This window comes from Prunus mume, linkage group LG1 (genome assembly GCF_029339155.1).
Source record: "Prunus mume cultivar Tortuosa linkage group LG1, ASM2933915v1, whole genome shotgun sequence".
In the NCBI taxonomy this organism is placed as follows: Eukaryota; Viridiplantae; Streptophyta; class Magnoliopsida; order Rosales; family Rosaceae; genus Prunus; species Prunus mume.
The window spans coordinates 31748341-31890354 of NC_142698.1; the positions used below are offsets into that span (position 1 = coordinate 31748341).

Sequence of the window (142014 nt, forward strand, 5' to 3'; positions counted from 1 at the left end):
TATTTTTTTTGTTTTACAATAACTCCTTTTGCAAAAAAAATATGAAGATGATAGTTATGTCTTCAATTTTTTTTTTTTTAGCAGAAACCCAAATTTCAGAGAGGATGAGGATCTAGAATCGATACATAGAGATTGCGGAGGGGATGGGTGTGGTGAGAAATTGTAGGGAGGGTGGGTGGGTATGAGGGCAGGGACGATGTTAAAATTGTGGAATTTCATTTGTTGACTTTGCCAAAGCAAAGGAGTCAGCTTGCTTAAACAATGGAGTCCAAGTGCTTCATCGTCCCAAAACAAACTCTAATCTATTCAGAATGCAATTATGTTGTGAAATGAGAGAACCCGTTTCATCTGGTTTTGGTGTTGCGGTGGCAATGGCTTCTAGAATCGAGCACTACTACATTTTACACTTTGCGCGACGAAGAGAATTTCGTCGCACAAAATACATTGTAGTCGCACAAATTTTAGCGCGATAGAAACTTCGTCGCGCAGAATTCGTCGCACAAAGATCGTGAAGAAAGACTTTGCGCGACGAAATTTTTCATTGGTCGTGCAAAGGAACTTTGCGCGAAAAAATATTTGTCGCTCAAAGTGACTTTGAGCGATGAAACATGCTACAAAAAATATTGGTCGCGCAAAGTTTTGCACGAAAAACATTGGTCGTGCAAAGTTTTGCGCAACTAAAAATAAAAAAATTCCTCGTCCTATTTTTGGTACCCGCCCAAATTTTTAGAGTTTTGCGCAACGAATACTAATGTCGCGCAAATATTTGCGCTACGAAATATTTTGGTTTTTGACTTTTTGTTTTATTATTTCTTTAATATTAATTTAATTATATTAATTATTTCAAATTTTTACTTTTTAAATTTAATTTAATTGTATGATTTTTTTCGTTACTTTAATTTAAATTGATATTAATTTAATTATATTAATTATTTCAAATTTTTACTTTTTAAATTTAATTTAATTGTATGATATTTTTTAATTACTTTAATTTAAATTGACATATTAAAAATAAAATTACATATGAAAAATAGTGATCAAATTATCCAATAAATATATATATATAATATTCAAAATGTACACATAAATTAACAAAGTACAATAATAAAATCCTAATACAAGCGTATTGTGGTGGCAGTGGCGGAGGATATGTTTTGATAGCTTCCTAATCCTCAACTTTAGGGAATCATCTCTCCTAAAATTGTTATACCACAAATCCAACCCAAACTCCAATCCCTCCCACACAAACTCAAAACTAACTTCAAAAACACATATTAATGAAAAAAATTAAAAATTTGGAAAGAATATACATTTTGGCAAGATTGAGAGTGAGCGAGAATGAGAGAGAGAAGTGAGTGTGAGAGAATTAGAAAAGATAGTGACAGAGAGATGAGAGAGTGAGTGAGAGTGAGAGATAGTGAAAAAGAGAGATGAGAGAGTGAGTGAGAGTGAGAGATAGTGAAGAGAGAGATTATGAGAGATTAAGTGAGAGGAGTGAGTGTGAGAGAAATGGTGGGATTTGGAGAGAGGGAAAGAGAGAGGAGAGGTAAGAGAAAGACATTGAGAAAATAGTGGAGGAGTTATTTTCATTTTAAAAACCGTATCACTTTGCGCGACGAACAATATTGTTGGTCGCACAAAGCTTTGCGACGAAAAATATTGGATTATTGGTCGCTCAATGTTTTGTGCGAAACATATTTGTCGCAAGTTTTACGACGATTTAATAGTGGAATATTGGTTGCAAAGTTTTGCGCAACAAATAATAGTATATTGGTCGCGCAAAGTCAAAAAAATAATAATAATAAAATAAAATCCCCGCGTCCCATTTTTGGTACCCGCAAAATTTTGAAATTTTTGCGCGACGAAAAATACATATTGGTCACGCAAAGTCTAAAACAATTCCCGCGTCCCATTTTTTGGTATCCGCCAAATTTTTAGAGTTTTGCGCGAACTGTTGGTCGCGCAAACTTTTGAGAGACGAAAAATTGGTTCGTAGCACGATATTTATAAAAATAATTGCTATGAATAATAAAAAATAAAATTATTTTATTTTACGATTTAAAATATAAATAAGGTTAAAGCTACTTAATAAATGTATATACTATTCAATTTCTTAATTGTTATACGTACAAAATAAATAAATTTAAAGCTACTTAATAAGTAAATAAATATACATATACACACACCATTCAACGATCCAACCGTCAAACTTGTTTGTATATACTTCAAGATCGTATACCCCAAAAATCGCAAAAAACAAACATTCAGAGACCTAGTAACGGGACAAAAAATTTCAACTGTTATAAATGAAAAATCACGATTTAACGGTTATTTTAACTCCGATTTTGATGATTTTTTACAGCTACACTCCTTGACCCTATATGAATACAATGAACTAATTCGATCATCAATTTAAAATATTCACACTAGTGGATACCACAAAATCTTATGTTATATTTAACAAAAGTATAAATAAACTATTAATTGTTAGTGAATATATTGTTTTCATGGCATATGCATTCTACGAAACTAGTTTCAGCGATCCAACCGTCAAACTTGTTTGTTTACACTTTGGGATCATATACGCCAAAAATCGGAAAAAATAAACATTCAGAGATCAAGTAACGAGACAAAACTTTACGACGGTTATAAATGAAAAATCACGATTTAACAGTTATTTTAACTCCGATTTTAATGATTTTTTACAGCTACACTCCTTGACCCTATATGAATACAATGAAATAATTCGATCGTCAATTTAAAATATTCACACTAGTGGATACCACAAAATCTTATGTTATATTTAACAAAAGTATAAATAAACTCTTAATTGTTAGTGAATATATTATTTTGATGGCATACACATTCTATGAAACAAGTTTCAACAATCCAACTGTCAAACTTGTTTGTTTATACTTCGAGATCATATACGCCAAAGATCGAAAAAAATAAACATTCAGAGATCAAGTAATGAGACAAAACTTTTCGACGGTTATAAATGAAAAATCACGATTCAACGGTTATTTTAACTCCGATTTTGATAATTTTTTACAGCTACACTCTTTGACCCTATATGAATACAATGAACTAATTCGATCGTCAATTTTAAAAATATATTTTCTAACAAAAAGATTTTAAAAAAAGAATTTTTTTATTTTATTTATTGGACTTTTGCGACGAAGTTTATTGTTTGTCGCGCAAAGTCACTTTATGGACAAATTGTAACGAATTATTTTTGTCACGCAAAGTGCTTTGCGCGACAATTGTTTTTCATCGAGCAAAGTGACTTTGCGCAACGAATAGTTTTTCGTCGCGCAAAATTTGGTCACTCAAGACTTTGCGCAACGATGTATTGTCGTCGTGCAAAGTTTGTTGCGCAAAGTGATTTGGCGTGACGAAAAACAATTCGTCGCCCAAAATTTTGTCGCACAAGGTTTGTAGCGACGAAGTTTTGTGTTTCGTCATGCAAAGTAACTTTGAGCGACAAATAATTTTTCGTCGCGCAAGGGTGATTTTTTACTAGTGGAGGATGAAAGACCTCTAAGGAAAAAGCCAACATGTCGTGAAGGGAGAGAGGAGAGAGAGAGTTTTTGTTTTAAAAAAATTTATTTTATTATAATTTTATTTATTTAAAATGTTTTTTAAAAAAAGTTTTTTCATAAGTCCTTAGAAGTCATTTTACAAAGGGTAATTTGTCTTTAAAATTTTGAATATAAGGTGGGTGGAAAAATAAGACAAGGGGGTGGAAATAACAACACTCTAATTAAACATATCGAGATAATTATTGTTGTGACTGTAACACCGCATGCTTCCATGGTATGAAAGAGAAGAAGACTTAGGGTAAATCATGTCATTTTCTAAAATAAACGAGGACAATACGGGCATATTGAAATATTCATTAAAGAACCCTGCATGCTTCCATTCACATCAACTTTTAAAAGCAGCATCAGCTGCTTCTAAAAACTGCTGCTAGTGACTTACAAAATTGTAACGAATGGTTCTTGAGGATTTTTTGTGACATTAATAGTTTTTAATGTTATGGCTTTTTATCATAAATAGTCCATGTCGTTAGAAATTTTGTTAAGTGTGGCGTGGAAGATAAGTAGAGTCCACATATCCAATCATCTTGTGACATGTGGATAAAAAAAATTAAAAAATAATTTTTTTTCATGAAAATTCCATTTTTTTATGCAACTTTTCATCCCCTTCCACTACTCTATCTCTCTCGCTCTCCACCCTCTGCCCCCTCTCTCTCCTTTTGCTCTCCCCTTCTCCTCTCTGTCCTCTCCTTGTTGTAGAGAAAATGTATAGTTATAAAACTATATCTTCGTCGTAGAGAAAGGAGTGTATAGTTGTATATCATAAAAGATAATATAACCCATTTTCAATAAAAATAATAATATAACCCATATATCTTTCAACATCTTTGTATAGTTGTGTATCATAACCCACAACCTAGGAATCTCCCTCTGTTGTTTTCTTGCGCACTGCCACCCATAATAAAAAATGGTCTCTGGGATTCTTTTAATGGTCTCTGTTTTTTTTTAACACTGCCACCATCAACTTGCAACCCACGCCCAACTCCCCTAGCCTTTCCCTCTGTATTTTCTCTCCTCCTTTAACCTCCCCTTTGTTTTTATAAAAAATTCGAAATAAGTCCAAAATCGAAAATAGAATTTGGATGCCATCCTCATAGTTGTTGTTGTTGATACAAGTCCCTTGACTTTTGTGCCACATATGATTACATTCCTTTTTGATTTTTTGATATTTACATATTATTTTTTTCATTTTAAAATTACTTAATTATTCCCATCATGCCCCTAAAAATTAAATAAGGTAATTAACTTTTATGATAATAATTATGATATTGTCTACCCTAAATCAATTCGGACTCTCTCACAACCACAATCTTTGCAACTTTCACCAACAAGTCAGTGGAGCCAAATTCTTTTCCCATTAAGCCCTCCAACTTCTCTAAGAAGTCAACTATCACATACCCTATGACTCTTCTATAATCGGCATCGTAAGTTTCATTCAAAACCAAAATCCTTGTTTGATTGATTTTCTAACTGGGAATTTATCAGTTGCTTATAATTTGCAAGGTGAGGTATGCAAAGTGATAAGGTTGGATATTGGGTCTTTGTGGTTGTAATTCTTTTGGGTTGAATGGCTTATAGGTCGGGGCTTCTATTCGATTGGCAAAAAGCGATAAGGTTGAGTGGGATGTCTGAAAAGGCTTACACCAGATACGACAATTCCATGTATGTTGGTTGTTTGTAATCTGTCTTTATTTACCTAGTATTTAGGTATATTATCTTATATTTACCTAGTAAGTAGGTACATTATCTAATATCTATCTAATAATTAGGTATATTATCTTATATTTACCTAGTAATGAGGTACATTATCTTATATTTACCTAGTAATTAGGTACATTATCTTATATTTACCTAATAATTAGGTATATTATCTCATATTTACCTAATAATGAGGTAAATATTTGTTGGTAAGACATCATCAATAATACTCCTACTTTCATTGTTTTATATGAACTTTTTTTTATTTGTTCATATGCTTGAATCCTCACAAATCAACCTTATGGATAGGTACAGTTTTATGTTGGTGCTTGCCTATGGGTCTTAATTTTCATTGTAAGATAAAATATATGGGTCATTAATTTCATGACTTAAACTGTATTTTATCTATATATTAGGTAAATATTGCAATAGTTAATTGTTAAAGTATTTTACTTGACGAAAAGTTTTTTTTTTGGGACAGATGTGTTATGGCGGCAATAGAAGGATTCAAAATTTAAAATATGAAATCCATTTAGAAAGAAAGAATCGATACTTTAATTTGGATTTTTAATTAATGTTCTTTTTTTATTTACCTCAAAGGATAAATTGATACAAGAAAAAATTAATAAAAGTCAATGGACCCAAATCTACAGCTAAAAAGGTGTGGACTAAATCCAATAACGGATAGAGATTTTGGACTTAGATTGAAGAATCCCTTGTTTTTAATTATTTTAAGTTGTTTGAATAAATGTTTGTGTAAAAGGAAATGTGAAACTTCCTTGTGCAAGAAATTATTTTGCAAAATATACAGAGGGAGAAGGGTAGGTTGCGGGTGGGCATGGGGTGGTTTGGTTGTAGGGACAAGAAAAAAAACATAGGGAGAGCATAGGGAGGAGAGAGGGTAGAGGGAAAGAGAGATAGAGAGGCTAAATGGATTTTTAATGGATTTTCATAAATAAAAAATATTTATTTATTTATTTAATTCTCACGTTATGATGTGATTGGACATGTGAGCCCTACTTATCTTCCGCATCAGACACTTTTTCATTTAGAATTTTAAAACCACAGGAACTCCAAACTAAGCCTTATAAATACAGCTACAAATCTACAACAAAGTTACACTCGGAAGTCCAAAGGAGAGCTTAGAACGAGTTTGGTGAAGGTCTCAAGAAGCAAACATTCTTGTTATAGAGGTTTAAAGGAGTGATGACTATCGGAAATTTCTCTTTACTTGCTGCTGCTGCAAGAAGGTATATTATAATTTATATATGCATCTATTTACCTCGTAGATGTCATGAATATGGCTCTGGTAACTATCATGGCTGTGTCCTAAATTTCTTTTTGAATTCTAATTATGTTTTAAAAAAATAATAATAAAAAGAGGATGGATATAAGATGGAAAAAGAAATATAATTAATTGATTTCAATCCTCTTTGTGGTTGGATTTTTGAAGCATTTTCAGTTTCTAAAGAAGTCCTTACTTTGTTTCATTATAACTTTTATATTAAATGAATGTTTTATATATTTTTATTTCATGAAAAATAAATGAAAATAAAATCTATAAAATAGACCCAAGGGTGTACTAAATGACTATGGTGGGCTGTAGCCCAAGTTGATTTTGAAGGGAAAAAAAGGTCTATTTTATAAGGCCCGCCAGCAAGAAGTTTGCTGCCTTTGGGCGAAAGGTTTTTTAAGGTTAAAAAAAAGGCTATATGGCCCACCATCAAATACAACACATAAGATTCGGGAAATGTATTTATAGTAAATTTAGGTTTTAGCCACAAAAAATTTTCACTTTTGGAAAAAGCCAAAACTTTTTCAAAAAGACAAAAAAATCTCTCAATTTTCAAACCAAAGACATGCAAATGTAAAGGATTCCTTAGGAAATCCAAAAATAAATAAGCAATTTTGTCTACTTTGGCTTCTTTTAAAAAATTTCTCTCTCCTTTGGTCTTTTTCAAAGTCTCCCCTTTTTTTTTTTTGGTCAAATCAATTTGTGTTCTCTGCTGCCCATGACAGTGTTAATGAAATATTCTTTTTTGAATAAAAAAGGGAAAAGCTATTTAATATTGGACGGTCTCCTCGTAAATCTTTTAATCCACAATTGTCGACGCAGTAAGTAATTGAAATTCACAAGTAGGAAGAGACTTTCAAAAATGAAACAGTATGTTAACTATTTTTTTGGTATTTACAACTAATATGTATATGTATATATGTGAAATTGAATTATTTATATTTTGCACTTTGTATATCTGAAGCTTATTTTGGTTGATACCAAGAAATTTAATATGTATTTATTTTATGATAAATCTTATTGAAAATTGGTCAATAGAGCTATGAATTAGAGCAGTTTATATGATTTAATATATATTTTTATTTATAGAAAAACTACAAAATCTGTAAGTTAAAAAAAATTATTAGATTTTAAGCTATAATTTTTAGGTAGCTCACCCATTGATAAATTCCTAGTTTTGCCCTAGTCACATAAGGATATTGTACAGGAAAGACAAATAAATATTGAAGTTAATTACATTAAAACTCTTTGAGATTTATAAATATATATATATATATTTATACAAGTATTTATACAAGTGATAGTCTAAATTACTCTAATTAATCTAATCTTCATGAAAGGGAATTTGAACTTGGGGTCCAAAGGCAGGGCTCTTTGCCGTGTCAATTAAATTATGAACTTATGATTTAATCCTTACACCTTTGAGGAATACCATAGCACATTTAAATTATGAACCTATATTTGCTAATTATCTTACAAGAAGACCAGTGGAGACTAGGGATCGGAGACTAAAACTCTATTTTATTTCAAAATTTTCCTATGAAGTTCATTTTCCCCTTTGTCGTTCTAAATCCAACTCCTTAATTACATTGAGTGGAACACAAGACTTTCACCATTTGAGGAGTGATTTGAAACTCACACTGCTCTGTAAATACTGAAGGCTTGAAGGTAAAGTGGCCCTAATCACTGGTGGGGCGAGCGGCATAGGAGAGTCCACTGCAAGACTCTTCTCAAAACATGGAGCTAAAGTTGTGATTGCAGATCTGCAAGACGACTTGGCTGAATCTGTTTGCAGAGACCTAAGCCCTTCGTCCACTTCGTTTGTCCATTGCGATGTAACGAAAGAAGAAGATGTCGAAAACGCTGTCCAAACAGCCACAAACAAATATGGAGAGCTAGATCAAACATAACGAAAGAAGTGATTAGGGTAAATCTGGTTGGTGCGTTATGATCCCAGCTGGAAAAGGTAGCATAATCAACACTGCTAGTGTTTGTTCTACCATCGGGGGTTGCGCATCACATGCATACACAAGTTCAAAGCATGGTTTAGTAGGGCTGGTAAGAAACACGGCCGTGGAGCTTGGACAACACGGTATTCGTGTGAATTGTATGTCACCGTATGTAGTTCCCACGCCGTTAGCGAAGGAGTTCTTTAAGCTTGATGATGATGGAGTTCATGGTGCTTATTCCAACCTTAAAGGTGGGGTTCTTAGGGCAGAAGATATTGCTGAAGCTGCTCTTTACTTGGGAAGTGATGAGTCAAAGTATGTTAGTGGGCATAATCTTTTGGTAGATGCAGGCTACACAATTGTGAATGCAGGGTTTTGCATGTTTGAACAAGCTTGAGAAAAATGTTCAATGTAATAAGTTGGCAAAATAAATAATTTGCGCATAGTCTCTTACGAACCGTTACTTGTGATATTCATGTTTGCCACATTACATAGCAGCTTCCTCCAGTGGCAGTAATACTAAGCCAGGAGAAAGGGATGAAATAGTCCATTGTCTGAGATCATGGTAATATCTGAAGGATTCTGATAGCCTTGTTTATTGTTTCATGCAGAATTTGCAGATCAAATTGTATGGCTAAACATCACATTTGTGTACCTTAAAATGACCACCACCAATTTTTTGTCCCTTAAAATGAAGACAACCAATCCATTTTTTCTGTGCCATCACACGCATACCCTATCCTAATTGTACCTAAGTATATCTCTTAACACAAACACATGCCACACCTCGACATTAAACAAAATTGAACCTCCATTTCCGTGTATGAAAGAGAAGCACTAATTCACACCAGTTCTTTTTGTTTTTTGTTTTGTGTTTTTGCTTGGGAAAAACAAATTACAAAGAAGATCCTCTACGGATCTTTAAACAAAATTGTACCACCACTTCCATATAGCTGGCATGGCACGAAAGAGATGTTGTAAATATGTGGATGGCCCACAACTATTAGAATGAAGACTTTTGTGTGTTATAGGTGAAAGTGAAAAGACTAAAGTTAAGGCAGTGTAGAAAATGTTTACAACACCCGGTGAATTGCTTATCAAATTCACTTGCGATAGATGTAAATTTTCCCTGTAAGAGGAATCCTGAGCTGATGAAGCTAGACACATCAATCAGAAGAGAAAAAGTGTGAGAGAAATCAGAGAGTTAGAAAGTTTTATTTGAGAGAGGAAATTCTATTAGTGTAATACCATAACAGCAAATACAATCTCGCCCTAATATTCACTGGTACTTTCATACTTTGTCTATTTTATAACCAGAGAAGCAATAATTCACACAAGTATTTTTTTTCCTTTTTTGATGAAAACAAAAATTACAAAGAAGATACTCTACGAATCTTTAAATAAAATAAATAAAATTTGAAAATGTATAAAACCCGAGATGGGAAATTGATAAACCATATACAAATACCTTTTTTGGTTTTTTGGCTAAAATCAAGGGTCCCACGACTGCAACGTCGGTAATTATTTTATTTTCCTGCCCTATAGCTGATATGGTATGAAAGGGAAGAAAACTAAGGTAATTGTAATCTAACAGATGCTCAGTCTACTGCAATAATAATACTAATAAACATATCGAGATAATTATTGTTGTGAATGTGACACTGCTCGTAATGTTGTTAAACTAATCCACAAATGTTTTCACCCATATATTTGACGTTAAATTATGTTATTCATTTATATTATAATAACATGTAAGTTTATAATAACGTCATGTTGTCGTGCGTTAGTGTCTCATAAAAAATTTATCCTATAATTGTATTGAACATAATTGAGCTCAATCACATATGGTGTGAGTAGTAGTCGGTAGCACAAATAATTGTTCTAAATGTAAGCATATGATGTGAAAAGTATTCATAACGTGCTGCATAAAATTCACATGTGTTGTTTGAAAGTTCTAAATATAAGCATTTGGTGTGGTGTGAAGAGTATTTATAACGTGATGCATAAAATTCACCTGTGTTGTTTGAAAGTTCTAAATATAAGCATGTGGTGTGAAAAGTATTCATAACGTGTTACATAAAATTTACATGTGTTGTTTGAAATCAATTTAGGGTTAGTTTGGTATTTTTGTGCTTTTCAAAAAAAATAATAATAAAATTGCTTCTGTTGTGCTGTCAGAATAAATAGCTGTGAAATGAAGCAGTGAAGCATTTGGTAATCTATATTTGTAAAAATGTTGTGAGTATAAAAAGCAGTGTTATAACGTTTGGTAACTTTTTTCAAGAAGTGCTGTGATTGTGTATAATGACCAAAAAGGGTATGATATTGAAATTGATATTTATGTTTTTTTTAATTAATTTTTTTTAATATTTATGTTCTTTTACAATACATTTACAATTTTTTTTTTTATAATCTTAATAGTAAATTAGTAATATACACTAAAAAAAATAAAAGTAAAATTTGAGAAGGCCCCTTTTCTCCTTTTTCTTTTTCGCTCCTTAATTTTTTTTTTTTTTTTTCTCTCGACCCTTCTCCATCCTCTCCCTCCTCAGCCTCTTCATTCAACAAACCAACAGCCCAAAGGCACATCAACAACCCAGTCGCCACCATCCCACCATTTCTACCCACAAACCCTATCCCACCCAGTGCATACACCCACCCATCACGATCAAGAGATGCCTGCCTGGTAGTGCCTTTGCATACTGAATTTTATCATGCCCTATCCTCCCTCATATCCTTTTCTTTTTTTTTCATCATCCCCTCTCCAGTCTATCCCTTTCTACCCCATCCTAAAATTTGAAAAAAACACCCTTCATCCTCTGTCCCGTCAGCCTCCAGCCACCGCCTCCGCGCCTCACCTCAAGATCTCCTCTGCCCAACGCCATAAAACAGATCTGGGTAGGTGTAGGTGCTGGTTTGGGTTGGGTTTGTGAGTAGGGATGATGGGTTGGGTTTGTTGAAATGTCGAAAAAATAATTTGGAGATATAAGAGATCTGTGAGAAAAATGAGAGATTAATGGAGAGTGGGAAGAGAGAGCTACAGAGGACTGAGGTAGGAATGGGTGATCGTGAAAAATGAAGAGGGTAAATCCGTCATTTTAAAAATAAACGAGGACAATACGGGCATATTGAAATATTCATTAAAGAACCCCGCATGTTTCCATTCGCATCAACTTTTAAAAGCAGCATCTCAGGTAGGGTGGCATTTTAAACCGAAAAACCAAAACCGCAAAACCAACCCAATTTATCAGAATGAAACCGCAATGCGGTATTAAGAACCGAACCGCATTTGCGGTTGTATTTGATTTTCAAAACTTCAAACCGCAAAGTATAACCACACGGATGATGAAGTTGAATTTTACAAGGAAACGGAACATATGACAACTTGTAAGTAATTAGTTTATTTATACTAATGTTATTTATGCTTCTTCTTATAATAAAATGTATTACACTATGTTGTTTTATTTGTAAATAACATTGGTACTCAAACAACACAACGGGTTCTTCAAATCCACTCACCACCAACACTTGAGTTTGTAACTTTAGTTTGTAACATTGGTGCATTGCATTTTCCTTTTAGTTTGTAACTTTAATTAACTTTGAATTGAATTTTTCTTTTTTGTTGTAACTTTAATTCATTTTGCTTTGCATTTTCCTTTTGGTTTATAACTTTAACGGATTTGGAATTGGAATGCTTGAGAAGTTTAACTTTAATTGGAATGCTTGGAATTGTAACTTTAATTTTCTTAGGTTGTGAATGCTTGAGAAGTTGATGAGATTGTGAATTTATATATGTTTGAGAAATTGAGGTTGTGTATTTATTTATTTAGGTTGTGAATTTATATTTTTGTGAATGCTTGAGAACTCGCGGTTTTAAACCGCTAATTGGTAATCGATCGCATTTTGCTTTATCGCGTAAACCGCAAAACGCGGTCGGTTTGTGGTTTCAAAATCACCAAACCGCAAATAGTCGGTCGGTTTGCGGTTTGAGTAAAAATTCGAACCGCAACCACCCTAATCTCAGTGCTTCTAAAAACAGTGACCTGCAATTTTGAAAAGAATTTTTATCACGAATGGTCTTTGAGTTTATAAAATTGTCACGAATGGTTTTTGAGGATTTTTTGTGACATTAATAGTCTTTAGCATTATGACTTTTTATCATAAATAATCCCTGCCATTAGAAATTCTGTTAAAGATAAGTAGAGCCCACATATCCAATCACATTGTGACATGTGGATGAAAAAATAAATAAATAATTTTTTTTAATGAATTTTTTTTTTTTCTGCAACTTTTCATCCCCCTTCCACTACTCCGTCTCTCTCCCCTTCTGCCCCCGCTTTCCACCCTCTGTCCCCTCTCTCCCCCCCTCTCTCCTCCCTGTCCTCTCCTTGTGGTAGAGAAAATGTATAGTCATAAAACTATATCTTTGTGGTAGAGAAAAGAGTGTATTGTTGATAATCATACAAAATAATATAACCCATTTTCAATAAATATAATAATATAACCCATATATCTTTCTACATCTTTGTATAGTTGTATATCATAACCCACAACCTGGGAATCTCCCTCTGTTCTTTCTTGCCCACTACACCTGCAAGAAAAAATGGTCTCTGGGATTCTTTTAATGGTCTCTGTTTTTTTTTAACACTGCCACCCTCAACCCAGCCCAACTCCCCTACCCTCTCCCTCTGTATTTTCTCTCCTCCTCTACCCCCTTCTGTTTTTAATTATTTTAAGTTGTTTGAATAAATGTTTGTGTAAAAGGAAATGTGAAACTACCTTGTGCAAGTGATTATTTTGCAAAATATACAAAAGGGAGAAGGGTGGGTTGCGGGTGGGCATGGGGTGGTCGGTTGTAGAGGCAAGAAAATAAACAAAGGGAGAGGGAGCGCATAGGAAGGAGAGAGAGAGAGGCTAAATGGATTTTAATGGATTTTCATCAAAAAAATATTTATTTATTTATTTATATAATACACATGTCATAATGTGATTAGACATGTAGACTCCACTTATCTTCTACATCAGACACTTAACAGAATTTCTAACAGCATGGATCATTTGTAATTAAAAAAAAAAAAAAACCTTAACGTTAATGACTATTAATGTCACAAAATAACCTCAAAGATCATTCGTGATAATTTTATAAACGTCAACAACCATCTGTAATAAAAAAATTAAAAAATAACTTTTGGAAAAAGCAGTTTTGTCTTCATTTACCAAACACTTTTTCATTTAGAATTTTAAAAGCACAACAACTCCAAACTAAGCCATATAAATACAGCTACTAGTCTACAACGAAGTTACACTCGGAAGTCCAAAGGAGAGCTTAGAACGAGTTTGGTGAAGGTCTCAAGAAGCAAACATTCTTGTTATAGAGGTTTAAAGGAGTGATGGCTATCGGAAATTTCTCTTTACTTGCTGCTGCTGCAAGAAGGTATATTATAATTTATATATGCATCTATTTACCTTTTTTTTCCCTCTTCACACCTCCTAAAATCTTATGATTTTCATTTTATCCTAACTCTTGTCCCAATTAAAACAAGATGATTGCATTCTTTTTTGTTTTTTCTTTTGTTGTCTAGGATGGTCGTAGTTGTCATGACTATGGCTCTGGTAACTATCACGGCTGTGTCCTAAATTTCTTTTTGAATTCTAATTATGTTTAAAAATAATAATAAAAAAAAGAGGATGAATTTAAGATGGAAAAGGAAATAGAATTAATTAATTTCAATCGGTCTTTGACTCCTGGCAAAAAAAAAACAAAAAAAAATGGGGCTGTGACTAATTAGTTATTTTCCACAGAAAACAACACTCAGTCAGTAGTTAGGCCGACTACAAATGGGGCTGTGACTTTGTATTCCTGAAGCTTATTTGATTGATGTCAAGAAATTTAATATGTATTTATTTTATGATAAATTTTATTGGAAATTAGTTAATGGAGCTATAAATTAGAGCGGTTTATATGATTTAATGTATATTTTTATATAGAAAAACTACAAAAATTGTAAGTTAAAAAAAATCATTAGATTTTAAGCTAAAATTTTTAGGAGGCTTTTTTTTTAATAAATACTAAATTTATTAGAAATAAAAAAATAATAGATAGTTGTATTCCATAAAAATAGGATTCATTATCTGATTATTCTTTTAATTTTAATTTTTTAATATGAAAATTTGTGAATTTACCATATTATCTTCATATAATTAATAATTTTAATTCTTAATGTTTGGATTAACCAAAGACATTTTATGGTATTTTGAATGTTTCACCATTCTTTGCTTTTTGTTATATATATATATATATATATTTATTTATTTATTTATACAAGCGATAGTATAAATTACTCTAAATTAATCTAATCTTCAAGAAGGGGAATTTTTGAAATTGGGGTGCAAGGGCAGGGCCTCTTTGCCATGTTAATTAAATTATGAACCTATGATTTAACCCTTACACCTTTGACGAATATCATAGCACAATTAAATTAGGAACCTATATTTGCTAATTATCTTACAAGGAGACCATTGGAGACTAGGGATCGAAGACTAAAACTCTATTTTATTTCATTGGTAATTTTTATATGAAGTTCAGTTTCCCCTTTGTCGTTCTAAATCCAACTTCCTTAATTACATTGAGTGGAACACAAGACTTTCACCATTTGAGGAGTGATTTGCCATTGTTATCATGTTTTATTTTGAAACTCACACTGCTCTGTAAATACTGAAGGCTTGAAGGTAAAGTGGCCGTAATCACTGGTAGGGCGAGCGGCATAGGAGAGTCCGCTGCAAGACTCTTCTCAAAACATGGAGCTAAAGTTGTGATTGCAGATGTGCAAGACGACTTGGCTGAATCTGTTTGCAGAGACCTAAGCCCTTCGTCCACTTCGTTTGTCCATTGCGATGTAACGAAAGAAGAAGACGTCGAAAATGCTGTCAAAACAGCAACAAACAAATATGGAAAGCTAGACATCATGTTCAACAATGCAGGTGTAGTTGGCATGACAAAACCCAACATCCTTGACAATGACAAGGCAGAATTTGAGCAAGTGATTAGGGTAAATCTGGTTGGTGCGTTTTTGGGGATCAAACATGCAGCTCGCGTTATGATCCCAGCTGGAAAAGGTAGCATAATCAATACTGCTAGTGTTTGTTCTACCATCGGGGGTTGCGCACCACATGCATACACAAGTTCAAAGCATGGTTTAGTAGGGCTGGTGAGAAACACGGCCGTGGAGCTTGGACAACACGGTATTCGTGTGAATTGTGTGTCACCGTATATAGTTTCCACGCCGTTAGCGAAGGAGTTCTTTAAGCTTGATGATGATAAACTTCATGGTGCTTATTCCAACCTTAAAGGTGGGGTTCTTAAGGCAGAAGATATTGCTGAAGCTGCTCTTTACTTGGGAAGTGATGAGTCAAAGTATGTTAGTGGGCATAATCTTTTGGTAGATGGAGGCTTCACTATTGTGAACGCAGGGTTTTGCATGTTTGAACAAGCTTGAGAAAAATGTTCAATGTAATAAGTTGGCAAATCCTCATTTCCGTATATTAAATTAATAAATTAAATTGTTTCAACATTTCTAGACAACACATGCTATCTTGTTTCATGCATAATTTGCAGATCAAAATTGTATGGCTAATATCACATTCTGTGTACCTTAAGGACCACTAAGCCTTTTTCATGTGCCGTCACAAACAAATGTCAGAGTCACCAAACAAAATTGAACCACCACTTCCATGTAGCAATAATTCGCATGGTATGAAAGAGAAACAATAATTCGCATGGTATGAAAGAGAAACAATAATTCGCAGAAGTCTTGTATTTTTCTTTACTGAAAAAAAAAATTACAAAGAAGACCTGCAGATCTTTAAATTAAATAATAAGTCAAATTTTAAACTTTACAAAACCTGAGATCGGAAATTGATCAACAATATACTGTATACAAATACATTTCTTGGCCGTTTGGCTAAGATCAAAGGTCGCACGACTGCACATGTGGGTAATTCTTTTATTTTGCTGCTCTATAGCCGACATGGTATAAAAGAGAAGCAACCTAATAGATGCACATTCTACCACAAAATAATAATATAACATATCAAGAAAATTATTGTTGTGATTGTAACACGGCTTGTCCGCAAATGTTTTAACACATTTATATATATATTAATGTTTTTTTGAAGATTTTTTATTATTATTGAGAGAGACGATAACATACTAAATTCACACAGAACAATGATGGTAGGACTCGGACTTAGAACTTTTCATGGAGTACAATTACAACAAATCCCTACACTAGTGGGTCTAGGGACGGAGTCTTATTAAGGCCTGAAGGGGCCTGGGCCCTCCCAAAATTTTGACACAATTTAATATTTTTGGTCTTCGCTTTCTATTGATTTAGGAAGCATGCATAATAATTATTGCTTGTGGCCCCCTCAAAATAAAGAAAAGATGTGTTTCTCTTTACAAGTAAAAGACTGAGTGATTTCTTCACAAAATAGTAAGATTAAGTGATTTTAGAGCCCACAATATATTAATAAAAATAAAAGCATCCAATCAAATGAAGTTTCAAAAAATCTCCTTTATCAAATAGGAAGTAGAGTTTTTCCCAAATAAAAAAGGATTGGGGTTTTAATTTTCATTCTTATAGTTATATGTTTTGTATCTTATATGTTCTATGCATAGAATATGATTTTTTTTTTTTTTTTTTGGTGTGGTATAATTTATGAATCAAGTCCTTAATAAATTTTGTAATTGATTTGTAGATGAAGAAACAACCTAGAAGAAGAATTTCTCACGGAACTCTTTGATTATGTACATCGAAAGGGAAATTGCAGAAAAGTTTAGCATTGACTCAATCGTAGATGGTTTTGGAGATATGAAAGAACGACAAGTGTTATTTTGAAACCTAATTGAATAAACAATTTTTTTCTGCCTTTTATTTTTCCAAACATTGTTAAGGTTGAAAATTTGAAATTTTTTAATGTCTTGTTTGGTTTATATGTTGTCCCCCACAACACATAAATTCCTGGCTCCACCATTGAGTGGGTCCTTTCACATATATATTTTAATGTTAAATTAAGGTCATACGTCCATATTAAACATGTAAATTCATAATATCATGAGTGCTGTGTTAATGTCCCACCAAAAGTTTGTTGTAATTGTATTGAATATAATTGAGTTCAGTCAGGGTTGATCCTAAGATTTTGAGAGCCCTGTTCGAAACTTAAACTGGAGACCTCACACAATCTAATATGAAAATACTATAAAATAAAAATTTGCCATAACTTTAATGTCATAAAATAATTTTTTTTTTAACTAAAATTCATCATCAATTAGCATGTAATACCAATTACAAATCAAATTCATAAATTTTTTAGTGTTTTCATTTGATAAAGTTAAATATTAGTATGTTCGGGAAAAAAAAAAAAAGAGTTCAAGAGAAAGAAGAAGATATGAATTTATTTTATTTTTTATTTTTTTGTTTTGAGTGGAAGAAAATACTTTGTTTTTGTTTTTAGGAGAAAGTATATGGGTGTGATATATAGTGCTTTTAGTTTAGTTGGATCTTTCCCTTTGTTTTTTAACATGCTTCTGTTTTTTTAATAATTATTTTAAATTTTGTTGTTATAATTAAAAAGGAATAAAAACATGAATGGAGACATCACTGAAACACGAACTTAGTCCTTGTACCAAGATGTATGCACTATAAATGAGCTCCACCAATACACTTTTGTGTCAATGTACTGCACGCTGAAGTATACATACAATTTTTATAGTATTAATATATATATATATATATAATATAAAATAAAATAAAAAATTTGAAGACCCTGTGTGGTAGGGCCACATGCACCATGCCAGGGCCGGCCCTAAGTTCAATCAATTATGGTGTGAGTAATAGTTGGTAAGCACAAATTATTGTTCTAAATATAAAACATGATATACATGCATGTCGTGTGAAATGTATTCAACACGGTGCACAAAATCCACGTGTTTTTTGAAGTGCACTTATAAATACAGCTACAAGTCTACAACAAAGTTTCACTGCGAAGTTCAAAGGAGAGGTTAGAACGACTTTGGTGGTCTCCAGCAGCAAGTGAATATTATTATTAGAGAGGTTTAAAAGATTGGTGACCATGGGAAATTTCTCATTACTTGCTGCTGCTGCAAGAAGGTTTGTGTTCTTTTGCTTTCTAGGATGACTAAATGCAAATTCTAAATTTCTATCTGAATTCTTATTATGTTTAAAATAATAATAATAATAATAATAGGATTTAATTGATTTCAATCATTAGTAAGGCAATTTAGATTTTTAATGAATGCCAGATGGAAAATTTCAAAGCAATGGGATGGGACGATATATAAATATTTGTTAGGTGCAAATAGAATTAATTGATCGGTTTATTTTCCCTCAGAATGTCAATACACTAAAATGACATTGTTATTTATTTGTGTTTTTGGTGAAACTAAACGCTCTGCGTTAATATTGAAGGCTTGAAGGTAAAGTGGCACTAATTACTGGTGGCGCGAGCGGCATAGGAGAGTCCACTGCAAGGCTCTTCTCAAAACATGGAGCTAGAGTTGTGATTGCAGATGTGCAAGACGACTTGGCTGAATCTGTTTGCAGAGATCTAAGCTCTTCGTCCACCTCATTTGTCCATTGCGATGTAACAAAAGAAGAAGACGTGGAAAACGCTGTCAAAACAGCTACAAGAAAATATGGAAAGCTAGACATCATGTTCAACAACGCAGGCACGGGTGGCATAGCAAAACCTAACATCCTTGACAATGACAAGGCAGAATTTGAGCAAGTGATTAGGGTAAATCTAGTTGGTGCGTTTTTGGGGATCAAACATGCAGCTCGCGTTATGATCCCAGCTGGCCAAGGGAGCATAATTAACACTGCTAGTGTGTGTTCCACCATCGGGGGTGGCTCATCACATGCGTACACAAGTTCAAAGCATGGTATAGTAGGGCTGGTGAGAAATACGGCCGTGGAGCTCGGACAACACGGTATTCGTGTGAATTGTGTGTCGCCGTATATAGTTGCCACGCCATTGGCGAAGAACTTCTTTAAGCTTGATGATGATGGAGTTCTTGGTGCTTATTCCAACCTTAAAGGTGCGGTTCTTAAGGCAGAAGACATTGCTCAAGCTGCTCTTTACTTGGGTAGTGATGAGTCTAAGTATGTTAGTGGGCATAATCTTGTGGTAGATGGAGGCTTCACTATTGTGAACCCAAGGTTTTGCATGTTTGAACAATCTTGAGAAAATGTTCAATCTAATAAGGTGGCAAAAGAAATAAAGGAATGCTTAAACGTGTATGGCTTTAAATAATGCAGTGGTGAACGACTTAGTGGGTCTCCAGGACAGCCATGTGTACTAGCCCAATGTATTGTTTGTCTCTTTTACTTAGTTTTCTGCTTGGACTTTGAGTCTCTGTTGTCTAAAACAACATTAGCCAAACTGAAAGAGGCCCAATTATTCATTGAACTCACATATAATCCAATCCAAATAACCAAACACTCAATTAAACATAGATATCTACAGAGGAGGTGCCCATCATATTTCTCTTCAAACATCGATTTTTGGGTTCAAGTGATGTACCATAGTTGCAAGATTGAACATATGAGGAAAGAATATATATTTTTGTTTATTTTTAAATTGGGGAAAGATTATAGACCGTGAGGTGGGAAGATAGGTGTTTACGAAGGTTTTTGGGGAAAGAAAAGCTTGCTGAGACATTGAAAAGGAAAAAGAGAGACTAATGAATATCTAGAAGATAACTCAATTGGGTTTTTTTCTCTTTTTTAATTGTCCCTGATGTCATTGGACTAGATTCAGGGAAATTATTGCGGGAGAGACGGGTTATAGAAAATTTATTTTCTAGAGTGATTTTCCTCATATCTTTTCAGGCTTAGCTTTTTAGTTGGCTCAGCCCAATGGTTAAGTTTTTTTTTCATGTATGCCATATTGTTATTGGGATGTCTCCCTTTACATATTGTACGTGTTCTTTATATCGTTTTTCCTATTAATATAAAAAACAATTTTTTATCAAATTGTGAGGAAATTGAGCTTTGTGATGTGTCAACTTTAAGTTTCTTGAATTAAATATGCAAAAATTAAGGTGGAGAAGATCCAAGCAGAGGATTCGGATCTCATGAGAAAAATCCTCAAACTTCAATCGGTTTCTTGCAATATTTTACTATGTTGGTGCTTTGTTAGTTGAAATTTGTTTTCGTTGTTTTTTCCAATGGGCTACTAGAAAATCTGGAAAGGAACCAAGTTATCATGCCTCAAATAAGGATGACTTGTACTATATATCTATCAACGGAGAGAAACTCTCATGCAACGGGGATACTACTTTTTGCTATTTCCGACCAATAACACAACGATAGCGTGTGAGATAATTTTTCCATATATCATTGTATTATTGGCCAGGAATAGAAAAAAGTGTTATCCCCATTACAAGATAGTTTTTTCTTATCAAGGATGTTATCCCCATTACAAGAAAGTTTTTTCTTATCAAGAATATGATCGCTACCTTGGAAAGAGAACCTCATATGTCGAAGTTTATGTTGATAAAAAAGAGATGTATTATTGGCCTTAGAATGTTCTTGCGAAAATGATAAAAAGGAGAAAATGATAGAGACAAGGTTAATGAAACTTCCCTTGTACCACAAGCCAACCGGTCAATGCCAGATTCTCCTCCTAGTTATTAGCTTTCTTGTAGTACAAGGATTCAATCTGAGTACTAGTGGTGGACGCACGTTGGGACAAGAGGGGTCACATGACCCCTTGGGATGCTGGAAATCTGGCGGTGGACTCCACCGACGACCTCTTGTGTGCAACGTGCTTGATGAAAGTCCCATGTGGGCTTGCTCTGTCCTGCTCTCTAAACTTCTACCAGACGCATCTGCTCTGCTTTGGCATCACCACAACTTGAACTTTTTTTGGGTTGCAGAGGCAGCGAAGAAGATGATGTTGGTGATTTGCCCTAGCTTATGCCTTATTTTAGTTGAAACTTGAAACTCACCGTTTCACTAAAAAGTCTGGGCCATGTATAAGTCTGGCCCAAATTTTTGTTAATAAAACCCTTTTAACCTTTTAGTCTATACCCAGTGATATATTTAACTAATATATTAGTACAATAATAATTTATAAAAATTAATAAATATATTATTTTAATTTTCGTATACGTGCCGTACTCATATCCTAATTTTGGAGAATTGAATAAATGTACTATCTTTATGCTTTTTAGTGTTATTTTTTTTATTAAAAAAATGTCGACACTTTTACACTGTTACCCCTTGAACCGAGAATCCTAGATCCGCCACTGCTGAGTACATAATCTTTTCCTACCATAAGTTAGACTTTATGCACTCATATAAATATGTACTTTGTACAATTGAATAATACAAGGAAATGCAATTTCTATACAGATGATCATATTAGTTGTACTTTGCGCAGCGTCTCTTATGTACCATTTCTTGTGATATTCATGTTTGTCACAAAACATAGCAGCTTCCTTCAGTGGCACTAATACTAAAGCCAGGAGAAATGGATGAAATAGTCATTATCTGATATCATGGTAATATCTAAAGTAAATAATCAATTGATTTCGTGTCATGCATTAGCATTTTTACTCTCCATTACATGAATCATGATATTATGTCACAGGCCCAGTGGCCCACATATTTTTCAAAGAAAATATGATTTGTTCATTGGCTGTATATACTTAGATTCAATTTTATAAATTCAAAAACAGATTTTAAGTCTAAAGTTCAAAAAACACGTTTGGTAAACCCATTTTAAAAAATAAAAAACAACCCCATTATTTTATATAAAAAAAGAAAAAAAAGAAGAAGAAATTTTATAGTTCTCTCTCTCTCTCTCTCTCTCCTTCCTCCCTCTCTCGTCTCTATCTTTCCTCCCTCTCCCATCTCTCTCTCTCTCTTGTTAATTTCAATTTGGGAATTTAGGGTTTCTGATTTTTTTATTTTAATTTCAATTTTTTTAGATCTTAAAAAAGTTTTTATTCATCAATTTAATGGTTTCCTAAAAATATATTGCATTTAATTAACTCCTTCAATCTTGACGATTGAATAAAAATAGGTTATTATGATTTCATAGTTTGGAGTTCAATACCAAATAAGTTTTTACAGCTTAAAATCACTATTTGAAAACTCATCTTTTTAAAAAGAATTATAGTTTTTTAATTTACTATAAATATTAAACGTAAAAGGCTTCAACTTTTATTTTTACAAAGACTTTAAAATCAATGGACTGGCCTGAGTGGGGTATTACAATTCTGTTACTTTTTATTTTGTTGTCGGTGGATTTGTAGACGGTGAGCTGTAGCTTCGTCAATTGGGATATCATAGCATCAATTGCTTTATATCAATCTCTTTTCTATAGAGAAAACAGTGAATTCATTAAACATGCTAGAAGGTGGCAGACATGTATCCACTTGTTTCTTGTTTCATGCTGCAGGCTTTGCAGATCAAAATTGTATGGGTATATATTTACATCAATCACATTATATGAAGACCACCAATACTTTTTCCTGTTCCAAAGCATGCGTGTTCTAATCGTACCATCACTTCCATGTAGCTGCTGGCATGGACCATGGCATGAAAGAGAGAAGACAATACAATCTAATAGATGCTCATTCTACCCCAAAATAATAGTAATAACAATAATTTGTAACACGGCTCTTAATGTTGTTGTTAAAATACATATGTATTAATGTTAAATTATGTCATGTGTTCATATTAACATGGAAATGCATAATACCACGTCGCGATGTTAATATTACACCAAAAATTTCTCTTACTCATATAGAATATAATTGAGTTCAGTCACTTTGAGCATCCACAGTGGGGGGTGTATATGGGGGTGTATGTTAAATATACACTCCAAGTCACCGGAATTGTCTCTAATGGGGGGATGTAAATGGATGTAAATATACATCACCACTATGGGGATGTAAAATAAAATGTATATTTACATCTACTTTTACATTCCTTGCTGGCGGGACCCACTCGAGAAAAGAGAAGAAAACTAAAGAAAAGTCAACATAAAAGGTTGGGACCCACGGCTACATCCCCGAATTTACACCTCCCCACTGAAGCAAAAAACATATTTATACCCCGGAGATGTAAAGGGGATGTAAAAGTGGCTTTACACCCCTGAATTTACACTCCCCCACTGTGGATGCTCTTATAGACTACACAATACGAGTAGTAGTCTTTTTTGCACTCATTAAGTGCGAGTACTATAGTGGGTAGCAGAAATAATTGTAGTAAATATAAGCATGATACGCATGTCACAAATGGACTTATAAATATAGCTACAAGTCTACTATTAGTTACACTCGGAAGTCCAAAGAAGAGCTTAGAAAAACTTTGGTGACGGTCTCCAGCAAGTGAATTTTCTTGTTATACTGGTTTGAAAATTTGATGACTATGGGAAATTTCTCATTACTCGCTGCTGCTGCAAGAAGGTATTATAATTTATATGCATCTATTTACTTTTTTTTTTTCCCTCTTCACACCTATCCTAAATCTTGTTATTTTCATTTTAAGCTCTGGTGACTATCGTGGCTGTGTGCCAGCCCTAAGTTGCCTTTTGAGTTCTAATTATGTTTTAAAAATAATAATCAAACGAGGATGCAATGTAAGATGGAAATAGAATTACTTTATTTCAATTGGTCCTTGACTCCTGCCAAAAAAAAAAAAAAAGAGAGGGAGGGGGCTTTTGAGTAATTAGTTATTTTCCCACATAAAACAACACTCAGAATGCTAGTTAGGGCGGCCATGATTGTTGGTGTACTCTTTATATAAATTTGTATTTCATGAGAATAAGTCACATGATGGATATAAAATTGTATGCGGCTGGGGGTTCTGGTGTTTGTGAATGGGGTACCTTGCCTCCAGTTTGGCTGGTCCCCTCAATGGCCAATGATGTAAACATCCGTTTTGTTGATTAATGAATGCATACCAATTATCGTTTTTGGCAACAAAAAAAGAGTATATAATGTATTTGTGACACATATACGGGGAGGGTTTGAATTTGAATGCAAGAAGGTCGGCTCACTGCCTCTTTAGGGTTGAATTATGAATCTATGATTTAAACCTCATACTTTTGACGATTATCATAGCACCCTCTAGGTTTGTATTGGTCAAGGTCATTCATATGTTGCTAATTATCTTACAAGAACGACCAATGGAGAAGATGCACTTATAAAATCTATAGATCTTATATGCTAGGGATCAGATCTAAATTACTCTTCTATTTTATTTCAAAATTTCCCCCTTCGTAATTTCTATATCAAATCCATGTAATACTAAATCCAACTTCCTTATGCTGATGAGTGGAACATAAGACTTTCACCATATGAAAGTGATGCCATTGTTATTTATGTTTTTACTGAAACTAACACTCTGCGTCAATATTGAAGGCTTGAAGGTAAAGTGGCACTAATCACTGGTGGGGCGAGCGGCATAGGAGAGTCCACTGTAAGACTCTTCTCAAAACATGGAGCTAAAGTTGTGATTGCAGATGTGCAAGACGACTTGGCTGAATCTATTTGCAGAGACCTAAGCTCTTCGTCCACTTCTTTCGTCCATTGCGACGTAACGAAAGAAGAAGACGTCGAAAATGCTGTTAAAACAGCCACAAGCAAATATGGAAAGCTAGACATCATGTTCAACAATGCAGGCATAGCTGGTACAGCAAAAACCAACATCCTTGACAATGACAAGGCAGAATTTGAGCAAGTGATTGGGGTAAATTTGGTTGGTGTGTTTTTGGGTATCAAACATGCAGCTCGTGTTATGATCTCAGCTGGCCAAGGAAGCATAATTAACACTGCCAGTGCTTGTTCCACCATTGGGGGGTGCGCATCACATGCGTACACGAGTTCAAAGCATGGAGTACTAGGGCTGGTGAGAAATACGGCCATAGAGCTTGGACAACACGGTATTCGGGTGAATTGTGTGTCGCCATATATAGTTGCCACGCCGTTGGCGAAGGACTTCTTTAAGCTTGATGATGATGGAGTTCATGGTGTTTATTCCAACCTTAAAGGAGAGGTTCTTAAGACAGAAGATATTGCTGAAGCTGCTCTTTACTTGGGAAGTGATGAGTCAAAGTATGTTAGTGGACATAATCTTTTGGTAGATGGAGGCTTCACTAATGTGAACGCAAGGTTTTGCATCTTTGAACAAGCTTGAGAAAAATGTTCAATGTAATAAGTTGGCAAAATAAAAACGGAATGCCTAAACGCATATGTTGTTTAGTTCCAACTGTAGAATTTCAGACTTTTGCTCTGATCTTGGTTCACTTTCTTTGAGAATCCTCTTCTTGATGTGGTAGATGATTTCTTGGATTTCTCCAGTACAAGAGCCATCTGTAACTAGCCCAATGGGTTGTTTGTCTCTTGGCTTAGTTTTCTGCTTGGGCTTTAAGCCTTTGTTGTGAAAGAGTTAAATAAAATAACATTGAATTCATTTTCAAGTTCCAATAAATAGCTATAGCGAAATGCCCATCCTTTTTCTTCTCAAAAATCAATTTTTTTTTTCCATTGTAGGAAATAAATTTCACTGGGGGTTCGATCGTGGGTGCCATAGGGGGAAGGGCAATCCACCACCGCTGTGGTGGGAACCCATTGGCTAAAAAATCCGTTTCTGAGTTCAAGCCTTGTAAGTGATATGTCATAATTGCGATATTGGACATATGTGACATATGAGAAAATAAGAGATTTTTACCTTCTTCTTTTTTAATTTAAATAATTAGGGAAACATTATAAACCATGAGGTGGGAAGTAGGGGTGGATACGGTCTGATTTGGTTTGATTTTCACCTCAAATCGGAATTAGAACCAATACTATTTAACCTATTCGGTTTGGTCTGGTTTTAGTGAAAAAAATTATAAAACCAGCTAGTTCAGTTTGAACTGGTTCTGGTATAGTTTCCAATTCAGTCCGATTTTAGATTGGATTACTATTATTATTTTTATATAAATTCCAACTAAAATTTTATTTTTTGGGCTTAAAAAACAAATAAGGGCCTTGTAGTTGGGCTTGATGGCTTGGAAGAGTGTATGGGCTTGAAGAAAGATTAGGCTTGCAGAAAAAATTGGGTTAGGCCTAATATTATATAAATAAATAATATGCATTTAAGCCAGTTCGGTTTGGCTCGGTTTATTTTTTTACTACAAGAACTGGAATTAGAATTGGACCAAACTGGTCCGGTTCAATTTTTTGCCAACTTGGTCCATTTTTGGTCAACTCGGTTTTTCCCCCTTGTTTTTTCGACTCAATGTGACTCGGTTTCTTGGTTTGAATGCCCATCCCTAATGAGAAGATAGGTGTTTACGAAGATTTTGGGGAAAAAAAAAAATATTGCTGAAACATTGAAATGGAAGAAGAAAAGACTAATGACCAAAAGACGTTAAGTCAATTTGGGCTTTTTTTTTCTTTTTTAATTGAGAGAAAATTAAGCTATTGTCTTAAGGTAATGTGTCAACTTGAAGTTTCTTGGATTAAATAGGAAAAAATTAAACATATAATTAGCGTAGAAGATCCAAAAAGAGGATTTATATACCACATAAAAAAAATCCTCAAATTGCAATAAATTGCTTTAAATGATTAGCAATTTGACACAAGAGGCCATGATTAGCAATTTCCTTCCCTACCCACCTTCCCTCCCTCGCCCTTTCCCCTCATGATCATTCTTTGTTCCTTCGTTTTGTTATGTGGAATCAGCCACCGTGAAACGTGGTCATTGCCATGAAATTGTCCTTGTCTTTTGACCCATGTACACAGGCGGATCTATGTGAGCGAGTGGGCTCTAGCCAGGGCTGAATTTTTAGTATATACAACTTAGACTAAGTTGTCCAAGCCCAAACTAGGTAAATCAAATATTAGCCTACACCTCTATGTAGAAATAAGCCCACCTCTGTGTAATCCCAGTTTTAGATTGATTGGAATCCATGTGATGCAACTTTGGAGCCCTTGTTATGCATTTTTATAATAAAGATAGATACTTTTTTTATATAATAAATGTTGTTGATATGTGCTCCTGTTGGCCTCACAACCTTCAAAAGAAAGGCCCTACGTGCTCCATAAAGGTAATATAATAGATTGTTTATTATAAAGGTAAATGATAATTTCCTCTTTATCATGCTCCATTTTGTGTGTTGCAACACAATGTTTTCATATAAATTGTTTTTTTTCTTCATGAAAACCGTTAAATTGTTTACTGGAGATTAAAGATACAAATATAAGCATGATGTTCTGGTTTTTTCTCTGTAATTCTTTTCTACTATACTCTTTCCTTTGCTCAATCCATATTGTTATGATGGTATCAGTGCTCATCTCGATACTTCTATAATTTCTCATATCTTTTTTTCAATTTCTACTTTATGAAGCTCCGTTCTGATTTTAGGCACAAGGCCTTTACTAAATTTATGAACTTTTCAATTTCTCTGAGATTCTTTTGTGTTTTTTTTTTGAATTTTTGGTTCTTTTAAGTTACTTTTGCTTCCTAAATCTTGGCTTATATGATGATGGTTAACCATAATCAATGTTATATGGGGAAAAAACATAACCACCATTATAATAGATATTTAGCAAACTCCCATAAAAATTTCCGGATCTACCATTGCCCACATATACAAGGAAGATATCGTGTTGCGTTGGGTTTGGGTTTAGCCGATACAACACTATAGATTTAGCTGATATGGCCTAAGTTGCACGGACACAGGTACGGGGACACGGGAACGCGACACGGGGACACGGGGACAAGGAAAATTTCAAAAAATTAGGACACGGCAATTAAAATAATAATTTATTCTCAATACTTCAATGTCACATAATTCCATAAAACAAAACAAATAGCTAATGTTCATCATCCATACATAATAATTAATAGACCACAAAATAAAACATAAATGATCTAACTCTCAATCTTCTTCAAGCATCTATGTCTTCATTATTGTTGTTATTATTTGTTGTGTTTCTCTTAAAAAAAAATAGAAGAAAGAATTGTCACCTCACCACCAAGTCCAGCTCTTCTACTGTTGTGGAGGGAGATAAGAAAAGAAAATAGAGAACATAAATAAATGCATTTGAATTTAGCACACTCCCATAAAAATTTCCGGATCTACCATTGCCCACATATACAAGGAAGATATCGTGTTGCGTTGGGTTTGGGTTTAGACGATGCAACACTATAGATTTAGCTGATATGGCCTATGTTGCACGGACACGGGAACGAGACATGGGGACACGGCGACAAGGAAAATCTCAAAAAATTAGGACACGGGTACGGCTAGGACACGGCAATTAAAATAATAATTTATTCTCAATACTTCAATGTCACATAATTCCATAAAACAAAACAAATAGCTTATGTTCATCATCCATAGATAATAATTAATAGACCACAAAATAAAACATAAATGATCTAACTCTCAATCTTCTTCAAGCATCTATGTCTTCATTATTGTTGTTATTATTTGTTGTGTTTCTCTTGAAAAAAAATTGAAGAAAGAATTGTCAACTCACCACCAAGTCCAACTCTTCTATTGTTGTGGAGGGAGATAAAAAAAAGAAAATAGAGAACATAAATAAATGCATTTGAAAACAGAGAAAACAAAATTGCAAAGAGACTTACCTTGTGCAAAACTAGGAGAAGGGGGGAGGAGCTATGACGGAGGAAATGAACTTTGGCAGCAGAAAAAGTGATATTTAGGTTTAAAATAGTCTTTTTTCACTTTTATCCCATATTTGTAAAAATATTTCAAATCAGTCCACCAAAGTTTCAAAAATTACATTTAGACCCCGGATTTATTTTAAAATTTTCAAACTGGTCCCTGTTGTGTCTTGACCATGTCGGAGCCGTGTCTTAACCGTTGACCATGTCCAATGTGTGTCGGGGGCGTGTCGAAGTTGTGTCGGCTGTGTTCGACACTCTAGCAGTTTGGAGTGTTCGTGCAACATAGGATATGGCGCTATCAAGGGCGGAACCAAAAAAATCTCAACAGGTGGACGACTAGGTAAAGTTATATTTAAAACAAGTCAAATATATATGTTTGATTTTTTTATCTCCAAAAACACACATTATCAAATAAAAATAAATAAGGCAAATATATATGTTTGACTTTTTCTATTCCCAAAAATATCCCTATTAATCTAGTTATGCCCATAGTCGTTATGAATCTCTTTGGGTTGCAGGATGTGGAGCGGTGGTCTTGCTTCTTATTTATTTATTTATTTTCCTATTTAGCTTTGATTCTCAATATGAATTTGCCGTTTTTAACATTTATATTTATGGGAGTAGAGATCACCCTTTTAACTTTGTGATCAGCAGGTGGGGGAGGTGATCTTGATAAAGATATTTGTTATGCAGACTTGGAGTAACTTATGACCCTTGGATCACTTGAACAGTCAAGATACTTTAAAGCAGAAAAATGCAGGACTTCTAAAGTAGAGGATCCCAACCCTCGCAGACCACAAAGCCCTTCTCGCCATTTCTGATGTCCGCCGGATGTCAATTCTTTTTCAAGAAAATTCACATCCTATTCAACACAAATTAAATTCGTATTTAAAAAAAACACACAAATTAAATTAATCAGTCTGAACCCAAAAATAAAAAATAAAATAAAATAAAAATCATTGCAGCGGTCAGCAGATGGCGTTTATCAATTCTAGTAGCCATATTCAAGTATCGAGGCACCGATCATGAACTTAGGGTTCTATTGACCACGCCAATCTGTAAGTCTTCCCTTTCATTTCCATTGCCGTCAGCTAATTTCCTATTGTTGGTTGAGTCTCAATTTCTGGATTCTGTTTGTTTCCCGGGAAAATTCAAATTCTTGGAAGGGAAACCGTTTCGCGTTTCAATCATAAATCAATTATTTGTATTTGTATGGGATTGGTTGAGACAGAGCCTAATTGAACTGCTTTGTAATTAGTTGAATCTAATTTGATCGTTTGGATTTAATTGAAGTGAAACTAACAAGTTTGACATGTGCCCTTTTTTTTTTTGACATAAGAGGGTTGGATTGATTTCATTTCAGCGTTGTTTCTTATTACTTATGATTTTTCATTTGCATCCTATGACTTTGATTGTTTCAAATTTTCTTCGGTTAGTGTATCTTCTCATGTGCTGCTTCAGTGAACATTGGGTTTGTTTGGTTGCTGGGAATTTTTGGGACCTGAAAAGGGTCATTATTTTCTCAATGGTAGACTCTGAGTCATTTGAACAAGTAATAATGATTGCCAGAATAAGGTGCTTCATTAATTTCAATGGGGAATTGTTTATGAGGAAAGTGTCGACGCTAGAAAGGTTGGATGTTTGTTTAAAGCAGAAAGATTTTATTTCGGCAGAAACTGGTTCTTGTAGAAAGTTCTCTTTGCTTTTTCTTCAGACCCATAAGCATTAGAGCCTTTGTGGAAAAAATTTCTGAGACGCAAAAGACTGCTTAGGAAATGTTTTCTAAAGTAAAAGACTAGAAATATTTTCCACCTGATGTAAAGTTGAAGCAGAGGCAGAATCAGGAAAACATTCTCTTGAAATAATGTGCCTAAGCTACCGAACAGTATTCACTAGAACTTTGTTCCTTAAACATCTATTTCATGTGAAGGAAATCGAGGGCAATTTTAATTTCCTTCTTAAACTCTTTTGCAATACTAGAAATCAAAGCAATGTAAGTCGTGGAATATAGAACTAGAATATAACTCCTGCTTCCTTTAAGTGTTTATGCTGATTGCTAACCAACTGAAGATTCTTGGTTTGTGATTTTTTTTTTCTTGACTTGAATTTGAACAGGTGTAGTAGAACTGTGAATGATGTCAAGACCTGTGTTGCTTGTTTTTCTGCTTATTGTTCTCATAATCACTTCCCAGTTTGAGTGGAGGCAACCACTTGTGGTTGACCTTGATGCAACTCCAAGCATCTCTCAAAAGCAGAATCAGATCTCAGATAGAGAAGAAGCCGTAAAAGAGAAGGTGACAAGTTCTTCCTAATTCCAGTATTCTTTTTTGTATTTGATTATAAAATGGAGATGTTTATTGTGCAAAATCTTTCTTGAACTTTATGATGAGCTGCGTTTTGTATATTTTCTTTCATTAGCTGGAATGCTCGTTGATATTACGTGAAACGAAAATTGAATGTTTTTTTCTCAGTTAGTGTTAGTTAACTGCAAGCATCTGATTTTATTTATTTGTGTTTCTTTTTTATCCTATTTCATTTCATAAGGTTTAAAACTCATATGGAAGTTGCAACCTGAATCCAATTACCTCCCTGATTCTACCCCTAGCCCCAACAAAAACCACATTGTGTTCTCCTTTCACTTCCCCTCTTAGCAAATGCGAGATCTAATACTTTAGTTTCGCTGTTTCGACCAAAAAAAAAAAAAAACTTTAGTTTCGCTGTTCACTAACCACCAGCAATGTTTATTTCCATCCCCCTATAATTAGTTTGTGAGTAGATGAAGCTAGTTAACTTGCTTCTGTAGCATTAACTAAAACAAGCATGAAGTTCTTCTCCTCGAGACAAAAACATTTATGTAGGTTTATTTTGACCGTATATAGATTGCTTGAATAAAGTTGGAAAGCAATTAGGTAGTATCAAGAAAGAAGCATCCATGTTCTTTTGAGCGTAAGTCATAGTTATACATTGTCTACACTTTTTCGTACTTCTGCTTTATTTGACCTATATACAGCTTTCTTGTTATCCTGCTTTGTGACAACTATTGTTTCCATATAACTTTCTCCTTGCTCTGTATGGTTGGGGTTGAATGGGAGCAGTTGATTTTTACCATTTAGGTTCCCTGACTTGTTTCCCGTTTGAATCAGAAACCAATGTAGGTTCCTTGATTGTCAACAAAAGAAATAATAGAGGGAGATAAAATTTAGAAGCTTACAAAGAATGGGGAGAAGTAGAACAAGAGGCGAGAAAAACCAAATTAGGCTAAACTCTCTCTTTTGGCTGATAAAATTAGGGTTAACTAAAAAAATTGTTTCCACATCAATATGCCCAAGTTAATACCCCATTACAATAAAGCTTCATTTATATAGACAACCCCAACTTAATTAAATACTTATAATATACACTGCAATAGTTAAACGAAACAATTAATTTCTGAATTCTAATCAAATATACATAATTTCTATTCTGGATTTTACGCTTAAAATGATCTCAATTCTCTGCATATATCGTCCTCACTTTATAGAAAAAAGCTCATAACAAGGCAATATTGTCTAGGACTTTCTTATTAATTTATCCAATCATTTTTGTGGTACTTGGTTTCTATGGTTTTTATCATTCTTTTAGTTTCCTTTATTTTTTTGGGTTATAGTGAGAACGCTTAGAATTCGTGCATACATGTCTCCTTAGAACTGTTTTCCTCGTACCATGCAAGGATAACGCATCAAAGAACCTTATACAAATTTTCTCTACGTTTCGTGCTTTGGGTGACTTGGTAGTTAACTTATGATTCCTATGCCCTATGGTTTCCCATATATGTGATGCCAGGAAATGACATTAGTCTCACCAATGTAGTCTTGGTTATCTTTAAACTGATACTATCGCTTAGATGAGAGAAATGCTTACTCAGTGTATTTGAAATTGATAATTATGTACTGTGGTTTAAGTAAATTATTAATCTACACTAATGATTTGTTTCTAATCCATCTTCTAAGTGAATCTACATTGTTTACAAGAAGTTCTTCTGTGGCTTGTGTTGCAAGTGTCCCTCAAATCTAACACGTCTCACTTGTCATAGATCATATTATTGCAAGAAAAGAACATTCAGAGACTAAATGAGCTTGTTCGTAGTCTCCGGGAACAGTTGGTACAGTGTAGGAGCAAGACTCAGACCACAAATCACACTGTAAGCTTCCTAACTGAACCTGTTACTGAACTTGAACAACATCAGACATTCAAGGACTAGGTTGAGCCCATGGAAATATTTGGCTAACACTTGTAATATGTTTGACCTGTAAAAACCTTTGTTTTTTGACCAAGTTACACAATTTACTTTGAGTTTAGAATGGAAACTACTCATGGTGTCAGTGGCCTACCACACTAGGCAGAAGTTATTCAAATGTAAAGTTCACATCTCAAAGAATCTTGTTGTCACATTATGACTACATTTTCTCTCGTTAAAAGAAATGTTATAGCCAGAGCAATTATTTATTCAAACAAAGTTTTATTTATGCCTATGAGGGTTTAGTTTTAATTAAGAGAGATTTTTTGAGTGTTTATCTCCTCCTTAGCTGCTGCAGAGTAATTTAGATGAGGATAAGATTGGTCTTATGAGGCATAGAACTGTTTCTGTTTAGTTTAGTTTTGGGCTCTGCCCCTATTTTACCCAAAAAAGAAGAAGAAAACACAGGGATGAGAGATATGTAGAAAGAGAATGCATAGAACAATTTCTATCTTAACTACAAAAATCTACCTAAACTCTTAGGTCAGACTAGCCCTGAACTTGTCAACATTTTAACACTCTACTCAACTTCCCGACAACCATCCTAGCAACACACCGCCACAAAACCTCGCGCTCCCCGCCGTTGCCCTCTCCCCAGTCCACATTCCCCATCGCCTTAGTCATTTTCTTCAAAATTACAAATCTGGATCTGGGTCTTTTTCGTTGTTTTTATTCTCTTGGATTTGATTTCGGTTTTGTTGCCATTTTGGGGCTCATTGGATGGTGCGGTAATGGAACAGGTTGCAGGAAATATGTAGCATCATCATCCGTTGGGACCTGCTCCTAAGCCACCTACTACTTTAGAAGGAGAAGTGTGTCATGTATTTCATCATCAAACATCACTTTTAACGGATTTCCCATCTATTTGTGGTGGGTTGTTTAGCTGCTTCATCTCATCCTACACAAATCACATATATAGTAGAAAATGAGACATCACACCAAAAGCCAAATGACTATTAATATGCAAAGCAAGAGGAGGTTACTATAGTACATTTACATCTTCAGCCCCATGTCCGCATAAGAATCAACAATAACACACCAAATGTAATTGTATAAGCTCTTACATAAGCATTCTTGCCATCTTTCACGGTGAAGATTCAATGCGGCTTGGTTCGTCTCCGATTTCATAATTTTTCTATTTGATTTAGCCACAGACCACCATCAACACGATATTAACAACTTTCAAAATTGATACAAAACTTAAATAAACAAAAGGATGAAGCGAGACTTACATTTTCATATCTAATACGACTAAAAGCCCTTGTTCCAAAATGTTATACTTAGACCATGTACATTATCTGAACTGTTCATTTTCTAAGTCTTCATTCAAAGATCATTTTTGCAAAGAGATCCACTCGAACTCTGAAACCATTTAGCCATTTGGCTAGCACTTCAGTGCGACTAGTGGTAGTAGTAGTTCAAAGTATGCATGTACTTTTACTACGCAGGGTGGAGTCTCTTTCAATGCTACAGATACAATGAACCACTTTTTCTTTCTCCTTTTTTCTTCCAGTTGATCAACGGTTATATGAATTTAATAAGGCAGTGGTTTACCGTTGTCGTTAAAACTTAAACGATGTAAAACAACAACCATTTTAATGTCTGATTGGTTGTTAAAAGATCATAATTTCAGTTAAATCCAGTCAGTACGGGAGTGGAGGTTAATGCATTGCAGTTGAGGCTGACCGGACATAGTAATGTCATACCACTAGTTTTGCATGCTGTGCCTAAAAATGACTAACACTATTTAAAGTACATGTCCCCCCGTCCAGCAATGATATGCCACCTATATAAACCTCCTCCCCTCCACGTAAGTAATTTCAAATGATATAAAATAAATAAATCATGGACATAAGCGACTGTGAAGGTCAAATTCCACTTAACGTGGCCTAAGCTACATATTTGAACGGCCTACTCAACAAGGCACTAAGTAATCACGCTCTTTATTTTTAGTTAAAATTTAGTTAAAAACACTAAAAAATTATTTTAAAAACTCTCTATAAAATTTCAACTCCAATCATACTCTTTAGTTTAAAGAGTCATAAATATTTTTAATAATTTTTAAATAAAGTGTAGACACAAAAGTAATAATGAAAAATAGTTGGCGTTAAATAAATGCTTAAAATAATATTAAATAATAGAAGTATTTAATTATAGGAAGTCACTATGAGTCCTTTCTGTCTCCTCAGATTTAGGAATTCTTAGAATCTCCTTATTTTAGAAGCTGGATAGAGAGCACGGTTGGAGGTGGGTTTTTTCAATTCCTCTCTAAATTTTAGCTAAGGAGATAGTTTAAAGAGCTCATTATAGATGCTCTGAGCTTGTTAATAGTCAAATTCTAAAATTTTGGATCTCCTAAATCAGCCGCAAACTTGACTATCATCTTAAAAACTTGGTTGAATTTGTGACACGATCTATACATCTTCCAAGACATTTCACGAAAAGTCAAGTCTCTAATAGTAGTGTTACACATGTTGATAAAAATATATTGTCTAGTTATAACCTTTTTAAAGAATTTTTGCAGGTTTGTTGAAATATATTCAAAATTTTGAATTTTCTATCCCTCAGAAAAAATAAATAAAAAAGGTGAAAAAGAAAAGAAGCTGAAGGCAACAGAGAGAATGTATGGGAATATAATTTATTTATTTATATTTTTGGCTGTGATTTTAAATACACACACCAAACCCACCAGCCTCTCTAAATGAGGATAAATACATACATGCCGTGATTTATTATAATTTCCTGCACACATTCTTCCACCAAATTCTCCTTATTCTTCGATTTCCATACATATTAATCAACCATCAAATTTGACCCAAAAACTCTACCTTCCTCTTAAATTCATGGCCTTAGAGGTCCAAAAGTAGAACACCAAACCCATCTGTTGATGGGTATTCTTTGCCCAATGGCCTTATCTTAGTACGTCTCCTGCTATATATAGCTGGGTACCTTTCCATATCTTCACCAAACCATTCGGATGACTCTCTATCTCTAGCTTTCAATCTTGTTTTTGCCTGCCATATATAAGTACTACTGGTGAAGCCTCAGTTTGTACTTGATTAATTAAGGTAAGACATTGGTCTATTACATCATGTTTAAAAAAATTACAACTGTTTAATTAATGTCCTTGTATACTAATTTGTTTTTGATAGGTGAGAGATAAAGATGAGCAGAAGAGGAAGTACTAGTCCAAAGCTTGAATTGAAGCTAAACCTGTCTCCTCCAAGAGCTCGCTCACCAATTGGCTCCCCGAATGCCTCCGAAACATCCTCGAACATGTCGCTTGACCGCGGCTCTTGCGTGTCATCGGAGCCTGAACATCAGACAATGGACTACCAGAGCAGCCCTGAAGCGAAGGCCATGGTGCTTGCCGGGTGTCCACGGTGCCTCATGTATGTCATGCTATCTGATGCCGATCCGAAGTGTCCAAAATGCAAAAGCACAGTCTTGCTCGATTTCCTTATTAACGAAGAAAGCACCAAGAGGACAAGAATATAAGGAGGAACATGGCTTGCTTTTTGTTGTTCTCATGGCGCAAGTCAGTACAATATTTTGTCAGCCTTTTGAAGTCAGAACATGGCTTGGTTCTTGTGGTTAATTACGTCTTTTTCTTTTTCCTTTGTTCCCATTTTTTTTAACTTTGTTTTGCCCCATCCAGTTGATTGCCTTTAGGTTCAAGTAGCTATCCAGAGTTAGATTGTGAAATTGCGAAATTTCCTTTTGTAGGCACTTTTCTTTTTTCTATATGCATGCATCAAATCAAACATTGTGCTTTCTTGTTTAGTGGTAATGGTTCTGAAGATGTTATAGAATCCGACTTTTTTTCTCAATCACCAAATCAAACAAGGTTAGTGAGTTCTACAGAGGTGTCTCGTAATATCGTAACTTCATACTATGAGAAATTTGAGGCCAATAGTTTGGAAAAAAAGTTTGTTTTAAAAGCTTTATCAGTTTCTACCCAATAGTAGTAAGGATGTAATTATCATGGATTTCTGCTCAAATGAGGAACTGGGTTTTTATCCCACTTCATACATTAGCAGGTTTCTTGACATAATGCAATAAAGTCAAACTAAACAAAGAAGACCCAAAATACAGTGCTTGCTGAAATAGGTAGATCACACAATTAAGTCTTATTCAATGTTCTAAGTTTAGAGTAAATACGGCAGGGCCATGTAACCGGCCACTTCTCTCATTATCGGTTCAACCAATTTTATCCATCAATGTCGATGCAGAAGGTTACAGTGGTAGTTGGCCTAACTTCTCTAATATTCATGTTGTTGAATATCATATTTCCGGAACCTAACTTGAGCTTCAATTTTCCGGGGCTGGTAACTGAAGTGGTTAAGTTTTTCTTGCACCCAGGGTCCTACGTTTGAGAAAGGAAGCTTATGTCAAAAAAACAAAACAAAAACAAAAACAAAAGGACTTGAGCTCTAAATCCTAAACCCTAAGGCCCCATTTGGTTCATGAGAAAGGAGGCTTAGGGATGAAAAATCAATTGCTTTCTCATTTTTGGGTTCAGGCATGGGAAATCGTTGCCTTGCACATGGGAAAGTAGGGGAGAAAGTGAAGCTCTCCTCCTACCTCGGGTTTTGTTTTCCTCCTCATACGAAAGTTTGAGAAAATGAGCCAACATTAAATACATATTTTTCATGACCATTTTGTTTTCATTGACAATTTAGAATTACAATATAACATTAAATGTATTCTTTTTTTATGTGATTCCATATGGGTATAATTGAAAAATTAAACAAACTTTATTTTACATTCCTACACAAACCAACCATGTGAAAGGAAATAAAGTAACATAGGAAATGAATTTTCATTTCCCATCCCTTGGGAAATGACATGAAAAGTGATTTCCCCTCAAATCCATTCCGTGAACCAAACGGGGCCTAAGTACATGTAGCTAAACGATGAATTGCTCCCCTTAATTAAATCGGATATTGTTTGAGTGCTTTCTTAGCTCCTTTACATAAAAATCTTAATATATCACCTCTCTTTTTTTCTTTTTTTTTATTTATAAATTTATGAAAGTATTTTTTTTATTTATCAGATGAAAACGTTTATCTACGACACTGTAAAAAATAAAAATAAAAAAAAAAAACACTTTCCAAAAACACCAACTTTGGATTCACCGTACGTCTTTTTTTCAGACAACCGCATGCCTTCCCCTTGAAGCAAAAATTTAGAGTCACCGTAAATGGCAGAAAAATATAATTTTCTGATAAAATAGCAGAAATGAGAACTAAAATGGAGGGCTCATCACCATGCATGTTTGTGCCAAGCCAATGAGTGTATGTTTATCTGGTTGTCCTTGTTTATCTACAACCCTATTAATTACAACGTGGCTGCTATAATTGCGTCGGAACAACTCAAAGAAATAAGGTTCGACTTGAATGGACAAACCTTCACTTTTCTTTCCCCTTTTACTGTGTTTATTAGGTAAATGAAGAGCTGGTCATCAATGGTCATTCATTTGAGGGACACACACACACACACACACATATATATATATATATATAATGGATCCAAACCATCCATTTTAGGTATTCATTCATAGATCATCCTTACAAAAATTAAAAGTTTACAAAATCAATAACACGATTTCAAGAAAATAAAATTTCAATAACTCAATTGAGTGGTCAAATGATATCGATTATGATTTTGTAGAGATATATATATATATATATATATATATGTCCTCAAATGCTTATTTGAGTCCTTAAAAGTGCCTGCATATTGATTTTCCATCCACATGCCAAAATTTTGAAATGACAAATTAAAGATGTGCAGACATTAGCTAAAAGGGTTAATACAGCAAACACCTCAATGCTTTCACTCCAGACACCCCCATGAATTGCAAATTAAATCCTCCCCATTTGCATTCTGTCCAAATTAGTTGGCATCGGCATGAGAAAACTCTAATATTTTATACATAAAAAAGGGGGAGACTTTTAGCTATGCCTTCGAAACTTAATTGGTATCCTTTAACAATTGGCCTTTCAATTTGGTTGTTAGCCACCTAATCTTTCAAAATGTGTCAATTTGCCTCCTATTGTCAATTATGTTATTTTATGATGAATTTGACAGTTGGGAGAAAATGGATACATCTTAAAATATTAGGGGGCTCATAACCAAATTGAAGGTCAAGGAAGAAAGTTTGAAGATAGTTGGCTCAATATCACAAAACGTCCATAAGGTTTACGAAACTATCAGATTGCATCCCTAATTATTATTATTTTTGTCACTCGTGGTCTTCAAGGTTAGTAAGTGCGATCACAAATGATCCCGACTGTTAGGTTCCTTCAAAAACTCCGTTAGTTTGTTAACGTGGAGCATATATATATATATTACAAAACATTTCTGAGGTTCACACACCTATTACAAATGGTCTCTACAAAAATTTTAAATTTTAAAATTTAAAATTCATAAAATTTTGGTTTTCTTTTTAATTATTTATAAGGTTTATGAAACTATCAGATTGCATCTTTAATGTTTTTTTGTGTCATTCGTAGTCCTCAAGGTTAGTATGTGTGATCACAAATGGTCATTGCCGTTAGGTTCGGTCAAAAACTCCGTTAGTTTGCTGATATGGTATATATGTATATCACAAAACATCTTTGAGGTTCATGCACCTTTCACAAATGGTCCATGTGAAATTTTTTAATTTTTTAATTAAAATATATATTATATTTTAAATACATGTGACACTATATTATTGTAGATGTGGGCTCCATATATATGCCACATCAACAACCGGATTGTTGAGGAAGTAAAATCCATCTCGTGCAAATTTGGGCTTTGAGCTTAGAATTGGGCCCATGACTGGCGACACGAGTGCAACTGATTATGTTGTTGTGACATATGGACATTTTAGGCCAAATTCCATTGTTTACTTTCACTTTTTAGCATTTAAAGTTTTAATAATATTTTTGGGAATTTTGTTATTTTCCGTTTTTGGTTCCAATTTGGGTTTTCTAGTGTGTCTAGAGTTGTATATGGATAAAAGGGATCCATCAGTGCATCTCTGGATAATAATATTCATATTTGTATTCAATAAATTTTGAGGTTTTACTCAATTCCTGGTGGGGAATCTAGTTTGCTGATGGACTTCAGCTTTGTTCTGAAGGGTTATTGTTCGATTTCCCTTGTTGTTTTTCGTTAATCACTGAACATGCACCTCATTTGCTTGAGAATCCTTGAGCTTTTCTTAAGTCTTCTAGTAATGTGTTCATGTAACATCATACTCACTAGAAATTAAGTTTATGCATATATTCTTCTTAAGTATAAAAGCTTATTTTATTTTTCTTCTGTACCAAGCATAATGACTTTATGTTGAGTTCTAGTATGAACACGTTATGTGACATTAATGATCTTGGGAAGTCTTAGATAGGATCTGCAATAGCAACAAAGTATCTCCAATAATATTGCGTACCATTTCAAAGGAAAGACTCAAATATAATATTTACACATCCAGTAATTAACAAATATTTCATTGTCTACCATGAAGAAAGGACTACCTAGCAAACAACTAGCATAGGCATTCTTTTTTTTGTTCTTCTTTTTCTTTATAACCGAAACAAGCTTTCTAATCAGCCCATGTAATGAGCTTTAGGTCAATGACTCCCAAATCATATGACTTTAGGGCACTAAATGTGAAGACATTCAGAAGGACTTACTCACTCGAGTTGAAAAGGCTTGTATGTAATTTCCGACCTTTAGCTTTTAGCTCACTTTAATTTCCACTCTAGCTTGTTGAATTGTACTTTGATTTTGCATAGGGCTGTGACTTCTTTGGTCACTTTCAATATGATATACCTTTTTCAAACTTTTTAGTTAAATGCTAACTAATCCTATATTTTATAAAACAAAAGGATGAGGCTGGTGTGCATGTGAAAGTCTCAAGGTGAAGCATATGACTAATCCACTCATCCAAAGTAAATAACTATGATTGCAAATTTCACCCTAGATTTCATAATGGAAGCATGTTCAAACCTTTAAACTCACCTATGAATATCAAATTCAAAATTTAAATTTCACTAGACTGAATTGTTCACAATTAACAAGAAGAACAAACAACTAAGATTAACAAACAAAAAATTTGGAATTTGTCAAAAAAAAAAATCTTAACCTTGAAATTTTATTTTATTTTTTACAAAAACTAAAAGAAAACAACCTAAACAAAGTTTCCCACCCCCAAACTAGAACTAAACATTGTCCTCAATGTTAAGAAAAGAAAACATGCCATGCACAGTTAAGGAAGGAATCATATAGAAAAGAAAAAAAAGGATAAAATAAATAAATAAAAGAAACAAAGAAAAGAAGAGGACTTCCCAGGTCTATTTGCACTAGCTTCATGAGAGAAAATTGGTGAGGCATGATGCTCTAGTGTGTTAGGCAAACCACACCAAACTAGGTGTGAAGCAGCAACATGTGAGGACAGCAACAGCAAGCAAAATCTTAAAAAATGACCTTTAACAACGGTTTTTCTGCAGAAAACCGTCACTAAAGAGTGCCAGGAACCTTTTCTCAAAAAATATGACGAACAACCCCGCAAAAGGGTTTTAGAGATGAAAAATCTGATGAACAGCCAGAAAATGCAACAATAGCAATTTTGGTATTTTGGCTCATTTTTGAACTTCCAATCCACCTAAAACACAATGCAGGCCATATGGGACCCCCAAACTTGGTCCAAATCATCACCATAACTATTTGCAACATGTTTGAAACCTTGAATTCACGTGAAACACTCCATAGTGAAAATTATGAGGCGAAGCCAAAAATTACCATAATTGTGCCAAAAGGGAAATTTTCACAATGATATTCTCCAAGACAAACCAGCACCCAGAACATCTTCATGAGACCATATGTCACTTACGGGGCCACTTCTTGGCGTGAAAGAACTAAGAAAATGATATTGTGCATAGGAAAACTTCACAACTTCTCCAACAAAAACATGCATGAACCAAAATAACCTTTCCTCTTGCATTATTTCAACTTTTGGCCATTGCAAACCCAACAAAAAGGCATACATGAGCTGTTTGGTATCCTTGTGCACAAAAGCCTTTTGGCTTGGCTCTCAAGCCTTAAAATCTACTCCCTAAAAGTAAGCCCTTGATGTCTTCTTCAGTGACAAAAAGCCATCCACCAAAGTAAAAAGGAAAACTGAGATAAGTGTTTGCATAAATTACAACAGGGTAAGCTAAAAATAGAATGTTCAAAACTAGCCAGTGATGACCTTCCATGGAATGTAATTGATACTGAACATTGAAGGATAAAACTTTACTTCTTATTGCTTTCATCTTCGCTCAGGTCCCTCAACCTTTCCTGCATTTCTCTGGAAACAAATAACAATAGCAAAGAACGAAAAAGCAGCATCAGCCAAGGATTAACCTTATTTGCTGATCCAATCTGCGCTCCTCATCAGATATAGGTTTTCAACTTGTGCCTGGGATAAAAAGGAAATTGTGAATGAGGTCATATCTGTACTTCAGAATTGGCAAACATTATTTTTGCTATGGCGTGCAATGAATAGTTGACAGATTTTATGTATGATCCATTGTCTCTAGTCTTAATCAACAATGACACTAATCTTGGGAAGCTCAACCAAACAAAGGCCTTGGAAACTCTTTCCAGCCAAGAACACAAATCCTGCTTTTTTCATGACAATCATTGAAATTCAAATGCATCACACAAACTTGGAACCGGACAAATGTGGACTGAAATCTAGCACGATCAACCAAAAACAAGTCTTGTCAAAGTAATCTAATCAAGAACAACAAATCCTGCTTTGTCATGCCAATCATTCATATCTTGAATGCATTACGCTGAAAAATGGTACTGGACAAAACATGCGGACTGAAATCTAGCAAGCTCAACTATTCGAGTCAAGAACATAAAATCCCCGCTTTGTCATGCCAGCTATTCATATTTGAATGCATTGGAATTGGACAAAACATGTAGACTTAGGTAACATGATCGGTAACGAAATCATGCTGAAGTTCAAATATGGAAAGCAATTTGCACAGAAAACCCAACCAGTCAGTAAAAGGGATGTTGACTTTAGATTTATATGGTTATTTACTTCCTTGTGAGTAAATGCAGCCTTTTTAATCAGCTAACACTTTCAGTCTAGTTTTGGAATCAACAATGATAGCGAGGTTGGGGATTGGCACGTCCAAAAAGAAGAGAGAACAGATAAACAACAAATAACAGGACACAATAGCACAAACACGAACAGCATTGGTACTTTTAAGCAAACAAACATACAGTCTCAAACACTGAGCCAAGACTAAGCTATCCAAGCATGAGCATGCCAAGCAACAAGTTCACTTTTTTCCGTACATGTAAACTAGGATAATTTTCGTCCACGTCTCCTGTCCTCGAGACATCAAGTCCCCTAATCAACCAATCACTCAATTTTGAGTAACTTCTAATGTACAGTGGATAATTGAATATTTACAACTTAATAAAGTGGAAAAATATATTTCATGAAACAAATACAACTAATCCCTTACTTCCACTGAATTCTATTTTTGAGCTTCTTTTCTATGAGACCAATTCCTTCAAGAACATTTGTTATATCATATATCCGCCTCTTTTACACCTGCATAAAAAAGAACAGATAGGAAAGTAGTCACCTCTAAAGTATCAGCAGCATTATTGAGAACCAGAATACCATCTTCCGCATGTTTGATCAGATTGTTAAACTTTTTTGTTAACAGACCTGAATGGCAATAATAGAACATTGCCGAAATAAATGCACAACAAATGAAAAAATTAACTTGCTTTTCTCGTGAAGAACCTAAATTACTAAATGATAAAATCAGTTAACAAAAAACATAGGAAATCGTTCTGTTACCTAGGGAGCTGTCAAAACGACAAGGTCCAGCCGGAGTAAGGTTAGCCCCAGAAGGAGAACCTGTCAATTATCCATATTTAGATGGGAGTAATCACATCCCATAAATTCTCATAGCACTTTGTCAGCCTTGATGTTTTGTTTGCCTTTCCCACCTTGCTTGACACAGGATTCTGGAGGGGGCTGGTAACTACTTCATGATCAGTATATCCAGGACCAGGAGCAGCTGACCGATCACTAGACTCAGCTTCGTAATCTGCAGCATCACTCTTCCCTTTTAGCTGCTAATCCACGATTCAGTTTATTCAAAAAATTAGCATCAAATGAGCAAACCATATCATATAAATAATTATGAAATGAAAATAATTGACCAATTGAAAATACATAATGACTATGAAGAGAATGATTATTATAATTAAGCATACAGGTACATTAGCTGGAAAGATGTTAGCACATCATACAAACCAATCCACGTTTCAAGCGGACTATGCTCTACAAAGAAAACTGGAAGCTTCCCAACTTATAAATGGAACGATGATTCTAACATCTGCAAAGCCACATCAGAGAAATAAACATCATTGCTATTACCTTTCTTATTTCCTAACCACCTTTCGCTTCTTCCACATGTAGGCAGCTTCCAATATCTTGAGGTTTTGGGTATGTGCTTCTTCTCCTGATCCTGGTCTTCTGAACACATTGCTTCCACTATAGCAGATGCCTCAAATTTCGCATAACTGATCCACACCTTTAGGTGTTTTGTTCGGTCTAGGAGTCTCTCGTAAAGTTCTCTAGCTCTCTCAAATTCACCCTCTGATAGTTCAAAGTCAATGTATGCCTTCCACAACAATTCAGGCATGTCAAGACTGTTATCTCACATAGGAAGTAGAAACATTGCGTTAATAGTTTACATAATTTTGGACCTTTTTATCGATTATCAATTGATTTTGAGTTGGATACTGAAATTCTAAAAATAGTCAAAGCGAAAGAGAGTTGAATGTGTTACTGTTCAGAGTAAGGAAGCGAGGCTGGGCATGTTGATTCAAGCCCACGTTTCTTTTTTCTTTTTTGTCTTTTTGGGTAAAACTCATGTTTCTTTGATTGGCGAAGCAAGAAGCCGACTGGAAGTTGATATAGAGATTCCAAAGTCTTTCCTTGACATGTTTTTAAACGTGCTTTTATTCCCATAGGATAGGGCTTGCCGTCGACCTCTAATTACATAATTTAAATACTAAATCCAACCAACTATTTTTAATACATTTCTGTGTGTGGGTGTTCCATTACACTAAAATAATGCACTATTTCCATGTGTGGTATTGGTCAACGTATAGTTGACCACTATTCCAAAATCAAATAACAAAGAGAAATTGTTAGCCTTGAAAGCAATCTTTTCAAGTTGGTTGATATTGTTGACCAAGAAGAAAGAGTTAGTTGGCCCCTTTTTATTTCATGCATTTATTTATTTTTTTTATTTATCTTTTTTCTGCCTACTGTAGACAGTCTTGTTGGAAACACACAAAGAATTTACCAGATGAATGCGAGTTTTATCTGTAAGACTCGTAAGTCTATTTGGTCAAACAAAGAAGTTTTCAAACGGAAGAAACCAGTCTTTTTCAGTCTTCCTTTTTTGTATCAATAAAATTTGATCATGATATACCATCTCCCAAATTTGATCATGAATTTCTCTTCTTGATACATAAAGTTTTGGATTTTCTCTTTGAGATGTAATGAGATTATGCTAGTGAAAAAGCTAATCACGCACGTTTCTCACTTAAATTTTAAATTTTAACTCTCAAATTTACCTATACACATTTTATTCCCCGCTCTTTCAATATCGCCCGATATAATATGTATACAAATAAATACCAATTATTTTTTCAATTAGTAGAAACACACAAAAAGAGAAATTCAGGGTTTTAAGCAGAGCAGGACAATTGATTGAAAATAGTACCAAGAAAAAGAATAGTTCATCCAATCGAATGATTCATTGAATTGGGAAGGAAGGAAAGGGACAGAATGATAGAGAAGAAGAAGAAGAAGCCAACCTGGACCAATTCTCATCCATCATTATTATTTATTATTATACATTACTGTTACTTACAAATAAGTCCACGGTCAACAGAGACAACAAAACGCATCCAACACACTTGACCTCATACACGCACTCTCTCCCTCTCTCTCTCTTCTCATCCAATTTCCCAGCACCATCCCTCCCTCCTCTCACTCCTCTGTCTCTCCATGTATATATAAACCCCAAAAAACACACAAATACTCACAACTTCTCTTCAGCTCAGAAGCAAAAACATAAATAATAAATAATAATAAAATATTTCTCTTCAATTATTTTCTTCCGGGATCCAGACATGTACGGCGGCGGCGAAGATCCGAATCCGAAACAAAAACCCATCGTGATCCGGGAAGTGTGGGCCCACAATCTCGAATCCGAATTCGAGCTGATCCAGAGCGTCATCGACGCCTACCCTTTCATCTCCATGGACACCGAGTTCCCGGGCCTCATCTTCCGCCCGACCGTGGACCCCACGAGGCCATACAGCAGCCAACTCCAGCCGTCTGATCACTACAGGGTCCTGAAATCAAACGTCGACGCCCTCAGCCTCATCCAGGTGGGCCTCACCCTCTCCGACTGCCGCGGCAATCTCCCTGACCTCGGCGGCTCCCCCACGCGCTTCATCTGGGAGTTCAACTTCAGCGACTTCGACGTTGCGCGTGACCCCCACGCTCCCGACTCCATCGCCCTCCTCCGCCGCCAGGGCATCGACTTCGACCGCAACCGGTCCGAAGGGGTCGACTCTGCCCGGTTCGCCGCGCTGATGATGTCATCGGGGCTCGTCTGCAACGACTCGGTGAGTTGGGTCACGTTCCACAGCGCGTACGACTTCGGCTACCTGGTCAAAATTCTCACGCGCCGGAACTTGCCCAGTGGCTTGGACGAGTTTTTGAGGATTTTGAGGGTCTTTTTCGGAAACAGAGTTTATGACGTGAAGCACATGATGCGCTTCTGTAAGAGCTTGTACGGTGGGTTGGACCGGGTTGCTAGAACCTTAAAGGTGGACCGGGCGGTCGGAAAGTGCCACCAGGCCGGTTCGGATAGCTTGCTGACATGGCATGCGTTTCAGAAGATGAGGGATGTGTATTTTGTGCATGGCGGGCCTGAGCGACACGCTGGAGTGTTGTATGGATTGGAAGTGTTTTGATTATTTAAAGATGCAAAAAATTTATGAATTAATTTGTATATTAAATTTAATTGCTTTCTTAATTGGGGCAATTTAATTAATAAGATAAAAAAATTCTTTTTTGGTATAACAATTTATGATGCGAATTTGATAATTTAGGACTACTCCTATAGAAAGTCCTGAAACTATAAGGATCCTGAGCCTCTGCATTTAGAGAATACGTATTTATACGCATTTTTATAAAATCTCAATCATTCAAATCATCTAACGACTTAAAGCAAGCCACATCAACTAGAGTATAGATTTGTAACTTTCTTTAAAAATTGACGGTAACAGTCCCTCCGTCTCTCAACCCCAATATCCATAATCCTCATCATGACTATAACTCCATTAAGGACTAAGCATTCATCTTCCAACACTTGCCAGATTTCCTCCTTTTGAGCCATCTAATTTGTATTCCTGTTCATCCTCCTCATGACTGCTTGTCATCAACTTCCATGACAACCGCCTAATATTTCCATCCTCCTCCATATCCCCAATTTTATTTCATTATAAGAATGAATTTATTTATTTATTTTTAATTTCACTCATATCTTATTTTTTTGGTATGATGGTAGATCCCCTCACCCTATCCCATAACAAATCTTCCAATTTGAGATAAGGAGGATATTATAAAATTGGCATTATGGAAGTGGCCTTCTGTTTGTGTAAATTACAGAGTCGGTTGAGAAGCAGGCTTAGTAATTTGAAATGGGTTGGTGTTTCTTAGGATCGGGTTAGGAATTTTTTATTATTCATCAGAAAAAGAAAGGGAAAAGATGGAGAGTGAAGATGAAGTTGGTTCTAAGGAGAAAACAATGAGTAACGAATGCCGTTATCGTTAATAAAGGCAAAAACATATTTAATTGATTTGGCTTGATTTAAGTTGTTAGATGATTTGAATATTTGAGATTTTATGAAATACAGGTAAATGCGTACTCTTTAAGTGCAGAGACTCGGGATCCCAAAATATTTCAATTCTCTCAAAGATCACAAGGCACAATTTGAATAGGTATACTTTCAATTATATTGCTGAATATATATTCATTTTGATAATATGTATTTTTAGGTTGCATTTAATAAGTATTTATTTTTTGGTATGATTAAATTATTATTTTTTTTCTAGAACAACTGTAAAAACTAGAAATTGTATGTTCATTTTTTGGTATGATTAAATTATTTGGTTCCGCTCTTGCCTTAACCGTCCCACCTTACCCCATCTTTAGACCAATTGAAAAATTAGAACTTTTTCAGACCCAAAAAAAAAAAATTAGAACTTTATTGTAACCGAAAAAATAATCAGAACTTGATGTCAAAACCCTTTACTTGAGGCTCTAGTAGGAGAACCCGTTTCTTCCAAGCATGCTCAAGATAGCCCAAATCATGTTGTCCAAAATTGGGTACAGTTTCAGTTGGATTTGGAATTTTTTATTTATTTAATTGGGTAGAAAAAGGAGAATAATAAACGCGTATGCCAATCATCAAAGTCTTTCTATTGGTCGAAATCGAAAGGCCAATAATCGAAGTATGAGTTTCCTTGTTCTTTCTCGTTTCACTATTGACATGATTTTAAGCGTGCATAATGTAACAGCCGAATGATTCACTATCACTACTTCTTTCTTTATGTATAAATAGGGATCATTAAAATATGCATTAATGTTGGCATGTTTTTTATATCGAGGGAGTCACTATTGTGTCTAATATAAGATCCTAAATTATTTATAAATAAGAAAAATTTATATGAAATGGACTTTAAAAACACACCAAAGTCTCATTTACAACATAACAAAGAGGCTTCGAAGTTCCTATAAATTACAAAATTGCCATCGATTTCTTAAAACAAGCACAACCACAAAACCTCCTTAAAAAAATCTCAAAACACTGAACAAGGCATCAAAGTAATTTAGTCATATACTCATTCTTAGCACGAATGATATCGATAAACCCTACACCATTTAATTTATATAGACAAACCCAAAAAAAAATTCCAAAAAATGACAGCTAGCTCTATTGAATTTAATTTTGATTACTCTGATGCCCTATTGAATGTTTTGGGTTTTTTTAATGAGGTTTTGGAGTTGAGTTTATTTTAAGAAATTGATGACAATTTTGTAATTTATAAGAAGTTGTAAATAGACTTTGGATGTGTTTTTAAAGTCTATTTTAGGGGTGGGCATCTTAAAGCGAAATACCGAAACCGTACCCTAACCGCACCATACCGATTTCATACCGTTTTATTTGGTATGAGGAGATATTCGTACCGTACCGTACCAATAGAATATGGTATGGTAGAGGTATCAAGATTTTGGTACCGGTCAATACCGTACCGTACCGAATAGTATAACTTTATATTTTTGTCATTTATGTTTGGATTGTGTTTGTATTTTTGTAAGTCATAAGGCATAATTTTAACTATTTTGGTTTGTAAGTCATAAGGCATGAGTTTTAACCATTTGGATTTGATGAATCTATTGATGGATAAATATTGATTTGGATATTGAATATGTTGATGGATATTGAATATGTTGATTAAGATTTGGATATTGAATATGTTGATGGATATTGAATATATTGATTAGGATTTGGATATTGAATATGTTGAATCTTTGAATTTGTAATTAAGGCATCACTTATTTTGGTGTTGAATATTGAATTGATTCATTTTTTAGTTGTATAATTTTGATACCGAAATGGTACCGATATCGTACCGATACCGATTTGGCAAGGTACGGTATGGTACGAATTTTGACAAACCATAATCCCATACCGTACTATACCGATTTAAATTTCCAAGATCGGTGGCAGTGCTCAATACCATACCGCATCGCGTGCCCACCCCTAGTCTATTTTATATAAGGGGTTTTTTATATTAAAAAAAAAAATTGGGCCCCTATATTGAGTACAATAGTGAATCTCCTAATTAAATTCAACAAGACCAGCTATCGTCGTTTTTGGGTTTATTTATAGAAATTAAATGGTGTATGATTTATCTATATCACTAGTGCTAAGAATGAGTATATAATTAAATATCTATTTCATATTCAGTATAAAACGCTAACATTTCATATCAAGTTAATTCATTAAAAACACTCCATAATGAAAATTAAAAAAATTCATTAAGCAGACTAATTCTTGATTCACCTTATAATACATAAACAAATTATTATGCGATAGTGTGGGCGGTCATACATGAGTGTAGAGTAACAGATGAAAATAGCTTATGTTTAGGAATTGTTATGCATCCAAATTTGAAACTTGCCCAAATTGGGATCCTCTATTGAATTGTGGCAGAAAAAAAGATGAAGAGTAGGCGTAGCTGATTTGATGTTCTCGAACACAAGCCTATATCTGATGCATTTCTTCCTGGATTAAGTTTCAGAGAAAGAAAATCTATACTATTTGCAACGAAGACTTTAAACTTGAAATTGAAGATGAAAAAGTATTGCCACTTTTTTGGTGCAACCCATCTTGACTTTGACCACATTCACATATTGAGTGTATTAATAAGGACAAAATATTAAATCCAAGTCTCACGGTAAAATAAATAAATAAATAAAAGGAGATCGACGTGGTGGGCAGTATTTTTTCTTTGCTCCCACCGAACGCCAACATCACCTAACCAATAATTACTCCTATCTATGAGAGAAATTTTCATGCAAGAGGATAGTACTTTTTATTATTCTTAGCAAATAATATAATAACACGTAGTATAATTTTTTGATACGTCATTATATTATTGATCACGAATAGTAAAATAATACTATCCCAATACAAGTAAGTTTTTTTCCTATCCATACACTTAATATAATTCCTAGGGGTGGGCACGGTACGGTATTGAGCGTATCGCTACCGATACCGGAAATTTGAATCGGTATGATGCGGTATTATGGTTTGCCAAAATTGGTACCTGCACCGTCAAATCGGTATCGGTATCGGTACCATTTCGGTACCAAAATAATACAACTAAAAAATGAACTAATTCAATATTCAACACCAAAATAAGTGATGCCTAAGTTACAAATTCAAAGATTCAACATATTCAATATCCATCAACATTTTCAATATTAAATATCCATTAACATATTCAATATCCAAATCCTAATCAACATATTCAATATCCAAATAAACCAAATCAATATTTATCCATCAACATATTCATCAAATCCAAATGATTAAAACTCATGCACTATGGCTTACAAACCAAAAGAGTTAAACTTATGCCTTATGGCTTACAAAAATACAAACACAATCCAAATATAAATGACAAAAGCGTTTGAGAAACTGAAAGGTAAGCGAGATACAGAGAGCGAGAGAATGAAAAAAATTATATTTCAATAGAGTACTATTCGATGCGATGCGGTATTGACCAGATCAAAATCTTGATACGCTACCATACCGTGATTCGAGAGATGCAGTGCATCAGAATATCTATCGATCAAATGAAACGATATGAAATCCAGTGACGGTGCGGTTATGGTACGGTTTCGGTATTTCGGTTTAAGATGCCCACTCCTAATAATTCCAATCCAATCAGCATCCCAGTTGGCCCCACCTGTTTAGAACTTATAACCCACTTTCAATAAACAAACCAAACCAGGAAAGAAATATAAGAATTGGAAATTGGAAAGAAAGCGACAGAGAGAGAGAGAGAGTGAGAGAGAGAGAAAAAAGAAACAAAAAAGAAATAAATAAAAAGGGAAAGCCAACAGCCAATATGAGCAATTCTCTCTCTTCTCCTACCCGCAGAAGTAATTTGACTTCCCTCTTTTTCCAGGCAACATCCCTTTTCACCCCCCTCCTATCTCCATATATAAACCACACACCCCCACGCCACTCTTCACTCATTCAATACCCGTAAAGCTTTTCTCCATCAATTCAGACTCAGTCTTCGTTTGTAATTCGAGTGATTACGAGAGTTGAGTTTCATCTTTAGTATTTGGTGAAGACATAATTAATTTCTCACTAAAACATGTGCGTCAACGAGGATCAAAGTTCGAGCTCATGTCCGAAGCCCATCAAGATCCGGCAGGTGTGGGCCCATAATTTAGAATCCGAATTCAAATTCATACGCTCCGTGATCGACAAGTACACTTACATCTCCATGGACACGGAGTTTCCGGGCCAGATATTCCGGCAGCCGTACAGACACGATTTACAGCCTTCCGATCACTACAAGACTCTCAAATCCAACGTCGACGCCCTCAACCTCATCCAGGTTGGCCTCACCTTGTCCGACGCCCACGGCAACCTCCCCGACCTCGACGACTCCTCCACGAGCTTCATCTGGGAGTTCAACTTCAGCGACTTCGACGTCACGCGTGACCCCCACGCTCCCGACTCCATCGCCCTCCTCCGCAGCCAGGGCATCGACTTCGACCGCAACCGGTCCGAGGGGATCGATTCGGCCAAGTTCGCTGAGCTGCTGATGTCATCGGGTCTCGTCCTGAACGAGTCTGTGAGCTGGGTCACGTTCCATAGTGCGTACGACTTCGGGTACCTGGTCAAGATTTTGACCGGCCAGCAATTGCCAAGTGGCTCGAAAGACTTGGAGGAGTTTTTGAAAATTGTGCGGGTCTTTTTCGGAAATAGAATTTACGACGTGAAACACATGATCCGCTTCTGTGATGGCTTGTACGGAGGGTTAGAGCAAGTTGCGAAACGTTTGGAGGTGAACCGGGCTGTCGGGAAGTGCCACCAGGCCGGTTCAGATAGCTTGCTGACGTTGCATACGTTTCAGCAGATTACGAAAAAGTGTTTCGCTAATTATAACGAGGTGGAGAAGCACGCGGGAAAGTTGTTTGGACTGGCAGTGGTTTGATTTTTCATATTTAGGGTGTAGATAATTTATTTTTTCATATTAGGCAATTTGGTAAATAATATTACAATTCTTTTCTAATGCAAGCCATGCCTTAGGTTGATCATTATGGTACGCGCTTATTTTTAAATATGGAATGCGGATTGGAACTTAGACTCTCCTTCCAATATTAACAAGAAAATTATCACTAAAATAAGCACTTGTCAGTTTCGCACCGTTATTTTACTCAAACAAAACAATAACTTTCTTTTTTTTTGAGAAATTCTAGAATTGCATTCATAAGTCACCTAAAAAATCCACAAGCCATAAAGAGAAATTACAATAACGGAGCGATCTAATATCAAGATTAAGATATCGAATAAATTCTGGCATAAACATCCCAACTAAGAGTGCAAACTCAGAATAACCAAAAATAGATAAAGCTTGAAAAAACCAAGCCATAACAATACAAATAAAACTCTAAAAAAGGAGATATGGAAAGCTCTCACAAAAGATGGGTTCAAAACTCTCACAAAAGGAAAGGTAAAAACTAGAAAACTCAAAAAGTCTATATGATCTTATTCCAAATATAAAGAAACTGCAAAAATAATAGTGGTAGAGATTCGACATTAAGACGCATGTGAAGATCCAATATCGAAATGCATCCGACTATGATAAGACAAAGGGGCCATTGCCCGCAACCCTGCCTTTACCCTCTCAATCTCTCACTTTCTCTTATGGTTGTGATATCTCAACCCTAAATTTGTATTTATAATTTGTTATTAGAGAACTTATAGGTTTTTCGGAGTAGTTTGGCCTCGAAGACTATATGTTTTACCAATTAGGGTTAGGCTTAACTTTCTTTGCTCGGGGAAAATAGTTAGTTTTTTGGGTTTGATATTGAGCTAACTAGATAGATCTTAAGGCCACACACACACTCATTTAATTTTTATTTTTGCAGATCCATAGAAGGTTTCCTTGAGATTGGACGGTTTGGGTTGTGTGCTTGGGAAGTAGAATTCTTGTAACGTATAGTTGATTTGGTATATTTGGTCCACTAGTTTGCATGTGAACTAGCTAGTTTTTATTGTAATTTATGTTTCTGCTGCTTTTTTATTTTATATGATTGTGTTTACTAGCGGGATTCCATGTTGAGTTCATTTGTGAAATATCAATAATTTCGACGAGGCATTCAAGATCTGGGCGTAACAAAAATGTTAAACTACAGTCTACATGGAAAACTTTGATCAGGGGATTCCATCTGAAATTTCGTGAACCAGAACCGTTTAAAAATAACTAGGAAAAACATGTCAAAATATAATAAGTCACATCATAGCAAATTGATAACAAAGAAAAAAGGTACGTAAATTATCCCTCGATTGGTTGAATCAAAGGTTTGAAACCTTCAAGCAGCCAATAAATATTTATGTAAACTTCTTTCTCACAATCACTTATATTAAATAATAATAAAAAATCAAATATGATTTACAAAATTCCCAACTAATTGAATTTGATTTAAACAAAATATTAGACTAGTCAATTACTTAAAATCATTAAATGAGTGAAAATTAGGGTACATTGAGGATGGTTACGGCATGCTTTCATCTGCGTTCCTAGTTTATGCATGGATCTTTGATATACAGTTGTTAGTTGGGTGGATCAAGAGTTGACATTACCCTTTGTTTGATGGCTTGACAATGATGACATATGTGCTTCAACCCCTCCCTCACTGCTCTGGTCAAGTGGCCTAACCAATATATGTGATATAGGGTTAGGGTTTGATTATAGTGTTTCTGTGATATGGTTTTCGTGAAAATTTTGGGGCGGGAGGGTGGGTGAGGATTAACCCTAAACACACAAAAACTAAATGACGAAGACAGTACGAGTTCTAAAAACTCTTAACAAATCATCATCAAAGGTAGCCTCAACCCAGCTTGTAATGATTATAGTGTTTATGTAATCTGGATTTTTTTTGTTATATGTATTTCTAGGTATGAGTATTTAATTTGAATTGGGCTTTTTATTTTGTATTTGGTTGAGTGTTTTTGTAGGCTGATTTTTTGTATTTGGGCTACCATGATGTATGGTTATTTCCTCTAGTAGGCCTGGTTGTGAAAGTTCATTTTCTCTAACAATTAGGGTTTTAGTCCCTTCCTTAAGTTGCCATCTAAATACAATCTCTAATTCAATGAAGGGACTTTTTTCTTGCCAAAGTAACCATCAAGAGATTCAAAGACTCAACGACCTTCATCAAGCTTGTGAAAAAATTTCGAGTCTCATTTTCTATCAAGTACAAACTGGGGGCCCTTTTGAAGTTTAACCCTTGCCATGTCAGCACCGAAGCCGACATATTATCATTTGAGTTGCCACATCACCACTCAAGCAGCCACGTGCATCACAAGCTAGGTTCAAAATAGTGAAATAAAATTAAACTAAGTTGTCACTAAGGAGATTGTACCGCACTCATATACATGGATAATTGGATTCATTAACAATTAACCACAAATACCCCGTGGCTTATGGGTTTGTTAATTGTCACATACATATAGTAACCATGGCCACTAGACCACTAATGTTAAGGTTCTTCATCGGACCGGGCTTTATCAGGCTTTTTCTTTTTTTGGGCCAGGGCGAAGTTTGAAAGGGATTGGCCCGAGTCGAGCCGGACCTAAGTGGGCTTTACGGGCCGCCTATTGCCTTTTTTTTTTTTTTTGGCCTTATATTGCCTTGCCTTATTTTCATCCCAACCATTTAAGTAAATGTCTTGTCTTTTTACTTTATTTATTATATTATTCAATTTACTAAAGTTTACAATGTAAATAAGAAAGTACCCCCTATTCGGAATGGAAATAAGGCAATATAAGGCAAAAGCAAAGCAAAACAATGGGTGGGCCAACTTGGGTCGGGCCAAAGGTTTAAAATCCTAAGCCCAAGTCCTACTCAACCTTAAAACGGACCGGGTAGAGCGATCCTATTCCTAACCATCGGGCAGGGCCAAGCTTTAGCCCATCGAACCTCGGGCTTCCCACTTCGGCCTGCGGGCCAAATGATACTCCCTATAGGTGAACCGTGGGTTTTGCCCCATTTGCTAGTAGTATGATAAATTTATAAGGTATTTAGTTTATATACCCATTCTTAGCACTAGTGATATAGATAAACTCAACACAATTTGATTTTTATAAACAAACCATTTAATTTCTATAAATAAACCCAAAAAAGGACAGCTGACCCTATTGAATTTAATTTGATTATTAAATTACTTTGATGCCATGTTGAGTGTTTTGGATTTTTCTTTTAATGTGGTTTTGGGGTTGGGCTTGTTTAAAAAATTGATGGTAGTTTTGTAATTTATGGGAAGTTCGAAGCCTCTTTGTTATGTTGTAGATAGACTTTAGGTGTGTTTTTAAAGTCCATTTCATGTATATAAAAAAATAATAACTTGAGCCCATATATTGGGCATAATATACTGAAACTCCCTAAATTTATTTTGTTGGATTGTTTTTTTGTTTGATCAAACTCAAGAAAATTTCCGCACATAGTTAGGAAGCCCCAGTTTAGACAACCGACAAAGAAATAGTGGCTGCATAATGGCCTTTGACAATAGGCACCAAAATCAGTGTCCTTTACTCCCAAACGCCACCATTAAAAATTGTGTGTGTTGATCAGTTTTTTTACTAGTGGCTTAACAGGTCATATACTTTATTCTTGATATGCAATTGATGTCCCACATTTCAAACCATGCTATGTTTGGCTCAAACCTAAGTTTTAAGGTCTCCTAAGGGGACACTTATTGGATATGGGTTACCAATTTCTCCAAAACTGCCGTTTCTGAAAGAAGAAAAAAGGATTGAAATTGCAAGAGTTAGATGGTGTGAATAGGTGTTATCTCATTTGTGGACATTGAATATGTCATTACTAATTAATTTTAGAAAAACCAATAAATAAGGCATGTTAAGTTTGATAGAATCGTCAACAAGTCTAGTCAGGTCAAAAAGTGCCTTGATTCTTGGTGACTAGTGATCTCAAGTTCGAATTTCATGACACAAATGTTTATATGAGAAATCCCCATCATATTCTAGTTTAGACTATCACTTGTATTCAAAAAGAAAAAAAAAGTTCGATGAGAAACCATCTTTATTCTATGGTAAGATGAAGGTATATATCTACATGAGAAGCACTGCAAAGCTAAGCCAGTAAATGCTTATGCAATCAGACAAAAATATTGAGATCTCTCCAATATGCCACTGCCAAGCACCAACCAAACATAGAAACAGCAACAATGATGGCTGAACTGCAGACTCATTAAAACCACACACAGTTAGTATTGAATACCAATGTTGGAAATTGTACTAACATAAAAACAGACACACACACACACACACAAAATTTCCTTTCATTTTCTTATATTAAAAAAAAAATTCTAAGCTATTTAAAATTTCCTATCTATCCACCATACGAGAAGAATTTGGGAAATTTCACTGTAGACATATTTCAAATATGTCGAGAAATTAAAATACATGATAATATCACCACAGTGACATCCCATTACATGTAAATTTTTCTCCCACCGTACACACCAACCCAAATGGGAAAACACAATATCTCTCCGCATGTGCTTTAATCTTGAGTACCAACCCCATGAATTTATGGCTAATGAATTTTCCCAACCTCTCCCACTTGCCCATCAATTCAATGCCTCACATGGCCATGACACATGTCACCGCTGGGATTCACATGATCGGTTTCTTACTTTCTCTGATCAGATCATTCCAGATTTGTGTAAAAACTTGGATAATAACATCATGGTGGGATGCAGAGTTGAGTTCAAGAAAGCAGCTGAGCAGCTCCTGCAGATCCTCCTTTGAATAAATCTGCTTCTCTACGATCATCTGCAGCATAGACTGCCTGAAGTCTTGGTAGGGATCGTTGGATTCCTTCACCACAGCAATGCTGTCGTCGATCTTTGTCCACTTGGGGCTTGGGAACTTGGTGTTCTTTGGATTTGTGCTTTCTGATGAATCAGACGGGTGTGAGGAGGAGTTGTTGTTGAAGGAGATGGTGGTGGAGGTGCACTGGTCCTCATTATCATCGTCGTCATCAACAGTGAAACTGCCATTTTTGTCACAAGAGCTTGAAGAGGAACGTCGTTTGAGAGTTGGGTTTTGGGGGATTTGGGTTTTGGGTTTTGGAGTTGGCTCATATACATCTGAGAGCTTTGGCTTGCCACAGCCACAACCTGCGATATTGGATATGAGTAGGGTTTTGATAAGCTTGTGCTTTTTGCTGGAAGACATTGGAGGGAGATATAGAGAGAGAGAGTTGTTTTACTATTGCCTTGAGAGAGAGAGAGAGGGAGAGAGAGAGATTTTGGTTTAAGGAAGCTGGGAAAGTATTGTTGGTAGGAGTCTTTTTCAACAATCAATATTTTTGCTCTGGCATGAGACCTGTGTGAATGAGAGAGGAGGTGTGTTTTGGTAGGAGTCTTTTTCTGTATTACTGTTGAAGCAGAGGTGGGTTTTTATTTTTTTTATTTAAGAAGCATTTGACTTAAGATTCTTAAAAGCATTGGAAATCAAACTTAAAAGAAGCATGTGTGACCTTGGCAGAGGCAACCTTCGTGATAAGATTCTTCCCTTTCAAGTTTATCATCTATATCATATATCAAAACAATATTTTATAAGAAATTTAATAATATAATATCTATGTGAAGCTTAGTTTTCTCAATGACACATATCTCACTGATTAGTTTGAGCTTGGAAGGAAAAAAAAAATTGATTATTTTTGTTCTTCTTTATAAAATAATAATCAACAACTTTTTATTTTCGGTTACGTACAACTTTTTTTAATAAGCATAATAATAACTCGAATTGAAAACTAATATATAAGATTCTTGGCATGAAACTAATTTGGAGTCAATAAAAATATTGAATTTGGAGGGAATAATGACATTAACCGGCACTGAAAAAATAATAAAAATTAAAGCAGGCCCAAAAGCCCATGACTAGGCCGACAGAGTTCTTTGGTCAAGCCTAAGGAGGCGCACGGACTAACAAGACCAGGCAGGGTCGTCTAATGCATGTGGTCAGTCCTAGAAGCCCAGGCGCAACTTATTTAAAAGGACCAATGGGCCCATGAATTCCACTGACGCCTGATTCTCCCAAAAGGAAGAGACACATGCTAGCGCATAGCTAACCAACATTTCCAGATACAAGCCCTTTTTTTTTTTGCAAGAAAAACTTTGGGTGATGGATTTGAGAGGTCATGACCAAAATTTCATCCGGATTTGAGAGGTTATCTTGAGCATGAGAGCGTTCGAACGCCCTCTCACATTGGGGTCTAGTTTTGAAGTTTTGGACACTCAACCTCTATAGTCCCACCACACAACAACAGTAAAGAAATTTACTAATAGATGTATACCAAGCAACCATATGTTATAATGTACTGGAAAATACATATTCTTTCAACAACCAAAAGCCTATATCCATGTCCCTGTGGAATCCATTTCCTCTATCCTCATGCTCCATATGATATGATATGATGCTATCATCTCATCACAATATTATTCTCTCTTTTTTCATCCTTTCTTTGACTGATATGAAAAGATTCTAGGGAAGCTTATTACTTGACGTGGAAGAAATTTAATTTTAATTTGCCCAAAAGGGCTGGATCCAGAAGTAGAGGGAAAGCAGAAATGTAAGCTAGATTGGCAAGATTCGACTTCAATACAAAAGGACAAAATTGCAAATTCTAATGGTCACCATCAACACAACCATCTCATGCTTATTGCGAAAAAATAAAAAATTAGGGCAATTTGATTCCGATTTTATAGATTTTGTTTATTTATTTTTGTTCGAGATAGAAAGAAATATATGGAAGAAATTAAAGATCAAGGAGGATATAGAGGCATATTGAAGAAATACATATGAAAAGAAAACTGAAAGCTGAAAACAATCTTCAAGTTGTTTTCTTTTCAAGTATTTGTTTCATACATTCTACTCCATTCTTTTCTCTCATATATTTTCTCTCGATCTCTAGTGAAAAAAGTGAAGAGAAAAAAAACTGAAACCAGGAATGGTAATCTACCACATTTAGAAAGAAAAACTATTCATTACCAACTAGCAATTAATCTAATGATATTTCTTTCTAACTTGTTAAAAGAAGAAGCAGTTTGAGCCACCTTCCCCGTATCAAAAGACAAAAAGAAGAAGAAAAAGAAAAAGAAAAAGAAACTACTCGTTGCCTAATTTCAATTTTCTAGTACTACCCAAATACATTGACGTTCTTTGTGGGTTTCTAACAACGAATATGAATTGCTCCTAATAGCCTACCAAACACCCGCCTGATTGCAGTGACAACACTTCTGCTGAAGATTTTCAGATTACCAAAAAGCTGCATCGTCGACGAGCGCGGTACGGCTTGGCTTGGCTCTGGCATGGGCTGCAAGTAAGCCCAGGCAGCCTTCTGCACCAACAAGTTGCTAATTGGGATTTGACAAGCTGATTGCAAAGCCGAAGCTTTTGGAGACGAACAAGTTTTAGGTCTTGTTGAGGAGGGCATCAGATCCTTGAGCGAAGTATATTCTAACAAAGGAGAATTGAGCTCTGAACTGGTTGCGGGGAAGCTTTGACTTCGAAACTTTGTCCAGGAAAACCTTCTTCGTTGATTTGATGGCTCCATGCTGTTTTAGCTCCAACGAAAGTATAGTTATGGGGTCTGGTTGGCTTTTGTTTTGAAAGACGAGGGTTTTAAAAGTTTGTATTTACATAGAGTGTGGCAGTTGATAGAGTGTCAAAGGGATTCAAGTTTCTGTTGCTTTGGAATTTTAGTTCAAATTGGTAACTGTTGGCAAAAGCAATTTTATTCTCTAGGGATTTGCTTCACGTCCTTCGGAGTTTGATCAAGGATGAAATATGCCAATTATAATTTGGGAAGTACCATTAATTTATGCCACGTCCATAAACGCACGATCATTTGGGATATACCAAATTCTGAGTCAATTCAACTAACACACCATTAGTAATTTTTATTACTTTACAACTGAAACACCCTGTTTGAGGTGAATTAAATATAGGACACCAATAACATAAGTAACTTGCTTTTGGTATTTGAGCTTCAAATTTTTGGGCCACCAAACCAAAGTATTTGTAATCAGGTTGGTACTACAATAGTGGTATGCCATACTTATGTTGCAAATATTAATTACTATTATGTTTAGCTGTAAAAGCATAATACCATCACATGTTAATATTTTTTTCTTGGTAAGACACACAGATGTATAATGTATGTATTTGAGTCTATATTAATACGAACCATAACAGTGGTTTTGAGAAGTATATACCGAAAACAAAAAAGTATTTACTCCTACCGAACTTTCAAATTTAGGGGAGTTTCACTATTATGCCAAATATAGGGGCCTAAGTTATAAAATAAAATAAAACCCTACATGAAATGGACTTTAGAAACACACTCAAAACTCATTTACAAAATAACAAAGAGGTTTCGAACTTCCTATAAATTACAAAATTGTCATCAATTTCTTTAAATAAACCCAACCTCAAAATCTCATTAAAAAAAAAAACCAATAACACTCAATAGGGCATCAAAGTAATTTAATAATCAAAATTAAATTCAACATGGCCAGTTGTCCTCTTTTGAGTTTGTTTATAGAAATTAAATGATGTAGAGTTTATCTATATCACTAGTGCTAAGAATTGGTATATAACTAAATACCTCTTATAGTAGTCCCAATCTCTTAGACCATAGAAGTCCAAGAGATTGTGGTCACTCACCGTTGGATATTAAGCTGATGGTTCAAAAAAGTTTCTTAAAAAGAATGCAAGAGTGAATGAACTGTTGAATTTACTTCCAACGGTGAGTGAACAAATCTCTTGGACTCTGTAGTCCAAGAGATCGTGACCGCCTCTATATATATATATATATATATATTCAAGTGTTGAAACATATGTTTAAACATTAAAAATAATACTAAATTTGCAAGTTCGGTTGAAGTAAATTCATATTTTTTTTAAAAAATGTATATACTTCTCAAAACCAAACAACAAATTTTTTTGGTAATTTTAGTTTCGGTTTATCCAACCAAAAAAATTTGGTGGGTTTGGTTTTTTCGAAACAAAAGAGCACACAATATGTGGTGGGAGGGAGAGAGGTCATTTGGGCTCTTGAAAAAGAGGCCCAATATCTTTATTTTTGGGTTTGTGTCTGTCAAGCAAACCGACAATCTCCAACCAAAATAAAAAGAAAACCGACAATCTCAAGCCCACTACACACACAAAGGGCAAAAATTTTACATTGATGAAATTGTAAAGAGATAAAAAAAATAGAGCGACTTGGACTGTCTTATAGCCTCATGTAGTAAAGCTGCTTGTGCATCTTCTTCTGCTTCTTGCGTGGTTCAATTCAATTTCAAAGGGATTAAATTCCAAGACATTTCTTCTCAGAACACAACCCATTAAATTAAAGCATGTTTGATTAGAATTAGATAGAAAGTTTTGGTTGGCAAACAATGGCAACAGCTGTGCTAGTCCCCTGTCTTAACTCTGCTTCCTTCTTCAACAACAATGGACAATCAAGAAATCGCTGCTGTGCATCAATTCAGCCATCCAAGGCCAGCTCTTACTCCAAACGTTTCAGAGTCAGAGCCCTGAAAGAGAAAACAGAGGAGGAAATCAAAAACCCATCATCTGCTGATTCAGCTGAGGAGATTACTAAGAAGTATGGCCTCGAGGCTGGTCTCTGGAAGGTACACATCTCTCTCTCTCTCTTTATTTTATTTGTTCTTGTGGTAAACTCCTGCCAATTTGGTTTCTTTCATACTTATTAGAAAGATAAATATCAAGTAAATTCAATTCAGAAAAATAAAAAAGGAAAAAAAAGAGTATGAATTCAAAAGTGAAAGAAAATATTATGAATTAATTAAGGGAAAAAAGGTCTAGTTCGTTTTGAGCTAATAGCTGAGAGCAGTGTAAGAGTTTGAGTAAATAAGTGGTAAATAGTAAGCTATATCTATATGTAGTCACAAAGTTTTGTTATGGAAAAATGCAGATATTCAGTTCAAAAGAGGAAGGAAAGGAAGGTGTGGAAAAGAAGTCCAAGGGAGATGATGCCAAGCAACTGCTAGCGAAGTATGGAGGGGCATACTTGGCCACCTCCATCGCTCTCTCCATAATCTCATTTTCGTTATGTTATGCACTCGTCAGTGCCGGGATTGATGTCCAAGCTTTGCTGCAAAAGGTACAAGCAAGCAATCTTCATATGAACCGAATGCAAACTTAACTGTTTTTATCATGTAAGATATTTGGAAGAATGACTTCTCATCCTACCTACTGTTTTTACTTTTCTTTTTCAGGTGGGAATCTCCGGCAGTGAGACCGGAGAGAAGGTTGGGACATTTGCTTTGGCATATGCTGCACACAAGGCTGCATCTCCAATTAGGTTTCCTCCAACAGTGGCTCTCACTCCCATTGTAGCCAGATGGATTGGAAAGAAAGTCGAAAAGGAGAAGTAACTTCTTCGGTTACTTAATCCATAAACAGGAGGTTTGCTCGTAAAGTTATGGTTTATACCCTTGTTTGTAAAATCGGCTGTATAATTTCTTAGTCATCTTTTTTCTCATTTGCCAATCAATGGTTATATATCATATACTCTCCCAAGTCTCTTGGAGTTTATACAATGGAAAATCGATTCGTGTTAACGATTCGTTGCACAATATTGCGAAGTCTAATATCTACAATGTAACTTCAGTTTAGGTGATTGAGATGGTAATCATGCAAAATGACTGCCTGGACTTGGGGCATCTTGAAATCACATGAACAAGAATTGAGTAAATTCAAATTATAAATTGATGATCAATTACAAAATGTGGTAATTCTAGTTCAGAAAATAGCTCATCAGTATAATTCAAAACAAAACGAGGCATCAGAACATAAATCCTTTCCTTTTTTGGGGTCCTGAAACTACCCAACATTCTCCCTATCCAACCTTATCCAGACTTATTACTAGCCAGTCTACTTCACTCTGGTTAATACAAGAAAAGCCAGCTAATTCTAACAATATACATGATGTACTAACAATTGTATCCTCTTAATTATTTGCCACCGTCTCATGGATATGTATATTACATTAACAGCTACCTCCATCTTTGGTTCCTCTGATGGATCTTCCGGGAACACTTACCGGAACCTTCAACCCAACCTCCGCCAGTGAAACAAATACATGAGATGGTTGGACATCATAGGTTCTCAGAAAAAAAGAGTCCACTTCTGCAATTAGATTCAGTAAGAATCATTTTTAGGTTTCAAGTCTTAGTACGGTTGGCAGTAGCCGGTACTTGAGTTGAACTAGATGGCGGAGTTTGTGGCCGTGGTTTGCTGACATTAACCATGGCATAATCTTCATCAATTGCACCCAACTCATTCCATACAACCTCTGCTATAGTTGATAGTTAAGAAATTCAGTAGACATATTTTGACCACGGAAATATTGACCCCAAAGAATAAATAATAAATGGAAAGAAAAACAACATCTTTCAGGACAAGGATACGTTCTGTTCTCCACGTCTGATACTAATATCAGCATCTGATAAAAGCCAGTAATCTGCATGACTCTGAAAAAAGGTAACAGAAAATGCTCACACTGTAAGTCAAAGTTATTCTTTCCTCAGTACAACAAAAGACAATTTAACATTTCACACCTTTTTTTTTTCTTTTTTTTTGCCATAATGTGTAAAGGGTTATATAACAAGGTACGAAAAGATACCTATTTGGCTAAATAACTAGAACTCTAGAAGATGTTTTGCAATTAAAATAGGATTAGCAGAAGTATCTAATGGAAAGGGAAACTTCCACAAGGCCGCATCTCCAATTAGGTTTCTTCCAACAGTGGCTCTAGTGTGTGAGGAAAACCACCCCCAAACTAGGTGTGAAGCAGCAACATGTGAGGACAGCACAAAAAATCAGGAAAAATAACCTTTAGTGACGGTTTTTCTGCAGAAAACCATCACTAAAGAGTGTCAGGAACCTTTTTTCTACAAAAAACCCTCACAAAAGGGTTTTAGCAACGAAAAATCTGATGAACAGCCAGAAAATGCAGCAGTAGCAATTTTGGTATTTTAGCTCATATTTGAACTTCCAATCCACCTAAAACACAATGCAGGCCATATGGGACCCCCAAACTTGGTCCAAATCATCACCATAACCATTTGCAACATGACTGAAAATTTAATTCACATGAAACACTCCATAGTGAAAATTATGAAGGGAAGCCAAAACTGACCATAATTGTGCCAAAAGGCAAATTTTCGCAATGATGTGCTCCAAACCAAACCAGCACCCAGAACATCTTTGTGAGACCGTATGTTACTTGTGGGGGCCACTCCTTGGCGCGAAAGAACTAAGAAAATGATATTGTGCATAGGAAAACTTCACAACTTCTCCAACAAAAACATCAACCAAAATAACCTTTCCTATTGCATTATTTCAACTTTTGGCCATTGCAAACCCAACAAAAAGGCATACATGTGAGCTGTTTGGTATCCTTGTGCACAAAAGCCTTATGGCCTGGTTCTCAAGCCTTAAAATCTACTCCCTGAATGTAATCCCTTGATATCTTCTTCAGTGACAAAAAGCCATCTACCAAAGTAAAAAGGAAAACTGGATAAGTGTTTGCATAAATTGCAACAGGGTAAGCTAAAAATAGAATGTCAAAAACTAGCCAGTGATGACCTTCCATGGAATGTAATGATACTGAACATTGAAGGATAAAACTTTACTTCTTATTGCTTTCATCTTTGCTCAGGTCCCTCAACCTTTCCCGCATCTCTCTGGACAATTTGATAGCTTTAGCACAAAACAACAAATAACAATAGCAAAGAACGAAAAAGTAGCAGCAGCCAAGGATTAACCTTATTTGCTGATCCAATCTGCGCTCCTCATCAGATAGGTTTTCAACTTGTGCCTGGGATAAAAAGGAAATTATGAATGAGGTCATATCTGTACTTCAGAATTGGCAAACATTATTTTTGCTATGACGTGCAATGAAAAGTTGACAGATTTTATGTATGATCCATTGTCTCTAGTCTTAATCAACCATGACACTAATCTTAGGAAGCTCAACCAAACAAAGGCCTTGGAAACTCTTTCCAGCCAAGAACAGAAATCCTGCTTTTTTCATGACAATCATTGAAATTCAAATGCATCACACAAACTTGGAACTGGACAAATGCGGACTGAAATCTAGCATGGTCAACCAAAAACAAGTCTTGTCAAAGTGATCTAATCAAGAACACAAATCCTGCTTTGTCATGCCAATCATTCATATCTGAATGCATTACGCTGAAAAATGGTTCTGGACGAAACATGGGGACTGAAATCTAGCAAGTTCAACTATACAAGTCAAGAACATAAAATCCCCACTTTGTCATGCCAGTTATTCATATTTGAATGCATTGGAACTGGACAATACATGTAGACTTAGGAAATATGACCAGTAATGATATCATGCTGAAGTTCCAAATGTGGAAAGCAATTTGCACAGAAAACCCAACCAGTCAGTAAAAGGGATGTTGACTTCAGATTTATATGGTTATTTACTTCCTTGCGAGTAAATGCAGCCTTTTTAATCAGCTAACACTTTCAGTCTAGGTTTGGAATCAACAATGATAGCGAGGTTGGGGATTGGCACGTCCAAAAAGAAGAGAGAACAGAAAAACAACAAATAACAGGACATAATAGCACAAACACCAACAGCATTGGTACTTTTAAGCAAACAAACATAGTCTCAAAAACTGAGCCAAGACTAAGCTATCCAAGCATGAGCATGCCAAGCAACAAGTTCACTTTTTTCCGTACCTGTAAGCTAGGATAATTTTCGTCCATGTCCCCTGTCCTCAAGACATCAAGTCCCCTAATCAACCAATCACTCAATTTTGAGTAACTTCTAATATACAGTGGATAATTGAATATTTACAACTTAATAAAGTGGAAAAATAGCTGTTAAAATTTCAGGAAACAAATACAACTAACCCCTTACTTCCACTGAATTCTATTTTTAAGCTTCTTTTCTATAAGACCAATTCCTTCAAGAACATTTGTTATATCATATATCTGCCTCTTTTGCACATACATAAAAAGAACATTTATAATTTACAGATCCTTGACATAGAATACATTACAACAGATAGGAAAGTAGTCACCTCTAAAGTATCAGCAGCATTATTGAGATCCAGAATACCATCTTCCGCATAGCAGAACAGATTTTGTAGTTTCAAATATTACAAACAGAGAAAAGAAACTAGCCTGACCTCCAGCAAAGGCCAAGTATAACTAAAAACACAAAAACAGCATTACATTGATTTCACAAATCGGTTCCATCTAATGATCATTCCTTAACCAGGGGAAGGGGAAGACAAGGATTAAAAGGAATTTGTGTCTGAATCTTATAATATAAAACAGTAAAGAGCAAAAAGTTCTAATCATCGTCAGAAGAAACCTTTCGCTTCTTCCACATGTAGGCAGCTTCCAATATCTTGATGTTTTGGGTATGTGCTTCTTCTGGGAAGCTGTAATCAATGTATTCCTCATATCCAGCAGGGCCATCTTCGGTTACTATTGGCCTCCGCTTCTTAAGTTTCTTTGGAAGCTTAGACTGGACTAAGCTAACATCACCGAGATCTCCAAAGCTAGCCTCCACATTCAACATTTCTTCAAGCAAGAGACATCGTTCTTCCTTCAACTCAGGTGCTGAAGTTCTAAAATAGTTAAAAGCTCTCTCAAATATTTTTCGAACACGCTGAACACATTGCTTCATTTGTTCACGAAGATAATCCTGATCCTGGTCTTCTGAACACATTGCTTCCACTATAGCAGATGCCTCAAATTTCGCATAACTGATCCACACCTTTAGGTGTTTTGTTCGGTCTAGGAGTCTCTCGTAAAGTTCTCTAGTTCTCTCAAATTCACCCTCTGATAGTTCAAAGTCAATGTATGCCTTCCACAACAATTCAGGCATGTCAAGTGCTGGTTGGGCGATGGCAAGTTCAAAAACCGCCCTAGTCCGTTCTGTCTCACATAAAGATTTCTCTAACTCTGCATACTTGGTCCACGCATAGCAATTTTCTGGGGACCAATGCAGATACTTTTCATACAATTTTCGACATCGATCGAAATTCCCAAGGTTCAGCTCAGTCTCAATATACTTATTAAATATCTTATCTTTAGGTGACTTGCCTATTGCAGTACCAAGGATCTTGCGTGCACCCTCGAGATTCAGCTGTCGTATCTCAAACCTGGCAGTGAGAAGCCATATTTTTCCAAATGAAAACTTCTTATGAGGAATCAGTTGAAGGCATTCCCTATATACATCTCGTGCATGTTCCATGTCTCCAGCATCAAGCTCCTCATATAGTGCATAATTGATCCACAAGTAAATGTAGCGCTGCCAATACCGCTTCTCCGGCACAGGAGGAACATTAGCAATAGCTCTCTCATAAACCTCTCTAATTCTGTCCTTATTTCCTGCACTCTCTTCAAGCCTTATATAATCAAACCAGGAATCGTAATTAAGAGGATTCTTCCTAACCTCGTCTTCATATTGAAATCTCCTCTTTCCCACAATCGCATCCTCAATGCCTTGTCTATCTCCATATTGCTTCTCCAAACCCACAAACTTTTTATACAAATCCTCAACCCTTTGTTTGGGTATATGATCAAGTGCAAATTTATAAATACGCCTTGCTCTATCAGTTTCTTTGCACCGCTCCTCAAATTCAGCGATAGCCACAAATAACTGCTCGGCCTCCTCATCATCGCCCATGATCTCCACTGCTCTCTCATATACATTTCTTGCCCTCGCAGCCTCACCATTCTTCATCTCAAACTTGGCATACCGAATCCAAGCACCAACTTTCGGATGACATTGCACGAAACGCTCGAAAATCGCTCTAGCACGCTCGACCTCATTATAGCGAAGCTCAAACTTGATGAAGGAGAGCCAGCCTTGCTGGTCCGGCATCCAATTCATCCACCTCTCGTATATCTGCCGAGCACCAGCCACATTCCCTATAATCTCTTCCATGTGAATATACTTGTACCAAATCTTATCAACTCTAGGCAAGAGCGTGACGGCACGGTCCCACACGTTCCTTGCATGGTTGATGAACTTGTTCTTCATCTCCGCCTCAGCATAGTTGCTCCACAGGGTAGCGTTCCGGTGATCGACCTCAAGGGCACGCTCCCAAACAGAGCGAGCACGTTCGAAGTCCTTGTGGGACTCCTCCCACTGAGCATACTTGTTCCAGTCACTGACATTCCCCCTCACGCGCCGGATTTGGTCTTCGAATTCCTTGCGCTTTCGGAGGCGGTAATCTGCGAGCTCGATGGGATCAGTGATCTTCTGCTTGGGAGGTCGGATTTCAGCCTCCTGGCGCTCACGTGCCTCACGGAGGATTTGCTCTGCTGTAATTTGAACAGGGGCTGGGGTTTTGTTCTTAACCCGAGTGGGTCGTGGCAGCATGACGTCAGCATCCTTTCGGGTTAAGAACCCTAGGGTTGGGTCTGCGTCCTTGAAGGAAGCCATGGCTGGGGTTTACTCGCCTGGAAAAACTAAAACCTGACAATGTTTTGCAAATTTCCGTATGCATTTATCAATAGCGTGCGAATATCTCTATTTATAGAGAACAGTACCCTCCTCCCAGTGCCTTAAGAAAATTGCGGTCACTCCTTATGGATTAGGGAGTGTATTCAATTAGGATTATAAAGTGTTGGAATTTTTTTTTTAAAAATTCGAGTGTATTTAATTTGAATTTATACAAATTTTAAAAGAGGTTTTACAAGTCTAGGTGTATTCAATTTCGACTTGTATGAATTTTTTAAAAGTTCCATTCAAATTTGGGTATATTCAATTACGATTATAAAAAAGTTGAATCAAATCTAGGTCTATTCGAAATGTCATATATTTGGAAGGATTTTATTAAGTGATAAATTTTTGTAGGTTTTAAGAGGAGAGCTATAAATAACAAGGACCATAATAAATCCAACCACACCCCAAGTATTTCATCACACATTTTTCTTTTACCCTAGCTTTTCTCTTTGCAACAAAAGATGACCAACTTTCTTCCTCTATCTGTGAAGGTATGCTCCCTATTTTTTCTTTGATTAATACCTCGTTGGGTTTCTTTTTCCATGATTTTTCTTCATCGTGTTTTTCTTGTTATTATGTTATAGTTTGGGGTTAGAGTTGATGCTTGTTACTAGGGTTTATACTTGTTTTTCTTTTGAAATATCTATATATGAATTTATAAGAATTGTTCATTGAATTACTAATAGAAAATTGAAATAATTGATAACCTTATAAGAGTTTGTATGTCTTCTTGGTAGTGGTGTTGACCTCATGACGTCAGTTTGCAAGTGTCGATGAAGTCTAGGATGAAGATGGCGTCGATGACGGCTGGTGGTGACTGATGCGAAGAAGATGATGGCGTCTATGGCGTAGCTATGTCAATGGCGTTGCAACATCGATGGCTGGTAGGTACGTATGAGGAGTAGAAAGGTGAGAGGGGGAGTGTTTCAGAGAGCTCAGGAGGGTTTCAAGGAAGGAGAGAGGAACTCAGGATGTTTCAAGGAGGGAGAGATAAGATTTTCACATAGACACGGAGAAATCTAAATTTTAGGTTGAGGTTAAGCCACCCCTTTTATTTAGCATGTTTTAAAAGACGACACTTGTTAATTGACAAGTGCCGTGTTTTAAAAATCAACCCAGCGCAACTCCACTTTAGTAGTGTATAAGATGATATACTATGACGATTTTACAAAACCGTTGTCTTTTAAAACACAACGATTGTTTTAAGGTGCATCGTCGTCTATTTTGAGTCGTGGATTAACTAAATTGTAGTAGTGTCTATCTATTTTTGAATTTGAAAGATGTTGTGCTTGGAGTTTTCTCATTACGACTACAAAGAACAAGGAACCATATCAGCTAAAGAAATTATAGAAGTCTGGAATAAAAGCCATACAAATCTTAAGAAAGTTTATTAAAAAATTATATATAAGTCCTCTAAAAGTCTATCAAGTTTTATACGAATTCTAAAGTTCCATCAAGTTCTATGAAAGCTGACACTTAAACAAAATCTTTTTAAACGCTCTAGAATACTAATTGAATACCCCTAAGGAATTTGGTCATTCCTTATGTTATAAGGAAATTGATCCATCAATGATAAGGAAACTTATTTAGAAAGGAATATTAAATCCAAGGTTCACATAATTTTTTTCTAAAGCGACTTCACTATCACTACTTCTTTCTTAATGTATAAATAGGGATCGTTAAAATATTCATTAATGTTAAGAATAATACTAGTCTTATCTACATTTTTTATACCACATGATGTGGCAGCTGATGTGTACATATCACATCATGTAAAATACTAGTTTCTGTTTTTCTAATTTTATTTATTAAAATACACTTCATTCGTTTAATTGATGTGGCATATGATATGGACATGCCACATCATGTGGTATAGAAATGTGGGATAAAAATGTGGTAAGTGTAGCATTACTCTAATGTTAATGATGGCATGCTTTTTATGTCGCGTAGGATTCACTATTATGCCCAATATAGAGTCCTCAAATTATTAATAAATTAAAATATATATATATATATATATATATAATGGACTTTAGGAACACACCCAAAGCTCATTTACAACATAACAAAGAGGCATTGAAGTTCCTATAAATTACAAAACTACCATCAATTTCTTAAAACAAGCCTAATCGCAAAACCTCATCAAAACACTCAACAAGACATCAAAGTAATTTAATAATCAAAATTAAATTGAGATATTTAGTCGTATACCCATTCTTAGCACTAGTGATATAGATAAATCATAAATCATTTAATTTCTATAGACAAACCCAAAAAACACCAAAAAAATGACAGCTGACTCTAAACCATACATCATTCAATAGGGCCAGCTGTCATTTTTTGAGTTTATCTATAAAAATTAAATAGTGTATGATTTATTTATATCACTAATGCTAAGAATGAGTATATAACTAAATATCTATTCCATATTTAGTATAAAATGCTAATAGTTGTTTTGGTTCTGATGCTCTTATTTTTGGATAATAGGGTGTAGGAAACATAATTCTTGCACAAACAAGCAACAAATCACAATTGTCAATAACTTTATGATGATCAAGTTAATTCATTGGAAACAGTCCATAATAAAAATTAAGAAATTAATTAAGCGGACTAATTCTTGATTCACCCATGTCATAAACAAATTAGGGGAATGCTAGCAACCTTCTATCTAACCTTCTCTTTTGGACTTTCTTCATTCTCTTCATGACATGTGTTACTTTATCTACACTTAAAACAATGTCATCAATACATTTGACAATGCATCTTTTGTATCCCAAATTTACCCTTATTAAATGCATTGGACAAACTAGCTTTTGTTTCCACTTTGTTAAAAAAATTAAGAGAAAATTTTAACATCTCCCACAAATTTAACGTTAGTTTTTTTTTTTAAATAAAAAAAATCTGTTTACTCTTTTTTTGGTGAGTGAAGAGGAGATGGGTTTTTAGGTATAGAATCGAAGGAGGAGAGAGAATGAGAAGCACGATGCGCAGTAGAGTTTTGGATTGGAGAGAAATGGTGATGATTGGGTAAGGATGGAGGCGTTGTTTTGGCTAGTAACCGTGAATTTTTACTGGTAAAACCGCAAGTTCTCAAGCATTCACAAAAATATAAATTCAAAACCTAAATAAATAAATACACAATCTCAATTTCTCAAACATATATAAATTCACAATCTCTTCAACTTCTCAAGCATTCACAACCTAAGAAAATTAAAGTTACAATTCTAAGCATTCCAATTAAAGTTAAACTTCTCAAGCATTCCAATTCCAAATCCTTTAAAGTTATAAACCAAAAGGAAAATGTAAAGTAAAATGAATTAAAGTTACAACAAAAAAGAAAAATCCAATTCAAAGTTAATTAAAGTTACAAACTAAAAGGAAAATGTAATGCACCAATATTATAAATTAAAATTACAAACTCAAGTGTTGGTGGTGAGTGGATTTGAAGAACCCCGTTGTGTTGTTTGCATTTTATTATAAGAAGAAGCATAAATAACATTAGCATAAATAAACTAATTACTTACAAGTTGATGGGGTTTTTGGGATGGTTTTGGCCAAGGGTGGGTTAGAGAGAGAGAGAGATGGTGTAATGGGTTTGGGTTTTTTTATTTTTTAAATAGTTTCTTTTTATCTTTTAACTTTTTCATTCAATTAGAATGTTCATTAGTTTTAAAAAATATTTATCTGTTTTTTTTTCCATAAATTTTAACAGTTTTATTGAAAAACTTATTTTTGGAAAGAAAAAAAAATTTGTTTTAGGGAAGTATAATTCGTTTTTATTTTCAAATATTTATTTGATTGAACTTTTAGTGTTTATTTTTAAAATTTGATTGTTTAAGTTAAGTTGTAAATTGAAGGAAATATAAAGTTATTACATTTAATAAGGGTAAATTTGGGAACAAAATATATATTGTCTAATGAATTAATGTCATTGTTTTAAGTGTAGAAAAATGACACATATCATTAGGAGAAGGGAGAAGGTCCAAAAGAGAAGGTTAGAGAGAAGGTTGCTAACATTCCCCAACAAATTATTACGTGACAGTGTGGGCAGTCATACATTAGTGTAGGAGTAATAGATGAAAATAGGTTATTTTAGGAATTGTTTTCCATCCAAATATGAAACTTGCCCAAATTGGGATCCTCTATTGAAGAGTAGGCTTAGCTGATTTGATGTTCTCTAACACAAGCCTATATCTGATGCATTTATTTCTGGATTAAGTTTTAGAGAAAGAAAAGTTATTCTGTCTTTTTTGAACAAAAATCTGAGTTTTTTTAAAAGTGATTTTTTTTTTGTGTGACTAAAACCTAAATTTACTTACCATTTGCACTGTACAACGAATTTGCATGATTCATTGGAGCAATCAAAACCACAATCCAAAGTTGATTTTCTATCAGCAATAAAGACTTTAAACTTGAAATTGGAGACTAAGAAGTACTGCCACTTTTTTGGTGCAACCCATCTTGACTTTGACCATGTTCCAAGTCCCTATCTCCAAAACAAACAATTTAAAACATAGTAAAATAAATAAATAAAAGGAGATCGACGTGGTAGGCAGAATTTTTCTTTGCTCCCACCGAACGCCAACATCACCTAACCAATAATACCCCCATCTATGAGAGAAATTTTCATGCAAGTAGGATAATACTTTTTATAATTCCTTATCGATAACATAATGATACGTAATATAACGTTTTAATATGCCATCATATTATGGGTAATATTATACTTATCACATAAATTTACTATATTTTAATATCATCTTACATGACTGCTGATATGGAGAATCAACTCATTTTAAAATTATATTAATCTTTTTTTAAGGAGATAATATTTTATATATTTTTCTTTAGTTAAATTTTTTTTTTAAAAAAAACCCTACTGAATTAGAGACCACTTTTCACACGTCTCTCTGCCTCCCCCAATTTTCTTTCTCCTTCCTTCCTCTCCTTCCCATCGCAGTGCTTCACGGACTTCTGCCACCACTCCTACCCATCGCATGTGCTTCGTCGGACTTCTGTCACCACTCCGCCAGATGGAGTCTCAAAGCAAGGGACACTTCATGTTTTCAACAAACAAGTTGTGGAAGGATATAAATGAGGAGCTCCTTATAAGACCAACTGATGTGCCAAGGCCTGTCCTCATGCGCACTCTCTAACAAGAGTAGTGGATCTACTTTACAAAAGGGGAGAGGCTTCAACACATGTTGGAAAACTAAAGAAGGATACGGTGACTTCCCTTTTTTATTGATCTTTGTAATTTATTCCTACCTCAGTAATCACAGAAAATGTCATTTTATTCTAGATCAAAACAAGTACAAAACACAAGAATATATTTGGGCCCGACCAAACTCCAATTTGAAGAATTGATTGAGTGTAGTATTGGCAGAAGTCCGGCCAAGCACTGCGATGGGGAGGAGAGGAAGGAGGGAGAGAGAGAATTGGGGGAGGTAGAGAGACGTGTGAAAATGTTGGCGAGTCCTTACTTAGTTAGGATTTTGGTTCCTTACTATGTTAGGATTTTAGTTACTTACCATTTATCTAGTCATATTATAATTGAGATTTATTTCCTATTATAATTTATATTTACTTCCTATTGTAATTTAGATATATTTCCTATTTTATTAGGGTTAACACATCTTTGTACTTATATAAATACCTCCATAGTGTAGAAGAATAAAAATATAAGTCAATATGTGTGAATATGAGTGTATATCTTAGCATAACTGAATATTTGCCCTACTTTATTTGACATGGTATAAGAGCCTAGGTTTTCTTGTGACCTGTGTTTGCGGTCTCCTTGAGAGTCATTGCTAATCCTTGAGATCCTCTGACAAATTGAGAGTCGTTGGTGTTCCTCATTCCTAACCCATCATGGGTGTTCCTTATTCCTAACTTATCATGGGTCTTCACCTTGTTGTAAATCCCCGTTTCTCCTTTCCTTAATAATCAACATATATTTCTTCTACCTTAGCCATAGTCGCACTTTTTTGCAATTTTACCCTTGTCTCTAGCCTTACTGTGTTTATGTTGAGTCATTACCTTTCTTTTTCGCTATCTATGCCTACTGCTGCCTTTTTCTCTTACTTTTCATCTCTCTATGAGCTTGCTTTCTGTTAAAATTAGATTGAGCCCATGTTAGTTTCAGTCTCTTGCGCTCATAGCCGAGCCTCTCATTTAAATGTATACCATATGGGCAACACGCCCCTTGGCCATTGATGGCCTAATCTCTTTCCTCCATGAGCCTCATCACCGCTCACCGAGCCATCTCAAACCTCCGCGAGCCTCGTCACTACTTGCCGAGCCTTCTCCTAGCTGGCCTTTGTCTCTCTCTGTCTGTTGAGCTACACTGCTGTTGTTCCCTTTGCACAACCGCTCTGGTCCTCTCTCTCTGTGCACACCTATATGGCCCTTTTTCCCATTTGATAATGTGTTGCACTTCCTACCCAGAAACATCTGTGTTTTCTTTCTCTCTATTTATTTAGGTGTTACTTTCTCCAAATCTCGACTCTCATACATAATCGGATTTGAGGGGGAGTGACACTACTGCTCATCTATTCCGATGCAATTCAGCTACCTATTTGCCATGGCTGATTCTCCTACGTCGAGGGTAAGTCCGCATTTCTTAAGCGCCACTTTTCTTATGGTTCGACGAACTCTTCTCTTGGGGAGAGAGGAGTGAAGAGAAGTTGTTTGTTGTTCTTTGCTGCCACAGTTGTTTTACCATGAGGAGTGAAGAAAAGTTGTCTCTGCGATAATGGAAGTATTTATCATTCTTATTGCTGTTGACTACTATGTCCTTTGTTGGTACCAGTATCGTTGCTCATACCTGTTAGGTCTCTTGTTGGGGACAATGTTATTGCTCCTGCCTATTATGACTTTTGTTGGGGACAATGTTGATTACTATTGATGATGCATGTTATGCCTTTGCCTTGATGCTTTTGCTGGTGCCAGTGCCTTGTATTGCTGTTATTGGTACCAGTATTGTTGCTCCTGCCTGTTATGGTGCAAGTATTGTTGCTCATGCCTTTGCTGGTGTGTTTATATTGTGGTCACGCTCGTTGACCTTGCTTTTGCTCTTGACTTTCTTTACCTTACCTTATCTTATTTTTTCAAGGTTTGGATTTACCTTGCCTTACCATATTTTTTAGGGTTTGGTTTCGCCATATCTCTGCCGTGCTCACGAGTTTTGTGTTACGCCTTATCGCTCTCGTGCTCACTGGTTTACGTGTTCGCCTTACCTCTTTGCCGTGCTCGGAGGGTTTGTGTTCTACCTTATCTGCCGTGCTCACATGGTTTACGTGTTCGCCTTATCTACCGTCGTGCTCATAGGGTTTACGTGTTCGCCTTACCTCTTTGCCGTGCTCACGGATTTACGTATTCGCCTTATATACTTCCGTGCTCACGGGGTATCGTGTTCGCCTTACCTATTGCCGTGCTCACAAGGTTTCGTGTTCGCTATGTGCCCTATTTTTAGGGTTTGCATTTGTGTTTTCGCTGCAAATTTTGCTTTAGTTTGTCACTTGTTTCACTCGTGGTTGACTAAAAGACCTTCTCTACAATTGGTGCTTCTCAAGTATGGTGTTCTGTGACTCGCTTGTCAAGTTGGGCCTACGAAATATCTTTGCCCAACTTCGGGAGGAGTGTTGGCGAGTCCTTACTTAGTTAGGATTTTGGTTCCTTACTATGTTAGGATTTTAGTTACTTACCATTTATCTAGTCATATTATAATTGAGATTTATTTTATATTATAATTTATATTTACTTCCTATTGTAATTTAGATATATTTTTTATTTTATTAGGGTTAACACATCTTTGTACTTATATAAATACCTCATAGCGGAGAAGAATAAAAATATGAGTCAATATGTGTGAATATGACATATGGGTTCAGGAAAGAAAATATAAGAATTGGAAATTGGAAAGAAAGCGAGAGAGAGAGAGAGAGAGAGAGAGAGAATAAAAAGGGAAAGCCAACAGCCAATATGAGCAATTCTATCTCTTCTCCTACCCGCAGAAGTAATTTGACTTCCGTCTTTTTCCAGGCAACATCCCTTTTCACCCTCCTCCTATCTCCATATATAAACCACACACCCCCACGCCACTCTTCACTCATCCAATACCCGTAAGGCTTTTTCTCCGTCGATTCAGACTCAGCCTACTAAAACATGTACGTCCACGAGGATCAATGTTCGAGCTCAAGTCCGAAGCCCATCAAGATCCGGCAGGTGTGGGCTCATAATTTAGAATCCGAATTCGAATTGATGCGCTCCGTGATCGACAACTACACTTACATCTCCATGGACACGGAGTTTCCGGGCCTGATATTCCGGCAGCCGTACAGACACGATTTACAGCCTTCCGATCACTACAAGACTCTCAAATCCAACGTCGACGCCCTCAACCTCATCCAGGTTGGCCTCACCTTGTCAGACGCCCACGGCAACCTCCCCTACCTCGGCTCCTCCTCCACGAGCTTCATATGGGAGTTCAACTTCAGCGACTTCGACGTCACGCGTGATCGCCACGCTCCCGACTCCATCGCCCTCCTCCGCAGCCAGGGCATCGACTTCGACCGCAACCGGTCCGAGGGGATCGATTCGGCCCGGTTCGCTGAGCAGCTGATGTCATCTGGGCTCGTCCTGAACGAGTCTGTGAGCTGGGTCACGTTCCATAGTGCGTACGACTTCGGGTACCTGGTCAAGATTTTGACCCGCCAGCAATTGCCAAGTGGCTTGAAAGACTTGGAGGAGTTTTTGAAAATTGTGAGGGTCTTTTTCGGAAATAAAGTTTACGACGTGAAGCACATGATCCGCTTCTGTGATGGCTTGTACGGAGGGTTGGAGCAAGTTGCGAAACGTTTGGAGGTGAACCGGGCGGTCGGGAAGTGCCACCAGGCCGGTTCAGATAGCTTGCTGACGTTGCATACGTTTCAGCAGATTACGAAAAAGTGTTTCGCTAATTATGACGAGGTAGAGAAGCACGCGGGAAAGTTGTTTGGACTGGCAGTGGTTTGATTTTTTATATTTAGGGTGTAGATAATTTATTCACAAACAAAATTATTTAGGAAAACATCTTAACTATATTTGTTCTATTTCATTAGGCAATTTGGTAAATAATATTACAATTCTTTTCTAATGCAAGCCTTGCCTTTGTTTGATTATTGTGGTACGCGCCATTATTATTATTTTTTAAAAATATGGAATGAGGATTGGAACTTGGGACTCTCCTTCCAATATTAACAAGAAAATTATCACTAAAACAAGCACTTGTCATTTTCGCACCGCTATTTTACTCAAACAAAATAAATCGCAACCTTTTTTTTGTTGTTGAGAAATTCTGGAATTGTATTCATATGTCACCTGAAAAAATTACAAGCCACAAAGAGCCATTACAATAAAGGAGATGTGAAAAGCTCTCACAAAATAGAGGAAAAAATAGAAGCAATTGCACATAATCAACGGCTCACAGGCTCCTATATCACCTACTCATTGTGTTGTATACGTTTGGACTGAGTTACATCACACATGAGAGGACATGTTGAGACTATTATCTCACATAGGAAGTATAAACATTGCATTAATAGTTTATATAATTTTGGACCTCTTTATCGATTATCAATTGATTTTGAGTTGAATACTGAAATTCTAACAACAGTAAAAGTAGTGGCGGATCCAGGATTCAAAAGTCAGTAGGCGAAACTTACCTTAAAAACTCGACGGTACGCAGTGAATTTTATTGATAAAAATAAAAAGATACACCTAGTTAGGGGGGACGTAATGAGCCTTACCCTCAAATATGCCTATCTATACATAAATAAATGCTTAACAAAAAAAACAAGAAGTAAATGCAATGCAACACAAAAACTAAACTATTTTAATCTAAAATTGTACCCTACGAGGCTTAGAAATCTTAAATTCTTCAATTATCTCTTCATTATCGATACTATTAGCAAACTCTCTTTCAATGTGGAGAATCATGCAATCAGCAAGGAATTCATCAAGCTATGGTGCTTCGAAGTCTATTCTTAATAATTCTCATACATGAAAAAGTTCATTCCGTTGTTGCTGTAGAAACAGGAAGAGTCAACACCAACTGAATCAATCTGTAAAGCAAATGGTAGTTTTATGCCAAAGTTGTTTTCACCAATTGTTGACATAACTGAGGAAGAGTGGTGAGGTCCTTAAAGCAGGGAAGACGATGCATATCATTTTGAAAATACCTCAACTCAATTTCCAAACATTTTAAGTCACTTGGACTGAAATCAGCAGGATAAAATTTCTCAGCAAGTTTACATAGATGCCCAATATTGAATGATTTGAAGGAATTACGAGGATCCAATGCTGAGCCAAGAATAAGAAGTTCAACTGTTTGATCTGGAAATCTGTCATTTAACTCCCTCAACATGCAATCTATCACATCATTAAATACATCAATGCGATAGTAATGTTCAATTGTAATAAAACATCTCAACAAAAAATCAAACAATTTCTCATAATAGCATCAATGAATTTAGTCAAACATTAACATACCAACAACAAATCAAACATCTCAATAATGCCAACATCAAATCAAATATCTCAACAAAATTCTTAAAATCAAAGACCTAATTAATTTCAACAAAATCCCAAAATTATATTTCATTCCTAATTAAACCCTAGAAAACTCAATTTCAAATTAAAATTAAAACTAAGATGCATACATTTATTTTAGGAATAACCTAATAGAAGAAGATAATTAAAGAGAAGAAATTAAGAAGAATACTCGTTTCCTTGTATATGAGAAGAGAAAAGAAGAGGTTGTCTAGTGTCCACGATTGCACAGCATAGCCAAGACTTGCGTTGACAAGAAGCTCTCCCGACTCTGTCTGGAATTGCACTGCACAACCACTATTTGGCTTCTTAAGTTATATTCTTTCTTTTATTAAAGTTTGACTGGGCCATTCATAATATGAGCTGGCTGGTTATAATTTTTTATTTTTTATTTTAAGTTTTTTAAAGTTTGAGTGGGCTTGTGCTGTGGGTTTTATATGGATTGGGTGGGCAAGAGTGTATACCAATACATGGAATGGATATCAATTACATAGCTTATATATAGGTTTTTTTTTAGTGAAATATTTTTGGGTAGGCGGCAGCCTACCCTGCCCTGGCTTAAGATCCGCCCCTGAGTAAAAGGGAAAGAGAGTTGAATGTGTTATTGTTCAGAATAAGGAAGCGAAGCTGGGCATGTTGGTTCAAGCCCACGTTTCTACCCTTTTTCTGTTTTTGTGTTTTTGGGTAAAACTCATGTTTCTTTGACTGGTGAAGCAAGAAACCGGCTGGAAGTTGATATAGAGATTCCAAAGGCTTTCCTTGACATGTTTTTAAACGTGCTTATAAATATCATTGCTTTTATTCCCATAGGATAGGGCTTGCCGTCGACCTCTAATTACATAATTTAAATACTAAATCCAACCAACTATTTTTAATACATTTCTGTGTGTGGGTGTTCCATTACACTAAAATAATGCACTATTTCCATAGTGCATCCTCACGCTTTTACATGAGTATAAATAACGTATTAACATCTTTCTGATATCAAATATCAATAAAAAATTACAAATGAATAGTTATTTTAAAGCTTGAAGCATCAGAGTCGCTCTCTCTCTCTCTCTCTCTCTCTCTCTCTCTCTCTCTCTATGAGTCTTAAAGGAAAATTCCATAGAGAGGGGAGGAGGAAGAAGTGTCACTGCCCCTCCTCCTCTTATCTTCTCGTCTTTTCATTTTAAGTTAGTGCAGTGGTGGAAGCCAGGATTTCACATTAGAAGGGGCCTTTCACAAAAATTTTAAAAATAATTCGAATAGGAGTCTTCAAGCGCTAAACGGGTTAATAAGTTAATAATATCATTTCATACTAATTAATAATTTATCCATTTATTACAATCATAATTGTCCTGAATTTCATATTTTAACATGGTTGAATATTAATTTCATCATCTATACTATTAAAGACTCAAAATTTAATAATTTATACTTCAACAGAAAGAAGAAATACAAAAAATGTTCATAAATCCCAATATTAAGATACCCTACTTAGACATGTAAAATAGGGGAAAGGGGAATTCACAAAGCTTAAATTAATCAAAAGAGGAAGAGAAAGAGAAAAAAAAAAGAGTCTTTACTCCAAGGAGCAAACGTATAAGTTATGAGTAAAAAATAAATAAAATGAGAGAGGGCCTGGGCCCACCCTAGTCCTTAGGTGGCTTCGACACTGGGTTAGTGAATAAATCCACTGGGGCAGTTTGAATAAAAAGCCTCTTGTAGTGGTTTACCTTGCCTTGTCTTGCTCTGCCCCTTTTCTGTTGCATTACTACTATGGTCATTGCCGATGATGTTGTTGTGTTAATACCTTTATTTCTTCACAAGGTGGTTTATGACAAGGCCTTCTCTACAGTTGTTCGATTGGTCAATGTTGAGTATGGTGTTCTATGACTCACTTGTCAAGTTGGGTGATTTTTGGTTCCTTATTTAGTTAGAATTTTAGTTACTTACCAATTATTATTTAGTCCTATTGTAATAGAGATTTATTTCATATTGTAATTTAGATATATTTTTTGTTTTATTTAGGGTTAACACTGTTAAATTCAGAGAGACGGGTCATCGGCCCACTACCAATACCAACAACACTGATATTGTTCCCAACTTAACCACTTACAAAGCCCAGTAGGTGTGGGGTTTTATCACAAAAGGTCTCGGTGATATTATTAGTAGAACCATTAATTATATATTGTATTTTAGTTAGTAAAGTTTCCGATGTGGGACTCATATTCTTCAACAATTTCTTCTAAGTCATGGTTAGATTGAAGTACCCCATCACTCCTTTTAGTCTATGTTCTCAATCAAATCCTACTCCAAAACGCCGCTCATGTTCTTTAAATTTGATTTTACATTATCTTTGACGGAGGTTGCTTCAAATCACCCAATTGTTCTTTGGTAAAATTATTGTTTTCGTTTATTTTGTTCGCTCTTATACGTAGGTAGATCGCTGAAAATCATATTTTCCCTAGATCTATTACAAATGCGGTGATGGGTTTGGCCGGGATGCGCTTCTTCAGGTGGTGGTGGTAGGGATTGTTTAGGCTCATGGGTTGATTTAGGATTTTGGTTACATTGGGTTTGTGCGCTTTATTTGGACTTATGACTAATTGTGGTGATGTGAGCTAATAGTTTTAGTGCGGCTTTTGTCTGCGTTAGTTTTGCTTTTAGCAAGTTAGTTTGTTGCCGTCTTGGGATTGATATTTTAGATGTCTTTGATTGTACCGTTAAAGTTTATCTAATGAAGTTTCTATTTGATAAATAAAATTTAATTAAATATAAAAAAAAATATTTCTGATCACAGTACCATACACTTTTCTCACTTAAATTTTAGATTTTAACTCTCCAATTTACCTGTGCACATCTTATTTCCACGCGCTTTCTGATCATATGCTGCACACAAGGCTGCATCTCTCCAATTAGGTTTCTTCCAACAGTGGCTCTCACTCCCATTGTAGCCAGATGGATTAGAAAGAAAGTCGAAAAGGAGAAGTAACTTCTTCGGTTACTTAATCCATAAACAGGAGTTTTGCTTGTAAAGTTATGGTTTATTCCCTCGTTTGTAAAATCAGCTGTATGATTTCTCAGTCATCTTTTTACTCATCTGCCAATCAATGGTTATATATTATATACTTTCCCAAGTCTCTTGGAGTTTATACAATGGAAATTCCTCTCGTGTTAACGGGTTGTATACAAAATTGCAAAGTCTAATATCTAAGTGTTTGAACTCGGAGTTTCTACAATGCAACTTCAGTTTAGGTGATTGAGATGGTAATCATGCAAAATGACCGCCTGGACTTGGGGCATTTGAAATCACATGAACAAGAATGGAGTAAATTCAAATTATAAATTGATGATCAATGGCAAGACCCAACCCTTTTGCAGAGTATTTGGGCATCACAAAATGTGGTAATTCTAGTTCAGAAAATAGCTCATCGGTATTATTCAAAACAAAACGAGGCATCAGAACATAAATCCTTTCCTTTTTTCGGGTCCTGAAACTACCCGACATTCTCCCTATCCAACCTTATCCAGACTTATTACTAGACAGTCTACTGTCTACTTCACTCTGGTTAATACAAGAAAAGCCTGCTAATTCTAATAATATACATGATGTACTAACAATTGTATCCTCTTAATTATTAGCCACCGTCTCATGGATATGTATATTACATTAATGTACAACAATGCAGCTACCTCCATCTTTGGTTCCACTGTTCTTTTGTTCCTCAGATGGATCCTCCGGGAACACTTACCGGAACCTTCAACCCAACCTCCGCCGGTGAAACAAATACATGAGATGGTTGGACATCATAGGTTCTCAGAAAAAAAGAGTGCACTTCTGCAATTAGATTCAGTAAGAATCATTTTTAGGTTTCAAGTCTTAGTACGGTTGGCAGTAGCCGGTACTTGAGTAGAACTGGATGGCGGAGTTTGCGGCTGTGGTGTGCTGACGTTAACCATGGGATAATTTTCATCAATTGCACCCAACTCATTCCATACAACCCCAGCTATAGTTGATAGTTAAGAAATTCAGTAGACATATTTTGACCACTGAAATATTGACCCCAAATAATAATAAATGGAAAGAAAGACAACATCTTTCAGGACAAGGATACGTTCTGTTCTCCACATGTCTGTGATACTAATATCAGCATCTGATAAAAGCCAGTAATCTGCATCACTCTGAAAAAAGGTAACAGAAAATGCTCACACTGTAAGTCAAAGTTATTTTTTCCTCAGTACAACAAAAAACAATTTAACATGTCACACCTTTTTTTTTTTTGTAAATGATTTTTTTTTTGCCATAATGTGTAAAGGGTCATTTAACAAGGTACGAAAAGATACCTATTTGGCTAAATAACTAGAACTCTAGAAGATGTTTTGCAATTAAAATAGGATTAGCAGAAGTATCTAATGAAAAGGGAAACTTCCATTAAAATTTTGTTAATTCATGAAATACTAGTTTTCAGGATAATTTTCTACAGACATCTCAAGAGCATAATATGATACTTGTGCAGAAGTATTCTTCCCAGCCCCACTAAAGGCAACCAATGAAGAATACATTTTTTTTAGCATATTGAATCTTTCAAATAGGCAATGGTAAAATCAACTTGGAAGCCAAACTTACATCAACATCTGAGGGAACAATCTTCATCATCCCACTCATGATGTCCTGGGAAGCAGTGGGATCAGCGCACATTCTATGATCATCTGGTCCCTGAATTTCAACATCCTTCCCTCTATTCTCTGTGACCATTGTTGTAGCTGGGTTTTCATTAACCCCTGAACTTGAGGGGATGTCTGTAGGTACTTCAACACCATTAATCTCCTCGAACTTCTCCTCAAATTGACTAGCATGAGAGAGAGAGAGAGAGAGAGAGAGAGAGAGAGAGATTACTAAAATTCATTGTAATTCTCGACTATGCAAGCAGGAGAAACCATTCACTGTTGCTCTTAAAGTAACGATAATGTCCTATGAAACAACAATACCTGACAAGGTAGACATCTATTGGACCCATCGTGCTTCTCAGGACCATCCTGTATCTCCTTTGGGGATAGTCAACAGCCTAGTACATAATACAAAAGTTTGATTGAATATTAAGAATGTACAAGGCTATAGAAATTTTTTAATAAGTAATGTTTTGTCCTGAACTACCTCATCAGGATCTGGGACTTCAAGAGTGGTGCCATGTGGAGCTTTAATTGCTATTAAGGTTTCATTCTGATAGAAGCAATAAATCGTACGTTCAGTTTAACAACATAGAGGAGAACATTTTGTTAGAAAATACAGAGTGGGGAAGAATGATAATTGCATTGATGAGAATAGCAAACACCAAAACTTTACCTGCAAGCAAGGTAAGCCCTTGATGTCTTCTTCAGTAACAAAAAGCCATCTACCAAAGTAAAAAGGAAAACTGAGATAAGTGTTTGCATAAATTGCAACAGGGTAAGCTAAAAATAGAATGTTAAAAACTAGCCAGTGATGACCTTCCATGGAATGTAATTGAATACTGAACATTAAAGGATAAAACTTTACTTCTTATTGCTTTCATCTTCGCTCAGGTCCCTCAACCTTTCCTGCATTTCTCTGGACAATTTAATAGCTTCAGCACAAAACAACAAATAACAATAGGAAAGAATGAAAAAGCAGCATCAGCCAAGGATTAACCTTATTTGCTGATCCAATCTGCGCTCCTCATCAGATAGGTTTTCAACTTGTGCCTGGGATAAAAAGGAAATTGTGAATGAGGTCACATCTGTACTTCAGAATTGGCAAACATTATTTTTGCTATGACGTGCAATGAATAGTTGACATATGTTATGTATGATCCATTGTCTCTAGTCTTAATCAACCATGACACTAATCTTAGGAAGCACAAGCAAACAAAGGCCTTGGAAACTCTTTCCAACCAATAACACAAATCTTGCTCTTTTCATGACAGTCATTGAAATTCAAATGCATCACACAAACTTGGAACTGGACAAATGTGGACTGAAATCTAGCATGATCAACCAAAAACAAGTCTTGTCAAAGTAATCTAATCAAGAAGGCAAATCTTGCTTTGTCATGCCAATCATTCATATCTGAATGCATTAGGCTGAAAAATGGTACTGGACAAAACATGCGGACTGAAATCTAACACGCTTAACTATTCGAGTCAAGAACATAAAATCCCGCTTTGTCATGCCAGTTATTCATATTTGAATGCATTGGAACTGGAAAAAACATGTAGACTTAGGTAACATGACCAGTAACGATATCATGCTAAAGTTCAAATATGGAAAGCAATTTCCACAGAAAACCCAACCAGTCAGTAAAAGGGATGTTGACTTCAGATTTATATGGTTATTTACTTCCTTGCAAGTAAATGCAGCCTTTTTAATCAGCTAACACTTTCAGTCTAGGTTTGGAATCAACAATGATAGTTAGGTTGGGGACTGGTGCGTCCAAAAAGAAGAGAGAACAGAAAAACAACAAATAACAGGACATAATAGCACAAACACCAACAGCATTGGTACTTTTAAGCAAACAAACATACAGTCTCAAAAACTGAGCCAAGACTAAGCTATCCAAGCACAAGCATGCCAAGCAACAAGTTCACTTTTTTCCGTACCTGTAAACTAGGATAATTTTCGTCCACGTCTCCTGTCCTCGAGACATCAAGTCCCCTAATCAACCAATCACTCAATTTTGAGTAACTTCTAATGTACAGTGGATAATTGAATATTTACAACTTAATAAAGTGGAAAAATAGCTGTTAAAATTTCAGGAAACAAATACAAATAATCCCTTACTTCCACTGAATTCTATTTTTGAGCTTCTTTTCTATGAGACCAATTCCTTCAAGAACATTTGTTATATCATAAATCCGCCTCTTTTGCACCTGCATATAAAGAACACTTAAAATTTACAGATCCTTGACATAGAATACATTACAACAGATAGGAAAGTAGTCACCTCTAAAGTATCAGCAGCATTATTGAGATCCAGAATACCATCTTCCGCATGTTTGATCAGATTGATAAACTTTTTTGTTAAGAGACCTGAATGGCAATAATAGGACATTGCCATAATATTTGCACAACAAATGAAAAAATTAACTTGCTTTTCTGATGAAGAACCTAAATAACTAAATGATAAAATCAGTTAACAAAAAACATAGGAAATCGTTCTGTTACCTAGGGAGCTGTCAAAACGACAAGGTCCGGCTGGAGTAAGATTAGCCCCAGAAGGAGAACCTGTCAATTATACAGATTAGATGGGAGTATCAAGCAAACAAATCCCATAAATTCTCATAGCATCAGCTAATTCATTCTTTTCGGAACACAACTAATCCATTCTTCAAATCTCAATTAAACCTTACCTCGCATATATAATAGAACTACAAGTATGGGAGCACACTTGACAGATTTAAGTAACACTCACCCACATTGGAAGCCGGAGTCTGGGGTCCAGATCTGCTACACTTTGTCAGCCTTGATGTTTTGTTTGCCTTTCCCACCTTGCTTGACACAGGAGTCTGGAGGGGGCTGGTAACTGCTTCAGTATATCCAGTAGCAGCTGTCCTATCACTAGACTCAGCTTCGTAATCTGCTGCATCACTCTTCCGTTTTAGCTGCTAATCCACCATTCAGTTTATTCAAAAAATTAGCATCAAATGAACAAACCATATCATATAAGTAATTATAAAATGAAAATAATTGATCAATTGAAAATACATAATGACTATGAAGAGAATGATTATTATAATTACGCATACAGGTACATTAGCTGGAAAGATGTTAGCACATCATCCAAACCAATCTACGTTTCCAGCGGACTATGCTCTACAAAGAAAACTGGAAGCTTCCCAACTTATAAATTGGAACGATTCATAAATCCATAATTCTACAAATACATGCTAATCTCTAGTGCATTCTAACATCTGCAAAGCCACATCAGAGAAATAAACATCATTGCTATTAAGGTAAAACCAAATGTTTTTCCTTTTCTTATTTCCTAAACCATCTTAGATAATTTACATTTTATAAGTTTCCTCTATAAATATCAGATTATTCAAAAGTGTGTACCAAAAACCTTGTATTTGATACATGAAGATTCATAATAAACAAGAGTCTAAACAGTACAACCCCCAGCATTTACATGCCAACTCCCAGACGGTAAGTCAGCCAAGAAGGCATCATGAACTCCTTTAGAATACATGATTATTAAATAGAATAAACACCGCATATCAAGCAACATTTCAAACTTTATTTTTTGAATAATTTAATATGTATTCACACTCAAATACAGTAAACATGGGGGGGTAATCATAAGAAGGAAAAGCGAAAGAATCTTGGGACAGCCAGCCAGTCTACAACAAGGGTGCAACTGTATCAGTGTCCTCAAGAAGCATGCCCTAAGAAGAAGTGAGGCAGGCCCTTCACGTGAAGAAGTAACTTAAAACTCTTAATATGGACCCGATGCCAAAAGACAAGAACTAGAATAGAAGAAAAGATTAAATAGGGACAGCACTGTTCCCATTCCAAATAGTCTATTATCTTCTGTTGTAAAAAGAACCACACTTTAAGGGATGTATATCTTTGTTGGCAATACATTAGATTTCTATGAATAATTATTGGGAAGAAAGGATACATCAAGAGGAAAAGAGAATATTAAAAGTTACTCTTCTTCTTGTTCTTTTGTTTTTCAAAATAGTCTCAAGTCTGACTTTGCCTCAGACAAGGAAAGCTTCATCATGTAAGTGTGTAGATACTTATGCTGCTATTTCCAATCTTTTTCAGCCTCACTTAGATATAATTAGGCATGTCACACACAAAAGATTACGAGAACATACTTGCAAAAGCTCTTTATGAAGCACAAAATCGTGTATACTGCTATGATCGATCTGTGGTCAGCTAACCTCTAGCATCCCTCATTAGCAGGTTAAGACTGGTATTTACTACCAACCCGTAAAATTGGCACCATTGAGCACTTCAAACCATACAGGAATCCAGAGGCTGATATGTACTAAATTATTCAGTCATCTACAGTGATTGTAACCTAGTTCAAGATAGTGAGGAGAGATTGGTCTAACAAATACCAAACCCAACAAATCCAGTGAGACACAGACAGCTTCTTTAATTTTTCTAACTTTTGTTGTGTATTGAAAAATGCATTGGGTGTGCTTGGAATTGCTTTTGGCAGTGTCTGCTTAGTGTTTGACTGAACTAAAGAACAAATGATTCATGGGGTTATAGGAGTAGTGATTCCTAGAGAAATGCTCAATAGCTGTTTACTCAAGAAGCGCTTCCAAGTGAATATGTAAGGAGAAGCACTTGGGTTTCTTCTAACAAAAGTGCTACTGAGCAAAAGCACCTCCCACAGAACCACTCCAAAATTAGATTACGAATAGATGCTAGACAATCATTTCAACTTTCTCAAAAGGTAGTACTGCCACTAAAAGATCACGCCAGCAAGTATATGTAACATAGAACAGTAATAGCAACTCTATAAATCATACATATTTCATCGTGGATTCAGAAACTTTAATGATACTGGCCCAATGAAACAGCCAACTTGGGAAACAAAAACCTACCTCAATTAGTTTCTATACATTCAACTCACCAAAATACTACTCGTAACGCAAGCAAAGTACAAAACATGCCAGAGTGTAAATCGATGCACTTGCCATGCAAACACAAGTCCACTAGTGAATGTAAGGGGTCCAGGCATAATAGGATTTTAATTTCTAGATTGTAATAAAATACTATAGGTGCAAATGTAAACAGCACCGTTGACGAATCATTATTTGCACCTAATTACCAAAAACCTAATGTGCCTTTTCATTCTTTTCCTCTTTTACCAATAAGATCTGCCCTTGTTGATTGGGAGTGAAGACTACCATAGTTCAGATCTTATTCTTCCCCAACTGTAATCACACCAATAGAATTTCCATACCACATACTTCCTCGATCATGTCAAAACTGATATTAGGAACAACTGTAATACACACTAATACAATCTTCAATTTCACCTAAAATCACAATTATTAACATAAAAACCAAACAATTTCCACGAATCCTAACCTTTAGTACTAATTCCAATAACTAATTTCAGTAAACTAAAACCCAAATGAGTAATTACACTCACTAATCAAGCAGATCTCCAACAAAATAGTCCAAAAAAAATAAACACATAAATACATAAACAAATAACAGTAAAAAGAAAAACCAAGATTAATGAGACAAAAACTCACAGAGGACTTAACGTATATGCCATAAGCTTCTGAATCAGTGAGTTGGCGAGGGTCGGGAACGAAGCCGTGGTAGTCTGCTGTAGCTGAAAACGGCGGTTTCATGGAGGAGAAGGCGAGCTGCCGCTTGAGGGCCTGCTGCATGATCGGCTGGGGCGGTTGAGCCGGCGGGTCATGAGCCCGAGAGCCCGACATCCAGCGACCCGAACCGGATTGTGGGTTGGGCGGGTTTTTTTTTGGTGGGTTTGGTGGAGGGAAGGAGAAAGAAAGAGATCGAGAGAAATTGGGAGGGAATTGAAAATAAAAAAAACAAAAAGAAAAAGTGGGGGAAGAAAATGGAGGGAAAGTTTGGAGGCGAAGGTGGGGGGAGTGGGTGAGAATGTGAGATCTGGTGTTTGGGAAAAATAAAAAAGCGGGAGAGAGAGAGAGAGAGAGCAGAAAACGAGGGAAAGGAAAGAAGGAGGAATTTGGTTCGGATATAGATATGGAGGAAGCACTTACCCTCGTTTTTCTTTTTCTTTTTATTATTTGCTTATCAAAGAATGGTTGATTTATTAGATATGGAGGGAAGCACTTACCCTCGTTTTTCTTCATTTTCAATTGAGTTTTGAAATTATTTGTTCATTGATTTTGTAAAACACAATTGGATGTCGAACGGTTTGATTTGTCTAATTTTTTTAAGGATGATTATGAATGAATCTAAAAATGGATGGTTTGATCATAAAATTGTAGAGTATTAATACCAAATAAAATTATTTGAGGATCAATATATATATATATATATATATATATATTTTGTGTTATACAAATATGTCTAACCAATGTTTTTAACCAAGCAATCTCTCAAATTTTTTATATAAAAAAATTATCTTAATTTTAAAAAGGAAAAAGAAAAACAAACAATTCAATGGTGTGAAGGACTTTTGGTGTTTGGGCCCAAGTTGAAGTACATGGGCTTGAATTTGGGTCTAATTTATTAGACTTCAGCCAAAAAAAAGAAAAGGGATACTGTCTTGAATAATATAAAGGGCATTTTTATCTGAGTAATTTTTGTAGGCTTCGAGTACCATCTAATGTACACATGGAAGATGTAAAAATATTTTCCAATACACATAGTCCATAAAAATAAAAAATTTCAACATGTCATATGTATATTGGATGGTTACAAAAATTTCTCCATCTCAAGACCTATACTAATTTTGCATGTAATTGTTAACATGTCACCCATATATAGATATGAAATTGGTTGACGTTGCCCTTGTGTGAGCGCACGGCTGTGGGTTTTTTTTTTCCCCAATCCATGTACATATCTTGATATTATCGATATTGATGCTTTGTCCAAATGTTGATGAAGAGAGTGAAATTCTCGGCGCCAAAATTTTTCCGATATTATCCTTGGAATTATCGATAATTAGATGGATAGATTCCAAAATACCTTCTTCCTAAAAAAGCGATAATATTAGTCATTTTCGTTGATATTATAGATATTTTAGACCTTGATAAGAACCAATTTCCCAGCCCGGGAAAGTTGTCAGACCAGCGAATGATATGTTTTTTAATACCTAAATACCTTCCAATTGCACTTTTGGTGAATGCCCAAAACAGAAGAAATAGCTTCTTTTGTAGGTCCAATAATTGACGGATGCGTAAAAGATATGTAAATGCGACTTGGTAATGATTTGTAAACCTGATGTGATGTTGCTAGTCGTGGTGAACATGAGAAACTTTCATATCATGAAAATTCAAATGTAAATAATTTTGAAGCATCTTCCAGATTGTATGGTTGGCGTCTTATTTTTATCCTAACTCTAATTTAATTTCTCCAAACTCTAATTTTCATCAATCAGTGGTTTGAGATGCTTCATTCAAATAAAAATTTGTGGTATCTTACAACTCATGCTATGTACTCAAATTCCAATCCAGTAATACTAAACAATGATTTAGGTCAAAGGAAATCTTTTTTTTCCCCCAAATATTTCTTTTAAGTACATCACCTTCACTATCTATTCTACTTGAATAAATGGGCTAGATCAGGATCAGCCAAGTCCACATCCAACCATCCATTCAGATGCATGTACTCAATATAATGATCTGGGGGCTTCACAGCACGAGGTTTAGCTGGTGTAAAGCCGTGAATCCTCTCAAGATCTCGAGCAAGCCACCTAACATATGTACGGTCCAACGGAGGAACAACTTTCAAGAAAATTTCTTCGCTTTCTTGCTTCACAGGCTTGTTTCCCATGTTTGGAGAACCTGGCCAGCTTCAGAAATGCAGTCAGTTAGTTGATGGCACATAAATTTAATCAGTGAAAAAACAACGGCACAACCTTTATTTCCCTTTCTGACTATCTAAACAAAAAAGTCATGTTAAAGTTTGTAAAAAAGGAAGACAATCATGTAAGAGTTTTGCAGGCTGCATCGAGCCACAGTTTTCTAATATAGCATATGTGAATGGAGCAAACACATGGGTGGATTAGTAATTCGCTTATAATTTTCTGTGTCTAGGCTTTTAAGATTACACAAAGACTAATGCGAATAACTGAAAAGTCCTGAGGATTTGGAAAAATCACAAGTACCAACACAAAAGTTAAAAATTAAGATTAAAAAAAAAAAAAAGAAGTCACACAGCATCTTTAAACCATATGATCTCAGCAGCCTTCTTAAACACTGTTTCTTAAAATTTTTGACCAATTACAAACATAATCTTAACAGTAAGTGTAATAACAGTATAAGTTATATGCTGCTTCAAAAGATTGCTAATGATAAGTCTGAAACAAGGCACCAATCTTTATGCACATGCGGCTAAATCTATGAAAGCAACTTATACATTTATAAATCCCTAAAGGTTGCTGGCCCATCATGCGAACAGACCATAATTATATGACTACCATGCTTATAGAACATTGCTGTTTAATTTCTACTTTCTCTGCATGAAAAATAGAAAGACTGTTCATCTTTTCATCTGAGAAAACATTACCATGTCACTGTCAGCAGAACAGCGTACAACAAGTTAGATACTCATTCAAATTTCTTAAGAGGCAATTGACCAAAACATACTTTCAATGTTAGTTCTAGGGGATGATTAGTCAGAAGCCAAGTAAAACTGAGTGGTTCTCTTTCTGTAGAAACGGCAGAAAAAGATAGGAAAAATACTAAAATTGCCTTGGAAATGAAAACTGTTAAGGTAATTGCAACTATCATGGAGGGCACTTGCTCCTCTCAGTAGAGTGTGTAATTCACTGATAAAGTACTCATATATGACGCTCCTCTAACTCTGACAGAAGACTTCTCATTAATTTAGTTTGTCTATCCATGTCTAACAGTGCACATTATCAAGGTCCTTTAAATACGTACTAGCATTTAGTTCCTTATCCTACATAGTGTAGCTATTACTCCAACAGTCATCAGAAGCTAAGTGGGCAAATATATGTGGACACTCACAAATTGCATGATCATTTCATTCTAGGTAGTCTACTGTGTCCCACACCTTTTTCAATTGGAAAATCATTTAAAAAGTGAAAAAGCAAAATCAACAATCCAAGCAATGCTAATGTCCTTTTGAGGCAAAATCAATAATCTAAGCAATACTTGTCCGGAACTTCCATTGCGAAGGAAAAGCGAAAAAATGTTCTCATTTCGAAAATCATCTTGTAGGATTCATATTTGGCTTACATGAAAATAAAATTTTAAATGAAACAATTGTATTACATAAAAAATATATCTTATCATCAGTACTAGTTTCAAAACCGGTACATGAGCACCCTCCCCCTTAGAAGTGACATGCAGGTATTTGCAATATGACAAGAACATGCTATAAATCTGAGTGAAAGATCACATACTAAAATCTGATAATGGAAATAATTCTAATAAATTAAACACTGAATCTATCAAAACTGATCCACTCACTAAGATGAGCAAGGCTATGCCCACCTGAAGTCCTCCCACAGCTAATTACGAAAAGGTGGAGAGATGCTATGGCTCCCTCTCCTAAATGAAACAACAATATAATAACCAATCACAGAAGAAATTAATGCAAAATAGACGTAACCCAGATATGGGCAATCAAAATGGAAAATTTATATGGCATTCTGTTCCAATTCAAACAAACCATTTGCAAAAATCACCAAACTCAAACTGAAATAAGCAATGAGGAAGTCAAGCACCCAAAAACGAAATGAACCAAACTCAAACTGAATTTGGACTTGAAAACAAAGAGAACAATAAGTACGGAACCGTAAGCCAAGAATAATTTCAGTCCACTTACCAGACAAGAGCTTTCTCAAAACAAGGAGAAGATGCAAATTCGGAAGAACAAGAGAGACCGTAATCCTCTTTATCTTCGATTTTATATATAAATATTTTTATTTCTTGAAAATGGAAGTTCTCGTAGCATCTGAGTCGGGTTCAAAAGACAACTAAAACTCTCTTCTTTCTTATTGTTTGGGCTTCTTTTCCTTTGTAATTTGAGGCCCGAAGCCCGAAGCCCAAACAGAAACTATCTTCTATCTTTTTCTTTTTCTTTTTTTGGACCAGAATGGTTCAAGAAATTAATTTGACAAAAAAATTTATTGAAGGATAAGGTTTTTGATACATACATAGACCTTTGGTCTGTAAATTAAAACCTTTTTCACTAGGTTAGACTCCTCGTTGGCGAAAGGTTATTGAACTTTTGTAGAAAGTTATTGAACTTTTGTAGAGGAAAATGGATGTGGAACCGAGGATCTAATCTTCCTAGTTTATTAATAGACGAGTCGATGCTAAATTCAATAGAGTTTAAGGGGGCGATAGAACACTAAGATTAAAAATCCAGCGTGTAATTGGAATTTATGCTCCAATCAAGTCATGTTATGGCAAGAGGAGTGGGTGTTCTAACATTTTATTGGCTCATACAATAATTTTGGATTCTCTCATTGTTTTGGCAATCCTTGGTTGCTCATTCAAGTCATTCATTAGAAATTCGATGTTTAGGCTTAATAGTACACTCAATAACCGGCTTGCAACTTTTAGTGGGTAAAATCATTTGCCCCTGAAATCCATGTTTTAGTTATAGAGCACTTATCCCGCACCTCAAGCAAGCTCAAGTCAATGTTTGGACGATCGCCTCTCGTTTCCCTGGCCTTAGCCTCTTTTGTATGAAAAACAATGGTATTTTTAAATTCGGGTGATTGTCAGCTTATATGAAGGGAAAAGGGAATTAATGCATTTAACAACCACTGCAGGTTAGGTTACTGCTCTTATCTTAACCACTAGATCTACAAGCCTCTTGCCACTACAAGTTACTTTTCAAAATGGCTGTAACAAACACATTTTGGCTTCTCTCACTGGCTTGCATTGAGCTATTGGCAGCCAATCGTGGACTGCGCAAAAATATTTATGAAGGCAAGCAGTCCTATTTTCACTTCTCATTGAGAACGAAGGTCCCATGGCATTGTAAATTAACTCGTTTTGGCGAGTTAAATGACCATGGCTGGTATTCCTTATGAAATCCCAACTCAGAAATTTGTACCTATAAAGAAAAAAAAAACCATGAGAAATTCACATTAATGGGTGGGAACTTTCAAATGTTGCTTGAAAAATCTGAATGTTCCATTCATAAGTCAAGCAATTCAGAGGGCTCAGTGCCCATGTGGATCAGATGAAGGTGGAACTGAATACTAGAGGCTCTGTTAATTATTCAAAATTGCATCAACTAGCACCAGAACATGGGTTTCTGCAATATGAAATAAAAAGGCATGATTACATTATACCTGGCATACCTCATATGCTGAGTTCTAGATGAAAATATTTACTGAATTTCAACACATACCGTGGGACAAAACAACGCATCAGAAGAAGCAAAGATTAAAACTATGTGATTGCAAGATAAGGACATGCAGTTGGGTGTGGGCGGCAGCAACATACCATCTAGTTTGCTGCTTGAAATTAAGCAGTTAATATTCAATACAGCAAGCAATTGAGTATGGTCAAAGATAGATCACTTGAAACACAAAGAAGAGTGACCTAAAGAAACGATTTTTTTGAAGGAGAAAAATAAAAACCAAAACTAGGAAAGCTAAGAAACAAGGGTTTGAAATTAAACAATGGTCTGGAAAAGGGAAAAAAAAAAAAAAGAGAAGAGAAGGGGAAAGAAAAAATTAAGCAATGTGAATCCTGCATCAAAACTAAATTGAAAAATAAAAAGAGTTTTTCTTTCTTTACTTTTTGTTTGAAACACTAAGGTTGCCTTTGGATATATGGATTTGCAATGGGAGATTTGGATTTGATTACCTAGTTTAATTGCTTGCATCAAATGTTAAAAAACAGGAAATTTAAAAATAAAAAAAGAAATTTATATATTTAAGTGATTCAGGGAGAAAAATTGAATATTTTTCTCTCAAGTTTTGAAATCCATCCTATCTCAAATGGTCAAATTTAAGTAGTCTCGTTATCTACCATTTTAAATCCACACATCTAAATACAACCCAAGTTCAATATATCTTTGGATTTTTGATTTCTGCTTTTAAAAAAATAACCCTACAGCCAACATCTTGCCATGTCAGTGCCAATATGCTATAGTTTTGTATGAATCATATAATGCTACAACTAATAATAGTAACATTCAACAACGTATGCAGATTTCTAAGGACATCTAATGATGTTTAACTAGTACACATCAAAACATCTTATGTCCAAATGCTTATTCCCACTCTTTTGGTTAATTAGTACACTTTTTTTTCTCCATAGAAATATTATGTCCAAAACACTAATGTATAACCATTTGTTTAACCATGTTAAAATACAAGACTAACAAAGACTGAAAATGTGCAAAGAGAACAAAATGTATTTCCAGTTGAAGTGATAAGAAAGCTTGCAAATTTTCAAATTTAAGTACCTTACATGGGCCATCAAATAAATGCTGAACATGTGGACCACTGTCACTGCTAATAAAGAAACTCGTCTGTAATATTAGATATCATGATTCATGAGTAATAGTTCAAGAGGAACATGGAAAAAAAAGAACAGAACTTTCTGGAGGATAAAAAGATTGTTTACCAAATGAGCCATCACTTTGTCAGCTTACAGCACTCTTATAAAATTATGAACCTATCCATTACGTCCGTCATGTCTTCAAGGTGAAGGCTAGAGAATCACATTCTGCAAAACAGAGGTGTAAATGAACCATCAATTGTTCTGGTCTCATTATTTTCTCAGGGTGCAGTTCCATAAAGAGAAACTCACTATTAGTGGATGAATACATAAATGAGTGTAAATAAATGTGTCACAGAGTAATAGATCTACTCGAAACAAGTGGCTTTCCTAAAACAACTAGTGATAACAGTAGCCACAAGGAACAGAGGATAAATGCATAGATAGTAAGAGAATATATTCCATACCAGAGATCACATGTAATCTCCATAGGAGCAAAATCCACCTTACAAATGATGAAACCGGTATCTATCCCGCACTAAAAGCTCCCTTGAGGTATCAAGGGAAATCAGCTTCATTACCAAGTGACAATCATGGGAAACTTGAAGGTTTCACATTATGCAGATAGGCACTCTAGGCAGCTCAACAGCAACATCAAGCTTTTCTCTGTGATAACACTGAGAAAGAAATGAGCTAATTGGATCGACATAGCAACCGGTATCTTCTATTTCTTAATTATCTCGTCAAGTATTCTATAAATGTCCTTCATTTGTGGATGATGGGTGTCATCTACAGTGAACACATGTACCCTATTATTAACCTCTATCCAGCTACAACCAGGTTTTTTCTCAATTCCTTTCTTTCTCATCTCTTTTCTCACATCCGCAAAAGCTTCTAATTGTCCACAATCAGAATATGTATTAGCCAGAAGGACGTAACTCCCAGAATCATCTATATCTAATTCAAGCAAATTTCTCACTGCAACTTCTGCTAACTTTAAATTGCGACGAACCCGACATGCGCCAAGCAGAGCCCCCCATATAGCAGCATTTGGCTTAAAGGGCATTGTATCAATCAAATTCTTGGCCTCCTCTAATAACCCTGCCCGGCCAAGTAGATCTACCATACAAGCAAAATGCTCACATGTTGGATTGATGCCAAAATCTTCAGTCATGGAACTGAAGTAGTGTTTCCCCTCTATTATGAGCCCTGAATGGCTACATCCTGATAGAACAGATACATAACTTATATGATCAGGTGTGCAGTCCATTTTCAACATATTCTCAAATATCTCAATCACTTTCCTACCTTCACCATTTTGGGCATATCCTGCCATAATCGCATTCCAAGAAATCAAATTTTTGTCACATATTGAGTCAAACACTCTTTTTGCTACTTCAATTCGCCCACATCGTGAATACAAAGTAACAACGCTATTTGTGACAGAAATATTAGAACCAAGCCCTATTTTTTCAGCTTGAGCTATAATTTGGATCCCAAGTTTTAATATTGCTAAATCAGCACATGCACTGATTGAAGTTACTAAGGTGACCCAATCAGGGTTAACCCCTACCCTTCGCATTAGAATATACAATTTTAGGCCTTCTTCCCAAAGACCATTTTGAAAATATGTTACTAACATTGAATTCCAAGTTATGACATTCCGCTGTGGCATTTTATCAAAATACTCTCGAGCTTTTTCAACATTACCAACTTGAGAAAATGCCGTGATCATTGCTGTCCATGATATTATATCTTTGAATGGCATAAACTCAAATGTCTGATTTGCTTTATGAGTATTTTGACACTTTGCATACATGGTAACAAGAGCATTCCCTACAGGAATAGAATAGATCATTCCAGCCTTGATTGTATATCCATGGAGCTGTTCCCCAACTAAAACATGCTTTTGGCCTGAACAAACCCCAAGAACTGTTGCGAAAGTAAACTCATCCAAGGAAACAGGAGCCTTTCTCATTTGGTTAAACAGTACTAAAGCTTCGTCCTCAAGTCCAGACTGCACAACTCCACTGATCAAAGAAGTCCAAGAAACTGCATTGTGTTCTGCCATGTTGTTAAACACCTGCCGTGCAAAATGCAAGTGTCCACATTTCACATACATATCAATCAGTCCACTACCTGCGAAGACATCAAGACTTGGTTCCATACGGATGATCCGAGCATGCAAATGGGTACCCCATTCCAGATCATATATGCTTGCACATGCACTAAGTACGGTGGCATATATCATAGAATTTGGTCTAAAACCTTGGTTCCACATCTCAACAAACATACTGAGACTCTGAACCCCAAACCCATGCTGAGAAAAGATTGAAATTATGGTATTCCAAGACACACAGTCACGTTCAGGCATTTGAAAAAACATATGAAGAGCCCTTTGAACCCCATAAAGTTTAGAGTAACCAAAGATCATACTGTTCCAACAAAACAAATTGGGACTTGGGATCCTCAAAAACATTTTCTCAGCAGAACTCAATGCACCACACTTAATGTACATATCGATAATCGAATTTTGAATAGTCATGTTGTTTCCAAATTCTAACTTCTCCACAAGACTATGCAACTGAAGAGCCAATTTGATGTTGCCAAGACTACCACAAGCCTTCATTACGCAAGAGAAGGAAAATGGGTCGGAAAAACTCTCACAATTCTGAACCATTGCAGCAAAAACTTTAATTGCATCCACTGAGTTGCCCATTATTAAAATGGCCAGACATCATTGTAGTCCAAGAGACAGAGTCTCTCTCAGGCATTTCATTGAACAAGATCTTTGCTTCCCTCATTTGACCCAAATCTACTAATCCATTGATCATAGTATTCCAACTAAACACATTAGGATGCTGAATACTGTAAAAAATCCGACGAGCGTCTTCTATCAAGCTACATTGAGAGTACATGTGCAAGAGATGGTTCTGGAGGAAAATAGCAGAGTCCAATCCTATGGAAATGAGTTGGGCATGGAGTTTTCTTGCAACGGGTATTGACTTGAGAGATGCACAAGCTTTCATGGCTTCGTAGAATGTCTGTGACAATTCCATGTAAGATTGTTGTAGGGAGGGATCGTGGCAGAGAATGAGCTTTGTTGAGAGATTTTCTTGAGTTGATGATATATAACGAGCATTTAGGCGAGAGACATGAAGGATATACTTCAGGGGTTGAATTGGAAGCATCCCCATCGCTGGAGATATTAGGCTTCTCCGCTTCAGAGACTTCTGTGAGTTTGCCTAACTCAATGTTAAACACATAAATAAAAAGAAGAATGCAGTACAGGAGTACAAACATAAAATAGCATCACTTTTGTACCGATAATTACCCTGACTATAGCCCTTTGCCCAACTCAAATCCTAACGCTTTGCCAATATAATAAATATTTTGACCTCTATCTACAACCATGGCACCCACATTTGATAAAGAACCAAAATGAGAAAACCGACCCAGATTATAGCAGCTAGAAACTAAAACTAAAGAAACCACAAAATATGCATCTATACATATTAAAAATGAGAGTCAAAACTCCTACATTGTAAATCCAAGGTCCATGGTGATTGCTAGTTGAGTTGGAGAAGAGTGACCATACTGCAGGAGACAAAAATGCAACTCATAAGCAGATATGATTAGAAAAAAAGCTAAAACAAACTGAGGGTAGTTTGGTTCATGATCTGAAATTTCCTATTAAAAAACAAGGATAAATCTGTTACCCAACAAAACAAAAAAAACAAAAAAAACCAGGATACAATCTAAAAATCTGGGCTGTATTCTTAGTTACTGCAAAATCTGAGAAATGTTTGGTACTGTACCTGAAATTGTTTTTGAAGTCTAAAAGACTATGAAAGCGTATTTGGGTTACTTTGGATCTCATTTAGACGTTTCATCAAACATCATATATGCAACACTTCGGCCTGAACATTTCCCTCAACCTCTGACCAACTACTCAACAAATGAAAGTGAAAGAAAGAGAGAAGGAAATAGTGTAAGAGATTGTGTAAATTCTAAAGAATGAAAAGGTACATGTTGGGTGGGTATTGGGTCTCACAGTATCACGTCGGCGCTGGTTACACTCGGATCAACACATGTATAAGACTTGCCGTTTCTCAAATGGAAAAACTGTACGAAAATCAGATACCAAACGAAGCCTGAAGCTTTCTGATTTCTTGAGCTCTGGCCTCTGCAAATAAGAACAGGCGAAAGCAAATGCTGTTGTTAAAATACCCCTTAGAGAACAGAGAAAATGAGAGAGAAAGCGACAGGAGACGTGCATTGGTTTATTCCTGTGTGCATTGCTGCGCTGGGGGGTTACTTACTTGGCGAGAGAGGAGAAGGATGGGGCCGTGCATGGAAAGAGAGGGAAGAAGACACAATGAAAGAAGAGAGGAAGGAAAGAGAAAACAAGGAAGACGGAGAGATCGGAAAGACACTCAAAGCATGTTTACTAATCCGTAATTAATTAAGAGGAATTGATTAAGAGGAATTGGATTGAGAGATTTAGATTCCGGATTCTTAATGAAATTGTTTATTAAATCATGTGGATTAAGAGGAGTTAGATTCCGAATTCCTATTGAAATTATTTACTAAATCATATGGAATTGGGGTATGAGTAATATTAATTACTAAAATGTCATCATTTTTGGGTTAAAGTAGATGACATATTTGAAATTTTGAAAATTGTGTGAGGATATAATAGGTAAAAAAGATGAATTCCTAATGGGTGAATTCCTCTGGAATTAGAATACCACATCCCATTCTAGAATTGAATTCTTCCAAAATCAGAATTCAATTCCTAATTTTGTGTGGCGCTTACTTTTCAATTATTTGATGTAAAGTAAACGAAGGAATTCTCCATAGACGGAATTCAATTCCTGATGAGAAATCAAATTCCTGATTATTAAACACACCATCATAGTTTTCTTCGGCAAAAATTGAAAGCGGGACAAAGTTTCGACTAGAGGTAGATATCAAGGGTTAGAAAAGGAGCAGGGCAAAGGTTGATCGGAAGTTACTTTGCCACCACGGTTAAAAGTTAGGTGCTAGTCGTGTATAAGATAAGAAGATTAGAACTGTATTGGTTTTAAATAAAAAAGGCTTATTTATTTATTTTTATTTTATACAAGTGAATTTTTTTTTTAAAAAAAGTATTTGGGAGGGGGGAATTTACATAAATATTTATTGGGTGCCTAGGGCTTTCGAATTTCTGCAGAAGGAAGGCAAATCAAGTAGCAGACCATTTGGCCTCGTTGACACTATTGAGGATAAGCCTTGGAAATGTAGATATCTAGACCTCCATCCTCACTTTTGCTTGTTTTGAGCAGGGATGGCCTTCCATACCCACCCATTGGTCATGAATGAGGAAACACTAAGAGCATTTTCAGTGGGAGGGGTCAGCCCGAACAAGAGGCCCGCTAGGCCCCCAATTCTGTTTCCAGCAGCTAAGGCTTACTAGGACAAGCGCTGGGCTCCACCAGCTTGGGTAAGGCCCAAAGCAAGACTTGCTTCGACTACTACCTGGGCAAGATGACTTAACGCTGACGTCATTGTGATGTAAGCAACTAATTTAAATAACAAAAAATTGAAAAAATAATAAAATTTTCAGAATTTTTTTTATTTATAAATACCTAATCATATTCTTCACTTCTCACACCAAAACTCTATATAAATTCATTTAATCATATCTTATGTGAATAGTGGTTGTCCTTGGGTTGCCATGGCAATGGGTGGAAAACCAACAAAAAATTTGCTAGGGCATGCACTATTCATGTGAATAGTAACACCATTACCCTTATCTTTTGCCATGACAAATGGGTGGAAATGCTCTAAGGGAGTTTCGACATTTGTCACTATCAAGATTGTCTTTGAGCTAGGCTGCCTTGGTTCCATTATCTGTCATGTATTCAATTTAGATTTTAAAAGATTTTAAAGAAGTTTAAAAGTTTAGGTGTATTCAATCACGATTTTATATAAGTCTATACAATTCTGGGTGTATTCAATTTAGAATTTTTAAATTCTATTCAAATTTAGATGTATTCAATCACGACTTTAAAAGACTTCATAAAAGTTTGGGTGCATTCAAAACCCCCCACATACCACCATCACTATCATCCCTACCTTCATCACCATCACCGCTAGCATCATCACCATCACTGCCACTGTGACCACCACCACATCCACCACCACCCTTACTCCAACCGCCACCCCACTATCACCCCCACCATCACCCCACCATCACCACCACCACAACCACTGTCAGCATCATCACCATCCGCCACCGCCACCGCCACCGCCTTGCTCCCACTGCCATCGCCAATTACTTGTCAATTACTTGCATCGCACTCTACATGCATTGCATGTCTGTGATGCTTCTACTACTTTACAATATGGAGAAACTGTTTTTTATTACAACATAACACTGCAATGCCATGGACTGACCTTCCATGCAATTAATTTTATGCATCACATATATCACTTTCAAATGCTAAAGAAACCAAATGCTAAAATACTGCAGTTTGCAATTTACAATCTTGCTACACGAGCAAGCCGACGGATTCACCTTGGCGCAATTATGGACATAGTGAGACCATTTGCAGAAGGATCAGTTATAGACTCATTAACTGGAAGAACTCTACGTACAGCAAATATTGCTGGCTGCTTTGGTTCAGGAAGATCAACTGATTCACTTCCAAGCAATACAACCACAGCTGACATGGTTGGTCTTTCTGCAGGGTCTTCCTGGACGCACAAAAGCGCAATGTGCATGCATCTCAAAACCTCTGTTTTTGTGCAAGATTCCATCAACAAAGGTTCCACAAATTCCAATTCTTTTCCTGCCTTCCATAGTCGCCATGCCTGTCGATTGTTTAAGCAGAATTATGTTTTATGAAATTAATGTCTGTTTTCCAGATAAACTAATTAATTAAGACTGACTAACGTACGTATGCAATGAGTGTCTTGGCATGTTCCGTAAGGTAGAATCCACTATTCCTTTTCCCACTAATGATCTCAAGCAAGATTACACCGAAGCTGAAAACATCAGATTTTACAGAAAATAGACCCTCCATTGCATACTCTGGAGCCATGTATCCACTGTTTCATGTATCAGCATTATTAGCAATGTTCACTTCTCACGTACAATCAAAACTTGTGGCCGGAAGTGATATATAGGATTCTAAATTAAATAAATGTAAACAAGCATACTCACTATGTTCCCACAACTCTTCTAGTTTTAGTGGGGTTCTGACGTTCACAAAATATCCTTGCCAAGCCAAAGTCTGATATTTTGGCAACCATTTCATGGTCCAACAATACATTGCTGGGCTTTAAATCCCTATGAATGACTCTAAGCCGGGAGTCTTCATGAAGATACAGAAGTCCTCTGGCAATACCTTCAATAATGTTGTAGTATGTTTTCCAATTGAGTTCAGCTCGTCTTTCCGAATCTGAAATTCAGCAGTAAATAAAGGTTAGCGTTTAGATTTAAGGGTAAAGAAGCATATTTAAATGTGATTGTGCGAAATGATTGATATAAGGGCAAGAAACATTGGGCAGAAGGGTGGACAAAACATACCGAAGATAAAAGTATCAAGGCTTTTATTTGGCATGAACTCATACAAAAGCAGCTTTTCCTCTCCTTCAAAGCCGCATGCCAGGAGCCGCACAAGGTTTCTGTGTTGAAGTTTTGCAATGAGTATGACCTCATTTTTAAACTCCTCCAAGCCTTGCCATGATTTTCTTGACAGTCTTTTAACAGCTACTTCCTTCCCATTTTGTAGCAAACCCTGTGAAATAATATTTTTTAAAATCAGATGAGATTCATGTTTCGGCACTTTGGTCCGAGGAATCTATTAGTACTGTGCCCCAAGATGGTGCATTACCTTGTAAACAGTGCCAAACCCACCTTGTCCAAGCTTGTTTGAATCTGAAAAGTCATCTGTAGCTACCCTAATAGCAGCTAGATCCATGAAGGCCAGCTCCTCAGAACTTGTCAATTGTCTATCTTCTGTGATCGTGACGCTGGTCGGGCTTGCCAAATCATGTAATAGTACATGCTGGCTGTTTTCTTCATCTGCACACAATAAATTTCAGTTGGTAATCTTACATAAATTAATTCACAATCATTAGCATCAGCCATGTTTCCATCTAATGTACCTTTTAATTCTTCTAATCCCTTTTTCCGCTGGCGATGGGCATTACAACAGACAATGAGAAATGCTAATAGAAAAGTTGATGCACATATAACCACCACCTTCAACGTCTTCCGTTTATCTCCTGCTTTTTAATGGAAAGAGTTGTTACCATGGCTCTTAGAAGTATATACACACAGATGATTATGAACAAAATAAATAAATAAATAAAGGAAACAAAATTTTGATGTGCCAACCTTCGAAATATGGGTAAATTATCAGAGAGCTTGACATGTCGTCAAAAAATCGGAACATCTCAAACCTCACATTGCAATTCCTACCCACAACGGCACCACCTTGGCTAGAAGAGCAGCAAGCCCAAAGATCCCCTAAAGCAGAAACCAAACATGTTTTGCAGTTACTTTCAGAGATGTCTCTCGTGCACTGTTGCAGACCATAAATATTTTTTTTCCCTGAAAATTTTACTTCCCCAGTTGCAAACATATGCTTAGAAGGATTAAAGGCAGCCTCATCGGACAAGTTTTTCATCAAATAAATCAAAACATGACTAAAGCTATAAGGATTTGACACTCTCTTCTCCTGACTATCCTGCTTTGGATAATTTCCAATGTAAACCATCAATGAAAAGAACATCTGGAAGGAATAGCGGACTTGACATACTTCATACCATATCATTGCATCATTCGTATTACAACTCTTGAAAAGCTCCTGGCTCGCCTCATAGACGCAATTTCGACAAACTGTAGAGTTCACATCCCCTCTACAAAGTGCTTGTCCATAGACTCTGTCAGTGTTATTTCCAATAGTGGTGTTGTAGAAACCGCCAGAGATTGAAGTGTTTGAAGACAATGACTCAAATAGCTGCTTCAGATTATTCTCAAATTGGCTATTAGGAGTGTAGTTTCTGGCAGTAGGTGAACAAAAAATGGTAGGATCTACACCAGAGAGGCTGGCAGGGATTGCTAGTTGTATAATCATGAAGAGCAAAACACAAAGTGCACTTTTGTCCATTTTCCAAAGATGGAGCACAGTTGGACACAAAGTTAGCCCAAAACAAAACCTAACATTGTATTAGGAGCTTAGAAGTTGATTAATCAAAGCCTTTGGCACCTTGGATGCATACAATTCTTTATACCCATATTACTGTTCATATGATTACTGTACATTACTGTTCTACGGTATGTACATTCTCAAAATACTTGATGAAAGAGTCATTATTTCAGAGTTGATTTCTAGCTACAGGGACTGGCTAAACAAGCCATTGGTTGGTTTATAAGAGACTGACTTCAAACTTCTGAACATTCTAATTGAAGAGACAAGACCTGAAATTACTAGCAAAGGGTATGAACTTAGCATAGAATGCGGCACGAAATTACACCATTTTTATTAAATAATCTCCGAGATATTTGGCTGATTACATCAGAAGCACAACAAGGTGCTTACATAAGAAACAATTATTTTTCTTTAAATACTAGTTATGTCTATTAAGTCGATCGGATTTGAATCTGGATGTTTGAATTAAAAAGCTTAATGATTAGATGCTCGGTGTATAAGTCAATGGCCTTTGATCAAAGTCAAACACATGTTTCATGGAAGACGTCAACTTCTGGTTTCCTTAATTTTAATTTATATCAAATCATGTGATAATTACTAATCTTATATAGATATAAGTGGATTCAGTCCAAAGCTGATACCACAGCTTTTGTTTTTATGTTAAGATAACTACTACTCCTAGATTTGGTTTGATTCCGTTACACCCAGTTGGGCAATGCTACAGGTTGGTACAGAGGTTGACTGAGAAATGCATTATGAAAATTTCAATACAAGAAGCATCATCATGGTCATCAAATATAATTCAGTCATATTCAGGTCAAATTGACGAGTACAAGAAGACAAAAATTGATTCTAATTATTAAACCATTTGGTCTTAGAAACGTGTATCAGCTACCATTATTTTGGCTTATTTTGACTGCAGCCTAAAGCACGTGTTTATGCACCGACAAATATCTAAACCCGAGAAGATAAATGGAAATCCATTAACAACTGGAATCCACTAGAAAATAGAGAAAAAATAATTTGCTATGTGAGAGAGTAGTGTGGAAATAGCCTCATATCCTTTCCATAGGAGTATGCTTATGGTTTTTTTTTTCATCAACATCAGCTAGAAGGAGTAGTTAATTGATAGGAAATAGCAGTTTTTATAATTAATAAAGAGAATGGTGAAGTTATATTGTCTTTATAATCAACTACTGGTCATTTAATAGAAGGCAACCTCTAGAAAAAGTCTGATGTGCTTCCAAGGTTTTAATTCACCTTATAAACTTGGCAGCTGATGTTTTGGCAAACCTTGCTAATCAGTCGCTCAATGTTTCTTTGCTTGACCTTGTTGCTTAGAGTTCTTTTGGAAGTTTAGTATGATAGTTTTCCTTCTACTGTCAACAAATTTACAATCCTCTGAACCTTCTAATAATAATAATAAAAAGGATTATTTCTTTTTCGCATCATAGATTTCTGTACTCTATTTTTGACATTCTCTTTTACTTTGTTGCTGTGAAATTAGGTAACTTTTTCCCTTGTAACCTAAATTGATAACTGGGTCAGGACAAGAGAGATTGTTTAATCTTCTTCTTTGTTTAGAGGAACGGATCATGGAAGTAGCCCAATCTGAGTGAACCTTTCTTATCAAACAATACAGGGGAAGATAGATTCGAATTCGGTGTTGGGGTGAATGTTCTTAACCCGTAGAGCTACAAGTTCCCCACAGGTGTTTTCTGTATTTTTATTACTTGTTTTGAATTTAGAGCTGGCAATCTTGAGCTAGGATTTTGATGCCCTAAAATTCCTAAAAGTGAGTTAAATGATCTATGTGCAGTTCCCACAATAACTTTGTTATGTCCGAAATTCGAAATTCAAAGTGGAAAAGAGAAGATATATTGTTCAATTGCAATTCAAAATTTATTTGATACATCATCATTTAACTTGTGGTCTCTCTATGAAATGCTTTAAGTCAACAGCAGATGCACAGAAATTAAACTTGGTGCTTGGCCAGCATCACGATTTCCATGCATAGCTCCACGGATCAGCTCCCTTACCGTGGCACAACATCAGAAACTGATTGTTCATTGATTGAGATAATATGATCAGCCCTCATCTCACAATGATCAGCAAACCTTCCTGTAGAGAAAGCAGGTTTTTCAGGTGGGCTAAGAGTTACTGTTTCACTTTTCAACATGACAACAACATAAGACATGGTTGGCCTGTCATCCGCATCTTCTTGAACACACAACAATCCAATATGGAGATATCTTAAAAATTCATCGGCGTCACATGAATCAACCAGTAACGGATCCATCAGCTCTAGCCCGTTTCCTTCATTCCATAATTGCCATGCCTGCATATCATCACTCAATGAGATAAACATCAATAAGCTTTGAGAATGAGAAAGTGTAATGCAGTCTAAGCCAGACAAACGTACATATGCTATGAGGCTAGGAACGCGTCTTATCAGATGAAAGCCAGCGTTCCTTCTCCCAGTTATGATCTCAATCAAGAGTACTCCAAAGGCAAAAACATCGGACTTCACGGAGTATAGTCCCTCCATTGCGTATTCTGGAGCCATATATCCACTTTTCCAATACAAAATTCCAAAACATATTATAAATCTGTAGAAATCAAATAATATGGTTTTATTGAAAACTTAGAAATCAAGCACTTACTAAGTGCCAACTATTGTAGCAGTATTAGCTTCTCCTTCACTTCCTACAAAGATCCTTGCCATGCCAAAGTCTGAGATCTTTGGATTCATGTCATTGTCTAATAATATATTGCTAGCTTTAAGGTCTCTATGGATGATTCTAAGTCGAGAGTCCTCATGCAAATAAAGAATCCCCCTTGCAATCCCACTGATAATGCTAATGCGCCGGCTCCAATCAAGTCGTGCACGTTTCTTTGAATCTGACCATCCATCATAAGAAAAGAAGTCATACATTAATTAAATTTTTTTTTCAAAACAGAAAATCTTGACCATGTAATTGTTGCTTAAGTTTGCCTTAGTAATTGAAATTCAAAGGATAAACAGAAATGAACAAACCAAAGAGGATGACATCTAGGCTGCTATTTGGCATGAATTCATATGCAAGGAGCTTCTCCTCTCCGTCTACGCAAAAACCACAAAGCCGGACAAGATTTTTGTGCTGAAGTTTCATTATCAGTAGAACTTCATTTGTGAATTCCTCTAAACCTTGCTCGGACAAGCTTGAAAGCCTTTTGATTGCCACTTCCCTTCCATCATTTAGTATACCCTGAGAAATTACCACCCGATTCTCTTCCAAGTCACAAAAATACTAAGCAAGCACATGTGCAAGATTTTCATAATTTATTGAACGAAACAAACTCAATACCTTGTAAACAGGACCAAAACCACCTTCTCCAAGCTTATTTGAATCAGAGAAGTTGGAAGTAGCTGCATGTATAGCTGCCAAACTGATATAGGGGTCCTGTGCTTTTCGATAATTTCTTCCTGAAAAAAAAAAACTGTTTTAAGAAAACAATTAGGACCTTGAAGTATTTTTTTTTTCATAATTAAGCATAACTACCTTCTTTATTTCTTTTTCTCACTGCAAGATAGACACAGGAACCCAAAAGTAGTATTGCCAGGCATGCTGACACAACTGTAAGGATTGTGATCAACAATATTTTCCTGCTGCTACCTGCATGTACATGGAACTTGGAAGCCATTCATTAATTTCGGTTCATCATGGATTTCCCATGCCGTGAAGGCTATGATAATATGTACAATTTAATTACGTCAAATATTAGGAGATTTGTACCATTCTTATTTGGAGAGCGAGGCGCAGAAGCTTCGGATGCTCCGGCAGTATAGAAGGCATATAACTCAAACCTCAGATAGCAACCACGACTCATAAGTCTTGCACCAACGGAGAAATAATACAATGCTAAAACGTCTTCTTTGGCTCTCAAAAGGCATTTATCACAGTCATCTCTAGATAAGTCGGTAGTGCACTGCACAAAAGCATATATCAGTTTATCTTCAAAAGCTACTTCTTCAGTAGCATGCATCTCAGCAGCAGAGAGATTATAAGCCGCTTGCTTAGCGAGGCGATTCAACGTCTCATTCAAAACAGACTCAAACTTTTTCGGGTCTGAAATATTCTGTGAATTCTCGTCGGCGATGTTGTCTCTTACATTCAATCTGCCGAAGAAATTCTCATTGGAGTAGCGCAATAGGCAGGAATCCTCCCACACAACCGCTTCTTTTGAGTGTGGACAAAGCATCAGCACGTCTGATTGCGCGGTGTTTATGCAGCGCCGACACATTTCATTCGCGACATAGTCAAAGCACATATAGAGGCCATATACTCTGTCAGGATCATTTCCAGTGGACGTATTGTAATACTTGGAAACAGAAGCATTCGAAGGTAAAGAAATGAGAAGATCGCCTAGGTTTTTATGAAACCGACTGTTATCTGTATAACTAACATTTGAGCATTTCCAATATGGAGGGGCGGCATCAGCAAGGTGACAAAGGAGGATGATCAGAAAACACCGAAAAGGTACAGGATTAATGGTTTTCAGGACACTAGGGAAATAAAACATATTTTGTCTTTCAAGGTTTGCACTATGATTCACCATCTACAATAACAGAGAAAGATTTATCACTATATATAGCTAATTGTGTTGTCGTTCTTGTCTGACCTTTCTCTACAAATACTTATGCATTTCTAGGAACACTCCCTGTCTTAACCATTGAATTAACGGGTAATTTATTTGAAGGGTTATTAATATTCAGGCTTATTATATTCTATCTTTTATGTCTTAAGCTGAGGACTAAAAGCTTATTTGTGTAAAGTATTGTTGTGAATTAGTTTGTTGGGATGTCTGACTTCTTATTCCAAGCTGGCTAGCTACCCCTCACCATAAAGTTATTTTCTCGTATTGGACAATGGACTTGTCATTATTTGATGCAAAACTAATAGATAAAGGCAAAGACTTCAAAAGAAATAAAATAATTGTGACTTCTTGTTTTTCCTTCGTGCCTTTCCTCTTCTATAGCCACCATGGGGCTCACCTGATATGCTTCTCTTCAAAATATAATTGTCACTTCTTGTATTGCTTATCTTCTTTAACCCGCCTGCAGCCAATAGCTCTGGTTTGCTTGGGCCCCCAACTGTTGACTAGGTAAACCTGATTGTTGACGGCTTGTAGAAAGGTCATGAGGGCTGGCTCATTACGCTTGATGCTTAGATTCAGCCAAAGTCATCATTATTATGGACATGAGGATCTTAGGTCCATTGGGCAGAGGACCCAATAGGGCCCCAGGTTATGTACGGCCGGCCAGCCACACTAGACTCTAGTGACTAGGGTGAGATAGGGTTTCACTTATTTGAAAGTCATATTTAAAGAACCTCATGCCTCCCTTCCATTTGAGGTTTTGATCATTTTTGGTTTCATGGTTAAGAGGAAGGGTGGGCATCAATTTGGCTTAACCGACTAAACAGGTCGAGGCAAACTGTAATGGGTGGTTTGATTTGATTTGGTTTTAACCAAGAAAATAGTTAAATGGTTTAAAACACGAATTTGATCGTAATTGTTTGGTTTGCTTGTATATTTATTTTTGTTTTATTTATTTTACACGTGTAGTTATTTCATTGGATAATAATTAACTAGATAATGATGTTGAATTTGAAGTTTGATGAAACTTTACAGTCTGATTGCTAGCACCATCTTCTATTTAAGGCTTCATGATCTTCATCCCACAATCAAGTTGGGTAAGAGACTTGGAGTGGAGGTCACATATATCTTTGTGACTTAGGGAACTTTCTAAAGTGAAGGAGAGAAGATCAAGCTTGAAGCTCAACAGTCTTGATGAAATAGGATACGGTTGAACGAGTAAATTCCATCGCCTATTCCTCTCAAGTTTTTGTTTTTAATTTCTATGGCACATCAATCACATGACCTAGAAGAGACTTGATTTAATGCTTCCTTTGCCATAATTTATTTATGTTATCACGAATCTTCAAATGAATATTCTTTGTGTGAACCAAGGTTTCCTTACCTCACCGGATAAATATATAAACATGAGATTTGACAAAACCACTAAAAACATTATGACCAACGGAGGAGCCACCCTTAGGCTCGGAAAGGCTATAATGAGGGCTTAAAGTGAGGAGGTTATTTGAGGAGGTCAAATCTCACCATCAACAAATGTAAAGAAATCATGGGACTTAAATATTTTAAATGTTTTGACGGTCGGATCGGTCTCCTCACTTTAATTCCTCACTTTAACTCCTCATTGTAGAAGCTCCCCCCCTAGGCTAGGATTGACCTTGTCTAGAATTTTAAAGCCCTCCTTTACTAGGCCCAGGCCCTCTCTCATTTTTTTTATTTTCTCATATTTTTACTTATATGTTTGCTTCTTGGAGTAAAAACTCTTCTTCTTTTTTTTCCTCCTCTTCCTCTTTTGATTAATTTAAGCTTTGTGAATTCCCCTTTCCCCCATTTTACATGTCTAAGTAGGGTATCTTAATATTGGGATTTATGAACATTTTTGTATTTCTTCTCTCTGTTGAAGTATAAATTATTCAATTTTGAGTCTTTCAATATTATAGATGATGAGATTAATATTCAACCATGTTAAAATATGAGTTCAGGACAATTATGATTGTAATAAATGGATAAATTATTAATTAGTATGAAATGATATTATCAACTTATTAACCCATTTAGCGCTTGAAGACTCTTATTTGAATTATTTTTAAATTTTTTTGTGAAAGGCCCCCTCTAATGTGAAATCCTAGCTCCGCCACTGCTATGATACAAAAATAATTATAAGAACGTGCAATTCAAATTAATAGCCTGAAATATATCGTAACAAAAGAAACATTTTGTTCTAATCCATAAGAGGTTTTAAATAGTAGTGTATGCATTTCTCATAGTGTTATATTTTGGGTAATGATCATGGAAGGAGAATCCAAAAAATGAACAGTTACATACTTTATAGGCAAAGTAGTGTGTTTAAGTTCCTCTTCAAAAAGTATAGGTGAGCTAGATATTTTAACCTTAATTATTTATAATTTATAGGCAAGTTTTTTATTTACTCTTTTTATATGAGCGATATTCTACTTTAATTTAATCTAAACTACGGATAGGAGTAACTCATCACTTCATGCAAGAAAGAGGTGTTTTTTTTTTGGTTGAGAAAAAACAACATTAGAACAATTTATATGTTTTTTTTTTTCTTTTTTGTTTAAATTGTGTTTTTAAAATTTTGTTTAACAAAATATGTGGCCCGATCGTAGTTTATATGTAAGCAAAAGACTGGACCACATACATGTCACGTTAAATAACTTTGAAATAGATGACATAATTACGTAAAAAGAGAGACAAGTTGAAGGAATTAAAATTGAGATTCGAATCAAGTTGAGAGGTAAAATACTAATTAAGCCTATTAAGAATCAAAATCCGATTTGGGCTTTTGCCCTTTTGAAAATTATATTAATAAATCCAAGTTGAGAGGTAAAATAATAATTAAGCCTATTAAGACTTTATGCGTATATATAAATATATTGCGCCTATGGCCATTAAAACATCTTTTTTTTTTGGGTGCGTTTGATATAAAATCATTATTGATCCATCTCGTGCGTCTGTTATTATATTTCCTTCTTGAGCATGCGCATGCCTTCGGATTGTTATTTGTGGGGCATAATTGTCTTAATGAGCTAGAATTTCGAGCTCATAGGGGTGATAAGTCTTACTGGGATTCATTAATCATAGAATTATATAGATCACCTCGTTCTAAAGGGTTTGGTATTGGCTTCATAGGGGAAAAAAGGGGAATAATAGTTCATAATTTTCTATTTGGGCTAGTGCAATGTTGGAGTAAAACCTCTCAGGCACACACGTTGCGAAGGATGTATCAGAGAAGCAGCTCAAGAGCTTCGTAGGCTATGCCCTAACAAGCTAGGAGCTGTAATTTGGTACGATGATTGCCTTTTCAAATACTCAAAATACAAAATTCTTTCATGTACCGGATACAACTAATGCGGTTTATGCAATGAATAATGAATCTCTCAGTGCTCCCTTGTTGGATAAAAAAGTTGGTGAATTGTTAACTCAATTATGTATTGAAACTTGTATTAGTCCACTATTATATGTTCAGTTTATGGTGCGACTCAATGCACTGGTGATTTTTCTAGCCTCGATTGTAAGAAGTGTCTTGATGTGGCAATAAGTGAACTTTTGAAAAAAAAATCATGGATTGTTATAATAGATTTGAATTTTACCCCTTTATTTTTTTATTAGTAGACACGTCGCGTATGTATAAATTACTGTTGTATTGCATGATTATTGGTTGATCACTAACCACATAATGATCTTGCTTGGTTTTATTGTTTTTTGCTAACTTGATGCGTTGAGGTTGTCTACTGTTATTTTTATACACAAAGCCAATTTGAACACTTTTCTCTCCAAAAACATTTTCAAGGAAGCCAATTTATATTTGCTTAATTAGTAGTTGATGCTCTTTATTTCTCTTGGTTAAGAGTGGAAGCTAAGGGCAGATCTCGTTCAAGCCAAATGTCGCTCCTCATAATGATATGAATGCCTTTTCGCTTTTGCGGATCATATATATTTTTGGCTTCGGCTTTATCCTACTTTTTTTTAATAAATATTTTTATATTGTTGATTTGTAAAAACAAAAAGGATAGGTATAAACAGATTGGAAAATGCAGATTGAGGTTAGGCTAGAGAGGCCTACCCTAGCATTCAAGTTTGAATCCCCCTCCACGTAAAAGATTAATGTAGATTATTGCTTGTAAAAAAAAAAAAAATTGGAAAATAAATATTTTATACCAATTTGATCTCTTGGTAGGAAAAAAATAGTAGTTGTCACTTCTTCTTTTTTTCAAGGTTAGGTGTAAAGTCTATGATTCAGCAAGTTGGCTTCCCGCAAAAATTGAGGTGATTGTTAGACACTAGTAAAAAATAACCCTTGCAGCGACGAATAAATTATTCTTGCACAAAGTTTTACTCGTTGCGCGACATAAATTTAGAAAAAATGAGGAAAAACTTCATAATATCACTCAATTTAACCTATTTTAATTTAATTAAGGGAAATTATGAATTTACCCTTAAAGTAAGGGTAATTCGACCAAAAACAATTCTTCCTCAAAGTGGTGACTTTGAGCGACAAACTTTTGCGTGACGACAATACATCGTCGCTCAAAGTCTTACATTTTTGCGATCCAAATTTCCTCATGATCTAGCTAATGGATGGGTAGGATTTTTTAAAAAATTGTTCGTTAACTTCCGGTCAGTTTTGGGGTATGCTAAGCAAAACAAATAGGTTGAAAAATAATTCGTCGCTTTGCGTGATGACAATGATCCTTATCACGAGCGCGTCGGACTTCTCAAAGATATGACTTTGTGCGACTGAATTTATTATGTGTAAAAGACACAATAAACTTCGTCGCAAAATGCAAAGTCCGTTATAAAAATGCAAATAAGAAGTAAAAAAATTCATATTAGAATTTGGAGGTTTTTTAAGGAATCTTGACCGTGAGCTAGGTAGTGCGTAATGACCAAACTTGATTGTATGTTGGTTATGTGGGATTAGGATATTAGTTATTTCAAAATTGGGGGATTATCGGATGCCTAAACCAATTTTTTTATTTATTTTTATTTTGTATGCATAACACTTAAGAAATTAAACGGTATATATAGTTTTATTAAGTAGCTTTAATATTTATTATTTTAGATCGGATCGGATTTTTGTTAGAAAAATATATTATTGTTGTTCGGATTGGGTTTTTGTTAGAAAATATATTTTTTAAATTGACGATCGAATTAGTGATAGACCCCATTGTATTCTTATGGGGTCAAGGAGTGTAGCGAGGGAGATATGTAATTATGAAATTCTGATTTAAATAAACAAAATCGGAGTTAAAATATACCATTAAATCGTGATGGAATTTTCATTTTTATAACCGTTGAAATTTTAATTGTCCCTATAAGGTTTTTGACTGAGTTTTGTTTTTTGTTTGGGTATATCGGAGGCCAATCATGAATTGCATGATTATATTGTGCATGCTGCCTGTTGGTATTGTTAATGTGTTTTACAAGTGGAAATTTTGGGGAAAGTTACAAGGGAGACGGAAATTTGCAGATCGTTGAAACTAGTTTTGTTGAATGCGTATGCCATCAAAATAATATATTCAATACTACCTTAGGTCCAATGTAAGAGGTTTATTTAGTTTCTATTTTAAGCCCACTACTTAAATATAACTTTCCAATATAAGATTTTGTGGTATCCACTAGTGTAAATATTTTAAATTGACGATCGAATTAGTTTTCATTGCTATTCATATAGTTAGAAAGTCAAGGAGTGTAGCTGTAAAAAATTCGGCATCAAAATCGGCTTTATTTTTAGTTAAAATGCGTTTAAGCCATGTTAAATTAGTGGTTATGTTCGTCATTTATAACCGTTGGAAGGATGTTTTGTCACTATTGCTGGTAGCATCTCTAACCATGTTTGTAATTTGGTTATTAGTTTCGATTTTGTGGTGGCGTTCCATTATGGATCGTTGGCGCAACATTATCAATTCATTGTTTTAGGGTTTCCAAATAAGCTATTTCGTGACGCTTTTGCCTTTATTGGCTTTATGCCTTTATTGAAACTTTAGTCTTTCGTGAGTTTGAATGACGTATGCCATTACAAAACAATCATCAGGTTCACTAACAATTAAGAGTTTATTTATACTTTTGTTGAAAAATATTAACAGTAAAGGGAAATGCTACTAGCCCACATAACCACAATTAATCATAAGCCCAGGCAAAGCCCAGATACCCAACATAACTGAAACCCTAAAGCAACCAATGAACCTAAACGAACCCTACCACCATCACTTGAAGAAGCGTCGTCGCAGCCACATCCACAAGCACATCCATAATAGATTTAGGAAAAACATAGTTTCCAGCGATTTACTTACGCATAAGAGGGAACAAATAAATGAAAACAACTACCTAATCACTGGTTTATTAAATTTTTCTATAAGAGCACTTATTAAACTTGTCCAACAAAATACTAAGAACACATTATTTGCTAAATAGTTTTAGTGAATCTATCATTATTGCAATTATATTTAGTTAAGCAAGATTGAATCACATGATCCAATCTTAAATCTAAACCCGCCATTAATTCTTAAATTTGCATATTTCTTTTATATAAGCGATATTGAGAAAGGGAGAAATTAAATCTATAAGACCTCTCAACCACTTGAACTACATACCCCTTACCCCTAAATTTGCATTTTTAATTTTCAGTGTACGTAACAAAAGCAGCATATATGAATGCCCTAGACCAACAAAGCAATTCCATGTTATGCCACTGAATTGTATGGGAATCATAACACATGCAAAGATGCAAGATCTCTTAGAACGTGGGGCCCCACATTACAATCACAATTTTTCCGACATGACATGATTGGTACTGCATGCTACCACAATTGTCACAGCGAATCACCTGAAAATCCCACATTCATTTTAAGAAAAAGACACTATTAATCCATCCTTTCTCCCTCTCTTAGAAGGTTTGAAATCTATATATATATATATATATATAGTAAAAGGTAGAGAATAGTAAAACATTCAAAATATCAGAAAATGCTCTTAATTAATGCAAACATTAAGAATTGAAATTATTAATTAAATGAAGATATATTCACACTTTTTCATATTAAAAAAAAATTAAAAGAAAAAAACAGATAATGGATCATATATTTATGGAACACAACTACCTATTATCTTTTTTAATTCTAAAATAAATTTTAAATTTTTTTTTAAAAAAACATCTCGCAAGCGCGGAAACTCGTGTGAAGAGGCTAGTAATAAGAAAAAGAAAACAATTGTTTACCCAACTCAAGATTCAATCTTTTTTATTTGAAAATGAGACAATTGGAAACCCCACTAACCAATAAGGATATGTAAAGTTCTAATTCCAATTGTTGAAGCTATTCTGGTAATAAGAACCTACCCATTAATGTTAACTACCTTTTTGTTTAAACTGTTTTTGTTTTCTGTTTTTTTAATTTATTTTTTATAATCGAAATAAAAAGAAAAATGATTGTGGTAAGAAAATATTCCATGTGAAAATACATAGAACAATGTGGAACAAACAAATAAAATATAAACCTGAAAAAAAAACTAAATACAGTTTTAAATCATTTTAGTTTTTAGTTTTATAAATTTCCCTTTGCTTTCTCTTCTTTGACCTCTATCATTTCTCATGCTCCCTCCTTTCTTTAACTACCAAAAACCAAAAACCAAAAATACTAAACACTAATTCCTAACGACCCTTTATATATAGCCCAACAGAAGCACTAGCACCAACAGAAATTCAAAACACTTGAGAATCAAACCAAAACTTGCTCTCATCATCAATGGAAGAGTTAGAGAACCCAATAGTGATGACAAAGGTCATCACATTCCTCTCTTCCCTGGTTCAAAGGGTGGCTGAATCAAATGACATCAATTGTGAATTCCAACCCAAGAAAATCTCAGTCTTCCATGGCCAAACCAGGCCCCCCATATCAATACAGAGCTATTTAGAGAGAATTTTCAAGTACGCCGATTGTAGCCCATCTTGCTTAATTGTTGCACATGTTTATCTGGATCGGTTTTCTCAGAGGCAACCCGATTTGCCTATCAATTCGTACAACGTTCACCGGTTGCTGATTACTAGTGTCATGGTGGCTGCAAAGTTCATGGATGACATGTAAGTGTTGAAGTTGGATTTTATTAGCTTATGATGAACAAATTTTGGAAAACCTATTTGGCTTTGAAGTTTTGGTGTTTGAGTTACTTAGATGATTTTTTTATTCAAGTTATTTAGTTTTAGTTACAGAAGTGAATTTTAAGCCGGGGAAATTCAAAGGGAGATCATTCAAAGATTTTGAATTTGTTTATGTGGCCATTTTGTATTGTGTTCATCTAAATATAGAAGTTTTGGAATATTCTGTTTCACGCATGAATGTAGATGGAAACTGAATATGATTTTACTGGAATATTTTGGAATCTTCTGGCTCAAGTGGTTATCACTGACAGAAAATTTTGTGCAATGTCAAAGCTATTTTTGTAATGAGATCTATTTTCAGTTGGTTTATCCCCAAATAGGTACGCCAGAATTAACTAATCTCCATGTAATATTATTCAGGTACTACAACAATGCCTATTATGCAAAAGTTGGAGGCATCAGCACAATAGAGATGAATTTTCTTGAGGTGGATTTCCTTTTTGGTTTGAACTTCAACTTAAATGTGACCCCCTCAACCTTCACCACCTACTGTTCCTACCTCCAGAGAGAGATGCTCTTACTGCAGCCTCCTCTAGATTCTGCAGATTCTTCTCTTAGTTTAGGCAAATCGCTAAAGCTCCACTTGTGCTTTGATGAGGGTGAAACCTCCCATCGGCAACAGCAGCTAGCTGTTTAATTAAAAGCTCTTGGAAGGGTTTCCCCCAAAAACAGTAGTGGTTGAGGTAGTGATTTTAGTACTTCTAAAAGTACTATATTTGGGCTGGCAAAATGAACATTAGATATTTTTGTCAGCGTTTTCTTTTCTTTTCTTTTTTGGGTTTTGTAATTGAAGTTATGTACAGATGAGTCTTGAATTTCCAGTCTGGAGAAGCAAAGCAATGCCTCTAAATAGCTTGTTTGGTTTATATATACTTGTTCTTATCCATAAATGTTAGGGTTCTCTCTTGACTCTTAGGTTGCCATGCATGCATGGGAATTTGCTCACACTTGGTCAGAATTTGGAAGGAATTTGAGTGGCGAGTATAAAACCTTATTTGGTGACGTGGGCAAAGCACTCTTTTATTTCATTGTAGTCATATTTGGTGTTGTAAGTTGGTTTTGGTTGACAGTTATTGATCTTGAGCTGGGAACAAGGGACATGTGCAATCATGGGCCACTGATCCGATCCGATAACCTGTTAAGTTAACGAAATAAAGTTGGATCTTGTTTAATCCGATTCGATAATAATTCGATCTGATTTGATATAACATATATTTCATTTTATTTTATTTTTACTTAATATATATGCATATGTAACAATCTTGTTAATTTTGAAAATAAATAAAAATATTTTTCAATTATTTATATATATTACATAAAAGAATTCGATCGGCTTATCAAATATGATATCAAATAATTCAAAAAAATCGAATATAGATCTAATTGTTAATGATCTGTCATATTTTTGGATAAAATCGGGTTGGATTTCACTCCGCTCCATCTCTGACTCGTTTACAGGCCTATTGGTAGGGGGAGAGAGAAGAGAGAGAAGTTTAGAATTTAAATTCCTACTAGTACTGAGTTAAAATTAAAAAGGCTGGCTTAGATCAATGATTTATTTTCCTAACAATCTTCATTTGAGAGTTCTAGAATCCTATATAAATTGAATCAAAAGTGTTTGAAAAAAGAACACCCTGCATCTAATAGTGAGCAAACCCTAGACACTCTCCTCCCTCACTTGTGTGGGTTAATCGGGATGAACTAATTTCTTTTTGTCGTGTGAGAACCAAAAACGCAACAACCTTCGAATTCGTGTTATTGTTTGTCCCAAAAGTATTCACGAATTCTCTTGAGTGATCCCACTATCATGCCCTCATTGGAATCAGTGACGGATCTGGGATTCAAAAGCCGGTTGAATGAAACTTACATTAAAAACTTGACATATGAGTGAATTTCATTAATAAACATAGAAAAATTATACACCTAATCAATAAACGTAATAATCATTACCCTCATCCATCAAAAACCTTGGAAAACTACAGGGGAAGACACCCTCTTCAATCACACTCCTTGAAAACCTTGGAAAACTTGACCTTTCCTCTAATTCCCTCAACGGAGAAATACCCATTTCGTTTGGGGACCTGATTTCACTAAAGAAACGTCTTTAGCTTCAAATTCGTTGTCTAGAGCCATATTAGAGTTAATGTCTGCAATTCCAGGGTTAGTTCATGTTGATCTGAGCTCTAATAAGCTAAATGGTACAATTCCAGAGTTCCTCTTTGATATGAAGAGATTGAAACACTTGAATCTTGCAAACAATGACTTCCATGGAGTTTTGCTTTATAAGCCAGTTGTCAGTGTTCAAGATTAGCAGGCACATCAATTTGTGCTATAACCACTCTGTTTTGTCATCAAAATTGAAGCTTGGGATTTCTCCTTGTGACAAGAGTGGTGGTCATGGGGAAGGGGGGGAAAATAAAATCTACTTTGTTTTTTTGGGGTTCTAGTTTGGGATGAATTTTTTTTTCCTTCTCTCTTTTCTATAGTTGCAGGCTGGGGTGGAGGTGGGGGCGCTGGGGTTCTAGGTTTGTGAGATGGATTTGAGGGTTGGAGTTTGCGGGTGGTGTTCATGGGGGAATGGAGGAAGAAAGAAATCGACGGGGAAGAGGGAGAGGGAAAGGGAGAGCGCAGAGGGGAGAGAGAGAGTTTAGTTTTTTAATTTTTAATATTTAATAGTTTATTCATATTTTAATTAATTTAAATTTGAAAAAAAGAGAAACTATGAAACCCATAGTGCCATGTAGACAACTAATTACAGAAAGATGTGATGAAAACGCTAAGAACTGAATCATATTGTAACAAATTAAAAAAATCAGAGCATGTGATTATATAAATTAAAAAGATAGAAATTAACATGTATTAATAATGTAACTACAGGATATTAAACTGTAATTAACTCTTACTACAATTATACAAATAAAAAAAACCCTCAAATTTACACGCAATACCATTGTTTCCATATTTTAGGGTTAATCATAATTCATTGGGATAAGGGAGTCAAGAGAGAATAACCATGTTGCAAACATGGCTGTTCCCGCGACCACTTCTCATGCTGGCCTGCCGGATTCCAACTTTTTATTTTCAAACTTTTCAGCATATATATATATATATCTGGACGGCGATATATGTGTTTCAAATAGTCAGTCCCGGATAACGTGGATTGGCTGGCGTAGGAGGGCTGGTTACAAATCCGGGGTGAGATGTTGGGGAAGGGAGAGACGGAGAGATTGGGTGGGTTGGCGTAGGGGAGCCTGGTTTCATATCTAAGGAGCAATGGGTTGGGGAGCAAAAACAATTCTGAGTCTGCTCTATCTTTTCTCATTCGATGGTGGGTGGGAGACAATATTTCCTTATGCTACATTTCAGCGTTGGGGACAGTTTATATAAAAATTGCTTATTACTTTTGTTTTGGGCCCCTACATGATTAGGCCAAGTTTACTACTAAACTAATCTTTTTGTGTGAGCTTGGGCATCGACATAAACAATAAATATCTGAACATTGTGACAAGAATGTAAACAATATAAAGGATTGAATGTAAACAAAAATGTAAACAAGCATTGAATTTAAAGGATGATTACTTTCTGGACAAGTATTGATGAGAACAACGGAGAGGGAGAGGGGATGGGACAGTGGATGCAAGGCCTCTTCCTCTTCGCATTGAATTCATTGGAAACTTAGCTTTAACTAGGCTAACATCACCCATATCCCCAAAGCTAGCCTCCATTATCAACCATTCTTTTAGCAGCATCAACCTTTCTACCTTCAATTTATTCTTATCCAAGTACTTGACAGCTCTCTCGAAAACCCCTCTACAACGCTGAATGCATGCACATTGTTCCTCTCTTTCTTGTGCAACAAGAGAATCCTTGGATTGATGACCTTGTGCCTCAAATTTTGCATAGCTGAGCCACACCGTTAGGTGCTGTGTCCGGTCTAGGAGTCTCTCGTAAATCTGTCTAGCTCTCTCAACCTCACCCTCCCATCTCTCAAAGTCAATGTAAGCCTTCCACAACAATCCAGGCTTGTTAAGTTGAGGCAGCCCAATGGCAATTTCGAAAATCCCCCTTGCTCGTTCTTCCTCACCTAGAGTCTTCTCCAGCTCTGCGTACTTGACCCATGTATTGCTATTACGTGGTGACCAATCCAGATAATTCTCATATAGTTTCCGACATCGATCTACATTCCCAAGTCTCAGCTCCATCTCTATGTACTCGTCAAATATTGCAGCTTTAGGTGCACCACAGCCTATTGACGTGCCAAGGATCTAGCGCGCCCCCTCGAGATTCAGCCGTCGAATCTCAAACTGGGCGGCATGAAGCCATGCTTTCACAGACGAAAACTTGGTATGAGGAATCAATTCAAGGAACTGCCTATATGCTTGTCTAGTTCGTTCCACGGCATCTCCTCCAGCAGCAACAAATTCCTCATACCGTGCATAGTGTGGGAGCAGATATTTTCGTCTCCAATCACAGCACGCCACGTGGAAAAGAAGATTATCTCTTTTAATTAATTAAATGAACCAGCTTATCTGGCCAATTAATTAATTGGGATAAATATCTTAATTAAATTATATTATCTTTATTTAATAAGATAATATCATTAATTAAGATATTATCCTAATAAAGAGAAGATAATGTCATTATCTCAGATATTATCTTCATAAAAAGAGATAATATCATTTAATTCAGATATTATCTCCATAAAAAGAGATAATATCATTAAATCAGATATTATCTCAGTCCGACTCGATCCCTACGAATTTGGGTAGAGAATAAACTCAGCATATTCTCTACGAAACCCTAGCCCCGAGGCTCCTATAAATAGATGACTTCATTCATCATTCAAGGTACATCTAAACATACTCCTTATACCCGAGAAAAATACCCGAAGCTCTTTCTCCCTCTCCACTCTCCCATATTTTCTCCACACGGCTCCGGCCGCCCGGTTCACACCCTACATAAACACTACTCCGTACCCTTTGCTTAGCTATTGTTTTTCTACAAACACTCGAACTAACTTAGGCATCGGAGGGCCTTTGGCCAACACCCCTCGGGTGTGGTATATTTACTCCAATATGTTTTACAGGAATCGAGGAAGAGAGAGAAGGAAGATCGAAGGTTGAAGGATCTAGAAGCGAATATTCTCCCGTGAGATTATTTGCACAAACACATAGTCGATCCACAAATCAACATAGCGCTTCCAAAGCAGCTTGCAAAGCGGAGGAACATTAGCAAAAGCTCTGGCATAGAGCTTTCTAATTCTGTGGTTATTGGCTGGAGCTGGAGCACTATCTTCTTCTAGCCGTATGTAACCACTCTAGGAATCGTAATTTAGAGGATTGATCCCAACCTCAAGCTCGTACCGAAGCCTCTTCCAATCCCTATTCTGCCTCTCCATTGGCCTACGCCCACCTGAGAATCAACTCCCAATTTGTAAATACACTTCTGATAATCAACAACTGCTGCTCTTGCTTCTGGCAACTGGGTTTTTGGGACGAGAGAATCGTGTTCTGAGACGGGAGGTTTAGAGAGAGGCGAGGGACCCGTAATTCCGTGTACTTCTTTGATTTTCTAGACTGAAACGGAGGTGGAATCGAATATCAAACTACCAAACCAACTGGGATTAAGAAACCTAATCAAACTAGAATTGAAAACCGAAATTAAGAAATTACCAATGAGAAGCGTAAGGGATTCAATAATGGTTATGGTTGAATGCCGAGCCGAGCCGAGGGAATTGGTGATGACAAAACGGGGTCGTCCGAGGAGTGTTTAGGGACCAGACTCCAGACAGAGGGTGGGGAAAAAAAGCGGGTCCGGGTCGGATTGTGAACGATGAGGTTTAGGCTTGCAAGTTGCAGGCTGAGGAGATTAGATAAGAAAGAGGAATGCTTTCAAGAGAGAGCCATATGAGATTGGGAAATAGGTATATCAGGACGGAGTAAGAACTCTATTTCCCGTCCTTTCTTGTCTTCCTTTGTGTATAAGAATTAGGCAGCACTTGCACTTGACACGTCAGCAAAAATAGTCAACCTAAATGGTCAAACTAACAAAAGGGCTAAAGTGTTGTATTTCAGTACACTAATATATATGGGTATACTAGTGATTTTTCCCCTAAATTTGTACCTAATTTTCAATTAGCCCCTTATCCTTTTTTGAAATTTTTTTTAAGGAACCAAACTAATTTTTTTTGCCAATGTGCCCCTGACGTCAAAATCTGGCACTTTCCATCAATTCTGCCGTGAAGTTGGAGGTTAATTTGGTCATTTCGCATCTTCACTGAACTAAACCCATGCTTCACCTATTAGTTCCTTCATTTTGGCTCCTTTTTTCCCCCCAAAGAATTTCCCTCCATTTTCCCAACCTCCATTTTCGTACCCTAAACCAAAAGGGGATCTAGGGATTAGGAGAAAACCCAATATTAGGAGATGAGGAGGTCCTTACATGGCAGAGGTCAGAGGTCATGGGTCACAGAGGTGGAATTTAGAAGGTGAATAGGGTAGTTCATGGATGGTGCCTTCAGTCATCTGTTACTATGGTACGACTGAAAATCCAAACATCTTGGATTGCTGCACATCCAGGGATGAGGTTTTACATCTGTGGGATGGTAAGTTTGTAATTGAAATTTGGTTTGCCGATTTGAAATCTAGGTTGCTGAGTAGAAATTTGGACTGATGCACTTTTTTTTCTTATGTTTTTTATGTATCAATTTGTTGTGAGAAATGTGCAGAATAAATGTAGATATTAGGAATGGGTTGACCCACAAATGTGTGAGAGGTCGAAGCAAATTATACCTGGGCTGCTACGGAAAATAAACATGATGGAATATGCAAAAAAGTCTCGGCCAGAGAAGCTGGAAAAAAAAAAACCCTTGTTTGTTTGTAATAGTTTTGTGGTTGATGTATGGGAAAGGCAAAGACAATGAATGAAATGCCGTATATCAGTTGTGTTGCAAAGGGGTAATACATGGACTTTTGGTCTTTTTGTTGAATGTAATGACATGTATGAGTTGTGTTTTGATGATTTTGTTTCCAATTGGCCAAAGGGTCATATAAGCAAGCAAGCAAACATAAGTGTTGCAACACTATTAAACCAAAACATATCCATTGCAGGCAAAGATATCCATTACAAAACATATGTGTTCCAAAACATATATGTGTTCTAACAGTAATCCAACCAAAACATTTGTGTTCCAAAACTAATCCATTGAAATCAGTCTGAGAATCCTAGGAACATATCAGCTACAAATTCATCAAAATAAAATGTTCCAAAACATATCCATTACATAAGCAGTCCTAATGTTTTGGTGTTCCGAAAAACCAAAATTAGCCCGATGACCACATATGACCAAAATCAGCAAATCGCAACTACACTCTTAATGGCCTTGGTCTTTTTGGTAGAGGTACATTTTCTGAGTTTGGTTGAGAAGCATGCCAAATTTGAATTCCTTGTAAGGTAGCACCAGTTTGAGCAAGTTGCCTTGTTAGTTCAGACAGTTGCCCCCCTCTTCTTGCCTAATTGAATGAAAAAAATAAGCAAATCAATCCAAATTTGATTTAAACATTTAATGTAATTATTGAAAGCAAATCAATACATATGGTATTACCCCAAGCTTTGTTCTTCTAAAAGGTCTATCTTGGATTGAAGTCTCAGCTTGATCTGGTTGTCTAACAAAAACACTTGGCACACTTGTTCCCCTTCCCCTGCCTCGAACTCTTATTGCCTTTGCCTCTAGCTTGTTCCTTGAACAAAAAATAATAAAAAAGTTCATATCAAATAAAGGACCAACTTGCACCTTCAAGAAAGTTCATATCAACAGAAATAATCACAATCTTCATACCTGTCTTCCGCCTCTTGCTCCATTGTGACCTTCACCTCCACAAGTTGCAGAACTGTGACATTCACCTCCACAAGTTTTACAACAAATGACAATCCCATATCTCTTCAGCTTTGTTGCATTTTTTGGCATCTCATCAGGTTCCTTTTGCCTACTTGTTCTAGGCCTTCCTGGTTGTTTGTGGTAAAGAGGTGGCTTGATGGGTCTATTCCCTGTTTTTCTCCAGTATTCTTGACTAGGCATTGGAGATATATAACTCTCATAAGCCTTGTCATATGCACCTCTTTTGTAAAGTGAATGCACAAAGTCATAATGACTCTTCTCTGTTCTGGCAATTGCAACAGAGAATGTGAACAAGGGATTCCACATAAGTCCATAAGTCCCACTTTCTGCAAGTGCACGTGTGCCTCTCCAAATCCACTACATACATCCCACCATGGATGTTATTAACTTGATATTTCCCCCCACCAACATATGATGCTATGCATTGAGCACTCTTAGTTGTTAGCTTATCAACAATTCCAAAAATCCTAGGACCAACATCATGTGTCCAAACAATTTCTTTAAGTCTAGTCATTCTTAGCATTAAATAACTACGAATTCTCTCTAGTAGTGTCAGAATTGGCTTATCCCATGCTTCAATAATAGCTGAGTTAAAAGACTCACACAAGTTGTTAAGAAGCATATCACACTTAGAATGAGTAGTGAAGTGTGACCTACTCCAATGATTTGTTAGCCTTTCCTTAATCCATCTGTAAGCTGCATCTGATTGAGATAACATCTTCTCCATTTCAGCTTCAAATGTAGGTATTGTAGTTGATCTAGCTGCTGCCCACAATCTTTGCTTCAATGCTAGTCTACTGTGACCAGCAATCTTGAAATTATTGTGGAGGTGCCTAACACAATGCATGTGTTCAACAGTGGACATCAAATCCCTAATGGCTTGCCCCAAACCCTTTTGCTTATCTGACATGAACACTGATGAGTCAATTTTATATTATATATTTAACCCCATTCTTAGTATATTTTGGTTAATATTTTGGAAGAATTTTGATACTTTGAATTATATTTCTAATATACGTCTTTCAACTTCCTCTGGAGCAAAACATAATCAAATGGACGAATTTTGGAGTAATTCCAGTTGGAGGACGTTCGTGAGTCACTTAGCTTGATCGTGTCAGAATTTCAGACTTTCCAGCGATGATTTGAATTAGCCGTTTTCCGATTTTAGATGACCTCAGATCTGTAGCTATCTTGGGCCAGATTTGGAAGAGATTTGAGACCAAAACGTGGCTGGGCAGATTTGGGCAGATTCTCCTAATCCAATTTGAGTCTTATTTTATTTTAACTTAGTTTCCTTGTATTGGGTAGCATAAGCTTCTTTTCACAGAAATTTGGGGATCTCCTTTTAGAACTTCTTTTTGGCTTGGAGCAATTGCTAGGGTTTTGGATTTTCGCTAGTGTTTTCATTCTTATTCATTCGAATGATAGATTTCAATTATGATTATGTGTAACTAATTCCCTTTGCTGCGTAAGCCTTAGCATGAATATGTAGTTTTATTAATTTGCTTATGAATGGATGCATGTTTGCTTTGTTTAAAACTATCTATCTGATCACCATTAGGATGTGTAGACAAGTAATTTGATGCAATTTCTGTTGGAATATCACCTTGAAATTGAGGAGGGCTTCTTGTGATTAGTAATTGTAAGTGAACATCACGCTCTTAAGGGTTGCATAGTTTTTCAAAGGGTTTTACAAACTTAATGAGTCTTGCATGTCACAGACGGATTGCATGTTAGATATGCCTGAACATCACAAGGAAAATATGCATAGAAAACCTAACCTTCAAAGCATATATGTGGAAATTCATAAGTAATTGATAGAATTGCATAGGATTGAGATCCTAGTTTTCTTTAAATTGTTAGTCTTTAAAAAGAAATCATTTTTCTTCTTTGCTGTTATTATTTCCCAAACCAGATTTCTTTTACTGTTAGTTTAATCTTTTCAAATTCATAAACTTCAAATCTTTGATAAAATCTATATTAGTTATTAAACACCCAACCATTACCATTTTCACACCCAACATCAGTGAAGAAAATCTCCATAAACCATGTCTAAGTCTCGGTATATTCTACTTCAACCATAGCAAATGCGACAAGGTACATCCCATTATTTGCATCAATACCAACTGCAAATATAATCTGTCCTGGATGAGTTCCCTTCACATGACAACTATCGAAACCCACAACTGGCCTGTATCCTACAATAAAGCCCTTCTTTAATGCACCAAACATATATATATATATATATATATTCTTTTAAATACTAGGTTTTTGCCACGCAAATCAGTCTTGATTAATACAGTGTTGCCTGGATTGTTTGTCTTCCACTCTTCACAGTAATCCCACAATTTTGCGTACTGTTCTTCAATACTTCCATTTATTCTCTCTTTAGCTATGCCATAATTCTTTCTCACGATCTTCATGAAATTTGACACATACATATTAGGATTATCTATCAAATCCTCATCAAACCTTTGAGCAAGCCAATAAGAAGTGGTTGGTCTTCTGCATCCTTCCACATGAATGCTTTGGTTGATATGTCTTGATCCTAGTAGTAGGCCCTTTACCCACATAAGATGCATATAGCAACCAATCACACTTGACATCCCTATTTTCTTTACCTTTTTCTTTACCATTTTCTTTACCCTTTTCTCCACCATTTTCTCCATTTTCTTCTCCACCATCATCTTCAGCATTTTGTACACATTTTTGTCTATTTGTTTCTACATTTCTTTTTCCTAAACCCTTTTTTTAGCCTTTCCTCCACTTCCACACACCACCCTAACCTTGTGAGGGTCATTCTTCACCCATCTCAATGGCCTAGCACTTAAAACTGCATAGAATCTTATGGCCTCCCTACATTGTTCCATGTTAGCAAACTCCATGCCAATATGAAATACTGGATTAAATAAATCAGTATCTTTTTTGAATTGCTTGAACCTAGGAGCATTTCTTTTACAACTAACCTTTTTCACACCTGGATTTTCATCAACTTCATCTTCCTCTTCTGAAACACTTAGAAGGTCCTCTAAATTGTAGTCATCACTTGGAACTTCACCAGGTTCTCTCTGTGGCTTCAGCAACCTCATCCACTACATGTTTATCAAACCACCTGTCATCTTCTGCTCCCTTTTGTTTCTCTTGTTCTTCATCTGTTTGCTCATAGTCACAATCTATGAATTGCAGGCGCTCTTCGTCATCATCCTCTGCGTCAACATTTACAACTTCTTCCTCATCTACCTGCTGCTCCTCATCTTCCTCTTCAGCTTCATCATTGACATCATCAGCAATGTTCACATCATCTTGTACATCTACATGTATCAATTGTGGTTGAAGCAAATTATGAAAGTTAAATACAGCTGCAGAGGCTTCATTATCTCTTTATGGTTCTGGCTTTTCTGTGATGTACAAACCATGCCCTTGATGCAGGTATCTCACGCACAAACTCAAGCACATCCAAGTCTCCTCGAATTCCCACATAACCCGATGCTATGGACCTATAGTGATAATCGACTTTTATGTGGTTGTATCCTAGTGATTTAGCAACATCATATAAGTCCAACATTGACAATTGATATGTATTACAGTTGTCTGTCCATTGGACAGTACCTCCCACATACTTTCCCTTTTTAAAATACCCCCCATGGTGAATTTCAAACGTAAATAACACTGGATCACCTACAAGCAACAAATAATTAACTCAACAACTTCAATTTACTACAGCAAACCTACCAATTGGCACCAGCCTTTACTAACATCAACCACACACAGACAAACCAACACACATGCTTTACTTTGGGACCACACTTTTCTATTCAAAAAGGAATCTTACAACAAGGCAAGAAGGTGGAAGAATCCAATTCTACCGACAACATATGGACCACAACTACTTAAACAATGAAAAAAAGGGAAAGTTGAAGACTTACAATACTTGGGAGGCTACCCACTACTCCGTACTTCGACAGGCATCTTTCTTCGTCAATATAGGTGTGTTGCTTCAAGATTCCTATGACAACGTCAATGATTTGTCAACACCAGCCACTATGCAGGTCGATTTCGTGAAATCCCCAATTCCCCCAAACTTTTGAACGCTCTGATCTCAGCTTTTTTTTTTTTTCGGAAACTGACCTAGCCTCCTTCGACTTTTGAATTTACACTGGGTTGACTTGCGTGGACACGCAAGGACTAAAGTGACCTCCATCTTCAAGGCAAAATGGATGAAAAGTGCCAAATTTTGACGTTGAGGGGCACATTGGCAAATAAAAATAGATCATGTCCTTAATTTTCAAAAAAAAAAATGGATAGGGGGCTAACTGAAAGCGAGGTACAAGAGTCCAAGAGATTGTGGTCACCCACCGTTGGATATTAATCCAATAGTTCAAAAATATTTCTTAAAAGGAATGCAAGAGTGAGCGAATCGTTGAAATTACATCCAACAGTGAGTGACCACAAATCTCTTGGATCCCTGTAGTCCAAGAGATCAGAACTTATATATATATATATATATATATATATATATATATAAAGTTAAAGGAAGAGAATGATGAAACATTCAAAATACCAAAAAAGGCCTTTGGTTAATGCTAACATTAAAAATTGAAATTATTAATTAAATGAGAATAATATGGTAAATTCACACTTTTTCATATTACAAAAATTAAAATTAAAAGAAAAATTAGATAATGGATCCTATTTTTATACTACCCATTATCCTTTTTCATTCTAAAATCAATTTAAATTTTTTAAAAAAAAAACCTCTTGCATTGCGCGGAAACGGGTGCAGAGAGGCTAATATAAAAGAATACAGCCATTCGTCTATACTATTTAGTGAAGGCAATTTAAATAATAAAAAGCAGTAAAGCCGATCGGCTATACTATTTTTTACAAACATTTAAAAAATCGTGCATAGCTGCATGGCTATACTATTTACTATATATAAAAAAAAGAGAACAGATGCCCACGCGTAAAATAGTACAGCCCAGCGGCTATGCTTGAAAATTTTAAAACTAAGCATAGCCGGTCGGCTATACTATTTTTCATAAAAAAAGGACCCCACCAATTAGCCACCACAAGTCTATTTTTTACAAAATAGAAAACACGGGGTATAGCAGATTTACGGCTGTACTATTTTTTTTTTTTTTTAAAGAGGACCCTCTAGCACTACGTGTCAAAACAAGTTTTTTGTAAAAATCGTAGTATAGCCGCCCGTCTATACTAATATTCAAAAGGTATAGCCATACGGCTGTACGATTTAATAATAATAATAATTAAAAAAAAAAGGACTCCCCTAATTGCATTAGTTTGTACTTTGTACACATTAATTTGCTAGTTTCAACATATCTAAAGTAGATATTAATCGTCCACTATATAATATTGTAAAATAATTTTTATAACGTATATTATTCTTATTCAATAGTATGTGAGAATTATTTGTATAATATGTGAATTTTGTTTGTCTTATTACAAATTTTGTATTTAAAAAAACGTGTATTAAACGTTAGAAATACGTATGTACATGCAAGGATTAAAATATCGGCCGTGCAGATAATATCGGGCCTTCAATTTACAGATATTTCGAGGGATATATCGTTATCGTTTTGGGTATCGGGAAAAAAATCAACAAAAATGACAGATATAGGCATTGAAACACATAATTTTGGTGTAAAACTTTCATAGATGTTATGTACATTGTCAATGAATGTATTGAACAAATAAAACTCAAAATTTACTAATAATAAGATATATATATATATATATATATATATGATGAAATATAAGTGGTATGTAATACGCGTTAATGAAAAGTTTGAAAATAAAAAGTTGATTAGAATGAATAAACCATGCATAAATCCATAGTTTATTTGAACATTGGATTACAATTTAGATGAGTGTCCAACTACATAAATGAAGAGCTCCTATGAGGTTCAAACAATGTGGAACAACCATCTAGATTCGTACAATAATCATACCAAGTCATGTAACCCGAGTAGTTTGTAAGCCATGTTTGAACATGGTGCACATATTTCTCTCTTGAGCTCCCTACTGTCATCCCATATATGGGATAGTTAGGATTAACCCAACTAGTAGGTCCATAATCTGTTTCATCATCTTGAGCTCCATATCTAGTTCCACTATAACCAGACATGACATAACCATAGCCATCATAAGATTTATTTGAGTTAGTACTAGGTCTATATTCTTTTGATGCATAGTCTATATTCTTTTGATGCATACTCTAAAACATGCATACTCCAAAACATCTTTTGAATTGAATATTGCCAAAAGCCTTCACACATATATCTAATCACTGCACATATACCTCCAAAAAATCTTTTCAGTTTCAATTTGCTTCAAAACTTTTGAATTTTTTTGGGTTTTGTTATGGGTATCGGAAAATATCAGGAATATCGGCAAAATATCGGGGATATCGCACTTATCGGGGATATATCGTCGATATCGGGAAAGATATGACCTTACCCCCCAATATCGGTGTCGATAGTTCAATCGAATATCGGCCGATATATCGGTGTATCGGCCGATATTTCAATCCTTGTGTACATGTACAATACAACTATTCCACATTTCCTTTTTAAAAAATGTGAGATGTGTATAGAACACGAACGTGAAAGTGCTAAATTCTTTATATGAGTAATAACTCTGGAAAAGTAAAAAATTAAAAGGGGACAATAGAGACTCGGGTAATGGCCTAATAGTAATGGATAATTACTCTTATCGATAAAATAAAATCAAGGAAAAATAATTAAAAGAAAAAAAGGATCCCAGTATGTATATATATATATATTTTTTAAAAACAGTAAAGCCGGTTGGCCATACTATTTTTTTAAAATAAAAAAAATCGAGTATAGCCGCACGACTATACTATATATATATATATATATATATATATATAAAGAGAACAGACACACAGCCCTTTGGCTCCCTAACGTGTAACATAGTAGAGCCGTGCGATATATTATATTCAAATGGTATAGCCGCACGACATTAGTTTGTACTTTATACATATTAATTTGCTAGTTTTAACATATCCAAAGTAGATATTATTCGTCCGCTATATAATATTATAATATAATTTTTATAACATATATTATTCTTATTCAATAGTATGTGAGAATTATTTGTATAATACGTGAATTTTGTGTGTCTTACCGCAAATTTTGTATAAAAAATACGTGTATTAGACGTTAGAAATACCTATGTACATGTACAATAGACTATTCCACATTTCCTTTTTAAAAAACATGAGACGTGTATAGAACACGAATGTATTATTGAAAAATACGTACGTATGTGTATAATAGATTATTAAAAGTGAAAGTGCTAAATTCTTTATACGGGTAATAACTATGAAAAAGTAAAAAATTAAAAGGGACAATAGAGACTCGGGTAATGGCCTAACAGTAATGGATAACTACTCTTATTGACAAACAAAAATCGGGGAAAAAAATTAAATGAAAAAAAGGATCCCAGTATATATATATATATATATATATATACAGTCCCCTTCCATTGAGGAACGCCCTTTAGGGTAGTCTACAATTTTTTTCCCAATGATCCAAACCATCTATTTTTAAGGTCTTCATTCATAAATCATCCTTGCAAAAAATTAGACAAATCAGAAACCGTTTCAACATCCAATTGTGTCTTACAAAATTAAAGAATACGGTACCTCAAGAAAGTACTAAAATTTCAATAACTCAAATGAGTGGTCAAATAATATCAGATTCAAGTAATTTTTTGTAGAGATAATCTTTGAATGATTATGTACAAAATAGACGGTTTGGATTAGTGAAATACAATATGGAGTGGGGCCTACAAGGGATGTCCCTCAATGGAAGCTCTCTTTATATACATATATATATATATATATATAAGACTATAGCCACTCGTCTATACAATTTATTGAAGACAATTAAAAAAAAAAAAAAAGTAAAGGCGGCTGGCTATACGATTTTTTTAAAACATTTGAAAAAAAAATCGAGTATAGCTGCACGACTATACAATTTACTATATAAAAAAAGAGAACAAATGTGTAGCCTTTAGCGTCCACTTGTAAAATAGTACATATGTGCGCGCTATAGTTGAAAAATTAAAAAACTCAGTATATCCGTGCGGCTATACTATTTTTAATAAAAAAAGGACCCTTACCGATTAGCCGCCACGTGTCAAAACTTGTCTATTTTAAATAAAATAGTAAACACGGAGTATAGCCTTGCGGCTGTACTATTTTTTATTTTTTATTTTTAAAGAGGACCCTCTAGTGCAACTTGTCAAAAATAAGCGCCACGTGTCAAAAACAAATATTTTTTTATAAAAAATTGTAGGATAGTTGCCCGGCTTTACTATTTAAATACATTATATTCAAAAGTTATAACCGCCTGGTTATACTATTTAATAAAAATAAAAGGATACTCCTAATTGCATTAGTTTGTACTTTATACATATTAATTTGCTGGTTTCACATATCCAAAGTAGATATTAATCGTCCACTATATAGTATTGTAATATAATTTTTATAACATATATTATTCTTATTCAACAGTATGTGAGAATTATCTGTATAATATGTGAATTTTGTGTGTCTTACTGCAAATTTTGTAAAAAATACGTGTATCAAACATCATAAACATGTATGTACATGTACAATATGACTATTCCACATTTCCTTTTTAAAAAACATGAGACGTGTGTAGAAGATGAATGTATTATTGAAAAATTCGTACGTATTTGTATAATAGATTATTAAACGTGAAAGTGCTAATTTCTTTATGCGGGTAATAACTCTGGAAAAGTAAAAAATTAAAAGGGGACAATAGAGACTCGATTAATGATCTAATAGTAATAGATAACTACTCTCATCGATAAACGACAATCGAGGAAAAAAATTAAAAGAAAAAAAGGATCCCAATGCATATGTGTATATATATATATAGGGGGCTTCTCCATTGCGAACTCCCACAATGCGGATTTGTTACGAAGTTGAATTTTTGACCGTGCGATTGATTTGAACAGTTCACATCTATTCTTCCTCTTCCTGAGTTCACTCCTCTCTCATCTCTCCTCTTTCTTTTTTTATTCTTCTTTTTTCTTTCCTTTCCTTCTCTCTCCTCCAGTTTTCTTCTCTCGTCATCTGCGATTTTTTCTTCTTCTCTCTTCTGATTAGTTGGACATTATTTTGAAAGGGCTATACTTAGTTTTGTATTCCCTTTGGCGCGCACGTGTAAAATAGTATAGATGTGCCGCTATACCTGAAAAATTAAAAAACTAAGTATAGCCCTTCTCAAAATAATGTCATAAAATGCAAATGCTTTATATTTATAGTTGGGGCCCAAAGGGTTACAGAATTTAATTAGCAATAAAATCTAATCAACCTAAAGTCAGTTAAATTGTCCGGCCGTTAGGAGCATCTCCAACCGATATATCAAATTACCACGTGGACATTATATAATATGATATTTGACATTTTAGGTGGAGTTAATTTTTTATGAAGTATCAAATTGTCACATAAGCCAACAAATTCAAATTTAACACTTTGCATTTGACATTCCCTTGTAGATGCGCTAAAATGGGCAAGCTAGTCAATTACAAGTTAAGATGTAAAAATTAAAAAGCAAATCAATTTAAGAGAAAACCGGTCACTAACTTGCATGCTCTATACCAAATAAGCAACATGAGATCTTTTGAATAATCCATATGAATAACCTTTGATGAGATGATGCTTCTAGTTGTGATTTCTCTAGATTCAGAATTCAAATAAAGCCATCAAGTTCATATGTATGAGAATGAGAGCTCTCTAAATATATATAATGGTGCAAAAGGGTTTAAGTTATTGATACAAGAAATCAATTTAAATTGCATGCTTAAACTTCAAAACTTTCTCCTCTAGCTTTTTGTTTCGGCAGTAAATGGTCTTTAATTATCTTTATAGAGTCCTTCCAGTCTCACGGAACTTGGGGTGCATCCCATGTCACCTGGCCACGAGTAGAAAATGTACTATTCATCGTTCTTGTGAGAATGAATATGTCATTAGAACATAATATATGCACCAAGCAAACAAAAGGTAAAGCCCCAAGAAAAAGATCCAAGCAAACAAAGACACAGTTAATGTGACCGGCGATGAGGTTTAGGGTTTGAATCTATCACAATCAAATGGAATTGGAATTGCAGGGTGTGATTTGATTTCCAAATATGAACAAATATGTGAAAAATATGTGTTCAAAGCATTCATTAACATAATGCATTTTGGGAAAGTGAGAAGCAAGATGCAAAAGAAATGTATTACAAAAACTCATGCATAAGTGTTAATATAGCCTTCATTTATTCTCTCCTCCAGGCCAAACCAGTTATGAAGTTAGTAAAAAACCACTTACATAATCCTCAAAGTTCTAGGAATAGCTTTCAAAGTCTGTAAGTAGTTCTCATGACATTTCTTCAGACACTGCAGCTGTACGAGGACAAAGGAAACAAAATTCATGATCAAGTACAAACCACAAGAAGAAGTAATCCAATGTGGGAATCATCATAAAAGATAATGCAATCATCATCCCAGATGCATGAGAAAATGACAGAAAAGACAGCTTAGATTCAGCAAATGCAGGGAAGGATTCATTACAATAAGAAAAAGATTTAAATAGAAATTAATCTTTCAGGAGTGTTTAGAGAAGCATAAAACACTAGCAAGACTCTGCAGAGAAAAAGCAAAGCAGGAGCAATCATAGACTCATAGTTGGGGACTTACTCTAGCTCTTTCAGCAACCAGATGTCGGGGTAACTGCCACAGGGTCCCTTCAATATCATCAGCATCCATATAATATTCTCTTGCCTCTGTAATCGGATTTCTTTGTAATAAAAAATTAAGTTAAAGAAAATTAATACGAATCCCACACTACATCAGCATGCAATAAACTGCTGTATTTAGAAGTAGTCAAGTATAGAAAGAAAAGAAAAAGTATCCTCACAAGTCACAAGACTCACAACACATGAAACAGTAAAAGGATATTCCCTTCTCTTGGATCAAGGATCACGCTCAGAGTAGATTTCCACTCTTCTCTGATTAGTGCAGCACCAATGAGGTAGGTTGGGGGTGAACCAGTTGCCAATCGCTGAAGTCAGAATGCAGTTCGATAAACCATCAAGCAAAATTTAATCCATCGCATATTCGATAAACCATCTTTTTGTCACATGACATCTTCTGGGTAAAAAACAGACCAGCTGGCCTTTTACAACAGAACTGTCGTCTTTTAATGGCTTTGTAGTATCTTTGCAATTGTAAAAACAAGAAACCTCTTATTGCAAAAAGAAAAAAAGGAACAAGATACCCAATCTCAATAACATCTAGCCTTTTAAGTGCACTATTATGCAAATAAATAGTCTCAATCAGGATAATAGTACAATTCCAAAAGATACAACACAAATAATCAGGGGGGAGAGAGAGAGAGAGAGAGAGAGAGAGAGAGAGAGAGAGAGCAAATGAGATGTATTATGCAAGAAAATACAAATAGATAGAGGGAAGATGCTTACCTCAATGTTACAGTAAATCGATTTCCCAACAGTTGGCCAAGGACAAGTCCTTCCCTCACATAGCTGGAGAAAGGCAACTATTACATGAGCATGCATTACAAACCAAATGGATAGAATATAAATAACCCACAATTCTTGAGCCTTATCAGACATCACCTACTTTGATACCAATCAACATATCATTAAGAGCAGCTAATTTACTTGCAAACTGCTTAAAAACAGTTACCCTGAAACACAACAAGAACTAATGAAGCACCACCCTGCAACAGACGTATTAGTTTTAACAAATTCATTAAATATTTTAGCGACCATTTTGCTGGGGCTAGAATAACTGATATTCAGAGGATTGGTACTAGAAATCTGTATTTCCAGGGACTTATTATGACTTATAACGAAATTCGACCTATGGAACATGGGTCAAACTCCTATTCCCACACACCGATTTGAAAACAAATAAAAGATGAGCTTCTATAGCTTGGTTCAAAGATATGTAGTTTTAAACAGCTTTATCAGAAGTCTAGCATATGAATGCCAACAAGAATAAACTCAAGCAAATATTTCTTCTAGATAAGAAAATACAATGTTTAGAGGGATAAGCAGCAAAGTTAGTATCAGTTACCCATGGAGTTGAGACAGCGTGGTTATATATCCCTTGTATCTACAAACCAAAACATCTTCTACTTGCCACTTCTGCAAAATTACAGCTTATACCACACTTTCCCAGTCTCTCACTAGTGTAAGCTATTATGTTCACCTTTTCTTTCTTTTTCTAATACGCTATTATGTTCAGTTTGTAACCAAAAAATTCTTAAGTTTCAGTACCACAAAGAAAAAATCTTTATCATTATCATAGTCTGTCAGTTTCAGGATCCAAAATGAGGCATGCTAGTTTAGGTTATTTTAACTTTGGCAAGAACACAGTCTAAGCATATATGATAATTGATATAATTAACTATCACCTTTCACTCTACTTAAGCAACAATTATCTACATTGACAACTAGATACGAAAATAACAATAAACAACAAATGGAGAAACAAATATGTAAAATGACTTCATGATTAAAACTATTTCAACTAAAACTATCGAAATTCATCATAGTTTTTGGTGTTCCCAACTTGAACAGGATCAGGTCCAAGTAAATATTACAAACAACATTGATCATAAGGCCTATTTGTTGTTGTAGTAGCAGGATTACTAGAAATCTTTATGAAGTTCTCTAATATAATTCAATTTGACTAATCCAGGCTTTGCTAATATTTCTTTTCTTTTTGTGAAAAGAAACAAACTTTTATCAAAGGAAGCAACTAGACAGAAGAAACAACAGCCGTGAACGAGAACTTCACAGCCAGCTACAGGAAATAAAATATAAACAGAGAAGACTTCAACAGGACTAGGCTATAAAAAGACCAGGCCAAAAACATAAGAACTCAAACCACCACAGCCTTTCCAGTCTAGAAAAATGGAGAAAGTAGTCTTTAAATTCAACCGAAACTGAAGCCCACAAGGCTGACAGGAACCTAACTTTGCCAATAATATTATGAACATTCTAAGCATCCAATATAAGGGAGCTGGACAAGGCTATCTGATTTCCGGAGTAAAGCAAACAGCAACAACCATTTCATGAATATCAGTCAAGTCCACGATTGGTGGAGCAAGAATGCTCTATATCAAATCTTTGTGTCAAGTTATCGACAGATAAAGTATTTGTCCTCCAAGGTTTGAACTTGCAAACCAGTATCACTTGTTAAACTTAAAAATGCTAAGGAAAAATAATTATACGCACATACATAGATACATATACCATATAAGTATGCTGCATTCTATGGCAATTGTCAAACACATACACATAACAACCAAACAGTGGTTTATAAATATGTCTTGCCATAATCATTGTGGATAACAACTCTTGGTCTCAAAGTCCCTTGATATGTAGTATATTCTGTAAGAATCAAAAACTGACGTTGAATACAATAAACACATGAATTACAACATGAATTACAACATGAATAAAGAATACTTATCGATTGATTCATACTCAGTGAAGAAGACATGACAACTATGGGAATGATCTTCTCTCTGCAACACCATAATGTTCTTGCTATCAATAGGTCAAGCACGCCACAGAACTTATGTATTGTGAGAGGAGGGACCGATTCTTTTATATTGAAGAAACCTTAACACTATCTCTCCTATTATAGATAGAGTAAGAGTTTAAACAAAACTAATATACTTAAGAGATTGAGTCCTAGTCAATATAAACTAACCAAAGTCTGTCAAAACTGGAAGTCTAACAATTACTGATAAACATAAATCTTATTATCTCATTCTAATACGATAATCATAACACGTGATTAGGCTAACTCACATAAGTCATCTTACATATTCTTCCAAAAGTGTTTGGATATTTTTAGCGCCTCTTTAATTGTTACTACCAGCTTTAATAAAGCGATCATGCATACCATACACATTAATATAACTAAAATAGTTTCATTGTTCAAAAGCCTTAGCTAGAAAACATTAAAACCAAACTGAAACTGAGGGAGAAGGTGCTTACCTGAACCTTTTACGAAAGATTGAAGAAAGTAAGCCTTCTTAGGAGATATTCTTGAACCAAAGTCTGCAAAGGTATCTTCTAAACTTCGGGCACTTTTGCCAAAGCCAAAGAATGCTAGTGTTAAGACATTGTCACCCAAGTCTGCAAAGCTACCTTCTACACTTTCAGCTTTAGTCTCAGCTTCATACTTGAGTTCCAAGGGATTGCCAAAAGCAT

At 35.5% G+C, this 142014-nt stretch overlaps 14 protein-coding genes, 1 long non-coding RNA gene and 6 pseudogenes across 26 annotated transcripts; 10 read left to right on the forward strand and 11 right to left on the reverse strand.

Moving 5' to 3' along the window:
• Positions 1-6391: 6391 nt before the first annotated feature.
• On the forward strand, positions 6392-8999 carry LOC103329431 (borneol dehydrogenase, mitochondrial-like; annotated as a pseudogene). The gene is made up of 2 exons (XR_016122302.1): positions 6392-6547; positions 8252-8999. The product of XR_016122302.1 is annotated as a borneol dehydrogenase, mitochondrial-like (transcript).
• A 4816-nt stretch (positions 9000-13815) lies between these two features.
• On the forward strand, positions 13816-16122 carry LOC103329013 (borneol dehydrogenase, mitochondrial-like). Its single transcript, XM_008231449.2, has 2 exons — positions 13816-13974; positions 15262-16122. The coding sequence occupies exons 1-2, from the start codon at positions 13931-13933 to the stop codon at positions 16034-16036; spliced, it is 819 nt and encodes a 272-aa protein (XP_008229671.2). The 5' UTR covers positions 13816-13930; the 3' UTR covers positions 16037-16122.
• Positions 16123-18569: 2447 nt separating this feature from the next.
• On the forward strand, positions 18570-19969 carry LOC103329003 (borneol dehydrogenase, mitochondrial-like). Its single transcript, XM_008231438.3, has 2 exons — positions 18570-18709; positions 19028-19969. Exons 1-2 carry the CDS (start codon positions 18672-18674, stop codon positions 19800-19802), a joined length of 813 nt encoding a protein of 270 aa, XP_008229660.2. The 5' UTR covers positions 18570-18671; the 3' UTR covers positions 19803-19969.
• Positions 19970-23880: 3911 nt separating this feature from the next.
• Positions 23881-26047, forward strand: LOC103344281 (borneol dehydrogenase, mitochondrial-like). Its single transcript, XM_089041991.1, has 2 exons — positions 23881-24039; positions 24997-26047. Exons 1-2 carry the CDS (start codon positions 23996-23998, stop codon positions 25769-25771), a joined length of 819 nt encoding a protein of 272 aa, XP_088898117.1. The 5' UTR covers positions 23881-23995; the 3' UTR covers positions 25772-26047.
• Positions 26048-30041: 3994 nt separating this feature from the next.
• Positions 30042-34663, forward strand: LOC103328987 (uncharacterized). Of its 2 annotated transcripts, XM_008231425.3 has the most exons (4): positions 30042-30315; positions 31373-31551; positions 33330-33437; positions 34274-34663. In XM_008231425.3, the coding sequence occupies exons 2-4, from the start codon at positions 31390-31392 to the stop codon at positions 34289-34291; spliced, it is 288 nt and encodes a 95-aa protein (XP_008229647.1). In that variant the 5' UTR covers positions 30042-30315; positions 31373-31389; the 3' UTR covers positions 34292-34663. The 2 variants fall into 2 exon arrangements, with proteins under 2 accessions (XP_008229647.1, XP_008229640.2); XM_008231418.3 differs by lacking the exon at positions 34274-34663 and having other exon boundaries at positions 30044-30315; positions 33330-33752.
• Positions 34664-41809: 7146 nt separating this feature from the next.
• Positions 41810-45466, reverse strand: LOC148921618 (uncharacterized). 3 transcript variants are annotated; one of them, XM_089050380.1, is made up of 5 exons: positions 44983-45466; positions 44550-44650; positions 44398-44457; positions 44054-44142; positions 41810-42984 (listed from the first exon to the last, which is right to left on the reverse strand). In XM_089050380.1, the coding sequence occupies exons 1-3, from the start codon at positions 45248-45250 to the stop codon at positions 44398-44400; spliced, it is 429 nt and encodes a 142-aa protein (XP_088906506.1). In that variant the 5' UTR covers positions 45251-45466; the 3' UTR covers positions 41810-42984; positions 44054-44142. The 3 variants fall into 3 exon arrangements, with proteins under 3 accessions (XP_088906506.1, XP_088906502.1, XP_088906501.1); XM_089050376.1 differs by lacking the exon at positions 41810-42984 and adding an exon at positions 43759-43935; XM_089050375.1 differs by lacking the exon at positions 41810-42984 and adding an exon at positions 43759-43935 and having other exon boundaries at positions 44054-44262.
• Positions 45467-46618: 1152 nt separating this feature from the next.
• Positions 46619-47718, forward strand: LOC103328960 (putative CCR4-associated factor 1 homolog 11). Its single transcript, XM_008231389.3, has one exon. It carries the CDS (start codon positions 46755-46757, stop codon positions 47604-47606), a length of 852 nt encoding a protein of 283 aa, XP_008229611.3. The 5' UTR covers positions 46619-46754; the 3' UTR covers positions 47607-47718.
• A 4634-nt stretch (positions 47719-52352) lies between these two features.
• LOC103343659 (putative CCR4-associated factor 1 homolog 11 pseudogene) lies at positions 52353-53525 on the forward strand (annotated as a pseudogene). Its single transcript, XR_016123322.1, has one exon. The product of XR_016123322.1 is annotated as a putative CCR4-associated factor 1 homolog 11 pseudogene (transcript).
• A 4300-nt stretch (positions 53526-57825) lies between these two features.
• LOC103343660 (uncharacterized) lies at positions 57826-58859 on the reverse strand. The gene has a single exon (XM_008247305.2). The coding sequence runs from the start codon at positions 58710-58712 to the stop codon at positions 58149-58151; it is 564 nt and encodes a 187-aa protein (XP_008245527.2). The 5' UTR covers positions 58713-58859; the 3' UTR covers positions 57826-58148.
• A 3896-nt stretch (positions 58860-62755) lies between these two features.
• LOC103343661 (FAM210B-like protein) lies at positions 62756-64144 on the forward strand. The gene is made up of 3 exons (XM_008247306.2): positions 62756-63178; positions 63481-63669; positions 63785-64144. The coding sequence occupies exons 1-3, from the start codon at positions 62942-62944 to the stop codon at positions 63941-63943; spliced, it is 585 nt and encodes a 194-aa protein (XP_008245528.1). The 5' UTR covers positions 62756-62941; the 3' UTR covers positions 63944-64144.
• A 110-nt stretch (positions 64145-64254) lies between these two features.
• LOC103344161 (uncharacterized) lies at positions 64255-70105 on the reverse strand. Of its 4 annotated transcripts, none has more exons than XR_016126090.1 (6): positions 67924-70105; positions 66338-66390; positions 66206-66256; positions 65710-66065; positions 64979-65041; positions 64255-64863 (listed from the first exon to the last, which is right to left on the reverse strand). XR_016126090.1 is itself a non-coding variant. In XM_008247783.2 (1 exon), exon 1 carries the CDS (start codon positions 70006-70008, stop codon positions 67903-67905), a length of 2106 nt encoding a protein of 701 aa, XP_008246005.2. In that variant the 5' UTR covers positions 70009-70101; the 3' UTR covers positions 67512-67902. The 4 variants fall into 4 exon arrangements, 1 of the variants encoding a protein (XP_008246005.2); XR_016126089.1 differs by having other exon boundaries at positions 64255-64866; XR_016126095.1 differs by lacking the exons at positions 64255-64863; positions 64979-65041 and adding an exon at positions 67284-67338 and having other exon boundaries at positions 66033-66065; positions 67924-70104.
• Positions 70106-78054: 7949 nt separating this feature from the next.
• Positions 78055-79207, forward strand: LOC103344100 (putative CCR4-associated factor 1 homolog 11 pseudogene; annotated as a pseudogene).
• A 4848-nt stretch (positions 79208-84055) lies between these two features.
• On the reverse strand, positions 84056-91326 carry E2F1 (E2F transcription factor 1). 2 transcript variants are annotated; one of them, XM_089050387.1, is made up of 14 exons: positions 90885-91326; positions 88073-88265; positions 87826-87885; positions 87605-87690; positions 87442-87530; positions 87261-87315; positions 86315-86367; positions 86183-86233; positions 85991-86039; positions 85802-85867; positions 85636-85712; positions 85274-85496; positions 84762-84828; positions 84056-84653 (listed from the first exon to the last, which is right to left on the reverse strand). In XM_089050387.1, exons 1-14 carry the CDS (start codon positions 91074-91076, stop codon positions 84520-84522), a joined length of 1395 nt encoding a protein of 464 aa, XP_088906513.1. In that variant the 5' UTR covers positions 91077-91326; the 3' UTR covers positions 84056-84519. The 2 variants fall into 2 exon arrangements, with proteins under 2 accessions (XP_088906513.1, XP_088906509.1); XM_089050383.1 differs by having other exon boundaries at positions 88073-88262; positions 90885-91274.
• Positions 91327-92714: 1388 nt separating this feature from the next.
• Positions 92715-95300, reverse strand: LOC103343981 (aspartyl/glutamyl-tRNA (Asn/Gln) amidotransferase subunit B). Of its 2 annotated transcripts, none has more exons than XM_089043874.1 (2): positions 95146-95300; positions 92715-93142 (listed from the first exon to the last, which is right to left on the reverse strand). In XM_089043874.1, exon 2 carries the CDS (start codon positions 93121-93123, stop codon positions 92890-92892), a length of 234 nt encoding a protein of 77 aa, XP_088900000.1. In that variant the 5' UTR covers positions 93124-93142; positions 95146-95300; the 3' UTR covers positions 92715-92889. The 2 variants fall into 2 exon arrangements, with proteins under 2 accessions (XP_088900000.1, XP_088900001.1); XM_089043875.1 differs by lacking the exon at positions 95146-95300 and adding an exon at positions 94788-95122.
• A 707-nt stretch (positions 95301-96007) lies between these two features.
• Positions 96008-102245, reverse strand: LOC103343980 (pentatricopeptide repeat-containing protein At2g13600 pseudogene; annotated as a pseudogene). The gene is made up of 9 exons (XR_016123172.1): positions 102110-102245; positions 101842-101973; positions 101606-101735; positions 101329-101384; positions 98255-101032; positions 97914-98015; positions 97753-97818; positions 96688-96793; positions 96008-96591 (listed from the first exon to the last, which is right to left on the reverse strand). The product of XR_016123172.1 is annotated as a pentatricopeptide repeat-containing protein At2g13600 pseudogene (transcript).
• Positions 102246-104345: 2100 nt separating this feature from the next.
• LOC103344254 (cysteine-rich receptor-like protein kinase 15) lies at positions 104346-106951 on the reverse strand. Its single transcript, XM_089054673.1, has 7 exons — positions 106177-106951; positions 105945-106064; positions 105671-105861; positions 105364-105574; positions 104998-105235; positions 104732-104882; positions 104346-104645 (listed from the first exon to the last, which is right to left on the reverse strand). The coding sequence occupies exons 1-7, from the start codon at positions 106949-106951 to the stop codon at positions 104346-104348; spliced, it is 1986 nt and encodes a 661-aa protein (XP_088910799.1).
• A 1905-nt stretch (positions 106952-108856) lies between these two features.
• Positions 108857-111615, reverse strand: LOC103344195 (cysteine-rich receptor-like protein kinase 10). The gene is made up of 7 exons (XM_089054668.1): positions 110770-111615; positions 110536-110649; positions 110341-110459; positions 110031-110241; positions 109657-109894; positions 109416-109566; positions 108857-109331 (listed from the first exon to the last, which is right to left on the reverse strand). Exons 1-7 carry the CDS (start codon positions 111590-111592, stop codon positions 109029-109031), a joined length of 1959 nt encoding a protein of 652 aa, XP_088910794.1. The 5' UTR covers positions 111593-111615; the 3' UTR covers positions 108857-109028.
• Positions 111616-119394: 7779 nt separating this feature from the next.
• On the forward strand, positions 119395-120444 carry LOC103343910 (cyclin-U4-1-like). The gene is made up of 2 exons (XM_008247548.2): positions 119395-119729; positions 120168-120444. The coding sequence occupies exons 1-2, from the start codon at positions 119395-119397 to the stop codon at positions 120442-120444; spliced, it is 612 nt and encodes a 203-aa protein (XP_008245770.2).
• Positions 120445-123382: 2938 nt separating this feature from the next.
• On the reverse strand, positions 123383-124009 carry LOC148921619 (pre-mRNA-splicing factor clf1 pseudogene; annotated as a pseudogene).
• A 2882-nt stretch (positions 124010-126891) lies between these two features.
• LOC148921620 (uncharacterized) lies at positions 126892-127548 on the reverse strand. The gene is made up of 2 exons (XR_016127368.1): positions 127411-127548; positions 126892-127318 (listed from the first exon to the last, which is right to left on the reverse strand). It is a non-coding gene; the product is annotated as an uncharacterized LOC148921620 (long non-coding RNA).
• A 90-nt stretch (positions 127549-127638) lies between these two features.
• Positions 127639-130455, reverse strand: LOC148921621 (uncharacterized; annotated as a pseudogene).
• Between the last annotated feature and the right edge of the window lie 11559 nt (positions 130456-142014).

Excerpts from the sequence above, each read along its gene's own strand:
- LOC103343910 (XM_008247548.2), top strand. The coding sequence starts at position 119,395 with ATGGAAGAGTTAGAGAACCCAATAGTGATGACAAAGGTCATCACATTC. Across the intron at positions 119,730-120,167 it reads GCAAAGTTCATGGATGACAT|GTACTACAACAATGCCTATT; the intron begins GTAAGTGTTGAA and ends AATATTATTCAG.
- LOC103344254 (XM_089054673.1), bottom strand. The coding sequence starts at position 106,951 with ATGGACAAAAGTGCACTTTGTGTTTTGCTCTTCATGATTATACAACTA. Across the intron at positions 105,575-105,670 it reads GGTTTGGCACTGTTTACAAG|GGTTTGCTACAAAATGGGAA; the intron begins GTAATGCACCAT and ends ATTATTTCACAG. Across the intron at positions 105,236-105,363 it reads CCTTGATACTTTTATCTTCG|ATTCGGAAAGACGAGCTGAA; the intron begins GTATGTTTTGTC and ends GCTGAATTTCAG.
- LOC148921618 (XM_089050380.1), bottom strand. The coding sequence starts at position 45,250 with ATGCCTGAATTGTTGTGGAAGGCATACATTGACTTTGAACTATCAGAG. Across the intron at positions 44,651-44,982 it reads GTGGTTAGGAAATAAGAAAG|ATTACGAAGCTGAGTCTAGT; the intron begins GTAATAGCAATG and ends GTGATGCTGCAG. Across the intron at positions 44,458-44,549 it reads AGAATCCTGTGTCAAGCAAG|GTTCTCCTTCTGGGGCTAAC; the intron begins GTGGGAAAGGCA and ends GATAATTGACAG.
- LOC103343981 (XM_089043874.1), bottom strand. The coding sequence starts at position 93,123 with ATGGGAAACAAGCCTGTGAAGCAAGAAAGCGAAGAAATTTTCTTGAAA.
- LOC103344281 (XM_089041991.1), top strand. The coding sequence starts at position 23,996 with ATGACTATGGGAAATTTCTCATTACTCGCTGCTGCTGCAAGAAG. Across the intron at positions 24,040-24,996 it reads CTCGCTGCTGCTGCAAGAAG|GCTTGAAGGTAAAGTGGCAC; the intron begins GTATTATAATTT and ends TCAATATTGAAG.
- LOC103343660 (XM_008247305.2), bottom strand. The coding sequence starts at position 58,712 with ATGTCTTCCAGCAAAAAGCACAAGCTTATCAAAACCCTACTCATATCC.
- LOC103344195 (XM_089054668.1), bottom strand. The coding sequence starts at position 111,592 with ATGGTGAATCATAGTGCAAACCTTGAAAGACAAAATATGTTTTATTTC. Across the intron at positions 110,650-110,769 it reads TCGCTCTCCAAATAAGAATG|GTAGCAGCAGGAAAATATTG; the intron begins GTACAAATCTCC and ends ATGTACATGCAG. Across the intron at positions 109,895-110,030 it reads CCTAGATGTCATCCTCTTTG|ATTCAAAGAAACGTGCACGA; the intron begins GTTTGTTCATTT and ends ATGGATGGTCAG.
- LOC103343661 (XM_008247306.2), top strand. The coding sequence starts at position 62,942 with ATGGCAACAGCTGTGCTAGTCCCCTGTCTTAACTCTGCTTCCTTCTTC. Across the intron at positions 63,179-63,480 it reads TCGAGGCTGGTCTCTGGAAG|ATATTCAGTTCAAAAGAGGA; the intron begins GTACACATCTCT and ends GGAAAAATGCAG. Across the intron at positions 63,670-63,784 it reads TCCAAGCTTTGCTGCAAAAG|GTGGGAATCTCCGGCAGTGA; the intron begins GTACAAGCAAGC and ends TTTCTTTTTCAG.
- LOC103328987 (XM_008231418.3), top strand. The coding sequence starts at position 31,390 with ATGATGTCAAGACCTGTGTTGCTTGTTTTTCTGCTTATTGTTCTCATA. Across the intron at positions 31,552-33,329 it reads AAGAAGCCGTAAAAGAGAAG|ATCATATTATTGCAAGAAAA; the intron begins GTGACAAGTTCT and ends CACTTGTCATAG.
- E2F1 (XM_089050387.1), bottom strand. The coding sequence starts at position 91,076 with ATGTCGGGCTCTCGGGCTCATGACCCGCCGGCTCAACCGCCCCAGCCG. Across the intron at positions 87,316-87,441 it reads AAAAATAGAATTCAGTGGAA|GGGACTTGATGTCTCGAGGA; the intron begins GTAAGGGATTAT and ends TTGGTTGATTAG. Across the intron at positions 85,868-85,990 it reads AGGGCTTACCTTGCTTGCAG|AATGAAACCTTAATAGCAAT; the intron begins GTAAAGTTTTGG and ends TGCTTCTATCAG.
- LOC103329013 (XM_008231449.2), top strand. The coding sequence starts at position 13,931 with ATGGCTATCGGAAATTTCTCTTTACTTGCTGCTGCTGCAAGAAG. Across the intron at positions 13,975-15,261 it reads CTTGCTGCTGCTGCAAGAAG|GCTTGAAGGTAAAGTGGCCG; the intron begins GTATATTATAAT and ends TAAATACTGAAG.
- LOC103329003 (XM_008231438.3), top strand. The coding sequence starts at position 18,672 with ATGGGAAATTTCTCATTACTTGCTGCTGCTGCAAGAAG. Across the intron at positions 18,710-19,027 it reads CTTGCTGCTGCTGCAAGAAG|GCTTGAAGGTAAAGTGGCAC; the intron begins GTTTGTGTTCTT and ends TTAATATTGAAG.
- LOC103344161 (XM_008247783.2), bottom strand. The coding sequence starts at position 70,008 with ATGGCTTCCTTCAAGGACGCAGACCCAACCCTAGGGTTCTTAACCCGA.
- LOC103328960 (XM_008231389.3), top strand. The coding sequence starts at position 46,755 with ATGTACGGCGGCGGCGAAGATCCGAATCCGAAACAAAAACCCATCGTG.